This window comes from Aulonocara stuartgranti (genome assembly GCF_965226115.1).
Source record: "Aulonocara stuartgranti genome assembly, chromosome: 10".
Taxonomy (NCBI): Eukaryota; Metazoa; Chordata; class Actinopteri; order Cichliformes; family Cichlidae; genus Aulonocara; species Aulonocara stuartgranti.
Window position 1 is genome coordinate 25364030 of NC_138946.1, and position 138471 is coordinate 25502500.

Consider the following 138471-nt stretch of genomic DNA (forward strand, 5'->3'; position numbering starts at 1 on the left):
TTTGGAATAATACATGAAAAAACAAAACAACTCATATTATATGCAGTAGCTGCTGCTTTGATCTCCACCCCTTTAATCATTCCATGTCATGCTACCTAAGTATTTCACTTTTTATGTCTCTATAAATTGCCATGCGTTTCTGATTAAGATTTTGCAGTGAGTAAAATATGATATGAGCTTGTAAAACACTTAAGGTCTTTTAAGATAAAACAAGTGCTTTTCACCCTTTTAGTATCACTTAATTGGAGTCATTGATTTTAAATGTTTACAATTTTTTGAACTTCTATGGGGGCTCTACTCTTAGAATGGAAATCAGGGGATGCCCATAAGCATTCAGTAAAATTATCTCCTCATCAACTATTTCTGTGCTTATGTGCTTGTGCTGTCCTGCATTTATATTAACAACATATCTTGATTATAATGTTGTTTGCAGTTATTTTGGTAATAATCAGTCAGTACCCTTACAGAGATCTATTTTTTTTTCCTGTACTTGAAGAACAGAAAGCCATAATTCAATCCTACGTAAGATAAGATAAGAACATGTCACGTTTCTAATTTTAGCATTTAATTATCTCCTTGGCAAATCAGCAAATGTCCTTCTTCTTCCGCTGTGAATAAACACTTCTGTACTGACACTTCCAAGAAATGCTATCAGACACTTTTGATTTTTGAAATCTTCCCATTGTTTTAACACAACATTTAATATACACTGTTAAAATATTTCTTTTCACCATGCCAAATCCCCCACAGACTTTCTATGAGCATTTGTTTAGAGCTGATTGTGGGCAGTCGTGCTTAGCACACAAGCTCATGCCAGACAATTGTATGCAAGACAGCCGAAAGAGAAAGAACCCAGAGCATTAGAGAGCAGGGATATTTGAGCAAACCTAGAGTCTTGGTGCAGCTTATGGTGCTTGGAATGAGAACCCAGCACAGTGGTACTGTATTCTCTGTTAACTCAAGTGTGTACCAGAAAGGGAAAATGACATAAAAGGTGAACTGGTTAAGCTGTTCCCATCATTTCTAGTCATGTGTGTCTTCCTATCCCACTGAGTGCTGTTTTATTCCTCTCCAGACAACACTTTGCAAGTTTTCAACAAACTGATTTCAACACTTGTTCTGCCGTGAAAGAAATTCATGCTTTGTTGCCCCTCATTAAGGGTTATTCTTCTGTCTCTTGTCTGTATCAGAGTCAAACCAGCATCAGCATTTTAGTGCACATCAGTAAATTAGAAATGCCGAGGTACAGTCGCACAACAATAATAAAACCTGCTCATAGATACGTGTTTACTGGTTCGCGTATGTGGGATAAAATGCACGCTATTTCGAGGTTGTCTGCAACACATTTTATCAACACCTTTGTTGAACAAACTGTTTTTTGTTTGTTTTTCTGTATTTAATTTTTGGTAAACTGTATTTGGTTTATTTCATTTAAATATGTAGGTGTTATGAAAAAAAATGCTATTTTTACTTTTTTACATAAAAGCAAAACTGTTCACAAAATGGCCATCTAGTGGCTTTATACTACACGTACTGACCTTAAACTATGATTCAACATTAGGGTCTAGCTAAATATTGTGAAGTGGCTGATTATTTTTGTCTTGCATTGCTATATATTAGCACAGGATGTTTCAACTGAACTAAGATACTGATGTTAAAGGAGATATATATATATATATATATATATATATATATATATATATATATATATATATATATATATATATATATATATATTAGTCGTAAGTAAATAAATAAAATTGTTTCTGGAATGCAAAGAAGCAGCAGTTTTAAGATCATTCCAAACATGTGGCTTGGCTCATTATGGGACATGTTGTATCCCAAGAGCCGAAATGTAGTTTTTGTACTGGCCAGGAAGAGGTAGCATTGCTAGTAATCACATACCCCCCCCCCCAAAAAAAAATAAATAAATTCTGACTTTCTCCATTGTCCATACATCAATTGATCAGAGGGCAGATTTCATAAATCCTTGAATAAGGCCAAATTGAACAGTACTGTGCTTCAGGCTCCTCTATATGTATGCAAGATTAATGGCATTATATCAGACACATTTATGCATTGTGTTTCAGAAATATCTACTAAAGCCAGCATGCTAACCAGCATGTCCTACCCTTGCTCCTCACAACTCACACTTATACTACTCATGTCAGTTTAATTTCCAAGGTAAGAAGAATTCTAGAATCTGTGTTTGTGATTCTTTTCAATCATGTTGAAAGAATTCTGAGAAAAAAAAACAGTAGACAGTGGTTGAATACCTTGGCAAGTAAACATTAAGGAGTAGGATTAACAGGAGAACTGAGATCTGCACTCCCACTGAAATCAGCTGAAAATGGTGATGCAGTCTACATCATGGACATGGACATTTATTGGGTCATTCCTACTATTCGGTGCCATTTCAGTGTGATCACTCTTCATCAAAAAATACAAAATTTTGAATTATTTTAACATTTCATCTAAAAGAGGGATTTTCAACCTATAAGAAAAATGTATTGGTCCAGCTAAGGATATTATATTATAATATTTTTTAAAATCAAAGTCTTTACCATGACGTGCCAAATGTCCACCCTGTTACAGGACATTCAATTTTCTATTAATAACTGTTTTGAATGCACAGTTATAGTAATATTTACATTTTCTAAAAGCTACAATGTCCCTTTTTAAAATCTGCAAGGAAATTTCAAGGAAGTATTTTAAACAAGCATTATATTGAAAGAAGACAGGTTCAGTTTTAAGACACAGTGTAATTTCAAAAGATTGTTTTTAGATTCAAAGGGAATATTAAAAAAAATTGGCTCCATTTTTAAGTAACTTAATTTTGCTGATTCATTCCCTCCCAATAACCAAAGAGACATGCATTATGTTTGTTGATTTGATTTAATTAACAAAAGAAACACACAGGTAACAGGGTGGACAGAGGAGAAACAGGGTGGACAGGAGGTAACAGGGTGGACATAACATCAGTGACAAAAAATACCACCTTAAAGAAACTTCAAAAATCTACATGTAGCAGACATTCATCGTTTCTCAGATTTTCTCTCAGTTGTCTGTAGGCCCTATACTGCCATCGGATATTAAAGACGTGCCGCCTAAATCTGAGTAGTCCGTCATGAAATTCCCCTGCAAGTGCATCCTCTGTTGTCATGACAGTTGTCTTCACTGTAATTGTTGACTTTTTACCAGATACCTCTCCATCATTTAATTTTTCATTCTCTTCTAGAGACCACTTGGTAAAGGCTATCTCTGTGTTGTTAGGAGGTCTCAAGAGTGTGTGTGTTGTACTGAAACAGTCTTTGCACTCACCGTATGCACAGACTTTGGATTTAGCATCACACATTGTTGCATCTACCATCTCTTCAATGTGTTTTGTTGCTGACAGACCTTGGACATACAGGGCATTGGCCATGAACTGTAAGTTCTCATGTGTCCTGCACTGACAGGTTTCACGATCAGCTTCTGTGGGCACCACAACCCAAAATGGTCTTAAGGTGCAGAAACAAGAATATGAGACCTGATGCTCAGTTTCTGAAAGAAACTTATGGTGCAGATTCTTCAGTGAATCAGTTAGCAAACGTTTCTGTTTTTTTATTTTCTTTTGAGTTACAGTTTGCTTTCGTCCTGTTGTCATCCGACTGACGTCATCTCTTAAGAAGAAGGCCTTTATTTTCTGCTTGCAATCAACTGGTAATCTATTGCTTTCCTTTCTTTCAAAGGTTATGAGCCCTCCATCTTGTCTTTGACCACGCTTTTTTGAAAAGCCTAGAGCTGTCTGTGCAGCCCTCTGTAGCCTGTATTTCTTTATAATTTTTCCTATTGTCGTTTTTGCAATAATTTGCCTCTCTCGTTCCTTTTTGGTGTTTTTGTATTTATTCCTGATTTCCTCAATGATTGATTCCTGCAGTAATAGTCTTTTCCTAATTGTGTTGCAAACTGTTTCATGACGCAGCAGTGCATCCACTTTAGAACGTGGGGATTTTTTTTCCCCACCCAAACGCTGGCACCTCTTCTTGTATTTTTCTTTTTTTCTCTTTTCCTTTTCCAACAAGGCCTTTAGCTCTTTAATTTCATTCTTGAGTCTCCTTCTTCCCTGTCTAATATTCCTTCGTCCAACAATGTATTGCCTACAACACAGGAAATATTGTCACAATTATTATATATATATGTTTAGATAAATGTTTAGATACAGTATAAGATAGATGTTGGATATTATATGTTTATAATGTATTAGGCAGGTAGACTCACACACACACACACACACACACACTCACTCTCTCTCTCTCTCTCTCTCTCTTTTTAGGGCAAAATCACGTTTTATCATTCAAATACAAAATCTACCTAATCAGCAAAGCATTGAACTGTCAACTCTTCTTCTAACCTTGAGGGTCCTGGTTGCGGGGCATTTTCTGGCTCTAGGGAATATTCTGGACTTAGGGGAGGAGTATTCATAGCCTCAAATTCTGTCCTGCCTTTGGCACTAGCCCTCTGCTTTCTTTTCCTTTCTCGCCACTGCTTTCTCTGTGCTCTCTTCTGTCGTTCACTGAGATCTGCCACTTTCTTTTTTTCCCCCTTCCTCTCTGTCCTTTCTCCACTTCTCTTTCTCTTTATTGAGATATATCTGTCTTCTCTCAGGGTCAGCATCACGACGTGCTCGGTAGCGCCGCTGCTTCTCCGCAGCAGACATTGGTGCCATTCCCTGAAAAATGTATACTATTCAAAATCTTCTAAAAGTATATATATACAGGTTAATAATAATTACCAATACACACTTGTATAAATAACCCTAAACACTAAACTTCTATCATCTTACGTCCCCCCTGTTACCATGTGTCCCCCTGTTACAGTGCATAGCAATAACAGGGGTGACGGTATCAGGGGGGAGATTTTATGCTAAACTTAGCCATTACTACTAGTATGATGAACAACAAGCTAGTACATGGTGACCACTAAGAACCATTTTTAACATGTTTATTAGCCATATTATAAAAATTACAAAAAAAAAATTGTTTCCACTATTAATAAGCGTAACAGGTTGGACGTGTTATGCTTTGCCACATTACAAAATCTTGCTAAAACATTGAAAAAAGGGTTGATTAAAGAGTGGTACTTACTCGTCTTCTTCTTGAAAGTTTTCCCTCCAAAATATGTTACATCCGGGAGTGTCATGTGACTAAAAGAATAATCAGGTGATGTGTTCTATGGAATTCTTATCAGAGTAACAGGGGTGACAGTTGATTCAGGGACACAACATTTTTTAAAGATTTTAAGTATTAAACATGCATTAATAATAAAAAAGAACATTTGATGAGGAACATTAGAAATAAGCCAATCCAGAAATGATGAAAAATCTAGATTTCTTTTTTTTTTTTAAGTTATATTTGTACCTGAAGTCGAGCAAGCATGACTGGGGACATAGTACTTTAGTGACTTGTGCTAAAATAAAAGTAATTTACTTTTAATGTATTTATCCTGTGTATATATCAATGTGTTCTATGGTAGAGGGGGGTTAAACATACAAGAAAATGGTTTAGAAATAAGCATTAGACAAGTTTTACACTAAATATACCATATTATGTCATTAGGACTCAAATGGCACCGAATAGTAAGAATGCCTCTATTACAAAAAAGGATAAGGGCACAATGGTAAAGGGGAGAACTGCATCCAGGAAAGAAACAGCTCGATTAACTGTTGCTAACACAACTTTGGTTCTTTGCAAACATCGGCACACACCACTATGCTAATGCTAAGCTAGCCAAGAACCCAGACTGAAAGCTGAACAAATGTCAACCCCAGCAGCCAGACATTTTCTAAAGCAGAATCACTTTTTGTGCTGGTTTTCATCTTTGCTTTGTGGTCAGCTTTGTATTCTACTAAGAGAAACATCTTAGTGTGTCCTCATTATGGATTTATGGTGGTGTGGGGGGTTGCAGCCTCAGGTTTATATTGTTAAATGGTGATTATGAGGCAGTTTATTTCAGCTATTTTACAGAATAACATGAAAATAATGTAACTAGTATTATAACAAATTACGTTTTCCTGGGAGTCTGCCAATGATTGCAACAAGGAGGAGAAATATTTCAAGACACATGAAAAAAAAATTTCACCTGCAGCATGCACTTAATTTGCTTAAATCTAATTTCTTTATTGCTGCTTAGCAATGAAGGTTATTATCAAAATAGAGCCAATGAGAACCAATTGAGAATTGATTAGTGGTATCAGAAATGGAATCGGAATAGCTAAATTTTTATCAATTCCCATCCCTAGTCCCTACATTGCCACAGCCAGTACATAAGAATGCTTAATAAGTAGCAGAGCTTTGCCTACTGTTGTAACAGTGGTCTAAGGAGCTTGGAAAGAAAAGGTCTGGACTTCTTTAAGTTGCTTGAAGACGTTTCACCTCTTATCCGAGAAGCTTCTTCAGTTCTAGGGTCATATGGTGGAGAGTCCCAGATTTAAGCTCTGTGGGAGTAACCCACCGAGAGGGACAATGGACCCCCTAATGATCTTGTACTCCTCTTTCAAACCATCTGTCCTCTCTGTCCAAAATGTGAACATTGGCATCCTTGAAAGAGTGACCTTTGTCCTTTAGATGCAGATGGACCACCGAGTCTTGTCCCGCAGAGGTGGCTCTTCTATGTTGTGCCATAAATTTGTGAAGTGGCTGTTTGGTCTCTCCAATGTAGAGGTCTGGGCATTCCTCGCTGTACTGTACAGCATACATCACAATGGTGTATGCTGTTGTCGTCATCTGTTGCTGATCTACAAGAGCATCATGCTGAAAATGATAAATAAACCCTCAATGGTGTCTCTAAATATTTGACATTTTTCTTATTTCAAACCTAACAAAAGAGCAAACTTGTATCTAATTTATATGTGGTAAGTTCTGGCAAATCCTAGAAGCTACTAAGAAGTTGCTAAGGAAACATCCGAATTTTCCGCATTATTCTATCTGCCTCTTAAGTCTGACATCATTAGCTGTTTCCGGGTCCAAACTTCTCTTCACTTCCCAAAGTCAAACAAACACTATGGCATCTCTGAAAGTTTAATACTGTCTAAATTATTACAATTTTAATATAATGATCAGTGTGGCAGCTCTGCCAGGTGTAACAATAAAGTTTAGCTTTCAGGCATCTATGAAAAACTGGATATAACAAGTTTAATAGAGTTAGAAGTTAGCAGGGAGTTAGCTCGCTTAAGATGATCTACCATGTTCCGACTGAGGGATTTCTAAAAAATTAATTACTTTTCTTTTTTTTCTTTTTTTTTTTTTTTTTTGCTGCCTGTCCCGTTTGGCTCTTTTGCCATCAGAATTGTTGTCTAAAGGCAAAGAAAGATGCCCAACGGATTTACTTTACCAAATTGACCATCCCAGCCTTGCCGTAATGGTCCATTTGATTCACCTTTTATTGTTCATTTTATTTTCACTTACTGAATACGGGACAGACTTGACTGGGGGAAAGAAGGGGAGAAAGAAAGAGGGAAAGAGAAACAGCTGAGAAGAGGGACGGGGGAGAAGGGCAAAAAACAAAAACCAACAGAATGAGCAGAAAAAAAAAGAAGAAAAAAAATGCATATATCAATCACCTGGATCACCTGCTGAGAAAGAAAAAAGAAAACAAGCAGAAGAGAACAAGAGTAATAGAATAAACAACATCACAATGATATATGGGAATATGACAGTAAATACTAAATGTTAAACATTATTGTGCAGCACATAAGATCAACAGAACACAGTGTGCTTTGAGGTAGGAGCCAAAAAGGGTGTAGTTTGTGGGTGTGATCACCCGTGTGTACACCTGTGAGCATGGACGTGCTTGTTTTGTTTTTTTTTAAAGGTTCCTTCATGTAATGATCTGCTAGAGGGTGTGGGGGGGCCACAGCCCCGTCCTCCAGGGCATGAAGCAGGTATGGAGGAGATCAAAACTCCAGACATCCAGAGGCCCCCAGAACACAAGAGACCAAGGAAGACCAACAGAGGGGCAGCCGCACCACTGTCCCAGAAAGAGCTGAGGAGAGTCCCAGATGAGGGCTCACTCAGCAGCCGCGGAGCAGAAGCCAGGGGGAGTTGCAGTGACGCGCCCGTGAGCTCCGCCGGCAGCCAGCCGCGCCTAAATGCCGAGCCCCAGGCCGAGAGGCCGGGGGCACCCCACCTCCGAAGTGGCCCGAGCGAGCCCCAGGCTCCAGGCCCCGATAAGCGGCCGCCAAGGAGTGAGCCGGTGTGTACCTGGACGCCCATCCCCGGACACAAAGAACCACCAACGCACCGATGTCTGAGGGAGTCTGCCACTGGTAGGGGAAGTGGTGGTGGGGGGAGATAGGCCTCCAAACCTTGGAGGGCCTGAGATGTCCCCAGAGAGGTGGCGCCTGACACCCAACCTGACATATAGACACAGAAATACAGGCACACACATATACAAACATCCATTCCCACCCTCATGCTCTCATATGCACTTACTCCACACTCAACCAACGTGGAGACAAACATAAAGAGACGCTGTACACACGATCACACTCCCCAAGCGTACTCTACGAACCGGGTCTAGGTACCCTTGCCCCTGGAGGGGGGAACTGCACCCAGACCCAGGTGGTGTTACCCTTTTCCCTGCGGTGGGGGGAGGCAGACCGCCCCGACTCCGCAGCAGCAGGGAGGCCCCACACTCCAGACCGCAGTCGGACGGCCAACTCCTCCTAGCCCCCCCGCTCCAGCAGGCCGCAGAGAATGGGGGTGAGAGAAGACTCCAAACCTCCCTCCACCCGCTCATTGTAGTGTTGATGCATGTGTGTTCTAAGGTGCATTTAAAACCCAGGAGGGCATGGAGCTACCTGCCATATATATTACATTAAAATATATAGCTCTGCTATCACTTCAGACATACACAAAGACAGAAAACTAAAGAGCAGTGACTGTTTGTAGGGTTACTGAAGTTGGACTAGCTGGCATATAATTGTGGCTACGTGGTGACTAGCTACAGAGCTATGGTTAGGATAATATAAACACATAAGCACAGTGAAGCTAAAGGACAAACTGTAACCTTTTTTTTCCCTTCAATAAAAGTTAACGTGAGAGTCCTGGATGAGCAGAGACAAATGCAATCATAGGGCAGGAAAAATATGCTGAAAACCAACCTTCAGTCAAAGGAACGTGTGAGCTGATTTATCCTCAGCACTAGGTTAGTCATTAATGCATGGTTTGGATTACTCACTATGAAAACTGTCCGATCCTCATCTTGATGTACCCATTAAAGTCTTCCTTAGCCCCAAAGTGATTCTTTTCTAATCGTTAAAATATGTGGTGTCTGGCAAACCATGAGCCAGTGGGCTGTAGTTACATCATAAGGTTTAAAAAACTAAAACGTACTGCAGATGAATAGTGATATTAAAAACCCAGACAGGCTGATAGTGACCACTGACTATTTTTAGGGCCTTGTTCAGATTAAATAGAACAAGATACAAAGCATTAGAACACATTATAAGGACGATAGCCTTAATGAGCACAGTAAAACTTGGACTTGGAGTTTATATATCATCACTTAACAACCAGATTAGGCTTGTGCCCTCTTACTTCTCAAAATAAATAAACATGTGTAAGTAATTATAGCACAAAAAATATTAACAGATTTATAAAATTAATTATGTAAGGTATGATTTATTTTTTTGTATCAGTTTAAATGTACCATCTGCTAACATAATACCTACAGCATTTTTCTGAAAAATATGACATTACAAGACGTTATTTGTTCTTGATTTTATTTTCAGACTTCAGAACCACAAGTGTTTTACACATTGCACCTTTAAAACATAAGACATTGTGTTTTTTACAGACATACCTTCGCACTAAACAGGCTAAACTGGAAATTACCTTCTAAAGAAATCCTGTCCTCCTGTCTTCTTGACCCTTTTCCTCACCCACGCTGTGTAGCTGTCTCCAAAATGTTGCAGTCTGATATTTATAACCCTTAAAAGCCATTTGACAGTTCACCATAAATTAATAAGACATATTTATCAGCAGTACCAGGCCACTCATGGCATATTAAGTAAATAATCCTAGAAAGATGGAGCCATATTTGTTCTATGTATGTGACTGAGCTTTGATGATAATAATTCCGAAAATAGTGTACCATTCATTTAAACTTATGGGGGGGGGGGGGGGGTAATCATTCCCATTTGAATTATGACACTGATGCAAATATCACAATAAAATAAACCTAACCTTCACAATATGAAAGCTACTGTTTGTCATAGATACACACTCCATATTTGTTTTTAGTCTTAAGACTCTAAATTACAGTATGACATTAAAGTACAAGTACCTGAGGGTAGCACTGTCCTTTGGTAAATGCTGAGGAAGCACAATAGCATCTCTTTCCCTCCGATTCTGGTTGTTTACAGTGGGCTCAGTAACAGAGTTTGGGATTTATAGGCAGTTGTGATATGGACCAGCACAAAGACATGAAAATGTCACAGTTTGTCAAATGGCTTGCGACCTGGAAAAAGGAGCACTGTTTATAAAACAGAATAAACCAATACAATGTACAATACAGCATGCATAACAGTGTCTAATTTTCAAATAATCTTCTGTAATATCCTAACATACATTATAACAAATGTTCATAAATGCAAACTTCAGTTAGTGGACCTTTTGGGTATTGTTTAAACGTGTTATAGTTTGCAATGTGCAACAAGATAAAAGAATCATCAACCATCTGCACAGGACCTTTGTTTTCAAAGCCTTTTATCCTAATAACAAATAAATATTACTTTAACTTCTACCATCAAAGTTTCTTTGATGGTAGATGTAAATGTAACAGGGTGAGAGGCCATTTTTTTAACTGGTCAGGAGAAAAGCAGAGGAAGTAAAGTCTGCATAGATACAGTATATCAACAAAGATGTGGCATAAATTGTTACATGAAAATCAGTGCTGAAAATTAAAGTAAAGTAAAGATTATATAATCTAACTACTGTTATTCAGCTGAAGAACACATTCGATAACACTAATACTGCCTATTGCTGTGGACATTAAAAGTGTTTAGAGCATAAGATGACACACCAGCTTTTTGTAGTAAACACTTGAGGCCAAGATGCCACAGCCAAATGTTATATTGTCATGGTTATGTTAAGTTTGTGATCTTAAAAAGAAAAAAAAAATCAACTACATGCGGTAATCATGTGTTCAGCAGCTCACTGTAAGTCAATAACTTGATGCATGTCACCTTGATCGGGTTTGTGTTGACAGTCTGATTATGCACAGGAGATTAAAAGTACCCTGTCAGGTTAATTTCCAGCTCCATATTTTATTTCTGGGGCTATGTGCAGCCCTTCAGCTCATGCACTGTCTGCAAAAAGATGTTATAGTTCCAGTTCCCATTCCTTTCAGCCAACTTTTTTTTTTCTGATTTGCTGCTTCCCATAAAAAGATGTTTTGAACTGGGTAGTTGTAGATCTGGTATGTTCAGATCTACAGTGCCTGAGGTGACCAGATCAAACATGTGACCTAAATTCTCTCACAAACACACACACACACACACACACACACACACACACACACACACACACACACACACACACACACACACACTGTGACAACGTGACAATGCATACATCTGTTGATATTTTCCCGGATAGTACAAGTACTCGTTATGGAAGATGCTTTGGTAATTTGTTACATAAATTGAGTGTATTTTCTATACTGCAACTTGTGTATAAATACATATATATATAATTAATATATCATGACTGCTATCTTAATATGAACACATAGTGCTTTAAGAACCTATTACCAAGAAAACTTTCATTTAACTGATACTCTCACACTGGTGTCATAAATGCTCTGGCACATTTCTTAATTTCCTTGTGGTGATCCAATATGGTTAATGAATCTTGCTGAGTGGATTGTAGAACTTAATGGGAGCTAGCTGTGCAAATCTTCAGTTTTAATAGCTGATTGTTCAGATGGTTGTTTGCCTACTTTAAAATAAACCATAATCATTTTTATCATTATTATTCTGTGATGTAAATATTCACTTAAGCCATTTCCTAAATTAGATTTAATTGAATAACAAAAAACGAACTTGGAATAAGGAATCACATCATGTTAAACTCTGGATGAACTATAACGGTGGCACGCCGCGCTAACACCTCAAGGACGAGGAATTTCACTGAAAAGAAACTATTGCACTGGAGCAGAGGTGGACCTTATTAAGTTGGATGCCAATTACCAAGATTTGTCAACAATACAGAGGCACTGCCAGATAGCACTTCAATATACGTTTTCAAAGCTAGACGAGCCAGTGGCTAAAGAAGCAAAGAGGCTAAATCATCTGTGGTCAGCCTGAAGGCAAGCTGGTCCACCTGTACGGCTTTCATGAAATATTTATGTTATTTACCTCTGTATATTACTGGTCTAACATATTTAATAGGGTAGTATTTTCAGTTGTCAGTTCCAATTGCTTTCTCCCCCTATACCCTCGTCCTTACATCTAAACCAAATACCTTCTGCGTCCCACTTGAGTTAAAAGGCAATTAAACGTCAAAACAACAATCAACCTCCTAGTTATGAACGCTGCCCTCAAGGGAACCCCCTCCTGTATGTTTGGCTGGATTTGTGCATGGTTGTCAACAGCCCTTACCAAACTTGTCTGCTGCAGTGATGCAGCATGAAAAGATCTGAGGTAAAAGGTCAAGGCTATATAACTGAGTCTAATAAAATATATTGAAGTACTGCACGCAGCCTGTAGGAACGGGCTTGTTTTGCACCAATGAAATAATAAAGTTTTTGATCATTTATTAGCTATTTCTGTTCTATGTACATGTGTGAATATGCGTATATGATTGAAACGGAGTAATATGGTGTAATAAAATGAAATTATTTACCTGAACTATGTATCATACTTGCACCAAACACAGTCTTAATCCTTTTTCACATGTCATTCTTGGTCAACTGCAGCACAGTCCCACAGCATGTGTTTTGCGAGGTCAAACCAAAGGAATCCAAAATGGAAGTTCCAAATTTCAGATATGCGGGCAGCAGAAGTACAAAATCCAACTTGTATGTCGAATCTCACTGCTTCAAGGTTTGGCACAACTCTCTCTTTAAACAATGGCTCAAGCCCAGCATGTAAACACTGAAACTGTTATACGCTGCCTTCGAGCCTTATCGTTAATAGGACTTGGAATTGAGTTTTAAGTTGTGGTGTGGCGAGGGGCTTACTCTTAATTCGGATGTTCAAACACTAAACAAATCAAGTCCGTCACTGCTGCAACTACTGTTTGTCTGGTAACTAGTTTCAGCCTTTTGCACATTGTATCATTCCAGTGAATTGAGACCAATAGCAAAGTGCACCATTTTTCAAAAGTAGAGCAAATAAGTATGGATTTGGCTGCTCAATGTTGCTTAACAGAGCACATTTATGAAAGCAAAGTCAATATTGTATTAAGTGGGGCATATGTGTTATATTACCTGCAATAAGGTGATGTTACCAGGAGATGGCAGCAAAACTCATTCATGCACCAGATCAAAAATAATTTCCTATTGCTTGTTTTGACTGGTGTGTGATGAGAGAGGCGGCTCTCCATGTGTTGTTAATTTGTTGTTTTTATTGTTTTATCACAACCTAGTGTTTCATAGTTGAACACACTGCACAGTAGCGACAGTGTAAGGCTCAAATGCATGCCAAACTCTATATCTGAACATTTTCTTTCATCTGCCATATTCCAATTTAGTTCATTCCTATTCAAATACACCTCAGTAGTATGTTTTTCCTCCTTTCCTCTGCCTTCAGTGCAAGAATAATGATTTAGTCACGTGGAATGACTCCCAAAAAAATAAAAAAAAATGTTGCTTTTCACCACTTGATGGCAGTGTAACTGTGGACATTTGATTTTCTTCATTTGATTAAAACAATATATTAGATCAGATAAGGGGGAAATATGCACCCTGTTTAATTCACAGTTTAATTAAAAGACAAAACCAAAAAAAAAAACCCAAAACATCGACACATGGAATAGGAATGCTGTGTCCTAGAGATGTGAAAGAGTACCTCAAGAGATCTGGATCTACTGCCTATTGGTCAATAGGCAGTAGATCCAGATCTCAAAACAGAAGAAGAACTTTTGATTTTTGAGGAGATCTCTATTTGCCTGTACTTTGCCACTTAATCTGTGTGCCACAAACATTTTAAAAGCTGCATATATACTGATATACTCTTTGTTCTTTAGTGGAATCTGTCTTGTTTAGTTGAGCAGGAAAAAGTCTGAAATGGTTAACAGCCTGTTGTGAAGCAGTCTCTGTCAGTGTTAGGAGAACTAGAGGCAGCCTGCTGGCAAAGTTTTAATGCTTTAAACAAACCACTGTGTATTGTGCTAAGATGAATATTTCATTATGAATGTCACAGCATGTAATGATGTGACCCCAGCTTTGTATATAACCATCACCATTCTGCTGCTATCCGTGCAGTGCTTCGGCAGAGATAATTAGATGGTTCTATGCCCTGAAGTTGTTGGGCTGTTCTGGGGGCAAAGTGGAGTCCACTCCACTCCCAGATGAATGTAAAGTAATTACCTTGTATGCAACCTAGCAAATGTTTTTGGCTCTTAATGCTCTTATGTAGACAACCCGTGGGCATTTTAAGGTCACCGACTTTTCATCTGTGTACTTTAGACTAAACCAGCATTTTTGGTTCTTGTCAACAATAAGTAGACTGCCTGCATCAAACAAATACAAAATTGTTTTTTTCTTGCACCTTGATGCATTGAGACCCCATATTCTGTTTTGTCAAAATTGTCAACCAATGAACTTTTCTTAAACTCCCCACGTCACCTCAAGTTAGGCGCTGTGGCTGTCATTCAGCCAGGAACACGGGGACGTTATACAAGGTGTGTCAGGGAGATACAGCACAGATTCAAAAGCCCGGGGCACAATGTGTATTAAGGTTAATTTGAACTGATTAGATTAAGAAGAGAGGGGGGGATGTTGCTGTTGGGAACAAATGCATTGTGGTGTGTCCTGCTGTGGAAGCTGCACAGAGTGCTTTTTCCTTTGCTTCGTAGTGAGTGACACTTAATGCTGAGGGAGAGCATCAGCACAAAGTTCAGCTCTTAAAATACCCAGCACCTGGTCATGCTTGAAGAGAGAGTCAAATTGGCAGCATCTGCAACAAGGAAGGCACTCTGAATGAGGCGGGTTTTTAATAGTATAGCTCTCCTCACTACTTTCCTATTATTGTCGTCCTTGATGTCCATTAAATTGAGTTGTGTTTACTTTTCTCTGTATAGTGTCTTCATATTATGTGGTCTGCCCCAGGAGAGTTCAACTGATTTCCCCTGTTTTCTTCCATTTCTTATTTGTTGGTCCCTGTCCTGCCACCTGAGACCGAGACTGAAGTTACCACTTTTTTATCTACGTGTATGTTACATCCACCATCTGTTTGTCTTTTCCTCTCTGTTATTGCTCCTCATTGTAAGCCTCAAAATATATATATATTTTTCCCAGTCCTTGCTGTGTTGTTGTGATGGGTTCTTTGGAAGCCTAATTTACTCACTGTATATAGCTTTTGCACTTTTAAAACACTTTGCATGATGAGCACTATAAACCCGAAACACACCACAAAAACTGGTCATTTGGGCTTAACAGCTTGCAAAAACTGATAATTAAGTGTCCAGAGCAATGCTAGGAACTCTATGAAGCTGTATTTGTCCATAACATTGCTTAAAATTCACAATACGACAGTAGTGACACACTTGCTTAGCAGCTAAAGTCATTACTAATTCATCTTGTAGGTAACTCAAGATTAAAAGGACTAATCATGAAACTGGGAAAGGAATGAATATTTTTGTTTGTTTGATTTGGTTTTTTTAAGTTAAAATTGCAAAAAAAAAAAAAAAAACAATTCAGAAAATAAAATTTGCAGGAAATTAAGGAGAGTATTGTGTGAGCATAAAGAAAATTATATGTGATTTTTACTAAGATATGCTAAGAGAAAAATGGTGAGTGAGTCAGTTAAATGTTCCGAACCTGCATGTATTTTGGGGCTTAGGCATGCAGAGTTATTGCTTAGTAGGATATGAGAATGTGACTTTGTCCATTTTAGTGGGTTCATTTGATTAAAAGATGCCCTATATTGTTACATTTCCTATATAACCACTATGCAGAAATATAACACCCCAATGACTCATTAACCACAGAGCTTGCAAATGAAGGCAACGTCACTGAAATATTCATGCCCTCTGCAAGCCAAACTTTACCACTTGAAAAAAAATAAAACTATGTAAGAACTGCGTCTATCACATAACTTCATATCCTCCTTTAAGCCTTGCATTTCTGCTGGTAGATCGCTCATCATAATGCATACGAAAAATGCACATTGCTCTGTGCCAACTTCTGTCAAATATATATCACTTGAGGAAAATTAAATCACAAGGAGACACGGCTGGATATGGATGGTTCACTTGCATCAGTGTTAATATTGTGTAAAATTACATCAGCCAGGAATGAAAGTGTCTGCATCTCCTTTCCAATTAAGCTCCCTTTACGACATATTAAGAGCTCAACTTAAGCTGTGGGCAGCAGAGGATGCATTTCAGCAGATCTGGATTTCCCTTCATTCCGTCTGGCATAGTGTATATGTGAAGAAATTACTAAGCCCCACAAGATTTTAGTTTTTGGAATAGAAAAAATACTGCAGCCAATTTGAGACTCTTCATCTGTAAGCTGTTTTAAGCCTCACTAAGAGCTTAGCTTTTCCTTATTAGTGCTTGCTGCTATATTCAACAGATATTCCTTTTACCTCTCTTTGCCACCCATCTATTTACCTCAGATGCAGTATTATGTGCTGATGACTTGAAGCAGACACCTTAAGCTCACTCCTGTCACAGAGCTGCATGTTAAATTCAGGGCATAGTGGTGATAACACTACAGGAGGTAGATCTTACTGACTGTTGGTTCAGCATGCAATGTACTGTATGTTCTTCAGCTACAGCTTTCAGTCTCAGAGTTTGCCTGAGAGTCCAATGAAGGAGAATGTGCTTTATTTTAAGGAGTCCGTTCAAGGATGGATATTTTTTGTTTTGTTTTGTTTTGTTTTTAACATTTAAGGTGACATTACTCCACATGAATATTACTTGCTCCTGAAGACAGCACCATATTTTATGTATATGAAAGGAACTTTTTTTCCCTCCCTCTAAGAATCTAAGAATAGGCTGATTTTCAAACTAGATGTGCAGTGCGCAGCACCTCTCCAGGGAATGAATGCAAATCTGTTGGATATATTCCTTTGTAACTCTGCTGTCTTGAGAGTGCCATCTATAGTATATTATGTATACGCTTTTCTTCCATTTATTCTGTCTGTTTGACACTCAAAACAATAGCACTGAATAACAAGTGTCTAGAGGCTGCTAGAGACACTGACGGTCTCTCTCATTTTTACTTTTGTACATTTTTTAGAATAGAATAGACTTCTTTTTTCTGAACATGGGAAGTTATTTGAATATTTTAAAAAAGTGCAAACAAAAATGCATAAACATTTTTTCAACTTAGTGAGCAGTGGGTGTTGGAGTGGCAGCAAATGTGCAGTTTTGTAGAAACAGATGTCTTTGCAACATAGTGTATTAAAAAAAGAGCGCATTGAATACCTCCTAGAAGGTTTATTTACCACAGCCCATAAGTAGGGGGCAGTAGTGCAATACAAACAATTGGTAATTGCAGCAAAGGCAATAATCAAAACAACTGCAGAGGCAGACAAAGCTGTGGTAGAGGTTGGATAAACATAGTGTGTGCTTCTGTGCAGCTCAAAATTGTAAATACCTGTAAATACCTCTTAAATGTGCAGGCAAACAAGACTGACTGTGATAGTGTGATATTCAGAGCTGGCCTATGGAGGAAATGTTGTGCTTTGATGATAAATATACACCGGCAGCAAAGCAGGAAATATGATTTGTCTGAAGGAAAAGGAAAAAAGAACACTAAGCTGACGGTTGCCACAAATATTTCAATATTTTTTAGTACTTCAACAGCTGCTTAGCACTCTCCCACAATCTCTTTGATTGCTTCCACTGTACTCAGTGTGTTACATAAACATACTAAAAATAAAAAATTTAAAAACATAAGATGTTAAAAAATTCTTTCCAGACATAAGTCTAAGCAACTCGGTAGGCTCAGTTCAGGATCCCGTCCAGCTCACTGGGTGGTTTTGTGAGATGGTTTATTATAAAGGGATTACAACATACAGGTATATATTAATTGTTCATTGTTGTTCCACATTATGTGGCATTTCTGATCTAGTGGTCTTCATCCATCCATTCATCCAACTTCAGACTTCCAAGGACAGTTCCACAGTTTCATGATGTCCCGGATCTTCCAGTGCAGAAGCAAAATTAAGGAGAACGCTAACAAGAGCGTGTTAAATAGTCACAAACAGCAAAGTTATGCAGTAAAATAGCTATAAAATAGAATTAAACTTGTCACAACAATTAATACCTTTAACATACAGTGTCACTCCCTCTTTGTTCACGTCTGCATAGCCTTGGGCGGTTCAAAATCATCTTAATCCACGCTGTCAGCTCTCCACTGACACCAAGGGAAACTTTCCCCCATTATTCAAGCTGACATGACTGATATCTTTGCAAACTTTTGGATCTCCACTTGAATTTAAAATAAAGTTGCATGGGTTTTAGAAACAGAACACACTGTGTTTGTGGCAGAGGTCTTGTCTAACATAAAGAGAAAGCCACTATATTTTCTTATGTCATTCAAACATATGGAACTGAACAAAGTCTCAGACCAGCTTTTAGGATGAAAAACTGTTTGGAACAAAAGAAGCTACAGAAGCTCGTCTACTCAACCTGCTACAAAGTCATCAAAAAGGCTCCTTATGCTCAGCAGCAGAGAATGGCCTCTTACTCTGACTGCCATGGTGACTGCAGCAAGTCACAATACTGGTGTCAGAGAGAGTGGTTTTAAATTTCTTGTCTTGCTTTTTGAAAAACATAAATTACAACTCGATCATTTGGGGGAAAATGTGAGGCAATCTCCAGTGACAGATATATGACACACAAGCAACAGAGGTCACAAAACAATTTTCACAACAGTTCAAGAGCGATCTCTACAGTTGGTTATGTTTTTTCTAGACCTAAAAAAATGGCACATAGATCTGTGTGTGTAGCTTTTAGGTCTTAAGAGTACCAGCTGTCACCATAAATCTGCATAAGGCCTATTTCCAATGCATGCAAATGTTCTTCAAAACACTGGAATTTAGCCCAGAATCCCAGCACCTGGAAAGTGGTATGATTGCAGCTGGGATGCATACTTTCTTCCCTTCTATTCACACTGTTGATATGAGTATTCAGTGCAGGGTTACAGTGACCAAAGGGTATTTAGGGCCACAGGAATGAACATTCTTGGGTACAATTTTGGTATGAGCTGTCTTTACACTAAAACATGTCATTATGCCATATTCTTATTATTAATTGGTTCCTTTGTAGACATGAATATCAGAGAAATATCATAATCCATACCATCTATATGAATAAAATGAGTTTGTAGTATTTAGATATAAACCATAATGTATTGTAAACTGCCTAAAGATTTAAATCAGAAGTGTAGAATAAAAAGCTATGCAGTCCTATCTGTCTTTCAGTAATGGAGATATTGCTACTCGCTATTTCCCAACATTGTTTCTTGCTAAAACAATATTGAAAAATACAATTTTCCAACATAAATGTCCAATTTCATTTCATTTTTTCAAATATTTACACAAAGTAAACTAATTTCTCTCAAGCCTTTAGGTCATTGCTTTGTTTTCAGGTTGCTGTGGATTACCAGAATTTAACACAGCAATAGCGCATTAGGCCTTATTACAGCTACAGAAATAATCCACCTGCCTGCTCATATTAGCGTCATCTCTCACAGGAATATTCGAACAAAAATATCTCTCGTCCGACAAATCAGCAAAGTTGTATTACAAGAAATGCACAGAAGCGCATACTTATTACAAGAATTCACCCAGCCAGTATGAAGATTTGTGTACAGTGTTAGAGACTGCAGCATGTAATATTAACAATACTTGACAGTGATCTCTATACACGTAGCCAACAGTTACCGCCGCCGTTCACTGTAGGAATATCACTATAGCTAGGTCTTCAGGTAGAGTTGACAAATGAAGCTATAACAAGTTCAAGAGCAACGACTACTTTGGCAAATTAAAATTCCTTTACCAGCATCTCCTCATCAAATGTCTCACTTCTGTTTTCAGGCAGACAGCTTCTCAAGCCTGTGTTCTTCTATACCTAATCACTCTCCATTCAATCTGAGTGTATTACCTGATTTAGCCACAAATAATGAGCTTCTCCTTGGACATTGATCCATTTAATGAAGATCTACCAAGACCAGTCTAATCCCTGCTGGCTGTTCACAATCCGCAGTCTGTACTACTTTAGCGATCAGACTTGTCTATATCCCCCTAACCAAAAAAGGGGGACATGATTGAAAGACATAGCCCAATTTGATGCCTTTGTTTCTCCAATAAAAACCCAACTATTTTACAAAATATGCCCTATATGCAGTGTACAGTGGCACTGCTGTAGAAGCTACATATCTGAGAATTCCTCTTCCTGATTTCCAAGAAATCAAAGGCCATTCTCTAACATATACTGAAATTTAAAAAAAGAGAAATATATATAACACAGAAAGGTAATTCTAAGTAGCTTGCTTGGCCAATCATTACCAGCTTCATATTACTGAGAAGCTAATACACAGTATAGCTGTTTTCATTTGAGTATAAATCTGATATTTCTCTCACATACAACAGCCTTGACCCTCTCAGCTGTGTATTGCATATTTCTTAAGGATTAGAAGTATTTTAATACTATGTGAGTAATATAAGACTATAATATGTATGCAGCAAAATTCGAGCAAGCTGCTGTATCCCATTTCCTTCAAGGTTCAATGTGGTGTGTGTTCAGAAAAACTGCATACCTTGATTGTAACGAGTGGTTATTTGAGTTACCGTTGCTTTCATATCAGCTTCAAGCACTCTGACCATTCTCCTCTGGCCTCTAGAATCAACAAGGCATTTTCACCCAAAGATCTGTCACTCGCACAATATTTTCTTTTCTTTTTCGGACCATTCTCGGTAAACCCCAGACGTGATCGTGCTGGAAAATCCTTGTAGATCTGCAGTTTCTAAAATACTCAGACCAGCTTATCCGGCAGCATTAAACACATTTAAACCACCTTTCTTCCCCATTCTGATGCTCAGTTTAAAATTCAGCAGTTTGTCTTGACCATGTCCACATTCCTAAATGCAATTTAGGGATGTAGACATGAGTCAATATTTCATCCAATTTATATTCATATAACACTATAACAATTTCTTATAGAATTCTTCTTATTGGACCTGTTGAATGACTTGCAGTACCATCACAGCTAAAATGTAAAAACAGCAGTTTTTGTCTCGTTTATGTTATTTTAAAGTTGTTATTTTAAAAGCTGTATTTTTTAAATTATTTATTAGTGGGTGGGGGGCAAGGACCATATAACATGGCAGTTTTAAGGTTATGGTTTCCTATTTTTTTCAAAGGCATAAGAGTGGCATCAATTTTGTCAGCTAATGCTTTGTAAGAAGGCATAAAATATTTCATAAGATTTTGAACCTTTTCTGTAACAAAATAGGTTTCATAATAACAAACTTCACGAAGAGGTTTTTTTTTTTTACATTCATGAATAAATGCTTTTAGTACATTTTCTATTAAACTTGGCAAAGGCTCCAGAGAGAAGCCTGAACAACCTCCTGCCAATGTGAGGGAGCAACAACAATATCAAAGTCTTTTTGGATCACTAAATCCCTTACCCAGTCACGCAAAGTCAAGCCTTAAACCCTCAGTCACTTATATCCACTGGCTCATTCTTTCGGTCACTGCCCAGAAGCCTTATGACCACAGGTCAGTGGCAAAGAGAAGACTGATCAGAAAACAGAGTTTCATTTGATGCACAAAACCAGCAAACTCACTGTTCCTCTTACTCCTGCTTCCTGACAAACCCGCACTGCTGTGCATGGATCATATCACCCCATTAATCGAGCGGCCCGCCATTTATCTAGGAGAGAACTTTCCCCTCAGAAGTAGAGGAGCTGTGTAAACTCGATAGAGTAAAATGAATGCATTTTTTTACTCAAAGAAATGCAAATTTATGCAGGAAAGTCATCCAAAATCTAATAAGATCATCTAGTATGGAGGAGTGCATGACAGATTTCAAGAGGAGACCTGTGGCGTAAGTACAATTTAGGTATTAGCTTTCTGGCATGCATTATTCTTGGGTTATTATGTTTCTCAAGACTGTGCCTACACACAAGCATGTCACAATGATGCATAATGTCCCACACCTATTGCACTGTAACAAGACACAGTACGCAGCAGTCCTCACATTATTAATACACATCTATCATCTGTACTTCTTATGAATTGGAATCCTTGGGCTACATTTGTTAATAAAACTTTGCGCTGTTAGGATCTCAGTGCAAACACAAACTTTAAATGGTTTAATGTACTAATAACAATTTACAAACTGTCATCACTCACTTCAGTTAATATCACATAAACTTTTCCACATGTGAAAATATATAACCATGAATTGTTTAAAAAAAACTGCTATGTTCACAACATAATTGTTCATAAACAATAATGATGGGAATGATATGAATCCAGTCACAGGAAGAGATGGTGCAGATTCATTTTGTCATTGGAAGCATGTGTAAACCTAACATGAAATTTCTTGTTTAATCTCCTATATTAAATTGGTTTCATACAGGAAGTTACAAGAAACAACAGAAAACATGTTTGGGAGGTGGGGGGAGTATTTCAGCTGTGACATTTGGCCAATAACCTGTCACGTCCATCAGCAAAACATATATTAAAAGAAATCATATCTTTGTCATTAACAGAAACATAATTTTTAAATCAGATTTCAAATTACAAATACTGACACAAGCTTTCTGTCTCTCAATGTTTAAAAAACAAACAAAACAAAAAAAACACAGAACCAGTGCTATTTTTAAAAACATCTAACAAGATTAAGAGGTGAGTGCCACATAACTCTCTCACCCATGACTAGCCGTTTGAAACACAGAAAGAGGCCATTTCTATGGAAATCCAATGTTTACACGCATGGGAGAAGTCTATTATCTGCCATTTTGAAAATGTGCACAGTGCTTCCTGGGGTTTCTACCTCATATTGCTCTCAGCATTTTCTTCCTTGTTTTCTTCTTTCTCCCCTGTGCTCATCCAGAGGAAAAACAAATGGTTTAAATGTCCTTTTGCCTGATTAAGCAAAAACCCTTTCTGCTTCTTCTACATCTATATATATTGCCAGAGAAGTTTCCCACTAGTGTCCCCAAAGTACCTCTTTCAGAAGCTGAATGGGGTCTTTTTCACCTTGAAAGCATTTAAATGGAGTTGCTAGGATTGGACTCTTCTCTCCCCACTCTTGCAAGGTATGTCAGGAGTTCAATGGTGCTTTGTGAAGCGTGAAGTTATACAGGGGAAGCAATGTGACTACGGCAAGAGAATAAAGTGACAGTAATGCATTGACAACACCACTCATCTCCCAGAAAGTAAAATACATCTCTTGAAAAGAGACATCTTGCGATGTCTAGCTTTGATTTTTTAAGAGTCCTACAAAAGTATCCCAAGAGGTATGGTACACTTTGAAATTTAAAGAACAGGTTTGATCCAGAAAAGCACAGCAACACGGGAACTCAAAGGAACCTCAGTGGAGACAGTTATTCCCATGGTTTTTGATTTGCATTGCATACTTACTTTATTCACAGCCTGCTGGGTCTGGAGGATAAAATCTGCCTTCTCAAACTCAAGGAGACAAAGGGCAACGTTTCAGAGTGAGGAGCCAATACTCTTTGCCCTTAAACAGGTGGGATGGCATACAGTGATGTCCCTGCGCATGTGTTAGATGACGGCCTTTTCTAAGCAGCATCTACTCTACTTTATGTACTGTAGTTGTTCTACAGCCTAATTCGGTGTAATTATCCCCACTTTGTTGTGTAAACTCAAATTTACAACTGGTAAATTCAGTAATCATGATGCCAATGCCAATCGTGTTGCCCTAGCCTTAAAGAATCCAGGTCAGAAAGGAACACAGAGGTTTCCCCCAGCAGAACCTCATTCTTTTTCCTGTGAAGCTGTTTTTCTCAGACTTCAGACTCTTACTGTAATAGACCCAAGTACAGTAGTCCACCAGTTAACAGACATTCCTTGTGACTGTGCCTGCTGTGTTGTTGTGTTGTTACAAAAGAGATCCCAAAGAGTGATTTGATCCCTCATAAGTCAGTCAGACCTTCACAATTTTAGATTTCCATTCTAGTTTTTTTTATAAGCTTCCAACTACATCGTGTTGTATTTGGAAGGAAGGTCAGACCATTTTTCTATGACATGTATAAAAAAAACCACACCCACACATGATCCTTATAATTCATGATGTTCAACCACATTTGAAAATAGGGGGAGGAGATGAAGGGAGAAACTTACTACCACAACAAAATACTTTTTTCATTGCAACTGAAGCATTGCACTGTTTTGGAATACATTGATCCTTGAGATAGCAATGCAATGGACTTGGAACCTGTCCAGGGTATATTCTGCCTTTTGACCACCCCCCCCCCCCCTCTGGGATATGCTACGGCACTATCCCAGAGGGTGCCCACTACCACCCTGTATCCTAGCTGAATGAGCAGTTAACAGAATGGAAGGATGGATGAATCAATACAGCTTCATGTATCTTGTGGAATAAACAAAGAAACAAAATGATTCAGTGATCTCCATTAACTAGTCTGGTTTGTTAACCTAGTATTATCAGTCCTAGAACTAATTGCTTTTAATGTTTAAGTGATCTGTATTACTTAATTAAGTAAGACCATGTGGATATTATTCTATTGACTTGTAATTGACATTTTTGTTTGTTTGTTATCTGGAAAGTATTTGGCTTTTATATTGTAGAAAAAAACAGTAAGTATAATATAATACTTACTTTTAATAGTATAAAAGCAAGAAAAGTTAAAAAAATGCTCTTTAGAAATTGAAAATGGAAAATACACACACACACACACACACACACACACACACACACACACACACACACACATATATATATATACATATATATATACATATATATATATATATATATATATATATATATAACACCCAGCACGCCCCTGCGGGCGGTTTATCCTTCAAGCTCCGGTCCTCTACCAGAGGCCTGGGAGCTTGAGGGTCCTGCGCAGTATCTTAACTGTTCCCAGGACTGCGCTCTTCTGGACCGAGATCTCCGATGTTATTCCCGGGATCTGCTGGAGCCACTCGCCTAGCTTGGGAGTCACCGCACTTAGTGCTCCGATACTATATATATATATATATATATATATATATATATATATATATATATATATATATATATATATATATATATATATTATTAAGGTGCTGAGTGCAGTGGCAATGCCTTGAAAATCCAAAAAAGTCACTGATCTGAGCAATTTTTATAATAGTTTTATTATGTCAATTACTCGGATCACTAGTTTGATTTTCAAGGCATTGCCACTGCACTCAGCACCCTGAGCGGTTAGACAGAGGTCTGACACTTGTATGCAGGTTTGGACTTTGTGGTCAGGACACATGTCTACTCTGTCTACTCTCAGTAAGGCTGAGCGTGAGCGTGTTGAACACACTGTCACACACACCATCTGTTACCTCCAACACTTCTGGCTTGGACAAACACAGCTATGAGCAGGTAATGGTGCAGACAAAACTTCTGACCTTGACACTGTCTCCTATGTGTGATCAGCGCGGGGAGAGAGGTAGATTGATGAGAGTCTTTTTGATTTTGGTTTGTGTGAGAAAGGCAGCAGAATCCCACGTTGCCTGGAAACCTGTCTATCTTGTAGTGTGTGATGAAAGATGGGGTCTTTCTCTGCCTCCCTTATCTTATTCAACTTCAAGATAAACATCAAATCACCACACTCAATAAATGTATTTCTTTTTTTTTAACCTTATGCAAGATCTCACATGCCAGTACCCAAATACTTATGCAACATAACCTTTTTCAGGTGCATTCATTAATCTATTTTAATTGAGGGATACTTAAAAATACTTTTACTTAATAAGTAACTTAATAAGTAACTTAATTAATAACATTTGGGATTTTAAAATAAAGCACAGAAAAAGCACCATGTTAGCATGTGCTATTCATCAGTGTTAATGATGAATAGCAGCATTATGTATCAAGTTATTTGCCACAATTACACTCACCGTGTTCTTGAAGATTCCTCTACTTGTCATTAAAGTTCACCTTGATGGATTTTGTGAGGTTTTTAATTTCTTGAAAAGCCTATTTATTATCTCCTCTTTGTACTTCCGAGAGGCAGGGCTCGCTGTGGGCTAAGGTCACTTTGAACATCAAATTTTGAAAAACTGTCATTTGGTGTCAGGTCACTTAAAGCGACCATTCCTTTGTGGTTTGGCAGGAATGGTAATGCAGTACTTTATTCCTCCCAGATGACACTTAATGACAGTAATCTAGTTTTGGTAAAGGCTTGCCCTTTTAAGGCAAAGAGTTATAGACATAAAAGATGTCTCCACAACACCAAGAACAAGGCTGCTGCCATAGGAAAAAAAATATTTTGAAAACACAATTGTGTGATAAATGAGATCTATCCAGTGTAAATAATTCTGTTCACTTTACACCCCTTTCATACAGACTAATTTTAGTCATTGTCCACAATTATTATTCGATCTACTGCTGTGAACACAGCACTAAAAAAATGCTTTAATTTCACTCGCCAGATCAATAGCACCTGATACAGCCTCATCTCATTCTCATCTAACAGTGAGGCACTGCGTTTATAATGCTATTGACAATATTGAGCAGTATTGACGAAAAAACTGGATAAGAGCCTCAGGCAGCGGGCAGGAATGAAGTGCCATTTCTTCACAGCTGTACACCTTTGTAATAGCTCTCTCAACCATGAACATGAATATAAAATGCCAGCTACTAAAAATCAGACAGCTTTGTTTCAATCGTTTTACTCAACCGTTCGTGTCTTTTGGCGGGGTGACGCTGGGTCGAGTTCAGGAGGAGACAAATGATAACAGAAATGATGCATCAGCTCTGCGAGAGCACATCTGCAAGATAAAGGAGGAATGTTTGTGTGCTGGATAAACAAAATGGCTCTAGTATATCTAGTTGCAGGTGCAATGTTGGGAATGGGAATAATGTGTTGGGGGATCTAACACCGAGTCTCTAAAAGTATAAACCGAGCAAGTGTATGTTACGCATTCTGATGTTTTAATTCATTCAAACGGAGATGAACTAGCTAAATATATATTTATACATGTATAATAACATTTTGAAATAACAGTTAGGTATAATAAGGCGTGCTTTAAGATCTTATCAGTCCAAGTACATACAAATTGAATGAAAGGAAATAAAATCTAATAGAAGCCAGCCAAAACAGCGCGCTTTCATTTACGCGACACTCATCATGTTGCTGACTATGCCTATGAGTATATCAGCTGTCTGTGATCTCCTTGAAAAACAGAAAGAAAGAAAACGACTCCTGACCATAGCTGTACCAGTTCAGATCTAAACTGCTGCTGAGTTTTAATGCTCAGATTTATTGTGCTTGTTACATTCGCGCGGCTTTTTCTCCCAGGGCAAGAGAGAGGAGAGGAGGGGCTGAGCTGTGCTGTGCTGCACCGTTCAGCTGCTCACCTCTCACTGAATCCCGTCTCCACCTTTCATCCCTCAACTTGTCCCACGTAGGGATGGATGAGTTCCACCGCCGTCGGACCTTGTAAAGTATCAGACCAATGCGTCTGAACTGGGGGACCGACAGTCACTGGAGGGTCTTTGGGCGTCGGTGATGTTTGCAATTGGTGACTGCAGAAACTGCCAACGTGTCGGCGAGTCGACAGACCACAGCTTACTTGTGCGCTCTTGGAGTGGGAGAATGGACATGTGAATGAGAACGATTTCCCTCGGCGGCTACAATAACTGTTTTGGTTCTTTTAGTTCACAAATCGTCACAAAGTCTCACAAGTGAAAACAGGATTGATGAGATTCTTTTTCTTTTTTTCTTTTTTTGTTTCTGCTTGAGGAGGAATTCATGCGCCGATAGCTCACGAGGCCAATATGCCAGAATGGGTCCTCTACAGTATTTATTTCTCTGTGGACTTCTGCACACCCAGACCTATGGTAAGTTCATACAGTGCATGCATCTCTTACTTAGCGTCGTGGTTAAAAGGATGTCTCGTCCCACGTCATGCTATAGAAAGAATAGTCAACTGTGACCCGATGCGTATTCGACCACAGTGATTCCAGCTTAAGTCCACCAAGAAGATACTGAGTATGGTACGCGATTAACAGCTGGCACCCTTCAATTCTTGGTCATCATATTATATACTTTCTTCTCTTTCTTTTTAGTTTAGCCCCTGTATAAGATTTTGTTCCAGACCAACTATTTAATGGTTAGGTAGACAAAGTGATTATTTATTTATACGGGGTACCCTTAGCTGAATAGATTTCTTACTTGAATTAAATGGTTGACAGCTTATCAATATTGAGTAATCTGACAAAAAAAAAAAAGAAAAAGTCCAGGCAGCCAAACTTTTCCCCCCTATATTATCTGAAAAAATAATATTTTCTGCTCCTTCAGTGTCATGTTCTACTCATGTCGAAACCTATAATGGCTCCTGCTGGACCCACATATTGCTTTAATTCTCTTTATCTTGCGTCAGATACGTGGCCTCACGTTCAGGTTGATCAGTTAACTTAATGGACCTTCTGCTGTCTCAAATTTGAAATGTCTAGTCTGACGTGGAGGCAGTGTACCTTCACATAGTCTTAAAATCTGTCCCAAGCTGTGCATGTGTTCAGTACAATGGACCTTTTAACATAAACACTGTATGCACAAAAATTCATTTGCACCTTTACATTTCAAGAATCTTGCGTTGTTCAATCTCCTGAAGTGTTTTGTGCTACTTTGTCCCATATAGCACAAATCTGTGTCAGTAGAGTAAATGTGTGCAGGTGTAAGCACTACACAGCACATAAAGTGGCTTTTGAAACGGGTGTTTCCTGTACACTGGAAATGCTGAGTTTATATGGTACAGTGTGTCAATGCAGCACACAAGAGCAGCAATCATCTCATCTTTATGAAACCTGTAGTCGGGGGGCGGGTGTTGATTGAACGCTGAGGTCATCATAGGAGTTGAAGTTTGTATTGGACTCCTGCTGACAGGTGTTTCCTGTGATTGGCACACCACATTTTTCTATACATTTACTGGGTTGAATCAGCACATTCTGACAGTTACATCATAAGCCATTGTTAATGCATGGCTGTTGCATTGGTTTTAATGGGTTTCTGTGGATATATATGTATTAATATGGAGATATATGTTAATACACATCCAGCATACCCATTCTTATGTTTTCAGTTAAAGGAATCTTCCAAGTTATAAGCTGAAGCTTGTACTGGTAAAACACTGTCAGCGTAACCTGGTTTTTATCAAAGTGTCCACTGCATGTAAGCTCCCAAATAACTACTTATTTTCTGCAAGGCTTTGAGTGTGGGCTTCAGCACCATGGATAGTTCTCACTAAATGGACATATTTGGGAAGAAAAATGAGCCTCAAAGGCTGGACCTGGACAAAATATTTTAAAAATATTTTAACTGTTCTAAATGTATCTAAATATAACTCTTTACTTTCAGACTCCATTAAAATTATATCTGCCTTTTTAACCCCCATTTTAAGGAGTTACATTTAAAAAAAAAAAATCCAAATCTTTCCCTTCTTTTTTCACTCATTTACATTCAGGGTCATAGTGTCCATGGAGCCTGCCCCGAGTAAGAAATAGACAACCCCCTCCTGATGAGATGCCAGTCTATCACAGGGCCAACAGACTGACAGGACCCCACAGGACCTTCTTGCTGTTAGATGACAGTACCAACCACTGAGCCAATGTGCCACCCACAACTTAAATCATCTAATTTAAATTCTGTTGTCTGACAGAACAAGCCTCAAACTCTGCATTAGCTACTGTGGAGACCGGGTAATGGGAAGACCAATTAAACAAAGCCAGTATTTCACAAAATATGTGTTTGTGTGACTTTGCAGAGCCACACAAATGTTATAAATTATAGAGTTTTTAAAAGCATTTTTAATACGCAGTGTATCTCCCTGCTTTGGCATGCTGGTGCCAGCTAATGGAACGCTTTTTGTCAACAAACCTCTTAACATTATAGACCATCACATCAATTTTTATTCACTTTTATGACTTTATTTCAGTTGCTGTAGAGCAGTCAATGATCACGGCTGCCTCTGCAGTTAAAAAGACAAGAGAAGCCAAACATCACTTTCATTTATTTATTATATATCTTATTTATTTTCTCCGTAAGACAGTCGAAAACGTAAGTTCTAGCGACTTAAACACTACACACTTGACTTGTTTGTATGCACACGACAGAGAAGACCTTTTAACTCAGATATTTTAATGTGCTCATACACCATGGAACAGATGAAAGTTGTGAGATTGTCATGTCGGTAAACAAACACAGTGCCACTACATTCAGGTCATTACTCTGTGACATTTAGAGGTGGAATATATGAAACACCACTGAATTGGTCAATAAATGGAAAAAAAAAAAAAATCAGGCATTCCCGTGACATTTGATGGAGATCAGCTATCAAATACTGGGGGTTAAAACGTAAATATTATTTATGGCGAAATATAGCTGTTGATTTGAAAAGCACATAGTGAACTTTGCACATCCTTAGTGTTAAAGTACAAATCAAAAAATCCATTGTAGCAGCTGCTGTTATACACCCACTGTGACAACATGTTTGATGATGTCAGTGTTTGATGGAACGTGTTAATGAAAAAGTTAATGAGATGTAATGACTCCTCAGCTCCTGTCTGCGAAAGTAAATATGGAAGCTTCAGTTTAGAAACACAGTATATTGTAGAGCAAATAAAAACCTGACACTAATCAGCTTTCTTTTTTTTTCCAGGTACTGTAATCACATTATATTTTGTGTGTTCCCCCAATCATATTTACAAATTGATGCAGAGGCATAATTTACAGTTTAAATTGCAGTGGAAATTATTATTTTAGTGACAGACGAAAACCATTACTTATTTTCCAACATAATTCCCCAAGATTTCTCTCTGTCATCAGCTGTCATTATTTTAATCAAAAGAAGTATGATAATCAACAATTCCCTGTTTTTCTCTCTTTTTTTATTTTAGAGAAACTGTGATAAGCCAGTATTGCTTTACTGCTGTTGTATGACACAGTGCCTATTAACTTTTAAAGGTTGCTCATTTGTAGTTGATATTGCTGTTTTTGGTAACTCAGGGGTTACCAACCTTTATCCCAAACATACTGTTGGTTAAAAAAGAAATATATGTGTATATGAAATAAACATTATCATCATTCCTTTCCTTTAGGGTCTCGTCTTCGCCAGGAAGACTTCCCTCCCCGCATTGTGGAACACCCTTCTGACCTCATTGTGTCCAAGGGGGAGCCAGCCACTCTCAACTGTAAGGCAGAGGGTCGTCCACCGCCTACGGTGGAATGGTACAAAGACGGGGAGCGTGTTGAGACAAACAGGGAAAATCCCCGTTCCCACCGTATGCTGCTTCCCAGTGGGTCCCTCTTCTTCCTGCGCATCGTTCATGGACGACGGAGCAAGCCAGACGATGGCATCTATGTTTGCGTGGCCCGAAACTATCTGGGGGAGGCCAAAAGCCGGAACGCGTCTCTAGAAGTAGCACGTAAGTTTGACTTTTCATTGTGCCCCTCTAGGCACAAAGGTAATAATATGGTCAAAGAAATCTCAATGTCGCATGAAAAAAAAAGGGAAATAAATGAATATGGAGCATGGGTGAGGGTGGTAACCTTTTGTGGGGTATATGAAAATATGAAAATGTGCTAATATTGCATAAAAAAGTAGAGGTTAAATTAAGCAAACAATGTGGAGCTGTTGTGCTACCGTATATGTCATCTGATGTCATCTGTCACGGTGCACGCAAGATCACATAACCTTTCCGCTGAACCTACAAGTGTGTGTTAATTTACCCAGCCGTGTGCATAACGTGTGTGCGCATATGTGTGTGAATATGTTTCCTGACTGCTAGTGAGACCTGTTTGGATGACCTGTTTGAGTAATGTATGGGCAAAGCTGTGAATCGCTCCAGGGAGGGAGAGCAAAAGGAGGCAGGATTTTAACCCAGCGAACTCCCTTTCAGTGTTTGGATTTGGAAAGACGCAGCCAGCTCCCAGCCAGTTCTCTCCCTGTGTGGGAGAAAGGCGCTCTGGGCTATTCACATTTCCATTATGTGCTAAACTGAGCTGATTTCTTGCCATGAACAAGATGCACACACGCTCGGACGCACATGCATGCACATAAAAACACCCACACCGTCTCCCCTGCTCTGTGTTTATCATTAGCACAGATGGGGAATTCCATGCAAACAATATATTGCAATTTGGTTTTAAAATAATAATTAAAAAAAATATTCACCCACCCATGGCATTCTGTTATATTTGCTTTTTAATTCCAAAATAGGTGAATATAAGACATGGACCTAATGACTTGACTATGATGTACTACAATTACATTACTACAGTTAAAACAAGAACATGTCAGAGTCAGAATTATGGCACTGTTGTGGCTTCAGCTGATTTGTCACCCTTGGCTTTATGGGCAAGTCACAGAAAAGGAAGGGAAAAAAACTGAGATAAGAACCATGAAGCTAATTGTAGCTCAAGACATTATCTGAAATCTCTGTGCCTTTCTTTTGTGCACCACATGATCTCTTTGCCTTATTGCTGTATTCAGTCCCTGTTGTCTTGTGTTTCTGTTGTCTTCTTTTACTGATGATACCTCGTCTTTGTTTCAAGGCAGTGAACTGTCCTGGAAGTGCTGAGGCTTACGCAGATGCTGGCAATGTAATAGGACATACAAATCGAGCCATAAGAACGAGTGTGTGTCTGTGTGTCTGTGTGTATGTGTGCGTCAGAGGATACAACATTGGCTTCCCCATACAAAACGAGACATTGTGGTGTCGGGTATTATAGCTGGTATTATCTAGCATCCCTGTCTCACTGTAATCGGAATTTACACTGCACTTCTTGAGCTGTACAGTTGTCTTTGAAGATAGTGAATAATTCTTTCTCATAAAGAAACCAGAGACCCAAAACTGTCGTTATAATGTCAAGAGACACATCTTCTGGCGGCTTCACTGATTCCCTTGACTGAATAGATGCCTACTTTATGAGCACAGTGACTGTGTCAGAGTGATTTTGTGGGGATTTTCTGGTTCTCCCTAAACACAATAAAGCTCATTTGTATGCTGTAGCTCAAACCGGCATTCTGAATTCATTTTCTGAGTTAATTCTCACATTCTTTGTCACTGTTAAAGCTGCAGCTACTTATAAATTGTTTCTTGGTTTTTTTTTTTCGTGAGAAACCTATGTTATGTGTAGCAACCATACATATGTTGTAAATGTGACTTACCCAAAATAGAGTAGCAACACCTAAATATTAGAAAATATAGAAATGTCTTCCTCAGCATGGCTCAGCAAAGCTTTAATATTCTTTGAAAGGCATGTTTTGTTGCACATCATAGGATACATTCTTGAATCCACACCAATTGGTTTATATTTTTTGTATTCAAAGCACCATCGTAATCATTTTGAGGACATTTTGAAGGATCAGTGTTGGCTCTGAGGAGTACACCTCATGAGTACACTTCGTATTTCTAGATAGAGCCATACATATTTGGAGAATGACACTTTTTTGTGTGTATTTTTCTTTCTACACCACCTTAGTTCATTTAAATCACACAAGCGAGATGTGATTTGAGTATAAACTTATGGCAGTAATTCAATGGATTTACCAAAAGTAAATGAAATGACTGCCTGAATTCTACAACCCATGGACATCACGAAATGTTGTTTCTGCTCTCTAAGTCCTTTACTGCCACCACCTTTAGTTCCTGTTTTTTGTGGGCCTTTCTGCCTTCAATTTATTTTTCTTTAATAAAAGAAAAGTAACAAGGCCATTGAAGAGTTTCCCATTCCGTTGCCTTGAGAAACTCTTAGGTTGCTTTTGCTGCGCTCTGATTAATTATATATTTGCACTGTGAAGTCCTGTCTGATCAGTTTTGCAGCATTTGGCTGAGTCTGAGCAGAGAAGTAGCACTAGCATAGCCTGCTAGTGCTGCTTCTTTAAGCAGTCACATCATCAATAACCACTCGGTTCCACAGGCAGCCATACATGCCATAACATTACTTCAACCATGTTTGACAGATGATGTGGTATGCTTTGGATCACAAACTGTTTCTCTCCTTCGCCATACTTTTCACTCCTCATAATTGTCGAACAAGTCAAGCTTGGTTTCATATGTCCAAAGATTTTTTCTTTTTTTTTTTTCAAAATGTTCCACATTTTTTCTGGCAACGTCAATTGACCAATATTTACATTTATGTAGACGACTTTGACAGTGATGCACCTACCCCCACAAGATGACTTGACTTGGTTAGATGCTACTTTTTGGTGTTGCTGTTCTTGTCAGTGCATTTGTTCTTTTTTAGCAGTGTATCAGATGTTCAATTTCCCAATTCTAACTTTATTATTTTGATTTCCACCCTAATAATTGCCTTCACATGAATCAATCTTCATTGATGTCCACTGCAGTGGTGTACAGAAGCAAAACTAAAAACAAAAAATAAATGGTCCAAATACTCATTAATCTATTTGTACAGCTCAGTATATCTTGTCTATTATAAGGAAGCCCAGGATAGGATCCACATATTTTCAGTATGTATTATATTTATAGTAACTGCCTTGTGTACATAGTGTTAAGGGATCATTTTTGTTTTCCACAGCCTTTCTTACATAAAGGACAGTACATGCCGGGCAGATTTTAGTCTTCTCTGTGTAATTCAGAATATCATGGTTACAGGGATGCATAATCACATGACTCCTCCAGGGACTGCAGGTTCCTGCCAGTATTGCTGCAGCCAAAGTTGTCATGCAATGCTCCGGGTGGGAGCAAACGGGTATACGAAAGTGCTGTGGGGATGATCTGACAGTGAGTCTAGCTCTAGAATGGTCTTTAGGAGTCCACACACATCCTCAGATTTTCTAATGGGCTGTAGCATTGTATCTTAACCAGTGGCTCAGAAAATGTAGCTAACTAGAGGGGTGCTGCTCCCTTGGGTACATTTGTGCTATACAAGCTCAATTTTGGTGGTTCGTCATGCATTTTGTGAGCTTGAGTCTGAGTGAAATTTGAAGAGACATTATTCATTCCGTGTGATGCAAAACACTTCAGCTGTTTAAGATGGCAGCAAAGCTTAAAATATGTAAATTATGCAGATATGCCAGACAAACCTACAGCTGACAGCCTGGCATCAACAAATGATGTACCTCACAACATTTGTTTGTCATATAAATTAGCCAGTCCATACTAAAACATCTATTTGCACACATATTTTCTTTCTCCCCTTATGCCTTAACAGGGCTCATGTTAAAGAATTAATAGTAACAGTGCAAATTTAAACCACAGGTTTTTTTTGTTGTTGTTGAGAATCATCTAAAAGGACAGACAAAATGTTAGTTTTTCTTGAAATCTGAAGAAATTATTGTGCATAACTCACCATTTCTTTATTTCCTCCATTATTTGATTTGTTATTCACTTAACACATTGGCATATTTTAAAGTCTTTGCCTTTAACTTGCTTCTTGTGCCTAATCATCTAGCTTCAGGCTGACTTCAATACAACTGTGATGTCTAGAGGGACAGTATTAACATATTTTCATACCATCTGCATGGTTATTCCTTCCTTGTTAAATCTTTTAGCGCACTGTGGATATTTTCCAGCACCGTGGTTTTTCAGAGGAAATGTTTTACATTTACATTGACTCTTAGCTGAGCGAGACTGAACTAACCCTGAATAAGTAGAAGTGGAAAAAAATGAAGGCTAGAAAGCATAAATTTTATCCTGTGGACAATGGGAGCATATTTATTTTCTAAGCTGATGGACTATAGCAAGGCACGAAACAGAAGAATTTTCAGCCTTCTCGAGATTCTATTTCCTGACCGTCTTATTTGGTGTATATATGACACAAATGATAACATCAGCTATTTCAAAGGGAAAAAAATACCTGTTTATTATTAGAATGTCATGTATTTTTTTCTTGATAAACAAGGCCCATTGTGTTTTTGCTACTGTTGCAACATGTCACCTGGATCTCACATCCAAGTATGTAATTTTAATAATCGACAGGCACCTGCTGTCAGTGTGTACAATCACACTTGGCCAACCACTGAGGCAGCTTTTTTACATATTCACTCTGTTAAGTCAGACATTACAGCTGAGCGCTACTTCTGAGCAACGTGAACAAACAACTGTGCAACCTCCAGGCCACCAGTGGACTGGCACTAATCATCCCGAGTGAGTGGCTGTTGATGGAATTAGAACAGCTTCCTCAAACTATTAAGAGAAGGGACAGAAAGACATGAACGGTGATGTTTTGAAGGGAGTTGTGGGCGGAGAGGCGGCAGATGCGAGGGTATTCATTAGCACCAAACTCAAGAACAAGACGAGTCCCCTTCTGTTCAACTGTGCTAGGAGAATTAGATGTATAGTCACTCAGCCAGACAATCATCAATTAAATCCTCACAGTCCCAGACAACTAGTGAACTAAGCAGAAACAATGCTAGATAAATCTAGTGCTAGATTTTTATTTTTTATTTTTTTTACCATAGATCCCTATGGTAATCGTTTTTGCTGAAATATTGAACACAAAATTTTGGAATTTTCGTATAATAGAAGAGTAAATTCATTTACTGACAGTTTGATTTCAGACTGAAATCTGCGAGGTGGGACATGTGAAAAAGTCTTGAGCTGCCCATAACGTCTTTAAATTTTGCCTGGAAAATGGGAAAATAGGTGCAGTGATTCATTGAAACATGTTCAAACATAAATGGAAATAAAGTATATAAGTTAAAAGTTAAAAGTTTGTACAATTCTTGAAAGTCAGTATTTGGTAAGACTTTCTTTGTTCTTTAGCACTATCTGAATTCTTTTTGATTGTTGGATTTCTTGCAATTTCTTCAAGTAGTTTTCAGGAATCGTTCATCAGGCATCTTTTATCTAAAGCTTTTTTTTTGTTTGCTTTTGTTCTGTTCTCCACCATAGAACCAAGTTCGCCAGAGCTTCTCTTTACATGTTGTACTGCCATTTTTGGGAGCATTACAAGTTGCTGTATGTCAATACAACCGTTCTATCCCAAATGTAATAATATGTATGCATTAAGTCCATAGTAAGTACATAAATTGCAAAAAAGGGCAATAAACTACAAAAAAAGGAAATAGTTTTTGCTTTTTAAACATATTTCTAGTTAGAGAAATTTCAGAGGTATATACTTAAAAACTGTAAATACAAAAAAAGTTGCAGAAAATAGTTTCCAACCACAGGAAAATAATTTTGAATGTCTTCATAGTTTTATTTTTTAGATACACCAATTTTTGTATACTGCAGGAAAAACGGAAATAAATATTATATTGCAAATTTGCAAAAAAACAAAAAAACAGCATGTGCATCAAAATAAACTATTTCCAACAGTGCAATTTGAGTTCTAAGTGTCCCAGAAACTATACAGAAAAGCATAAACTCAAACATGACAGACATGGCAGACATGTTTGTTCATGCTGAAGTCTATGCCAACGTACGAAGTGCTATGAACAGCTGATCGGATCGGCAAAAGCATGTTTCTGGAATATTTTTGTTGCTGCAAGTGCTCTTTGTGCAATTTTTGCAAAACCATATGTGGAAGGAAACCGAGGACAAGCTGAATGCATAAGATGTAAGTACAACTCCTCCGGTTTCCTATGCAAAATACATTTTTGCGGTAACTTATATGGTTGCAATTCTACTGGGATTTAAAAAATAGTTCAGCAAAGCGGGGAGTTCTGCTCCAATAGGCCTTAAAGGGTTGAGATGGTCCCACTCTGCTTCAATATTGTTGACATTTGGCCAATGGGGAGGCCAAGCTATGACTGATAATGTTCCACTGTGTGATTTTCTTTCTAGGTGTGCTTTTTGGAAGTGTGTTTGGAATCATTGCCAAGCTGAAAAATAAAGCAGTTGACAATCGATTTACAGGTGATATACATGCAGCCCCAAATCATGACAGAGCCTCCTCCGGGTTTAACGGGTTTCCTGACCTTCTCTGCACATTTGGATGAGGCTTTGGACCAGAATTTGATTCCTTCAGTCTCCTTCTTGTTTATTTGGCATACCATAGACTTTTCTCAGTGAACAGTAGATAGATCAGAATAAATATCAGATCCATCTCGTGGGTCCTATGTCAGGTCTTTGATGGAGTTATTCAATTCATTAAAAAAAAAATGAATAAATACTGCGCACCATGCCAAGACAGGCCAAGTTTTCAAATAATAGCTCTTTAGGAATCATCCTGTTGGTGCAAAAATATTATTTTCTACCTATTCTCTAAAATTATTGCACACCACATGTTAAGTGGTCTTTTATGTGTTGACAGAACATTCCTCTGAATATGGTCTAGTACAAGAACTGTATAAAAAAATGTCCAAAAGAAGCCCAGAAAATATTACCTATTGCTTTAGTCCAATTTAAATAATTAAATAAATAAAATAAATAAAAAATGTGTTGCTCCTTGGAAACCATATATAAAGAAGAGCACTAAAAAAAAGTTCAGCAACCAATTATGTTCAACATGTACAGTATGGGCAATATATTCAGTTTGCAGCCATATAGCTGTGCTGTGATCTATATCATCACTCACTGCTTTCTTGTCATTGTCTTCTCCTCAGTGATGCGCATTACCCTGAGCAACATGGGCTACTGGTTGGTATAATGTACTGTGAGAGTCAAAGCAATGCTTTCTCCAGGCATGAAAATATCTTCTTTCACAAAGTTCATCTCATAGAAGGCATAATTTATCTACATCACCATATTTATGCTTTACATTTGGTATATATCATATGGGGAGGTTTTCTTCAGAAAGCTGTTTGGGTTTAGAGTTTTGCTGTGAACAGTCATTACTATTTTAAGGTACTTACCTGTAGTTAGGACTGATGGTGTGAGTCTGAAAACGTAGTAAATCACTCAAGGTTTAGTAGCCGTTCTATTAGGAGACATTTTGTGGTGCTTCAAAAAGTGGCAACTTGCCATTAATCATGCATTTCACTGTTTTGAAAACACCCAGGGTTAGTGTCTGCCTGCCAGCCCTGTGTGTTTCTAGGCAGACTGTCAATGTTTTGTATGAGTAGATAGGTTGGCCACATTGTACAATCTGTTTCCAGTTCACCAGCCCTTGTGTATCTTTCCTCTGTTTACCCTGCTTTTGTTAAGCCAGTATAGGGTTTTGAACCCAGCTGATAAGAAGTGAGCTTTCTCAGGTTTTCACCAAATTGAATCATTAGCATTATTAATACATGCCGTCATACTTTAGCAGGTTACATTTGTCGTGCACATTTGGGCCAAATCGATGCAGCATTGCAGTATTATGTGTGGTTATTCAACATTTTTTTCACAATTAAGTTGGTTGTATCTAATGCGAGCAGATGTAAAAAAAATAATTCAAAACTGTGCAAGCGTATATTTCTTTAATACCTCTTAGAGGTGATTGCACAAAAAAAGGGATGCTTCTCCACGTGCATTTATGATCCCAATCACACTGATTCTTTTTTTTCTCTCCATAGGGCCATTTTGGTGTTGCTAAGCAGCCTGTAATCAGCCATCAGTTTCTTGTATGTCAGTGAGCTACATACAGTATAATTTACAGTAGCTATATTAGTATTAGTAGTATAGCATCAAAAACAGAAACCTTGAAGTGAAAGAGAGAAACAAGCCCCCAAATAGCCCTAAATGAAATCATATAATTTCCAAATGAAAAACGAACAAAGACCATGGTGCATTGTTAACACAGCTGAATCACAGCTGGTATATTCTGATTTTCCACCTGTTAGGTAGTTAGGCTTTTTTCTAAAATAATGAGATTATAGTTATTCACATTACAAACTGTTCCAAACATGTACTCACTTTAGACAATAAGCTACAGAGGGAGCCTACCATGTCGTCTGTTGGTGTTTAACTATCCAGTCTTTTCCACAGCACTTAAAATGTGGCTTACATTTGTAGATCATTGTGAAGCTCAGACAGGGAAAATGGTATCAAGACTCCACATGCAAATATAACCTGATCACACTCATGTGGGCATTAGTATGCATGGGAAGCTTTTTGAATGTGATAATTATCAAATCCTTGAAGATGATGTGAATAATATGTATTCGAGTAGCTTTCAGGTTATGGTACGTGGATTCGTAAGGTGGCTTTATTTCTATTCAAGTTGTTTAGTATGTGTGTGGAGATCTTTTTTTTTTTTTTTTTTTTGCTGTTGTTTTTAATCATGTAAAATGATGCCATCATTTTATGACAAATGTTCCTCTAGGCATGGTGCATGCTCTTATATTTGATTTTTTTCTGTTCATCAAAAATGGATACTACACATGTCTATAAGTTTTCAGTAATCTTAGTTATTTTTTCTTCATTTCTGCTGTTGAACTTGCATTTGGAAAGGTCAAGCTCTTGGATTGTCAAAGTATAGAAAAGCTGAAAGGCTCAGCATTGAACTTTTTCCTATCGGAGGTCACTTATTGAAAACATATCATATATACACAAAAATAGCTAAATAACTTTTTTAAAAATTATTAAAGAAATTCATTCTATCCAGTGCTTCAAAACTATATTTACTTCTGAATGAGAGTCTAGTCACATTTTATAGAATAGGTGTTGAATTCAAAGAAGACTGAATTAATCTGTACTGTATATATAGTCATATCTCCTATGACTGTAGAATCCCAAATGAACGTGTTAGAATCTGTTGGATATGTTTCTCGATTTGTTTTGGGGTCTTAATAGTAGTGTAGGAGAATACTTTTGTTTCTTCCAGGTAATAAAAATACAAACCACATATTTATTTTCCTGTCTTTTCAGGCAGTTTTATGTTAAAAGTATTTATAAACTGCAGATATAGAGGTGGCCAGGGCAAGGAAGTAGAACTAATTTATGGATTTTTTTTTTATTATTTTTTTTTGGCTGAAGACAGTGAGTGAAGGGGCTAGCATCTGGTGCTAACTGGACCATGTTCACTCCTTGGAGGTCTGTGCATTATGAGGTTCGGTAAGTTAGCTAAGGGCTAGCATCTGGTGTTAATTGGACCATGCAAACACCTTTAAGAGCTCTGGTGCACTTTCTTACAGTTGGTTGGAAGAAACATATGCCTGGCGTGAAGAAGCACACTAGCTTGATTTGCTGTGTTCAAGCTTGTTTCAACTTTCTAATTTATGATGAGAATCATTTGTATGTAAGTGGAAATTCAAGATATAACATCTTACATTCCCCTCTCCATGTCTCTGTCTTAATTATACATCAAAATTTGTTTCCCCATATACATCCTGTCTTTTTACCTTATTTTATATATTTTACCCGAGTGTCATATTTAAAATGCTTGTAAGTGGTTATGTTTTTCCTTTAATATAATGACAACATTTAATAAGAATGGAAATGTACTTAAATATCTCACTGAATTTCACTGAATAAATGTTTATTTAAATAAGCACTATTTTATTTTACTTACAATAACACACTAACTTGCTAATACAACTGTTCCCCCTTCACAAAGCACTTTTAATGTTATCCAGCAAAACGATGACTAAAGTTTGTTTGTTTGTTTTAGAAAGAATTCTGAGTTACATAAGTCAGTGATAAACAAGGTTGCTTGTCAAACAGATGCTAACTATTAAATTATGGAATCTGGTTACTTTTCATGGTCAGTTGATCTTTACCCTCTTGGGATTTTATCATCCTGCATTTACGGATGCGTCATCACGTTTGGGACTATTTTTCACATTCTTTCAGAAGGAAAACAACACTAACTCTGTCTGATAAAAACAAGCACTCTAAAAGACTTCAGGGAGTAGTGCTTGGCAAAGGCATTTAATATTCTAATAGTAGAAAATATCATCAATAGTTACAAGTCTGACAGATTATAAACAGACTTATTTTATTCACAAGTTGAAAGTGTCTGGATTTATAATGTCCCAGTAACTATAGAATTCATCCTAATGAAATCAGCAGTCAGTGTCATCCTTTCATTTAAGCGATTGTGTTTACTGAGTCAGTGGCTAGGTCATATTGGGTCAAGCTACTCACATGCACCTGTCACAACCTGTGACTGGGGATTGTTGTTATGAATAAACCAAATATTGCTATCTACCTGAGGAGTCCTGCACACATATTGAAAATCTTCTTTCAAAATTGTGTTGAGGGTTGCAGCTTCCAGCTACAGATTTCTCATCCAGCGAGGAAAGATATGTGTTTACTATCAAAGTAGCCTTCAACTTTAATGCCTAAGTTGAGGACTGTGTGGTAAGAATTATTATTTATTTATTTTTAGACCATTAAATAACATACATGTAACAGTATTTGTCAGAAGAATTCAGCCATGCATACATTTTATATTCAACACGTTTGTGTTGAGCTTGAAAAGACCAGCTACAAAATCCATTTTCAATATGACGGATCACAAAATGATTCATTACATACCACCGTCTACTTTTCAAGGTATTATATTGTGATGCCAAACACAGTACATTACTGGCTATAATTTAATGCAGTCGTGTTCCAACATTTGAATTTGAAATATGGCTATACATCTCCTTTTAGATGAGTTGGCGCTGGCTTGAGCTACTCCATTAGCAGACCTTGAATGGGGCCTTCACACTATTACAGATATAGCTGTAACTTATTGCCTCTGTCATCTGTAGAAGCTGCTGCTGGGTGTAGCCTTCTGTTTTCAGAAAGCGACATCCAGCCTTGTTTTATGACAAATATATAAAGCGGCATGACGCTATTAGGACGGGTAATGGATTATATTCAGAAATTAAATTAAGAATTTAATTTTCTTTTTAAAGTAAAAAGAAATCAGTAATTTAAAGTGACCCCTAGCATGATAATGTGTTCACACTGTATTTGTGTGTTTGCGTGTGGGATTGGGTGTCTTTACTCATGTGTGATTGTGTGTGCATCTGAGTGTGACAAAGCAAAGGCGTGTGTCTCTCAGCAAAATGATAATGCTTCATAATTGTTGCACTGCAGTTATTGATGTACAATATATGCATGTTCTCGATGTGGGTTAGAGGGCATATTTAGGCAGATTGCCCTAATGCAAAAAAGAAAAAAAATCCCCCGTGGACTATAGCACATGCAGTTTTATTAAAACGTATTATCATCATTCTTTTCGTGGTATATTAACCATCGCTGGAAGCCAGTGAATGTGTTGAAATATCTGCTGTTTCACTGTGTAATACTGCTAACTTAAGTGTGCCTATCCACTCCCTTCTTCAGTCTGGCTGGGGTGATGAGAGTGAGGAACATCACCAACCAGCCAGAGGGTCTCTGTAGTTGGTTTATTATTCATGTTGTCTACCCAACATTCTACCCAATCTAGGCCAAAGCGCTATTATAACTGCTAAGTGTCACATGCAAGACTTCCGTTTGCCCATTCATTCACTCCCATTGCATCAGTCTATGCTGAAGTCCATCCACCCAATACTCTGATTCACAAAATGTTGAGAGTGCTAGGACCAGAGCAGCAATAAAATGACATCAGGCTTTCACAGTACACACCTGAATGAGTAAAGAGGAATGGGAATATCCGGAAGCTTCATTAATTCATGAAACCTGCTGGATGTAGTATTTTTCTTTTATCTAACCCTGAAACTCACGAGCATCTGTCTGCTCGTGCTTTTACCTGGCTAAGGTGATTTCATAAATAAATGCTTTCTACAAGACAAAGTGGGCTGACAGAATGTTTCCTGTCACTACCTTTTATATCAGCAAATCCATAAAGTGCTGCACCCCTGTGTGTCTTAATTTATTCTCAACTGCTGTAAAGGGTGTAATTGCAACAAGGCACCAAATAACATTACATCCCATCTGACATGTGTCTGTTTGTGTAACGTAAGTGATACTTACACTTGGTGTGGTTAGATGGTAGACTCAGGACTAGTGTTTCAGGGGTCTAAGTAGGGATGGGTACCGGTGTCCGGTGCCATGATGGCACCGGTTCTGACATAAACGGTAGTAACCAGACCGAAAAGCAGCGCACATTTCGGTGCTTTATTTCGGTGCTTTTTTTTCCTGAGCTGTGAAACACTTTAGATTCTAGCCAATCATTTTACGTTTCCGAGGATAGTAGGCGGGGCCAGGTACGTACGTTCTTTTAGAGCAGAGCTACAGATTAAAAATGCCCAAGGCGAAGCGGTCAAAAGTCTGGCTGTACTTCACAGCAAAATATTGCAAACTCAGCAGCCTGCAACAAGTGCTTTAAGCTGATACTGTGATACTGTCAAAGGAGGTAACACCTCAAATCCGATGAAACACCTGGCGATGCATAGCGTTTTTTTTAAAAGCCCAGAAATGCGCCGTATTTGATATCTTGCTGCGAGACCTCACACCGAGCACATCTACTGCGGGTGGGTTGCCTGTTATGCAACATCCCCCAAAAACACGAAGAGGAGAGTCCTGGCCCCTAGCCCTGCCAGTGTAGCAGAAATGATGACGGATGATGGTGGCAGCAGCAGCCGTTCTTCTCTGCGTGAGTAGCTAATTTACGTTGAGTAGGCTAACCACGTTATTACATTAATGCATGTAAGGTGAACTAGCAAACACCATCATAGCTACATGCGGCTGTCTTCTTGTTTGATGGCAGATACTCCCTTCACCCTGGCTAAAAAGGCTAAAATGACCAAAGAAAAAGTGGAAAACAGTTAAACATGAGAGGTTTTTGGACAAAGTTTGTGTTTTTTTTCCATTGTTTAAGCACTGCTTCCAGCCAAGAGTGATACCATATATGCCCCATAGCTGCAGAAAAGGCTAACATTGTTATCTTTTTACAAAAAACAGCTGAACATGAGAGGTTTTTGGACCAATTTTGTGTTCTCCATTCTTTAAGCACCGGTTTGAGCACCGTTTGAGCACCGGCACCGTTTCAAAAGTACCGATTTGGCACCGGTATCGGATAAAACCTAAACGATACCCATCCCTAGGTCTAAGTGGGATTTCTGATAATCAAGACGGCTACTAACCGTCTCATACCGTGTTGTTGGTTTATACTTTACAGATTTTTATTTCCTTTAAACCAATTGCTCTATTTAGTTCTTCATTCAGTTACATAACCCTGCTTTTTCTGATTTCATATTCTCTTCAACCTTGAAAGCTCACTTATCATTCCACTCTCTTTTATTACTTTCTCCTCTCCAGCGCCCAACACACACGTTTCCTATGTTGTTCTTTATTTGTATATGCCAGAGACCAGGTATACTATGATCCTTCAGATTCTTGATTATTCTTTTTATGTTGCATGTACAAAACAGATTTTCTAGGTTGTTGGATGAGTCAGGTACCTTTTACTTCATGGATTTGTCAATGCAGCTACTATATCTAAGGACTTTTAAGCCCTCTACTGCAGCTGTAAAAATCCCTTATCAGAGTGAAAAGTGATGGGAAACATGTCGTGAGCTACAGAGTCTTAATTCCATACTTAAAGTAGTTCACAATGAGGGATGCCACGCCGTGAAATTTCATTTTTGTAGAAGCGAAAGATTTCATTACCAAAGAGTCCTCAGAAAAACATTGTTCTTCTTCACTGTTTTTCCTGTTTGTCTCCCTCGACACTGGCTTGGCAGAAAAAAAATGCTTATGTGTACAATAGTAGTATTTTCATGGAAAGCACAACAATTTATTTCTTCTTGCTACGTTATCCTTGTCGTAACCATTTTTACGCCTCAGATAACTAATGGGAAAGAGCAAAATGTCACATGATAAATCTTATATTTAGAACAAATTCAAATATGCAATATGAGGGAGCTACAATGAGAATCACGAGTCATTACAAAATTAACATTTTGGTTAAGAGACAATAGGACTGTAGCACTGCAGAAGGCTGTTTATAAAGTGTTCCTCTGTAAAGGATGTTGTTCCCATGGTTAGTTGGTTTGCTTGGTCTCTCATGCTCCAGTAGTTAATGTGTACTAGTCCATTGCTGCAGATGCTGTCCGCATGGGGACTGGAGCTGAGGAGTGACCAACAGAGCTCAACGTGGGGAGGGACGGACAGTGTGTTCCAGAACAGATGTTTCCAGCCTTTGTGCATTTGTCATTTCAGCTTTAATCTGGTCAGTGAAGGGCATAGATGCTGCATGGATGGGGACCCCAGCTGTCAGCACTCTTGAGAAGTCACCCACCCCTCCACCCCTCACCACAAATCCTAAATTCATTCGAACATTCAAGGTCCTCCTATTCAAATCCATACTCATGTACGCACGCAAAAGCAAACACCACACTTTGTAATTGGCTCAGAATTAGGGCACACGGACTATTGTTGAACCTGTGGAGATTATACATCATGCCTGAATCTGTGGAGATTATGCAGTGCTGGGATATTATGCCTCCATTTTCTCTGATTGCCTCTTTGTATTATTTCCCTTGGTTGTGCCGTAGTGAATCTTCTACTTATTTCATCCCTTTTTCTTCCCTAATATTGTACCACATTCTGTTTTTGGTTTTCACTCAGTTTTCCTCTGTTGTACACAGTCTATTCCCCTGCTTTCTACCATTCTCCTCTATTCACCCCCTACCCCTACACACACACACACACACACACACACACACACACACACACACACACACACACACACACACAACCACCACCATCAACCATCAACACCACCACTCTCCACCCCCTTGCCTTACCCTCCTCCTCCGTGCCTCTCCTCCTTAGGGCCTCTGGCTGTCTCCCCACAAGTGATGTTCTCCTGGCCAGATGATGCATGCATATCTCTTGTGTCTTCTTGATGCTAACTCACGTAGACATTTGCACGGCATTGTGGGATTCTGCTCTCGGTCATATTTCATGTAATGATGAAAATGATGATGGTGATGAGGAATCAGGGAGAGGCGGGGATGGGGTTGGAGAGGGGGTGTGCTTCTATTTTTTGCCCTTGTCTTTTCTTCAGTATCAATCAGTGCATTGAGATTAGACAGTAGATAAATGGTGGTCACACAGAGTGAAGCATGGGTAATAAGTTTTGGTTTGAGTTTGGACGAGTTCCTTTTCACTTTCCATGCAATCATGAACAGCACTCAGTATTATACACAAAAAAGTAGGCTTCATCGCTGCTTGTGTTTAGCATCAGTTTAGAATTATAAACTCCAACTTTCATGGTTGCTAATCTCTGGGTCAGTCACTCTTCTGTTTTTTTGTTTGTTTGTTTGTTTGTTTTGTTCACTTCAAGGGCACCCATGATTGCTTGAACAGTGTGTTCTGAGAAAGAGACAGGAAGTGAAAATTATCCCTAATAGAATAACATTTTCCTTGCAAGTGTGCTAACGAACGGAAATGTGTTCTGAGCAAAAACTGAGTAAGAGGGAAACAGGGAGGATAAACATATTCAGTGAAGAGAGAGGGGAGGGAGGTGTCATTATTGGATGAGTCTGGGCCATGGCAGACTTTTGGCCCTCCTACAGTGTCTCATCTATGTGTATGTGCAGCACATTTGTGTGTGTTATAGAGTTAAAAAGATATGCTGGTGCTTGTGTGCACATTTTAGGGACTTGCTGCTATGCAAAGCTTTGTCAGTGGATATAGCATCTATGGAAGAGAGATTTCTTCACAGTCTACGCTACACCCTAATTAATCTGCTTAAACCTGCTAGGCCTGTCTCCAGCACTCTTACACATCAGAAAAGCCAGCTCTGAATCCAACCAGGATTTTCTCCATGGATGCCAGTGGAAAATCATTCCAGCTTCACCGCTGACAGCTTTCTGTCAGAATGTGCAGAAATGCATATAGAGTGGAGACAAACATACACATCATCATTTCCTATCATGAATATTGAATAGGGAAGCAGTTATCAAGAGGGGTCATGAAGTCCCTTAAAAGGTCTAGTTGTTGGTTTATATTGCCTACCTACAGCCAGTGCCTTTCAGATGACAAGCACTTCCATATCCAACAGATAAACCATTGTAAGGTCAGTGCTGTTCTATTGGGTTTGCCATAGGGTATAGCTGTGATCTGGATATGACAAAAACACCAATGACCAAATGGTGACAGTCTTTTTTTATTTATTGCTGGAATAACTCCCCTGTAACATCTAATGAAATAAATTCAGATGGTACAGCCAAATGTTTTTTGGGTGTTTTTTTGCAAGCTGTTGTGACAAACTACTTCAATCCAACTTAGGTACCTAACTTCATTCATTTCTAATGAACAACACGCTTTTAAAGAGTGCCACACTGAATATTGAATTGAAGTTAGAGATAAAGTTTCAGGCTTTTGGTAGCACTTAAGCAGATTATAGTGTGATGACTGCAGAATGAAGAAATCATCACAGCAAGCAAAAATGAAATGTTCAATATTTTCTTGGCAGTACCAACAAAATATAGACTAATGCTGGAGCGCGTGTGAGCCACAATGTTCCAAAAAATAGTAATGTCAAAGTATCTTACTGTATATTTTACAGTTTTGTACTGTCTTTCTAGAATATCATGAAATTTACATAAGTAGACTGTGATTTTACATGTCAAAGGTAAAATAACATAACATCACTGTAAATATAGTAAAACACAATTTACTTGTTTTTTAAATATATATTTTTTTGTACATGTGCATATTTAGATTGTTAAAATACATTCACAAATGTATCATGATTTCACAAATATCTGTCCGTTATTTGAAAGATCGAACTGTTGAATTCAAATGTAATGCTATGGAAAAGTATATAACATGATTCCTATAAGCTTGTGTTACATCACATAAGTATTATTATCATTGCTATTTAGGGCGATTGTGGCTGAGGAGTTGGCAGTTCGCCTTGTGATCAGAAGGTTGCTGGTTCGAGCCTAAGCTCGGACACTCTCGGTATTGTGTCCGTGGTCAAGACTCTTCACCTACCACCTACTAGTGATGGCCAGAGGGGCCGATGGTGTGATATGGCAGCCTCGCCTCTGTCCCAGGGCATGCAATCCATTATTATTTAAACCAACTGTTAACTGTATATTTCTGTACATTTGCGTATTATGATTCATATTGCCACATTCATTGATCTTGTTTATAGCTAATTTCATTGTTTGATCACATTAAAATGTTCCTAATTTAATGTCTAAAAGTACTTGGAAAAGGCAGAATCCCATGTACTGAAAATGACTGTATTTTCATGAGAAAGTTATTTTCTGTTATTTTACGGTCGTATTTTGCGCCCCAGCTGCCGGAATATTACCGTTTTTTTTATTTGTTTTTTTCCCTATTTATATGTAATTTCATTGTTTAATCACATTAACATGTTCCTAATTTAATGTTTAAAATCACTTGAAAAGGCAAGATCCCATGTAAAATTAGCGCAACAAACTGTATTGTCATTATTGGAAATAATCGTATTTTTATGAGGGAGTTATTTTCTGTTATTTTACGGTAGTATTTTGGCACCCCAGCTGCCGGAATATTACCATTTTTTTAAGATGTTTTTTGTAACAGTGCAGAGCTTTAGCAGGCACAATATTTTGCTGAATATGTAACCTGGCTAGACAGATACTAGACCTAGCATGGTGCTGATATCATACTGAGTGTGTATATTTTCTTGTGGCTTGCCAGCTTATTATTTAGTTTGGGTGTCTAATGACTGGAAAGGCGTATGCATTGATGGTTTGGATCTTATTCCTTTGTATAGTGCCAAACACTACAGTATCCATGAGTGGTGCGTTGAGTCACAGGGATTCTTATTGTCAGCTCAGTTCTACCTTGTCTTAGAGTCCTGATGTGTTGCTCTGTCAACCAGGAGGTGATTTGGGGCCCAGTGGTGTTATTTCCAATTTTTTCGACTCATTTGCCTACTCATCCTGGGTGCTACCATGTCTGAGAGGAGCTTCCATGTTGTGGAGTGGAGGTAATTGGTAGTTTGAGACTATCATGCCCATTATATGATATATCATGATATATGTGGCAGTCTTTAAAAATTGCTCTGCCCTGTGTCAATCAGTCCTGGTGAATACCTGCTGTTAGCAGTCACTTTGCTGTGAGGTGATCATTGAGAGTTTAGCTGCTATTGAGAGATTACTCTGAATGGATCTTTGGAAAACTGATTCTACAGTCTAATTCTTCAGCCATGTAACCACAGCTGTGAGCCTTTAGTTGACAGTTTCTAGAACCTCAGTTATCTTGTTGTACCTCTTTTTCATCCAGAATGTGTCTCTTATGATTCCCTTCTGCAACTCAATCAATTAACATCCTCCAACTTTTTGGTTTCCCTGATTTTGTCTTTTCCTCTACCTGCATCTTGGATCTATATCTGTGATTTTAATTTATAAGTGATTTTAAGATTACTGTGGCAATGGTATGTATATATGACCTCAATGGTTTCAGTGATACTGGTAGTACAGATGATGCATTGACCAGTATTCATATTCACAGACATTTTCTTAAATGGGCAATCAGTGTGCCATATTTTTCTATGGTTGGCTACCTTGAGTTTTGCCACAATATTCATCTTCACCACAGTACTGTAGATGCAATTGTCATTGCAGGTAGCTGGGAACCATCAAGTTTAGTTACACTGCTCGTCTACTTTGTGTACACTGTTTTTTCCTAGCATGTTTGGCTTATTATTTCCACACTGCTGACTATTGTTCCTGTGGTGTTACACGGGGAAAAGAAGGTTGGAAATAGCTGCGGTGAAGATGTTTTTCAAGATGAGGGCAGACCATAGGGTGGCATATAAGAGTAGAGGAAGGTGCACACAGGTGGACTGTATCCTGTGTAGACAGTGCAATCTAAAAAAGATGCAAGGGAGTGTCAGGGGAGAATGTAGCTAGGTACCATCAGATGGTAGTCAGTAGGATGAATTTGGAAATCAAGAAGAGGAAGGGAGGGAAGGGAGAGTCAAGGGTTAACTAGTGGAAGCTGAAGAAGGAAGAATATTGCACAGACTTCAGGAAGGCATTGAGACAGGCTTTGGGTAGTGGGGCAGAGTAGAGCTCTGATTTGACGAGAGAAACTGGCAAGAAGGTATTTCCTGTGTCTTTTGAAGAAAGAAAAGAGGATGAGAGAACTTAGTAGTGGAATGAGGCAATATAAGAGGAAGAGGTTAATAAAAAAAAAAAGTACAATATGGGGAGGTGAGATACAGCAAAGAGAGAGGTGGCAAAGATGATAAAGATAGATTATAAAATGACTGGAAAGGGTGTGCAGCAGGTTAGCGTGATTAAGGATAGCAATAGAAATGTACCAAAAAGACAGTGCTGAGAGGGTGGAAGAAGAACTTTGAGAAAATGAATGAAGAAAATGAGAGTGAAAGGGTGATGGATGGATGAATGAATGGAGAAGTAAATCTAGAAGTGCAGTAAACTGGTAAGGAGGAAGTGAGGTCAGCTATGAAGAGGATGAAGAGTGGAAAGTTGATTATGACATACTTCTTGAGGTATGAAGATGCCAGTGAGACAGTGGACTTGGATTTTATCCAGACTGTTTAACACAGTCGTGGAGAGTGTTGATGGAGAAGTATAGCAATGGTCAGAAAAAGTTGCACTGTCTTTATGGATCTAGAGATAACCCATGGAAGGGTGGCAAGTGAGGAACTGTGGTATTGTATCATGGATTCAAGAGTGGCAGAGAAGTATGTGAAGGTGGTGCAGGACAAGTATGAGGACAACGAGACAGTGGTTACCTGTGCGGCACAAGTGATAGATGTGTTGAATCTGACGTGTAATTACTCCAAGGATCAGCTCTGAGCCCCTTCTTGTTTGCAATGGGATCATAGAGAAGATTAAGCAGGAGTTTCTGTGGACTACGATGTTCACAGACAATATTGTGATATGCAGTGAAAGTTGGGAATGAGTGGAAGAGTGCCTGGAGAGCTGGAGGTATGCTGTGGAGAGAAGAGGAATCAAATTCAGTCGAAGCAAGACAGAATATGTCATGAATGAGAGCGAGACAGGTGTAATGCTGGAGATGTATGGAGGAGAAGTGAAGACGGATGAGTTTAAATACCTTGAGTCAGTTGTTGAAAGGGGGTGCAGACATGGTGGACCAGATGGAGACAACTGTCAGGGGTGATTTATCAAAGAAGGATAGCAGTAAGAGTGAATGAGAAGGTGTACATGAAGGTAGTGGGACCTACTACCATGTACGGTTTTGAGACCATGGCACCAACAAAAAGACAGCAGGCTGAGGTGGAGGGGAGCAGAGCTGATGTTAAGACTTTCATAGACCGAAATGAGTACATCAGAGGGACAGCTCAAGTTTTTTAGAGTCAATGTTTAAGAGACAAGGTTGATTTTGTTTTGACATCCTCAAAGATTTATAGTGGGTTGTACGTTTATTCCACAGCTGCTCTAAATTACCAAAATCCTCTTTAATGGTTTTTGTAATAATTCATCCATTACTATGCCCAGATTGCATTCCTGAACAAAGAAAACCGTTTTTGTGGTTGGTGGTTCAGTGTTATGGTTGATTAATTTCTAGCTTCTCAGAAAAGTCCAGTATGCTGTTTTAAATTTGGCTACAAAAATGAAAACTAAATAATTTTCAGTTAATAAAAATAATGTTGTAGTTCTTAAGACATGGAGAGAGTAAGAGAGATAGGAATCGAAAGCAATCCTTGTATTCAAACCTAGGGTAGTTTGTCCAACTACTTTTGAGCCTCTGAAAATGGATGACTATGTGTAGTTTTCTTATGCATGGTTTTAGGAATGATGATGATAATTAAAAAGTTATGATATAAATAGTATGTTTACCTTCCATACAACAAAAAGTTGCAAGAGGAACAAACACTGCTTGTTTTGGTCTATATAGACACAAAAGCATTCATGAAATTAGGACTCTTTTTCACTTAAAAAAGGCACAAATGTTGGTAGGTGCAGTGGCAGATGCCTCATGACTATTGTTTTTAATAAGAGCCTGAAAAAAAGGATCCATGGGATTAAAATTGCTAATTTAAATTCCTTTGTCTGCTGGTTAATGCCGCTCACAGACAACTTGCCAGTTCCTCAGTTTGACTACTTCTGTCCAAACTGTAGATGATGCCAATGTAAGTCATGACACAAATTAGCAGAATTTATTTTCTTTTGAAGCAGAAAAAAATAGTCTACAGTTGAATTGACTGAAAAACAAAGCAAAAATCCTTTTAGTGGTGCAACCAAACACTGGTTTCACATTTGTGTCCACGTTTAAAGAGGCCATTCCTTTCCTCTGACAGCCTCAGTAAGTTTCAGATAACCTCAGATAACCAGCTTCTGTGCACAAGTTATTCCTTGAGCAGTCAAGCATAAGTATTTTTCAACATCAAATATGATTTTTCTTGTCTGTTTTGCATATTTCATTGAATTATTTTATATTGTATTAAGTATTTACAACATTAGATTTTTTTAGAAGACTGTTAATCACATTTTCCTTCCTTTCTTTCTTTTTAGTCACAGAACTACATAACTACAACTACTAGCTGACATTTTGGAATATTTGTGATCACTTTAGTTTTTTTCTCTTGAGCAAACATGACTCAGTGCAGTGAAAATCAAGAAAAGATAATCTTGTGAAAATGTCTTGACCTCGATAAACAACATTTGGCAAAATACTATCATCCACCTTTTAGTTTTCTGAAGATTTCTGTAGTATTGCACACATTGTAATAGTTATGATCTCAAGTTTGAATTTTATCACTTCTATGGAAGTGCAGATGTTCACACCAGGATCTTTATGCAGTGCAACTGCACACACAACACATTGTGAAGTTGTAGTGAGCAGTTAGGCAGTCATTTAAATGATTTTTTAATTGGACATAGGACAAATGCTGAAGTAGAACAATTCCAAAGCCACCCTTCTCCTTCTCCTTCTGTGTTAGCTCAATTAATCCCTGATTGGAGCTAATTACTTGTGTAACGTCTATTTGAAATAAGGCTGGATATAAAGTAGGCTGAAGACACTTGGCGATTTCTTCTTCACTCTTTAATGCAGTCTTCCTGCCAAACAAACCAAATATTTGATGACAGAGTGTCTAATTGCCTGCTTTCTATCTCACTCACTCTCTGCCTGTGATTAACAAGCATGGGCAGGTGTGTACTGTGCTGAAGTGTGCATGATTTAGATTTACATTCCCACACTATAGATTATACATTAACACTTTGATAGTCGTTCTCGATCACTAAATCATACTTGCTGTTTTCCAGCCATTAAAACGCTCTGGTCTGGCTTTACTTAGGCTATTAGAAGCTGTTAAGCGGGGTAAATAAACTGTGAGCTAATGACGAGAATGCATCTGCAACATCTGAACTCCACAGCACCACATTTAGCAGCACTTAATTAATCTTAATGGTTTCTGAAATAAGCCAGCCAAACAAATATCTTATCCATAAATTACTTTTCTCTGTGCCGTAACACATGTTACCACAAAGCACCCACTGGGGATGCTTATAAATTAATATATATGTGTGCAGTATATGTGCGCAGCCTGAAACCCTTACAGTGCAAACTGAGACACGTGTAGTCTTTCCTAGTAAAGAGTTGTTTACCACAATATTAGCTGCCTAAATCAACCTCGCTCCCATTTCCCCTTTCTCATCATTTTCATTCCCTTCTTAAATGTTTCTCTTCTCACACCATAATTCTCTGTCTGTCTTCTTACGAGGGACCAGAAAAGAGTTGGAGCCCGCACAAGTGCAGGCTCAGTTATTTGAAGGGATGCCATTTAAATTAGTGTTGAAGTTGAAGGAACAGTTTCAGTAAGTGGTGTTTGCAGGAGTATTTTTTATTTATTTATTTGTTTGCATGTTTGTGTGTGTGTGCCGGGGTGTTTGTGTGTAGTGCCTGTCACAATGTTCTTATCACCTCCTCACACACCTGCTTCCATCGAAGACTGAGCCTCCCCTCTTCTCAAGCCTTCTCATCAAAGCCAGATCCAACCACAGTTGTCGCTTCCCTTTCCCTGCACGTGTTCCCCTCCCCCGTCTAGCTGGTTTGGCTTGTGTTCAGCAGCAGCCACTCCCCTTGTATTACTGCGTTGTCTAGGCAGTCAGACCTTGCTGGTATCATGCAATCCCCAAGAGGAAAATTCATGTGGCTCGGCGGATGCACGTACAGGTGCTGTAACTCTTGGAACGGCTATTTGGGATTAGGGAGGATGATAAACTGCTAAAAGCACAAAGCCTCAAGTTGCTGGCATTGGGAGTAGAGAGAGGACATTTTTTTTTGCAAACTACAGGTGCAAATCAGATGCTTTAGCTAACAAAGTCACTGTCAATTTATGTGCAGTACCATCTATAAATAATCAAATTGATAGAAACTTGTGTGTAAATGAATGTAAGGCAAAGAATGATCCAAGTGCAATGCACATATGCAATTTATTTCCACAGACACAATAGAAACAGTCGCATGATTCAGTTCTGTCTAATTAAAAGCAGTGTGTGTAGGTGGCAAAAAAATCAATTTGGTTTCCATACAACCTTTGTTTGTTCACAGTTTTAAACAAAGCCCCTTGAAAACAGCAGCACACTTAAGAGGTGCTGCCTTGTTTAAATCGTTACACAAACATAGAGCTACAAAAAATAAAGCATATAAAACTGGAAATAGTCCAAATAGTGTATTTCCAAGGCTTTTGTAAGTAAATGTGTTTTTTTCAAATCACGTAGACTAATTCTGGATGTCAGTGTTATAGGAGCATGTGCTCTAGTGCAAAACCTTCAAGCAGAGATAGAATTTAAGGCTATTAATTCTCATAGTTTTCATAGAGGATGCTTTCACAAAATGCCCCCTGGATGCTATGCAGAGACAGAATTATCACTTCCGTAACACGGCAACATTTCTTTCTGATTCTCTATTGACACCTTACCTCTGTCTTTCACAGGACTGACAGCTAATCTCTACTTGCCTTCCCGTAAAGGCATTACAGTACATTGACGAGCACTTTTATCTATATTTTTTTGCTCTTCCCGTGCTCTTATGTTTATCTACTGTACCTTGCAATAGTTGTGCAAATTTTGCTCTTTCTTAATTAACTCTGCCAAAATAAAGACTGTCTTTTGGTTCCTAATTAAGAGATGCTGAGGTTGTAGTATATTGGAAATGTAAAATGAGAATCTCATTTTCTTTGACTTCCTTGAGGCTGGGATTTTAGGAGCAGTCCTTCCTATCACTAATCAAGCATTTGGTGTTTGGTGTGGTTATTGTATCCAGATACAACATTTTGATGATTAGTTTGATAATTGTGTGTGTGTGTATGTATGTGTGTGTGCGTGGGCTTCTCTATTTAATGAGAGATGGATATTTATCCAACTCCTACTTAATGGAAGTGCAAACCTTATCTATGTATACAATCTCAAGAACCCTACCTCCAGACAGAACTTTATAGTAACATCTGTATGTGCGGTGTGCATACACCCACCCCCCACCCCGTCCGTCGCTGTCTGCTTTGTCCTCCCTTGAGAGCCGCAGCATTAATAACTGTAAGTGGATAATGCCCTCGTTCGAATTCCGATCAAGGTTTAATAAGAGCATGATTCAGTCGGCTACTGGCAGCAGAAGGCACTTTGTGCGTGTGCGTGTGTGTATGTTCTTTAAGGTAAAGTAAAGTGCATTGCTGGGGTGCATTCAAAGGTTTTGGTGGTCAATTTCCGACCTTTCTCCTCACATTGACACAAATCAAAAGCCTAAAAGTGAGGTGCATGACTATATCACTGTCACACTGGTGGTATGAGTCCTTAATAATGTAATCAAAGTGGCAGTAACAGATTAATGCTTATGCACTTGTTCTCTGTCTGCTTGCAAACCAATGCAGGACCTCTCATATACATTCTGGACTTGTGTATGAGTAAATGTCTTTAGAACTAGTTGTCATAAACGGTTATTGCACTGGCCTACGCTTGCAGCTATAAGGGGAGAATCTCTTCAATATAGGTAAATATCATATAGTCCTAGATTCTTTACAGGCATCCTGTCAACAGCCAGTCGTGTAATACAAGCAGACTGGTAGGAACTGCAATGCTTAATAACGTAAAACATTACAGCAAGAAGGACAGGGAAGTAAAAATGTACTGCAGCGTCACATGGAAACACTTAAGAATTATTAATGTTTCTATGTATTATGTAATATTAAGTTCCTCATGGAAGCCATGGGACAATACAGAGGGAGCATTATTCATGTTGAGAAGACGTGTGTTATGCTGAGAGTCAGAGCCATTAAACAAGCTATCTGTTCATTGCCATTAGCTCCAAATGCTCCGAGAGAAAAACCCGACTTTGACATCTAATCCTCTTACTCGGAAGCGAACTAATGCACGCAGAGCATGTAGTACATCTCACAAACAGATCCATTTTTTTAATGCACATACCTCCGATGGCACAGTATCGATGAGAAGTCTGGTTTTTTTTTGTCTCCCCAAACGTCTTTAGACTTCCCCACTCTGGTCCTGTCTCCCCTCTCCCCTCCCTCTACCCAACCAGATGGCCTCCCTCTAACAGAGCATTGACACCAGATGTGCAGTTCCAGTGTCGACTCAGGGACCAGCTGGGTTGAGTGTGCCAGTGGTTCTGTTAATGAAAATGGCTATGCTGTGTGTGTGCGTGTGTGTTTGTATTTACTGTGGTTCAGTGGCATGTGACAGTTGGGGAACTCTCTGTGGGTGAGGGTTTTTTTAGAGTGAGCCACAGTGAGATGCAGTGCAGATCAACTCAGGCATGTAGTGCTCAACAGCTCACCCACCAAGGTTGGAACTATACAGCTACCCATCCAGAATTAACAAACTCTTCTCTTTTTTTCCTTTTTTTTTATATCTGTAGAACTGTCAGTCACAACCTCCATCTTCCCTCATACATAATTATATATTCTTTCCACTAACCTATTTAGCAGCAAGGGGATCACTGAGCTTATTACTAATTCATGCATACTCCTCAAACAAAGAAAAGTACACACGGTCTAAGGTAGAATTTGTTCAGCTAGAACTGCTTACAATGGAATGTCTTCTTTTTGTTAAATATTGCTCTAAGATGGATTGGTCATAGATAGGATCGTAAATGCAAGGTAACACTACGATGAGCATTTCATTTTGATAAAACCTCAAGCACCGGCTAATGAAGTTGTTACTACATGCTGCGCTCTGCCATTTATGAATTTGCTCAGAAACAATTCATTATTACAGATCGTTCCACTGATCAATTAAATGATAAGGAAACAAAGAAAACTGTTTGCTTCGCAATAATTCTGACTGCTTGCATAGGATGAAGACAAATCAGCTAATGGAAAATGCTATAGTGAAGAAAGCCTTCCTTAAAATTGAAAGATATTGAAGCCTACCCTTATGTGATAGCCTAGCTCATTATGCTTGGCCCCTATCTCCTTGCACCCAGAATATGAAGGGATAGTTTAATACCTACATCAAATGGCTGACAAGGTGGATAAGACTCCTCAAGGTCTTGCATGCGCCAAAGAAAGATTCTTGTGCTTACTGGATAAATCGTAGCCTTTTGAATTTCGTTTTCGAAGGGAATGTAGAGTCTACTCACCTTCATGCGGTAATATTTTTGGCTTTTGTTGAGCCAGAAGTGGTGTAGAGCAGTAACATAGGAGCGAAGGTTCCCATAGGATTCAGTCCATTAAGCCGATGGGGGCAGAGATGTGATTCCAGATATTGGAAACTCAACAGTAATCTATCTGACTGCACCTCACACATCCATGAATAGTTTTCAGCAGACTTTTACTGATGAAATTTGTCAATTTTCACAGGCCTTATCCTTTTCAAAAGGAGTGGCACTTATCACACTGACACACAATCAGTTAAAGCATGTGATATTAATGTGGCTGTCAAATCACCAGCCACAGCTGTGAAACAGGTCACATGAGTACAAATACACATTATGTGTATTTGCCACCTGATGTTCATTTTCCCATATATATTTAGACATTATAACTAAACATGCTGCTGCAGTCTATTTGTTAAATGATGGAAGACAGGCTTTGATAAACCTGGCATTTAATACAGTTCAAAACACTAACCCCAAATACCATAACAGTTTCCTTAGTATGCTCTCAAACTCTCTGTTACAAGTAAATAGAAACTTCACCTAGAGGCACATGAAGGGGAGTTGCATAAACATTTGACCTGCCCAAAGTTTGGTTCACCCTGAGTGGAGCATGGATATCTCAGAATTAAACCCCAACAAATCAAGCTTTTGAAATATTTGATTGGTGAACTTATAAACAGTTGTTAGTCCTTAGCTGTCACTGCTTGCATGATAAACCTAACAAAAAAGGGACTTTCAGCATTATGGTTTAATTTTTAAGATTATTCGCACCTTATTACCTGACTAGAGCACTTTGCTTTCAGGGTGGTGGCTTGTGGTTCTCAGGGTATTTCAAAAGCATAATAGGAGGCAGAGTCTTTTCAACTTTAAGGCCCCTCCTCAGTGGAACCTGTCTACTTTCAAGATTAGGCTTAAAACTTAAATTTTATTTTGATAAAGCTTATAATTAGGTCTTGATTAGGTGATCCTGAATCCGCCCTTAGTTACCCTGAAATAAGCCTAGGATGCTGGAGGCTTCATATGATACACTAAGCTCTTCACCTCTGTATATACACATTTAATCATTAGTTATTATTAAACTCTGGCTCTTTTCCACAGTGTGTCTTTTGTCCCATCTACCTCCCCTTACCCCCATCTGGTTGAAGGAGATGGCTCCCCTTTCTGAGCCTGATCCCTGCTGTTAAAAGGGAGTTTTTCCTTCCCATTGTCACATATGGACCACAAATACTTTCCCACCTACAAGCAATTCATAATTTTCAAGTCACCTAACGTGCACGTCATTGGAATGTAGAGGGAGGTATATAACCCAAAGGGAAAACATGCAAACTCACTTCAGGCCTGAGGCCTCCTTGCTGTTTGGTGACAGTGTTTACCACTTACTGCTTGCGCTTTTTAGCAAAGGACACTTTTTACACATTGCTCACCCTGTGGATTTCATTCAGAGATGCAGAAATAATTTATTTACACATAGCCTCTAATATAAAGAATTTAGGGGGGGGGAAGCTCATTATTAATGTGTGGATGTTCAAGGCTCATGGTGTCAGTCTGAAAGCCGATTCTCCTGCTGCTGTGTGGATTAGACTGTCTATTGAGCACACTTTGAATGCAGCTCTGTTTATGCACATCACTGCTTCCCGGAGATGTGTGATGCTAAAATGCACAAACATTAATCTTGACTCCAAATATGGCAATAATTACAATGAACATTAAGCGCAATTAAACATTTGTACACAAAAAGAAATTAAAAAAAGGTTTGATTTTATGGTAGCAGATGTTATATAGTCACAGTATTATATATGTTTGATATCTATGAGTCAAAGTATGTAATGATAAGGAGATATATAAGAAATGACAACTAGGTAGACGCCGCACATACTGTAAGCCAAGTAATAATTTGCTGAGGGACTGGATGCTCCAGTGGGTGTGTTGTTCCACAGCGTCTCATCAATTACATTCCCTGAGAGAAAACACCCGGCTGTTTTCTGTTTCTTCGGATGCTGGGTTTAATGGTGCTTTTCTCAAATGCCTTTGCCAGCCAGTAATTGGTGCAACTTAACGATAATAAGTGCAGTGTTTGTAGTGCAGGGAGCACAGGCTGAATACTACTTTATTAACTATAAAAAGCCAACTTACGTGTCATGATTGACAACTTTGTTTCTTCTCTTTTGACATCCACTGCCCTCATAGTTTTGCGCCGTAAATGAATGAAAAAACACCACAAATCATAACAGGGTGGCGTTGTTATGAAAAGATAATATTTGATCACTTTCTACTGTTTTTGAAAATTTCATTTCAAAGCATCTGAGCGCTTACCTAGAAGATTAGAAGATTTACTAATTGGCAGTTAAAGGAAACCTGTTCATTGGTTTTGGCATATAAAACCTGCAGTATCTTTTAATAGCCAATTACAGAGCTGATTTAAATCTTTGTTGTCATTTTCCTACCTGGGCTTTCTGACTAAGATTGTACAGGCTCACCAATGGGTTAATAAACCAGTTTCACAATTGCAGTTTACATCTGAAATACATTTGGTGTAATATCTGCCCAGTGATTTTAAAAAATAATTAGGATGCCATAATTTTAGTGAATTCTGTCTTTTAACGGTTTCTCTCTAGATTCCAGCTGTGCAATGAAGAAGCTGTACAGAACAGGGTACAGTTTGTTTGCATTGCCTGTGTGTATGCCGCAAGGGTGTTGGTTGTTTTTCCTAATCCAGAAGATTGAGACAGGATTGTCAGTTTCTTTACGCCGTGTACCTAGAGAATTTGAGTTGGCATCCATGTCTGTGCTTCCATCTGTCAGTCATTTATTGCATGTCTTACACTTATGACCTTTATTCTTACAGATACGTGGCACAGATGCTGCCGTGTCTCTTTCTCTCGCTTCTTCTCCTGACCACAGACAATCGGGTCTGGCACATGGCGTCGTATGCAGATCAGACTGTAAAGTCAGTGCAACTGGCTCCAGCATGTCAGCAACAGAGAAGTGCAGCACTTGCACAGTCAGCCTCTCAAAGCAGTCATTTTCACAGAGATTTAAAGGGTTATTATGATGCTTGAAGGAAAAGAACCATCCCTCTGTTGTGCACAGTATTTCATCAGAGGGAGCACTCACCAGTGAGTGATAGTGTGTCAGTTAGAAGCCGTGATTGACAGATTATGAAAGCATGAACAAATATGATTTGATAAAATCAGAGGAAACATTGGACTAGAAAATCAAATAGGTATTATCCTTCTTTATATGAAGAGCATCTGAGCTAACTGTACTGATGCACGTCATATGTAGCATGTGTTTACTTTTTCCCTTTACTGCCAGGCTTAAAAGGATTTACTTAGTATTCACACTATAATTAGAGGAAGAAAGAGTGGAAGGAAAGCAACTGATGAATCAACAATAGATGGTTCAGAGAGCAAGTGCGGCTCAGATTTGTTTGTCGCTTTATTCAGTCATAGTTAGAGACAGGTTTGCAGGACATTCAAAGAGAATTCCCTTTAGATGTTCCTGTTATAATACTACAAAAACATTACACTAATTTCAGAAGAAAGCTAAAGCTGAGCAGAGCATTAGCTGTCATTGTTTTTGTTATTAGCATAGTGGCACTCCATAGCTTACAGCATCTTTTTTTAAAAATTGGTATCACCTACATAGTTTTAATTCAACCCGACACATCAGTGCTGTTTACACTGAAATTATTTGTCTTTTAATAATTTAATATTAACAAATGAAAAAATAATAATACCAGGTAAATAAAAATTGTGCACCACTCCTGTCATGCACCCCTGTTTTTGTTCAGAAGTAGGATTTCTGTCAGCACAGATGTATGTAACAGGCATGATCAAAGGTAAGAAAAAAAAATACATTGCAGTGATCTGGTGTTAGATTGCAGCATGGCCAGTGATATTTAGTCAAAGGCTGTATGATGCACCACAAAGACTGCTTTTAGAGCCCCGCTCCAGGGCTCACGGATTCCCGGCTTATCATGTCGAAAAGTGAGCGTCAGGCCAGTCTGCTGCCTTTAGCCTACTTGGCAGCCTGGTGGCTGTTGCTCATCTGTCCCCAAGCCAGTGTGAGCACATCACCGATCTGGACCAGGATTAAAGGACCTAATACTAACAGCTGTGTTGAGATTAGCCGTGTCAGTATTTACAGTTATTTTGTCAAGCAGTGCACCACACGCTCTGCTCAAATAACGAACTGTGATTTTTGATTTTCCTGGTCTGTTTTGTTTTACATTTTTGCCGCTGGATTCATCGTGAAAAATGACATGTGCTTTTTTGTGTTTAGGGAGGGATATGCGGAGGGATTCAGGGAGCATGGTTTGATGGAGATAGACGGGTTAGATTGCTGTGAAACAGAATAATGCCTGGTTACGTGGATAAACAGAACTTTCTGAAGAGTTGAAAGACGCCAACTCCTTTGTTTTGTTTTGCAAAAATGTACCACAGATGGAGAATGTGAGGGGAAAAATAGAAGACAGAGGATGAAGAGAGACATGAAATTGAAATGTGGATGTCAGCAGCAAGAATGTGTTGATGAACGGAGCAGATTTGTCTTATGTGTGTGTGAGAGAAAGATAGAGGAGTTAGGTGTGATTGTGTTTGCACATGTACCTCCCTGTGTGTGGATGAATATGCTTGTGTGTGTTCATGCAGGAAAGGACGCCCTCGCTCAGCTGAGACCGATCACCCCATGATGGGCTATCACTGGAAGATTGGTCTGATTCTCCATACCTATCTCTCTATGGAAATGTCATATATGAAAAATTGATGCCATTTTCTGAAGTGGCACCAAAGTCTTTTGTCTCATAGATAGTGCTTTTTAATCTGCTTTATGTGATGGAGGACATACAGAGGGATCATAGGAAGGTACTGCAGGTAGCAGGTATGGATCAGCCACCAACACTTGCTCCCTTCCAGTTGCTGTGTACATACAGAGTATGTAACTGGTGACCTGGGGCTTACCAGAAGGTGTACATAGATGTGATTAACTGCAGTTTGTGGTGAATAATCTCCTAAACTGCTCAAGGGAGTATTTGTATCGAGGCTAGTTGGCTGTGGGAGAAGCTTAAGAATTACTAGGAGATATAACTGGACTTTTATCCTTCCTTGTGCATTTGGGATTTTCACTTTGAAATGCTAAATGAGGTTTTGACTAATACATCAACATTGTGGGCAGCCAGTTTTAGCTCATCAGCTCTATTAAATCAGTGTAAATGTTAGATGTTACACAGCAAAATCTCCAGTGTTAAATTAACACCAGAGAGTGTCTATATGTGTCCACTCCTTTGAGTGTTAAATATAACACTGTTGAGTGTTAAATGAACACTTTTGACAGTGTTGTATTTTTAAAAGTAACCTAGTCAGTTTTCAAGATTTACAATGACTAACACTAAGCAGTGCTGATTTTCTAACACTGGAATATTTCTAACATTTTGAGTTATTTTCCAGTGTTAGAAAATCAGTTAACACTGGAGATTTTGCTGTGTAGGTGTGATTGTGTTTGTACCAAGGAATGAAAAATAAGTTGAATTTTGTCCTGTTCAGTTGATTTTTTTAAATTGATGATTTGTTAAATAGCTTATCTATATTCTAGTCAAAACTCTTAGCTGCGAAGAAATAAGTTTAGGCTTGCTGATGGTGATCTATTTTTATGAGAAATTATTTTTCAATTATTATTTTTTACTTTGATTTTTATTATTATTATAATTTTTAATGAGGGCACAGAATCGATAATACGGTCCTGTGCCTTGTTGAAAACTTGAAGCCCGTAGAAGAGGGTCTATATAGCATTGATAACTCACCTATTGCAAGTTAAAGAGCTTAGCTGCTAGCTTTCTGCTAAGTTTCCCTTGGCTAATTTGAGACACAGAATTCATCTTCTGCCCCATGTTTGTGGTGTTTTGGGAGAATCTCTAATATAGAAGTGTAGTGCACATTTTTGGTTCTAACTAGCAGATATCTGTGTCCGTATATTGCATCCATTCAGTCTGTGGTTACAGTTTGCTAACCAAGCTAAGTCACGTTAGCTTATAACTTGGCATTTTACTCTCTCGTCCAAATCTGACTCCAAAATTTCAAAATGGCCATAGCCAAAACATTAAAATTTACGTATTCAGATTCAGAGATGAGACCTGAATGAGAAATGGTACATATTTTACAGGCTATCAGTTTATATTCTGATAGACTGTTATATATCCAGCCTTCATATATATTTGATTAATTCAGTTAATTTTCTCATTTAGAGATCAAAGGTCAAATCCGTGCAATCAAAGTAACAAAACCTCCCATATATCATCAGTTAATGTGTTTGACTGAGATTATCATATTAATTAGTTTTCTTTTTTGTGTTGAATGACAGCTGTAGTTGAGGAGCTGTGCCCTACATAGTTGTTCCAATAATTTATTCAAATTCAATCATATAGTTCTATATATAGGCTACTACTACTATCTCTGGTGGACATCATTGTGCAGGTGCTTAGATCATGGCATCTCAGTTGGATTTTTCTGTTTCTGATATTCTCTGACTTTTTTTTTTTAGTTCAGTTTTTCCCACATAACTCAAGACAGCTTGGAAATTGCATATATTCTACTGGTATAAACAGAAGACAGTGATCATTCCCAAAGCTGGGACAAGGTTGTAGTGAACAGAAAAGTGAAGAGAAAAAAGTGGTTGCTAGAAAAGATCAAGCCATTTTAACTTTTAAAAGTCTGCAATAGCTTTTCTTTTTACCCTGTGCAGTACTGTGATGATAATAACAATGATGAATATAAAACACAGCAGGGTGCATAAATTCAGTTAGATATAACTAGTGTCTGCAAGTAAGGTTTCTTCCCCTTGGTGACCACTGCTTTAGTGAAACAAGGCGAATCAAATGTGAGATTCTGATCCCTGACTCATTTTTCCGCTCATGTTGTACTTCTTCAAAATATTGCTCATGGTTTTTGAGAAAAAAATATTGTGATTGACCTTTTATATATCTTGCTTTCTTCCATTTTTTTCTCTCCTTTTCTTCTTTCTCCAATAACTAACAGTGAAGTATCAAGGCAGGTTTCTTTATCTTTAGATACCAACTAGAAAGATAGAACACTGGGAAGAGTGGGTAGGAATTAAGTCTCGATAAATGCAAATTCACAAACTAAGTCCACACAAAAATATTTGAACACTGCTGTACAAACAACAGTGCATCTGGATTTAGCGGTTTATATAGATGAGATTGAAACTGTGACTCTGGAGAGAAGGGAGAAGCAGATTTACATAGGTTACTCTTAGAGATAAAGGAATGTGTTCTTGCGAAGAAATTCATGCAGACAGGAGTAATTAATTATAGATGTGGAAATGTGGTCCGAGGGAATGCTGTTACAGTAACTAGAGGCAAAGCAAGTGAGAGATGAGGGAGTGGGTAATGGGAGGAGGGGTGATTCCTCCTATACCATCCACAACTTCAATTTACTTTACACGACAAGAGAACGGAGGTTAATTAAACATGACAATGGTATCGGGCATTTATTCTTAACCCTTCACGGTGGCTGACTGGTTCCTAACTCAAAGGCCAAAGATTTCATAATGACTGTTTTTATAGCGTGAGGTGTAAACTCTCACTCAAACGTTCCATGGAAAGAAAGGTTACGAGTAAAGATATGGGTAAAATGTGCCCTGTGTTAGTGTGTGTCACATATCTGGTTGAAAAGAGGGGAAAAGTAAAATGTCCTTTTATGGTTAATAATGAAGCTAAGGAGGAGCGTTTAAACAAACAGCAATTCAAAATAGCATTCACTAAATTCTGCCTGTGCTAGCTAAAGTCAAAGTAAAAACTAAATTGCATCTAAAACTCTGCTAAATTTTTGTGTTGCCACAGGCGTACACAGATTTCACCGTTCATCTATTTTCAGCTCTCGTATTGACACTAATTGGTGTTGACACTAATGATGCCAAAAAAGCAAAGCAAAGCGGTGCTAGGGCTGTCTGAACATACTTTTGAAGGCTGCTGACCTCAGTTACTATGTACCTCCTGGTCTTCCCCCTCTATATTTCATGTTGCAAGAATGGAAATAAAATTGGGTCATAATTGGACTTAATAGTAATGTGCACTAATAAGTATAGCTGAATTAAATAAAGATTTTCACATATATATATTTAAGGAGCTGTCAGGAATACAAATTATACTTGGAAAGTGTGTAGAGACACCAATAAGGCTTCAAGCCAATGCAGTCTATTGTTTTCTGCTACATTTGATGTCATCGATACTCTTATACCTTGCAATTATGGCAGAAATTCAAGTGTATATAGTTCTATATTCAGGCTACCGTGTTGTTTATATAAAGAAGGGGGGCTTAATTTACTCATATTGTGTCTTCCTGTTGGGAAGCCAGAACTATAATAGGTAATGCACGTTTGTACTGGGCTGTTAGCCTCAGGGGACATTGTGTAAATGTTCCTCATCTCCCTGCTGATCTTAGTCCTGACTGATTACTGATGACTTTTTTAGGGCACAGACATGCTAAGTTGTTTATTTATTCAAAAAAAAAATGCCCAATGCGAATAGCCTTCTTGACTCCATGTTCCCTGTCCCTGTTCCATGAGTGCGTGTCGGCATAACTGTCTTGGTTTCTGTTTCTATCTCTTGAACAGTGATGATGTGTTATGGTCATCAGCACAGTTTGTGATATAGGAACAGGCCAGCTGTTTTTCTGTTTGTTTATGTGTATATGTGCGTGTATGTCAGTGTAGATATTATGCATGTGACAGATATGGGACATCCTTGACTGCTGCTGAGAACATGACATGTCCCTACAGGCTATCTTGTTCAAAAAAAAAAACAACCTCAAGCAAACTTGAAAAAGAAAACAAAAATGTAGTAGACCTCTGTCACAAGAAATGGCACGACTGTAGTTTGTTCGTGGACACTGGATCATTGACTGCAAAAGGCTGTACAATAGCAGGATTTTCCTTATGCTCAAATACAATGTAATCACAGAAATAGAGCTGCTATAACAATTTCTATAAATAAAGGCTGATATGCTGTTTAAACCTGAATGTATAATATGTTGACTGTATGTGTCAAGCTTTGTCTACATGAAGCACCTCATTTCTTCACCGCATCTGTGAGTCCCAAATGGAAATCCAGCCATCTGTTACACACAACAACTCAGATGTTACTATCTTCATCTTTCCTCACTAGTCATATACTTTGTGCACATATTTCTTTTCATTTTGGCTCCTGAGGTATAGCGCTGCTATACCTCAAGCAGTTTATATAACATTGACTCATAAAGGCACTCTAAACACTATATGTTAGGAAATGAGACACAGAATTCTTCCTGTGTTAATTTGCTTGTAATTTAAATATACACAGTCACCATCTGTCACTGTGTATATTGTACAAATGCCTTTTATGATTAATTACTGCTCTGAAATGACTCGACTAGCAGGTCCACAATGATTTTTAAAAAATGTAATCTGCATTTTCTTACATTGACCTGAAAGATTTTTCTCCGATATTTTAAATACGCAGAATAAACCTCCCAATTTACATATCTACATCATTACCTCACCTATCTAGCTATCTAATTGAGCTGCTCTGGGCTAACTTTTTCTAAATCAATTTTTATTCGTTATGGATTCATGACTATGACTTTTTTTCAGAAGCGATGCATTATGACTAATATTAAGCTGATGTGCATTGTTGGAGATAGACTCTGCAGTAAATGTATGCATGCCTAATGGGTACATGAGACAGCAGTTATACCAGATAATACAGCGTCTAATAAATGCCCTGTCTGTATAGAGCAAGGCATGTTTTGAAACATCACCTGCTGTAAGTTAATAAATACTGCTTTAAATCCATGTACTTGTGACAAAATGGAGATGATTTTCTATTTCTGAGTCATCTGGGCAGCTTGCAAACTGAGCAACATGCATCCAGTACTCAAGTGGGATCTTCACAGATTTGATGTGCTGGTGAAATGCTGTAATGAAAATCAGTTGTAGAGTGAGCCTGTAGAGAGTCTCAAGAAATCAAAACAGTGAGATGGAATATCTCAGGCCCTCCAAGGTTTGGAGGCCTATCTCCACCCACCACCACTTCCCCTGCCGGTGGCGGACTCCCTCAGGTGTCGGTGTGTTGGTGGTTCTTTGTGTCTGGGGGTGGGCGTCCAGGTACACACCGGCTCACTCCTTGGCGGCCGCTTGTCGGGGCCTGGGGCCTGGGGCTCGCTCGGGCCCCTTTGGAGGTGGGGTGCCCCCGGCCTCTCGGCCTAGGGCTCGGTCACTCAGGCGCAGCTGGGGGCCGGCGGAGCTCACGGGCGCGTCACTGCAACTCCCCCTGGCTTCTGCTCCGCGGCTGCTGAGTGAGCCCTCATCTGGGACTCTCCTCAGCTCTTACTGGAACAGTGGCGCGGCTGCCCCTCTGTTGGTCTTCCATGGTCTCTTGTGTTCTGGGGGCCTCTGGATGTCTGGAGTTTTGATCTCCTCCATACCCGCTTCACACCCTGGAGGATGGGGCTGTGGCCCCCCCACACTCCCTAGCAGATCATTACATGGAGAAACCTTTGGAATGCAAGCATGCTGATCCACACAGGTATGCACACATGGGTATTCACAGACGCGGACTAAAGCTTTCTTGGCTGCTGCCTCAAAGCACACTGTGCGCTGTCTATCTTGCGTGCTGCACAATATCGTTTATTACTTAGTAAATACTGATATCTATGACTAGCTAGTTTATTGTGATGGTGCTTTGTTTTCTCTATTATTATGTTGCTCTTTGTTGTTTGCTGTCTCCTCTGTTTGTTTGTTTGTTTGTTTGTTTGTTTTTTCTCCATACAGGTGACCCAGGAGTTTTTTTTTTTTTTTGTCTCTCTTCCCCCCCCTTCTCACCGTCTCTTCTCCCCTTGGGTTTTCTTTCTTTCTCTCCCCCTCTCTCTCTCATTCATTCCCCCTGTCCTATTTATTAAAAAAAAAAAAAAAAAAAAAAAAAATGACAAAGGATGAACTGAAGCTCTGCCATCACGTAATGTCGCATACTGCTGTTTCTGATGTCATTTAAAAAAAAAAAAAAAAAAAAAAAAAAAAAGGAATATCTCAGAATTTACAACTGCCACATTACCACCCTTTTTCTATTAATCATAGAATGAGCCTCTGTATAGTTATTTGTATTCAGACACTTCTACCTTGTCACATATTTTTACCACCCATTGTGCCACGAAATGAAGCCCATTTACAAGTCACTCTCCTTCTGATTTGATAAATGTAACTGGCAAATGAGTGAGTCCTCTGAATGCCTTGTTTGAATAATTGAGCAGTACTCAATCAGACAACATTAGGCAGTGGTGGCAGACCACCATCTCAAAATAATTACCATCTGACAACAGCTTACGCATGGATGCTGCCTCCACAGGGGTTCCACATTTAAGATCAACAGATTAACATCACCTTAACCTTATTCCTCGCATAAGTTTGAGTTTAGCACTCACAGAAACCTGCCTAGACCTCTCAGTGGGTGTCACTAATATCTGTGTAGAAATGTTCTTTCCTTGCACAGAGAATAAGTGAGCATGGAAAATTCAGGAAACATACAGAAAGAACAATTTTCTTCTTTCTGCCTCGTGTAAGTTAGTGAATCAAAATAATTTGAAATAGACAGGACGAGTCTGTGTACTGTGACAATCTTATCTCTCCTGTATAAGAAAACAGATTTACTTCAGTGTATCAGAGAGAAAGCAGCAGTCAGACTGCTGGGCTTTATTATTTTTGCTTTATGTATAGTCTGATAATGTTCACAGAATGCCATTTACATAGCACTTCTCTGGTTTTACTCATACACTTTAAGTATCTCACGTCACAAAGTTTAGTATCAACAATTAACCTAACTTAGATATCTTTGGACTGTGTGAAGGAGCCAGAGTAACTGGACACCGACAGGTGATTGAACCAAGAACTTGCTTTACAATGCAGCAGCAGTGCAAACCCCTGCACTACTACGCTGCGCCTTAAAGTGTATAATTTGTAACTGTGCAGCCTTTGTTAATGAGACCAAATTTCAAGTTTGCAGTAGCCCATCATCAAGAAATTGTAAGTTACTCTCTTCCAAAACTATTTAGATAAAACCGATTGTGTGCACCATTCATGGCAAACCAAAGTAAATCAAGAGATAAATTGTTATTTTAAATCATGTGTGGCATCACAAGTAAAAATAGCCCAGAGACAATAGGTACAGTGTATCAGAATGTAACTGCTAGTTATATTCAGTTACCACAGAACATTGCTATTAATAATGGGAGTAATTGATACACAGATATTTGCTGCCCAGCTACTAGCACACAAGCACTACAATGTAATCCATCCATTATACAAATTTACCTCTGCCTCTTCCACAGTCTCGATATGTTCAAGCAGAAGCCTAGGCCCAGTAGAGTCTTTTATTATTTCCTGGAGAGTATTATCAAGTGTGTATTAGTTAGAAGGGTGTTTAGTGTTACTGTTTAGATGTATTAATATATTTATTTGAATGATATTTACTTGCATTTGGGGAATTGTCAATATAGATAGACGTTGTAAATTGCTTTGGAAGTGCTTTTTATGTGGCTATTGAGCATTTTTGTGTGTGTGCAAGAAACTCTTTCTTTATCTGGTATGCACCAGATAGGATTAAAGTAGAGTAGAGATTATGTTAGTTGCATTTTGAATTGGTGTCTGGCTAGAGGGTTTGGCTAGAAATATGTTTTCTTGTGTTTTTTGGAAGAAGAAATAAATGTGCTTCATATTTCAAAACTCCTCTTGGACTTGTGACCTCCACATTTCGGCTCTTGGCTGCTCGACCAAGCTCACACTGAGACAGGGAGAATTTGGTACTTTAGATTTAGATACTGTATAGCTGCAAGTGGCTGATAATGGATTAGTATCTGACACCAGACATCATGCCTAGAATATGTTTCTTTTTTATGGTATTGCCAGCATAGTGTGACAGTTATAAACTCCACCATTACATTAAACCAGCAACCTTTGTTTAAGACAGACTGCCTTTTCCCCTGACTTACTTCTTGTAATTGGGTTTTCACTTCATCTTCAACTAACTGGTTTTCCAGTTATTCCTGTGTGTTTCACGGTCTCTTGGGACAAGCTGTTAGAGAAGCATCTCTGATGTGACAACACAAAAACAGGAAAGCAGTTGTGTGACTGGATGAGTGCAGTGTTGCCTTCATGGAATGGGTCAGTAAGCGTATAGTACAACGTGACAGCCAGCTAGGCATATGTCTGTGCCAAAGTAGTGTCTGCGACTGAGGCTCGTTTACTCTAGCTACTGGATGTGATTGACAGTTAGGCCAAAGGGCTGTTGGCTCCTTCCTGATTTGCTTTTTCACTAGAGGTGTCCTCTGGGACTTGGAATTCATGTTACAGTATATCAGCAGAATAGCTTATGGCAGTAATGTGGATGAAAAGCAAACACAGGCTATCATCTAGTGTGGGATATGATAAAGTGCTCTAGTTTTTCATTAATTCATCTCACTGAAAATTAGAAACAGCAGAATTTTATTAAACAACAGACAGTTATTTAATTTGAAAACTTCCCTTTATTCATTTATTTATTTTTAATTTTGTAAATCATCATTGTTGCCATACAGCACACTTTGTAATTTAAAACAGGCCTAGAGCAAGACTTGTTAAAAAAATAAATAAATAAAAGACGTCAAAAGCTGTTAATGTAAAGAGGCAACAGCTCATTGCATGAACCAGATCATGATATCTATTTTTAACTGTTATTTCAGTGATGGCTTACAGTACAGTCAATCCTGTGGTTAGTTAAAAAAAACAACTAGTTTTAAAAATGATATGTGGAAAACAACTGTGACAGAAGTGGGGAGTTTTTGAAGCATTAACCTTTAACTTAGCAGCGGCTATCACATACATCTGTTCAAAATGCATGGTTTTTACAGGGACTGCTTGACAATCCTTGATGTTTCGGATCCTTTGAACACACAAAATCAAGAGCAGATATCCCTGCCGTGGGTAAATTAAAATGTTGACAAGAAAGGAAGAAAGGAGAATGTGCTCATGAATGGCATTCTAATGAACTACAGCTCCCTAGACAGAAAATTAGAATAAACAAGGCATATTTTTTTAACCACCATACTTCATCCAGGTGTCATAGCATATCATGTCAGTGTATAACTTCAGGTATAACGTGAGCATCTCTGTTAAAGATGTTGTTTTGAAACAAATTTTTATCCTTAGTTCTAAATCTGGCCTTGTTCCTGCTCCTGTGTTTTTTCATAGACATCCACCAACAGAGTCTGATCTAATTGGTATCCCCACTCACTATTTGCACTACCTCTCCTAACTCCTATATGCAGTGTTTCAACTTCTTTTTAATAAACCAAAGTTTGACCCTGTGTCTGCTGAAAAATTCAGGCCCATTACCAACCGTTGTTGTCATCCAAGGTCTCAGAAAGAGAAAAAATAAATAAATATTTTATGTCAAGAAATATTACAGGAAATGAATGTATGAATGTAATGAATTTCATAAAACATTGAAAATCATCGATTTTGTATAAGAAAATGTTCAATAACTGTTTGAATTATTTAAGAGTCCGCTGTGCAGCCTTTGATGCAGCTCGGTAGTGTTTTAAAGTAAACACAATAATGAATTGGAGAGTGACTATTTTCAATCATCTCAAGGTGCCTGATTTCACCATAGCCATAACACACCAACGCCTAATATCATTTTGAACCATAGTATCCATTTTCATGAACTTTCATTAGCAAGTGAGTAAATAGTAAGTTCTGGCTATTAAACTTATGAAGAGAGTTATTCATGTTTTTACTGGGCTGCTTTTGGAGTATTCAAAATTCACAGAATATGAATTTTAATGAATTAGGGACCCAGTGAATTTCAGGCCAGTGTGTACTTTACTATCAAAGTTTTCTAGAAAAATTAGTAGTTTTAAAGTGCCGGGATAATTCATGGTACCCTGAGATTGAACCTGCTGAGTGTGTTTAGTTCGAGGAGGATACTGTGGTGTCCAGCACTAGCCCATTAGCTGTGGAGCCTTGCATCCCGTAGGCTGTAGGTGACCTCATGGAATCAGGGTTGTTTTGTGTAGATTCTACTCAAAGGATAACATTGCATTGTAGCAAGATGATCAAAGTTTTTCACCTCACCCAATCAGGTATTTCAATGTTGACCTGATCATTGCTAGTATAGAGTCACATAGGCTGATGTCTATGTCCGTATGCCAATGTCTTTTGTGCACTTACCAGAGTGTAGCTCACTTGCTTTTATCAGGTACTTTTACACTGAGTGATTCAGCCTCAAGTAGTCAGACTTATTACAGTTTAAATTTTTAATGCATGATCATTTACTTTACTTCTTATCTAGACTTGCCTGTTTGTGTGTCTTTAATAGTTGTGCTTTGCTTTCATGTCTCTTTCTGTGTTTTGGTGTGTCTTTCCTTTGCACATTGTACCGCTAACCCCACCTAGATATATACATGGTGTTGCATTTATCTGCAGAGCCCATACATTCAGTATGCCCTCAGAGTGATGACTGTATTATCGGAGACAGATGGGCGATTGTCTCCTGCGACAGTCTACTTGACAGAATTATCTTTGAACTCTTAAATTACAAAAAAAAAGTCATAGAGTTCTGTTAGCCTGTGGCAGCTCAATCTTAAAGGTAATTTTTGGTTCACATAATGGAACAGCTGAACTTGAATGAAAATTTAAACTAGTGACCTGAAGTAGATTTTCTTAAAGAAATGGTAACGACCCTTGCTCTCTTTTTTTATATTTCTAAGTGTTGCGTGATGACTTCAGACAGAATCCACAGGACGTGGTTGTGGCAGTTGGAGAGACTGCGAGTTTTGAGTGTCAGCCGCCACGTGGGCATCCGGAACCAACCACCTTCTGGAGGAAAGATAAAACTCGTCTTGACCTCAAGGACGACAGGATCACAGTAGGTTAATTCCCTTAGGGAGGGGACTCCTTTGCTGCTTCAGGACCTATACACTAAATCACATACTCAGCTACTCACATTAACCCGGAACTGTCACGGGGGTAAAGGACTTTGTATTGAACCCGGTTCATTCTAGTTACAGGTGCCTTTTCTTCCTCAGGTCCGTGGAGGAAAGCTGACCATCTCAAATACCAAGAAGAGTGATTCAGGGATTTATGTCTGCGCGGCAGCCAACATGGTTGGGGAGAGAGATAGTGAAAAAGCTCAGCTCTCAGTTTTTGGTAAGAAGTCTGACATGCACATATGCTCGGTTCAGAAAATAATAGATCATAGCTTTTTTTTTTTTTTTTTTTTGCCACCTACATCATTTAACCAGTATATCAAAAGTAAATTTCGCCTCTGTATTATCTTTCCTGCCGACATCCAGAAAGACCAGTGTTTGTGCAACGGCCAGTGAACCAGGTGGTCTTAGTTGACGAGAGCGTAGAGTTCAGGTGTCAAGTCCATGGTGACCCGCCGCCTGTGCTGCGATGGAAAAAAGAGGATGTGGATATTACTCGTGGCAGGTGAGGACTGTGACTGAATGTGTTTAGTGCACGTCTGTGTGCCATGTGCGCGTTCGTGTTTGTGTGAATGTGTACCGATGCTAAAACGATAATAGATAAATGTTTGAGGAGAGCTAATGAGTCCCATCAGGAAAAGAAGTTTTAACATACTGTATTACTCATGGGAGACTTTAATTAGTCTGTCAAAAAATTATTTATTAGCTGCAGAGAATCTCATTTTTTTGCTGTTTGAACTCCTCGGCCAAAAAGCACATGAATGTCTGTCCTTTTGTTCTTTTTACTAATGCCAGCTTTGTACAATTCAATTGTGGCACAAAAGGCACTAAAAGAGATGGAAACACAATAGGATCCTATATACTGTCTATAGTATAAAGGAAAAAAACTACAATAGCCTAGTAACTGGATATTCAGCTGTAATGGTGTTTATTTAATCATGTCATGTTTTAATCCAGTTTATGGTAATTTTGCAATGGATTGCATTATAATATGTAGTGTTCCTGCGATTTGTTCCACACATTTAGATCACATCATATGCATATGCGTGTATCACATAGGAGTATTCATTTAAAAAAGTTATTATTAGCCTATCATTGTTTGTCTTGTGCTTTATATGCTTTAAATATATGATCTCTGTATAGAAACAGTGTGATTCAGTCACTACATTTCTCTAACTGAAGTTTGAAGTCTGAAGACTGATAAATTGTCATTGTCTGAAGTATGTAACTTACATCAGCTCGTCATTTCAGGCATTTTTCAAGGACTTTACAAGATGTGATATGAATCAGATTTTTATCACAAACTGTAACAGACAATTACATTTAATTAAATTAAAAAAAAAAAACAACCATGGCAAGCATTCTGTCTAAACTATTTCATTATAAATATTATCAGCCTATCAGCGAGTACAGCTCTAGGTACACTGCAATTATGCTAATTGCAACAGCAGTCTATAGTTATGACTGTTTAACTAGTTTATTTGTTTCTCTGAACTGCTTCTGAGATTCAATTTTGCAGCTGTAATGCAAAAATAATTATAGTTTTTGTTCTTGGAGATGTTTTCAATTACTTTTGGAGCTGCTTCAAAATTAATCAGCTATATTAATTAATTAAAGCATTGAAGGGTATGTTTTCCTTAGCTGAAACATAGTAGTTCATCTTTTTTATACAAAAATGTGATTATTCATGTCGAAATGAATGCTGTTTAATGGCTTTATTTTTAAAAAGAAATAAACATGGTGTAAGCCATTAACACGCTATAAAGTGCCTCTGTGTTAGATTATATTTTGAGTTAGACTATAACAACTGATTGCCGCCCTATGTCTGGCAGTCTGTCTGCTTACCTATGTTATGCCCTGTACCTCAGTACCCCCTGAATCCAGAAACATGTCCTACTTTCAGGCCTACCTCGCCTCACTTCCCTCCTTCAACTTCTTTCATTCTTTTCCGAAACCCACCAGCCTCTTGGGAAGTCTGTATCTGGGTCAGGGATGTGCTGTGAATGGAGTCCTCACCAGACTCTGGACAGACCCCACAACTCCCATCGATATTCTGCCCACACCCTTTGGAAGAGCTATTTCTGATGTGACTTTTTCTCACCCCTTGTGCCATTTCTCTGCTCGACTTGTCTCCCATCTTTGAATCAGTATGGCTGGCTAGACAATTTCACAGGATCGCTCACGCCAAAAGGGACCCGAGAGAGGGAGAGCCCGACTCCTTGCTCCTTTACTCATTCTGTCTGTAGCCCCTATGAGGCACTTATCTAAACTCTGGTAGCTTAGATGTTTCTCTCACTCTAACTTCAGTGATGCTGACTTACAGTATGCTGCACTGGTGGATACACACTGATGCATGGAACATCTCTATGAATTAGTCATTTCTTACTGCTCAGCTCATTCATCATACTCTGTTTGTCAGACTATGCCACTCCCTTATTCTCAGACTGTTTGTCTATCTCTTCCTCTCTCTCTCTCTCTCTCCCTCTGCCTTTCTGTCTTTTTTCATTGCTCTCTTCCACACTCATACACTTAGACACACACACACGTAAGTATACTGCACAGCCCACACCACAGTGGGTGGTTCGTCATTATAAATATTGAAAAAGTGGAACAGTCAGGGTTCCAGCTGAAAGCACCTTTCATTTTGCCATGCATTCATCGCAATATAATTACTTCCCTTTTTCTAGCACTGTAGAAATTGCCTTAGAAAGTCTGCCTGTAATGTATCAAAAAAAAGGACACAACCCTTTTAAAGCTTCCATCTAAAACATCACACGGTAGTTTATACAACAGCAATTTGATATCATTGTTTGTTTGTTGTTTTTACACTACACTTTAAACGTGAGATTTTTAATTTGCATATAACCGTTATCATGCTTCCAGCTTTATTAAATCAGCTGGGAATGTTACTTGACTTGCTGTCACTGTTCCTCTCTGTCACCAGGTATGACATTAGATATGAAAAAGACGACTTCCTTTTGAGGATAAAGAAAGCATCAGTGATTGATCAGGGAACCTTCACGTGCCTCGCAGAGAACCGTGTGGGTAAAGCGGAGGCCTCCGCCTATCTGACTATCAGAGGTGGGTAACTGGTTGTGGACTCACACTTGGCAAAGCTCATAACCCATCCCTAATATTTTTTTTTTTTGTATCTCCCAAAGCAGGCCACAGGACAATCAGTCCTTTATTGCCCACTTTATGAGCATTATTGCCCCCCTGCTGAAAGGCTAGGCCTGGCCTCAGCTTTTCTTTCATACAGTGGGCTGATGTAGTTGATTGCTCTAGATCTCCAGCTAGGCGCCAGATATGAACAATCTTACCAGCTTTAAGTGAACTTTTATGACCTCTCCTGGGGGGCTAATTCTCCATCCAGCCACTCACTCCATATTTACACCTTATCAGTGGGAAGAAGCTGTTTCATCTTTGAAAAGCTCAAGCAAAAATTAAGCCAAATTCAGACCAATAACATTATCTCCGTTTTTCGTTTTTCTCTTTCCTTCTTTTTTTATGCATGAAAAAACATTGTTGACAGAGCTAAAAGGGGATACTCATTTGCATACACTCCACATATTTGTTCCTGGACTCTACTGATGTAGCTTCACGTGACTCAAACATCAAAATAATCCTTATTTTTCTTGTACTTGTCCTTGGTGTATTTTCTCCGCTGCCTAAAATGAGTTGGTTTAGCTCTCCTTCCTTCACTTTAAGCCAACTTTCTTTTTTTTTTTGTGTGTCCCGTTTGGATCTTTAGCCATCAGAATTGTTGTCTTAAGGCCAAGAAAGATGCCAAGCGGATTTATTTTACCAAGTGGATCATCATGGCCTTGCCATATTGGTCCATTTGATTGACCTTTATTATAATTATGAATTTATTTTATTTTCAGTTGCTACAAACGGGACAGACATGACTGGGGGATAGGACAGGGAGAAAGAATGAAAGAAAGAGAGGGAGAGAAAGAAAACCAAAGGGGAGAAGAGACGGTGAGAAGGGGGGGAAGAAAGAAAGAAAAAAAAAAACAAAAAAAACAAAAACACCTGGGTCACCTGTATGGAGAAAAAAAACAGAAGAGAAAGCAAACAACAAAGAGCAACATAATAAAAAAAACGGCACCATCACAATAAACTAGCTAGCAGTAGATAACAGTAGATACTAAATAATAAACGATATTGTGCAGCACGCAAGATAGACAGCGCACAATGTGCTTTGAGGCAGCAGCCAAGAAAGCTGTAGTCCGCGTCTGTGAATACCTGTGTGTACACCTGTGTGCATACCTGTGTGGATCAGTATGCTTGCTTTCCAAAGGTTTCTCCATGTAACGATCTGCTAGGGAGTGTGGGGAGCCACAGCCCCTTCCTCCAGGGTATGAAGCAGGTATGGAGGAGATCAAAACTCCAGACATTCAGAGGCCCCCAGAACACAAGAGACCAAGGAAGACCAACAGAGGGGCAGCCGCGCCACTGTCCCAGTAAGAGCTGAGGAGAGTCCCAGATGAGGGCTCACTCAGCAGCCGCGGAGCAGAAGCCAGGGGAGTTGCAGTGACGCGCCCGTAAGCTCCGCCGGCAGCCAGCTGTGCCTGAGTGACCGAGCCCCAGGCCGAGAGGCCGGGGCACCCCACCTCCGAAGTGGCCCGAGCGAGCCCCAGGCTCCAGGCCCCGATAAGCGGCCGCCAAGGAGTGAGCCGGTGTGTACCCGGACGCCCACCCCCAGACACAAAGAACCACCAACGCACCGACACCTGAGGGAGTCCGCCACTGGCAGGGGAAGTGGTGGTGGGTGGAGATAGGCCTCCAAACCTTGGAGGGCCTGAGATGTCCCCAGAGAGGTGGCGTCTGATACCCAACCTGACACAGACATACAGGCACACACAGATACAAACGTCCATTCCCACCCTCATGCTCTCATATGCACTTACTCCACACTCAACCAACGTGGAGACAGACATAAAGAGACGCTGTACACACAATCACACTCCCCAAGCGTACTCTACGAACCGGGTCTAGGTACCCTTGCCCCTGGAGGGGAGAACTGCACCCAGACCCAGGTGGTGTTACCCTTTTCCCTGCGGTGGGGAGAGGCAGACCGCCCCGACTCCGCAGCAGCAGGAAGGCTCCACACTCCGGACCGCAGTCGGACGGCCAACTCCTCCTCCTAGCCCCCCCGCTCCAGCAGGCCGCAGAGAACGGGGGTGAGAGAAGACTCCAAACCTCCCTCCACCCGCTCATTGTAGTGTTGATGCATGTGTGTTCTAAGGTGCATTTAAAACCCAGGAGGGCATGGAGCTACCTGCCAGAGAGCAGCAGGTAAGCGCATAGTCCCTCCTGCTAGCCCTCAATGTCTACGTGTATTCAAAATTGAGAGGTGGGCAACGACGCCAGGGGTGAGGTGTACACCCTGATGGTAATTTGGACTCCGTGTATCGTGCCCACCCCCAAGATCCTATATGTATGTGTAATGAGAGTGTGAGTAATGTGAAGGTCTAAGTTGTGGGATAAAATTGAGGCAGAGGCAGCCAGAAGGGGACAGAGGGGGGGGTAGCCTCCTCTGCACCCCTACTCCAAGGCCCTGCATGTGTGGGTGGTTGTGGTGGAGCGGGAAAAGGGAGGCAGCTGGAGATGGGGAGGGAAGGAAGGGAGGGGCAGGTGACCCCTCCCTGGGGCCAGCTCCCCCGCTGACCCCAGTAGGCACTCCCATACTCCGCAACCCGTCAGGGAAAGGGGGCCCAGGCCCATCCAGATCGGGGCCCAGCGCAGCAGCGCCCCCCGGCCCCACAGCCAACTTTCTTAACGAAACATAACCAAAAAGGTTTGAACGGAAGGCGGATGCTGTGTCCACAACCAGACCTGTGTGTCTGAATTAACCATATTAAGATTATCTGCGCTAAATGACATCACACAAAAAAAGCCTAAAAACAAACAGTTATGGAGGTCTAAAGTCTGAATTATGGATTCAAAAGGATTACATTACCTCAGCACATATTCTGACCTTCTTATTTTAAACTTTGGACATGTTAAATGTCAGCTGACACTTTGATGATAGAACAGACTGTATGTATGACAGAAGAAAGGAAACCAAGTGCAGCTTATTTTGAATCACCTAAAATTATCTTCTTAATTATCTTAACTTCTTAACAACAAATGCATAGAAAACACAGCATAATGTACACAACATATCTCATCTTTAATCAGCCCGCTCTCATCAATGATCCATTTCATTTACATGACTTTTAATCTACCAACAGATCTATTAAGTTTGCAAGTCTGTTAGTCTTAAAGCTGATAAATCATTAGCGATATAACTGTTCAGCAGTTTTTTGCCATCAGTTTCTTATCTCACAAACACCAACAAGGTACTATTTCCTTAAGGTCCACGTCATCACCTGCTTTGGTGACTGATTTTTACCCTCCCTGTCCCTGAGTTTCATGGATGGAAACCCAACTCCATCTCATTCATCTCTGATTTTCATTAATTTCTTTTTTTTTTCTGTCCCTCTGTTCTACTCCTCTGCTTTCCTTCTCTCTGTGTTGTGTGTAAATCTCACTCACACCATTGTTGTGTCATCAGCTCGCCCCGTTGGTAAGTAAGAGCTGATCCCATTGTGCATGCGCTGCTCTTTGTTTTTAATCACACACCTGTTCAGTATGCATGTACCGTTGTGGCATTCCACAAACGCAACCATCAAACTAATTTTAGACATGCATATATAGGTTGTTTTAGTCAACCACTGATTTATTCCCGCAGTCCTTAAATTTACCACGTCACTTTAAAAAGAAATAAAAGGAGTTACAGATATGTGAGATGTGCCTTATTTAGAAAAAAATGAAGATATATGGGCACTCTAATGAGTTATTATTAAATATTCTGATACTTTGGCAGCTGGATTTAGCTCATTTTAGCTGTATAGCTTTTCAGTGAGTAAAACCCAGTGCATGAATCCCTTCAATTAGCAGCTGGACATTCAGTTTATGGATTTTACTTTGAAAGTTTAACTGGAGTCCTGTTAAAAACACAATCAGAATTCTGTAAAATTGCTTTGCAGTTGTTTTATGTTTTCTTTTGCCTTTAAACTCAGAGGCACCTCAGTTTGTGGTGCGTCCCCGTGACCAAATAGTCGCTCAAGGACGAACAGCAACCTTTCCCTGTGAGACCAGAGGAAAACCTCAACCCACTGTCTTCTGGCAAAGAGAAGGGAGCCAGGTAAGGATAAAGACTGTGATTTGAACGATATGTACTTATTTTAATTTTTTAGTAGGGTGGTGTGCGTGTCTCTTTTAGGCTTGCATTCCTATACAGGCATCGATTCCACAGCTATCATAATAATTTTTCAAAAAATGGTCAAAATCTGACTACATGGAACAAGCCAATGGAAAGCAGTGCGGTTCTGTTCCACACGCATATAATGAAGTGGTCATTTATCATCAATCTACACTGGTCTGACTAGCCAATTCACTTAGCAAGAGACAATGTCATGTACTGCATTAGAGTCATTAGACATAATGAAAGCAGGCTAATGTCCTTTCCTGCCCATCAGCTTGTCTGCCTAGGGTGCAGAAATGGACAACGCTGATGCCTCAGTTTTATGACCATGACTTCAGGTTATCACAGTAGAATTAGCACTCTTGTGGTAAACAGCTATTCAGACCTTGTAGGAAAGAGACATTGACCCACTTTTCTAACCGAATTGTACACAGGGGAGTGAATATTCAAGTATATTGAAAGCATGTGTTGATGTTGTTTTGGTCTGAAGAATCATTTTGAAATAATTAATAATAACTATAACTATCAGGAATAGTGCGTATCATCATATTCGACCACTGGGGAGCTAAACACATGACCCGAGCATTGTCAGAACACTCACTCAGTCCACTTAATTACATGAACATGATTAGCTGCTCTTTAACACAGATATCTAATCTAATCATGTCAACAACTCAATGCATTTAGCCTTGTAGACATGGTCAAGATGACCTGCTGAAGTTCAAGCCAGGCTTAAGAATGGGGAAAAAATTAGATTTAAGTGGCTTTGGCATGGTTCTTGGTGCCAGACAGGCTGGAATAGCAACAACACCCTGATCTATTGGGATTTTCTTACACAACTGTCTCTAGGATTTACAGAGAATGATCCAAAAATATCCAAAGAGTGGCAGTTCTTTGAGAAAAAAATGCCTTGTTGATGTTAGAGGTCAGAGTAGAATAGCCAGACCTCTCCCAGCTGACAAGGAAGGCAACAGTTAGTCAGATAAGGTTGTTTTGTTACAATTGTTGCAATTATACAGAAGAGCATCACTGAATGCACAACATTTTGAATCTTGAAGCAGGGTATAGCAGCAGAAGACCACATCAGAGAAATGCAAAACTGAGGCTACAATTTTCACGGGCTCAACATAGTACAATTTTGGATAACACTGGAATTCCATTGTCTGGTCTAATGAGTGTGAATTTCTGCCTGGACAGCTAGCTTGTATGGTCAGAATTTGGCATAAAAAACATAAAAGCAGGATCCATCCTGCCTTGGCTAAGTAACTCAGGCTGCAGGTGTAATGGTGTGTGAGGTATGCTCTTGACAAACACCGGGGCACTAAGTACCAATTGAACATTGTTTAAATGTCACAGCCTACCTGAGTCTGCTCGCTGACCATGTCGACCCTTTATGACCACAGTATACCCATCTTCTGATAGCTGCCTCCAGCAGGATGCTGGAACATTAAACATAGTTCACTGTACTCAAATGGCATCCACAGTAACAAGATCTCAATCCAACAGAGCTCTTTTGCAGTGTGGTTTAACAGGAGATTTGTGTCATGGATGTGGAGCTGACAAATCTACATCAACTGTGTGATGCTATCGTGTTAATATGAACCAAACCTTTGTGCTACTAAACAAGTACATCATCTAGTGTATTTACATTTCTCCCCACTGTCCCTCCCAATAGGATCTTCTTTTCCCCAGTCAGCAAGCACAAGGAGACAGCCGAGTGTCTGTGTCTGTGAATGGAGAGTTGACCATCTCTCCTGTACAGCGCTCAGATGCGGGGTACTACATCTGCCAAGCCCTCACTGTGGCCGGAAGCATCATGGCCAAGGCCCAGCTTGAAGTAGCAGACGGTAAGACGAGAGTAGATATAGCAGACACCATCCTCACAGAGAGAGAAAATGTTTACCTATGAAGGAAAATACCACTTATCGAGTTATCCAATTTATATATACACAGTTCAGCTGGATTAAAGAGCAAATAGGATAAAAGAAAGATGAGAGATGTTAAAGAAAACTTTGCTTCCTGAAGTTACAGTGATTTTGCAATGTTGTGCAAAGTATATCAGCATAATAACATTGTGCATAACTTAAGAGTCTCATCAATGTTTATTATTTTGATGGGGCACATATAGCTTATAACATTACTCAAACACTGAACACCACTGTATCAAAGATAATTTATCTGCCCACATTTACTGGCAAAGATACATCTGTATCTTCTAAAAGCCAGCCACTGATAATGAACCTTTCCATTTGCACCTTACTTTTTTAAAGACTGAAAACATGTAAAATAAAACGATCTACTTCATGGAGAGATGCAATGCTTCTTTTTCTTTTGACAAAGCTTTAATGTCAGCATTAAGTGCTGAGCTGCTGCCAGCTGGGAGCTGTTTATGCCCTTCTCCCCATTTGTTTCTTGGCTTTTTCTCCCACACATTATTAAATTAGCATCTGTTGAAGTGTTTTTTTGGAGAGCAAATGACTTCTGTTCTGTCACTCAGAGGAGATGGATAAATATCAAAATGTAAGGTGTAGAGCGCAAGGGATAGGATAAATTCCTTTGACTTATGGCTGAAAACAAAGATGGATAGAGTTGGCGTGACGCCTGGGATGTTTGGAAGCTTGAATTGTATCGTTTTGTAGCATGCACTAAGCTTGTAAGATCAGCTGCCATACTGTATGTGTCCACTAGATTAGGATTTTCTGAAGTGCTGGTTTCTCTAATATGCCATAAATGTGTGAGTGTAAAAGTACTTTATAACTATGTAAGTATAGCTATAACTTTAGCTATTTTTTTAGCTGTGATGTTTGATTGAAGAGTACCAACCTGGACCAGCAGTGTAGAAATTGATATTCTTATGCATAATCAGTAATTAGTGTTTTGATACAGTTCAATAAGTAGCAGCAGGGACTAATACTGGAGAGTGTTCTCTTGCATCCCTGTAACAACCTTGGAAAGCAGTATTGTAATTTTTACTTTTGTCACCAAGGTTTGTGAGTATGATTGCATTTTTCACAGAGCAGACTAAATCAGGAACAGCAATATCATATTTTTGTTTATACCGTAATCACTTGGGATAATGAGAGCGTGCTCTACAGCAAATGTAATATTAGAAAAAGTTTGCTAGAGCATCTTTTGTTAGATAATACATAAACTAATTTTGTGTTGAACTAGAAAAAGTAATAATGGCATCTTCCCATTTATTTAATGTTCACATTTACATCTAAGTTAAACCTTAATATATACTTTCCAACAACACAACGTGATAATATTGCCATATATGTGCAAACAATTTAGCTCTCTGAAAATCACATGCGGTTCTGCTTACTGTACACTATGCTGCGCCTAGTTGTACCTGATTTTTCTGTTATTCTGCTTGAGTTGCTGTATTGCTCATTGTCCTGAAGGAGGTGTGATGAAAGATAAGGCAGGGAGAGCCTGCTGTAAACACTTGTGTGAATGGAGACAGCCCTGATAACAGTGGAGAGCAGCAGTGAGGAAATTGGAAGCGAGGGATAGTTACAAGGCCTAGAGAGATTCAACACTACCGAAATTACTGTTTGAGAGTGCAGAGGCTGTTTTCTGGATGATATAACATGCTCTAAAAAGCTTTAAAATAGTTGTATTGTTGTTCTGCTTGGCATGCTAATTCTGAGTTTGGTTCATGTGTGTTTGTGGGGGACTTGCCAAAAGGGTGGAGATAGAACCATGAGTCAAAGTGGAAAGAGAGAGGACAGGCATGAATGTGCTGAAAGGTGTTATAAAGAAGGTATGGTAATTAGCACCACGGGTGAAGCATCGTTAATCCTCACCTAGTAATTAAAACTCAAAGGTGTGATGCAGTGCCATGAACACTCCGCCCTACTGTGGAAAAGCCTCACAAAACAGTCAGTTCCTCTCACAACAAATCCACCAGATTGAACCCTAACATCTCGGGCATGCAACCACAAATATAATTATTGCAATCACAAATTAACACCTTGTGATAAGGTCATGTATTTTTTCCCACAAATCTGATAACTCCAAGAAAACAGTTGCATGTTTCTTGCCAAGACTATGACATTCAAATTACAACGTTAGGAAAGCATTCAAATAATAACACCGGATTCTTGATTGTTATACTCAGCCCTGAAGGACCGCCCACCACCGATCATCCGGCAGGGCCCATCCAACCAAACTCAGGCTTTGGGAGGCATGTCCCTACTCAGGTGTCAGGCGTCTGGGGACCCAGAGCCTACAATCACTTGGCGGAAGAATGGAGCCAACCTGCTTGGAAAGGACACAAGGTTTTCCCTTCTGGAACATGGCAGCCTTCAGATCCAGAGTACCAGGGTGGGTTATGTTGAAGTAGCGAGCGATACCTTGTATCTGTAATATGTACTGTAGTTTCTTCTGGGGACAGTGGCCTACTAACCACCAAAGAATAGCTCTAATTGCTAATTTAATTGTTTTCCCCATAACTTTGCTTTAAAAAATGATTGAAGTCCAGTTGGAAGAAGTTGATGGGTTAACCATAGATCACTGGTTTCTGGACTCTTATTTTAAAGGCATTTTCTCTTATATTACTGGAAAGAGTAGCAACTGATCTGCCACAAAATAGTGGTGAATCATGCTCAACTTAAGTGTTCGTTGAACTCTAAATGAAATTTGTGATTCAGAAGTAAGACATACTTGCTGAGTGAAAAGTTGTATTTTTTCTTTTTCTAGACTTCTAGATAATTAATCTTGTTTCTAACAAATTACGTTTCTCCATGCCTGTCATTAGAAAGAATTGAGTTTTAGGAGACTCTTCACTGACATCACTTTCCAGTTACATCTAACTTTTCTGCTCAGTCTGTAGATGTTTAAAGCATATAGAGTAGTGTTTCTTTTTTCTTTTTTGTTTTTTAAGTGCTGGCTGGGCTCCTGGCATTCAATCCATCTTTGTTGCCAGTCAGCTGTTTTCCTAGGTTTTAGTTGTTCACTTGGTTTAGTCTAATTAATTTTTTTAAAAGAGATAAACAAATTACCAAATATATGAAATGATAAACCACAATTGCAGCAAACATTCTGCCAGTTAGCATTACGTACGACCTTTATATTTCCTCATGCCAGATGTGGCAGACGGAATTGAAGTGTCCTTTGCAATAGTTCAATCAGGTCCTCAGGACTAATTAATCAAAATAAAGGACAGTTAATTAATCTTGGAGACAGTGTTTTACCACCAAAATTAAAATGCCCTTGTTATCTTCTCAGCAGGATATCAGTTGAATCTCCTGTTGATTATTGTGCCTTCAATTAATCCCACTGCACATATTTCACATTCCTCTGACCTGTAAATTATTCGTATATTTTGCAGTGAAATCTTTCTCTTTTGGTGAGAAGGACATTGAAGTGAATGTGAATGCAGTTCATAAACACATCAAAGGAAAACAACATATTTAGTCTATGGGGCTTTTGTTTGTTTTTGCATGTGTAGCTTTCACACCCTGCATTGCGTGTGAAAGAATAAAGAGGAATCTACGTACCTGATAAATGATGTCAGCTTTAATGCATTACAGATGAACAGGTACAGTCAGGTTGCTGTTAAATGATGAATAGTGAGTATAGATTTTTGTTAGTTTTTGAAGTCTTTTATATAGTCTGAATTCAGAAGTGTGAAGGGGGTAATAAAATGGAGAATCTCCAATATACGCTGTACTGTCACAATGTCAAAGTGCTCCTCACTCGTGTACTTTCTCTCGAGAGATAACATAGTTGTCAGTCTCTCCTAAAGCATTGCCAATATGAAATTGGTTGTCATATCTACTATTTCCTGTGTCAGCACTAGTGATGATAATGTCGATGGCTTTTGGAATGGCGGGTGACCATTACTGGAGCAAATCAATTAAGAAAATTAATGTAAGCTTTCACTGGGATCTCTCTTTTTTTTTTTTTTTTCATTGGCCAGCATTAAAGTTCCCTCTCATCCACTCTCCGGCTTTTCTCGAGCCAAATGCAGGCCAGTGGAGGTTAATGCATTTTTACTGTACTAGTAGGTGCAAAGCCCAGAGTGACGTAAGAGCTTCTGGAAACCATCTGGGATCAGAGTTGGATTCAGCTGTACAAAGCAACAGAGTACACTCGAAAAGCTGTATTATGATGCAGATGAGCAGAAAATGTTTGTTAGTTTAATAGACACAGTGTCTGCAATCATTATTATTATTTTTTATCATTAGTTACTGTTTTTTAGTGAAAAAAACCCAAAAGAATTTGGTTTCTGTTGCAGTTTTGAAATCTGCCCAGTTCTTGTAGAGTTCAGATGAAATGGGAGCTTGAATTAACTTGAAATTTAAATTGTGTTTTTCTTAGCTGTCTGACTCAGGGCTGTATACCTGCGTTGCTACCAGCTCCAGTGGAGAAACATCGTGGAGTGCCTACTTGGATGTCAGAGGTCTGCTTCAGTAGAAATGATTCACATGTTTTATGCATATCACTTATAACATGGCTTGCATTTGTTTTGTTTTTGTGTGGGTTTTTTGCTTTAATTGTGTCTGTCTTGTTTCCTTAGACGCTACTGACCTCGTTGACTTCATATCTCACAATTCAACCGCCCTCCCAGGGCCTCCCTCCAAACCCGAGGTTACTAATGTTACCAAGAGCAGTATCTCGTTGTCATGGAAACCGGGACCAGAGGGGGGCTCCCCAGTGTCCTCCTATGTCATTGAGGCTTTTGGGTATGTCTGCGACCTATGGCCTCGAGCAACATTTAGTGACCCCGAACTTTCATGGCAGTAACAGATGTGGGTGTTTCTGTGGGCAGTCAAGCAAGCCTGGGCAGTTTGAAGGAGAACATTCATGAGTAGCTCTTTATATATATATATATCTATATATATATATATATATATATATATATATATATATATATATATATATATATATATATATATATATATATATATATATATATATATATATATATATATATATATATATATATATATATAGTTAATTTCCAAGGAGTACAAAGTAGCTTGTATTTAAATGTAAATAATAACTTTATTGGTTGTTTTTAAGCAGAATATGATTAGCACACTTTTTGTGTGTATGTGTGTGTGTCTTGTGTTTGTTGGACTGACTATTCTTTCACCAAACAAAATGTTTTTCAAAGCCTTTCAATAGTTATTCTGGCGTTTCATTACTATGTGGCACTTCATTTGAGCTCCCACTCTCAGCAGTACATCTAGTTATCTCAAATGAATTGTCTGGATTTCTTACATTTGAAGTTGTTCACTGCTTATTTAATTTATTCTTTTTACAGTCAGTCAGTGAGTAACAGCTGGCAGACCGTGGCAGATCATGTGAAAACCACAGAGTTCACAGTCAAAGATCTACGACCCAATACCGTCTACTTGTTCATCATCAGGGCAGTCAATGCTCAAGGGCTCGGGGATCCGAGCCCAATGTCTGAGCCCGTTCGCACTCAAGGTACAGAAATGAGAATGGATTCTAATAAATTTTTAGCGATAAGAATTCCTGTTCCCACTTACATTGCTTGTGTTTTGGTTTTTTTCTCTGTCACAGACATTAGTCCTACAGCACAGGGAGTGGACCACCGTCGTGTGCAGAAAGAGTTGGGGGATGTTGTAGTCAACATGCACAATCCTGTTGTCCTCAGCTCCACTTCAGTGCAGGTCACCTGGACTGTGAGTACCCACAACCCTTAAAAGATTTGTAAAAGTATAGCCGAAGTACCGACTGTTACCTTTGGAGCAATATAAGAAAAACAAATCTGGTCTAAGCTTGTTTGAGAACTTTATACCTGGCACGTCACTTTGTTTTGGATTAGCTGGCACACACACAGAATAAATATGAGGGGATGGATACACATTTGTAGAATGAACAGCTGCTGCTGCATCAATTTTGATTGGTGTGAAGCGATGCAGGAATCAAGACTAATGTTTCTATTCAGGACAAATACATCACCATTAGGCACTACATGTGTCACTTCTGGAAGCAGTTTGCAGTGCTTTATCTGGGAAATGTTATTTCTGTCTGTTGGCAAGGTGTCCCAGTGCCTGCTGCTGTAGGTTAATAACACACCTTGGATACATTTACTGCAGTCTGCTATTTCATGCTTGTCAGCATGACAACCGTGTACTGTCACACAGCTTTTAGACTGAGACAACTGTGTTTGTGGTGGATCTGAATAGGTTCACAGGCGTTATTTGACCTGGCTCCATTTAACAGAAGTTTTTTCAGTACCCAAACTTTATGTATTAAACAGTTGCAGCAGAATCTTTCTTAATTGTTGTATTTTGCATGTTATTTGGGAAAAACAGCATTTCCCATTTTGTTTTTTGGATTTTACTCAACTTTAATTTCAGTACTTTGTTGCTCAGAACATAAAGTTGTCAGTCACCTTTGTCTGTGTGGTAGATGAGAACTTCATTGCATACTTCTTGTTAAACTTGGATCTCCACATTTCTGGCCTATATGCACAGCTTGTGCAGGATTACATCAGACATTACATTTACTAGAAACAGTTCCACTAAGACATCAAAAATCACAAAGCAAATTTTTCCTGCCTTATGAAAAATCACATTTCTGTAAAGATAAGGGTTTGGTAGTAATGAGATTTGAGAACGTAAGAACCGGCGTGCACAAACTTCCACAAATTTGGATCAATTGTATTACTTTTTTCTATCTTTTGAAGAAAATAGGAATTTGTGTTTATTTTTTATTCACACTCCCAATAACAGTAATTCCTTTTTTAAACATAGGCAAAAAAGGAAAAAGAGATGGCTTATGGGACATTTAGATGCACAAATCATTTTGTTAAGAACATACAAGCTGAGACAACAGAGAGACAGCGAAAGAAAAGAAATAAGCCAGAAAAGAGCCACTCTTGCACTGTTTTGGTGATAATCCAGTGTGTTATTTTCCTTGTAAAAGCTTTTTCTTGCTTCTCCCCCTGTCAAGAAGTACCTGTCCTGAAAAGAACCTGGGAAAATTAAAAAAAAAACAAGAGGAAAAACATATTCTGTGCAGATATGGCAAATGCACTACTACTGTCTTTGTACGGTTTCTTGCTTCTCTTCTGCTAATTGAACTGTGTGATTAAATAAGCGGATGTTGAGTCATAGCAGTTTTTATGACACCTTCCGCACAATTACAATGCAGCGTGTCTCTCTCTTTCTCCTTCTCCTCTCTTTTCAGGTGGAGAATCCATCCAAGTTTATCCAAGGCTACCGTGTTTTGTACCGGCAAACTTCAGGGCTGCCCTCCCCAGGGCCGTGGCAGATACAGGACTTGAAGGTTGCCTCAGAGAGGGACATAACTCTCTCTGGTCTGAAGAAAGGCATTGTATATGAGATTAAAGTGCGGCCGTATTTCAATGAATTTCAGGGCGCCGACAGTGAATCCATGACAGCACGCACCATGGAAGAAGGTGAGCCACAAATTAATTCGCATTTCTGATAAAAATTTATTTCTCTGCTGACTTAATGTTCGAAAGAAGTAAGATATAGTTACTAATGCATGAGCAGGAGCTCTTGTGTAAATGTTTCTACCTACTTTCATATTTAGTTGCTCCTACTAATGGCTTCTTGGCTAGATAGGAATGGATAATGGCATTTCAAGTACACCCTCCCACATACGCACACTGCTGCAGTGCTATGTCCCCTGTGTGTGAAAGCAGGTCTCCCAGACAGCGCAGTAGGGCTCTATGACAACCCCGAGCCTCTGTGGGTTGGTGGGCAAAGAGGGCGAGCAGTAAAGCTCAACTCTCTCTCACCTCGTCTGTGCCTGCTGCCATGTCTCTGTCTAAATGTACATGATATGACCTCCCACCTCACTTACACTCACACACCAATGAGCTCTTTGTGTAATTACACTTCCTGATTTCGTCTTTCTCCTCGTGTTATTCATCGGCTATTTGAAATGTTATTAATATCAGACTTCTCTATTCATTCTCAATTCTTTGCAAACAGGAAATGATAAGAATTATCTTTGCATGCTAATGCTATAATAGAAATTATTTAATGCTGCCAATGCAAACATCACAAGAGATGAACCCCAACTTTTATGTTGGGTTTTCTGTGATCGGAGATGAAAAAGCAGATTGAAGTGAAAGAGACCACAGTGCACAAAGCCCAAAGGTAGAGAATCAGGTCATGGCTGCGACTTCATTTGCTGCATCACTCTCGTTGTGTTTTCTCATTGAATGGGCTCTTCACCCCTGGACTCAACCTGTCAGTACAGAGCTTAACTATAAAAATTCTAAGGAGCATTTGAACATTTGGTGGAAACTATCTCAGCTGTGGTGTCAAAAACACTGGCTTTAAGATGCACCAACTCAGCTGTGGAGTGAAAGATCTTAGGCAGGTGGAGTGCTGACTAAGGAGACAACTTTGAAAGAACTACAAAATTTCAATTATGCATATGAATCTTACAGGTGGAGTCACTGAATCAGTGCTACTCATTCAGGTTAAAGGATTCATGCTCTCATTGATTCTCATTAACTTTCTCTATACCTTCCAGTCAAATCACCCAATATTTATTATTTAAAGCCCCTGATGTGAAAATCCACTTTAACCTTGAATATGGTTGTGTGACAATCCCAACTAAACATCCACTCACTAGCTTTTCTTTTCACCGAAATTGCAAGCCGTTACCGGCTCATCTGAAAATGTGCTAAAAGCAATGAGAGTTACTGTCCTTTCTTTGCAAAAGATCTCCATAACAACTGAGCAAACATGATCGGGTGATACAGGCTATGGCATTAAGGTTAACACTGTTTTCAAATTTAATCAATTCCCCTGAAGGTGAGACTGCATTTTGGACTTCAAGAGTAAAAAAAAGTGAATGCACTGTATCATCATTCATTTACAGCGGCTACATATGTTGCCTGTGGGTGAACAAGACAATATCTTCACTTACTTCATTGCATCATTCAGGTGTTGCATCATTTGAATGGTGTGGAACTTGGCTTGCGCTGAAAAACAAGTCATGACAAGGCCATTAATGTCAGAGAAAATATTAGCCCAAAGCATCTGTGTTTGATGATGAGTGGATCACAGGGCTGCATCTTCCCCCCAGTAGGAGAACAGGGCTAGCTTAGTCTAGGGGATAAAGCTGGTGGAAAAAAGAGAGACTCACCTCACTGGAGCCCAATTAAAACGGCCACACAGGATCACAGAGGTCTTTGCAGATGGGGGCATATGGTCTGCTCAGGGATACCTAGAAACAAGGCATTGTGGTAGAGGGGGAAAAAATTGCCTTGCTCAACCTATTCTCTACTGCACAGAAATGCAATTCTTGCAAAAATTGCAAGAAAATCACTTGTTATCCATCAAAGGTAGATTGGAAATGAAGTTCCCTACTGCACAAGGGAGAATTTGTATACTAATGCACCTCACAACCTTTCAGTGAGTTTAAAGAGGAGTGTAGGCTTTCAGCCAGTATTCACAGCAAGTCAAATGAACCCATGAGTCAAGGTTCTATGCTTGTATAGTTGTTAAAATGAGAACCTCTGATCTGACCTGGTCTCATATGGACATTAGTGAGGCTAAAAGCTGAAATTCTCATATGAAACAGAGCTCCCTTCTCTTGCTAGATAGAGTTTATTACTGTTTTTTTGTTTTTGTTTTTGTTTTTTGGGGGCGGGGGCAGATGTGTTGTAGAGTAATGTTCACCAGTTCATGAATTAATTAGCTTAAATTATGCATCCATTTGCATAACAGGTTATGTTTACTACTTCATATCCTGCATAGCAGAACATTAAGCAGCTTTAGTAGCTTTTGTTTAATTGCACAGCTGTGGGTAAAAAAACCCCCTGAAATGTTTACTTAGACATTGGAAGCATTAATTGCTTGAAATTACTCTCTAGCTACAGTTCACATCAGTCCTAATATAAGTATTAGTCACATTAGTAAGAACATAATCTTTGACCTTTTCTTGGTTTTGCAGCCATTTATAGTAATATTATCCTGAGTCATTACTGGTATTCTAGCTATTATTCATCCAAGGGGATTGTTGTGGTACATATGGAAATTGTAGAACTACACTTAATGGTTCCTGTCTTCTCCTAATGCAGACCTTTGACTGACTGGAAAGGCACTGTTTGCTAAAAGAGCACCTCTGAAATGACATCTGGAAAGCTGAAAGTTACTTGGATAATTGTGACCTGATATTACCCTACTTGGAGCACTGAAGGCATTTAGTGGTCACTGCCCTCCTGCAGTTTTTTTTTATTGGTCACTCTACTACTGCTCTAAGCTTGCTCTAAGCTTACTAGGTGCCTTGTGGAAAGTGCATTATTATAAAATATACAGACAGTGGTAGTATTTCCAGAATAACGTGCAATGACAAAAGGAATGAATACTTTTGAAATAAAATGTTAAACGTGGTATAATCAGAAATTATGATCATTTCATTTATTTAAAAAAATGTGGAACCGTATACATGCCCATTATTCTGTGTACTTTCTGACATATAGCATACCTTCTGATTTTATCTGTATATGTGTATTTTCCTTTTTTCAGAAAATCAAAACTGAAAAGATAAACAAACAAAACTGACAAATAAACTGTTCCTGGCTGAGGTTTTGAAAGCCCCCCAAAAATCCTCAAACAGTTGTAGAGCTCTGTGTTTTATGGAATGCTTTGTTTGTTTGTTTTTTGCTCCATCAGATTAGTTATTATGATTCGATTTTTGTCTTCGGAGACAAAAGGATTGCCTCAAATATTATGAGCCCGAAGATGAATATTAGGAGCCTTCTTTGTTCAGACTGTTGATGATTTAGAAAGTTGAATTCCTTCACCTGTAATCAAATTGGAATTACTTGTAAATGTTTACTTGAATGAAAGGAGTAAAGATTTGTGGCAGGATGATATGGTATAATATAATATCCTGTATTTTATATTTGACTCTTCCTTCATTGCGTGTGTATTTTTTCCTTCCTTCTGAACAATAGTCATCTCAATACTGGGACAGTAATTTGTGTGAGTCTGTTTAACGGTAATTGCTTTGGAAAGTCAATACTGCCTAAATGTCTGAATATAGATATCCTCAAACTGAGCTCAGTTAACTTGTTAAATGTAATAAAAATAAACCGCATCTCCTATGGCTGATTTAATTCCTTTGTCCTGCCAGCCTGTCAAGTACTTTGCAGACACAGCCATATCTGTTCATAGCCGCTCTTTTAAGCACAAGCTACATTATACAGGGAGATTTGTTTCATCTGGCAACAAAAGAAATCTATTGTTTTGTCATCTTTTTGCTATGTAAATTACCTGAGGCTGATGTTGAGCTTTGCAGATGTCAAATAACTGGCAGAGGTCAGGATCAAATCTTGCACAAATGCTCTGTCATACACTTCTAATATGCTGTTGTGTCATTAGTTCATATGCGCTAATACATGGCTTGGTGCTTTTGACTTTGAGAGTACAGACACCATGTCCATTTTGAGAATTTGACTCACAACGCCCATTTCCACAATGGCCCACCTGCCTTTACTTCTCAGTACAGTAAGACAGTGCCTTCCATATATTGAAACACTGTGATTAGTATTGTTATTTTAAGCCTCCTTAATCGGGCTCAAACTAGCTGTTTCATCCATTCAGTCAGAACGTAATGATGATTTTATTAGGAATCGAGAGAGACTGTGCCCAGGGATTGCCTGATTTGCACAGTTCCATAGATATGATCTTTTTGCCTCCTGCTGCCTATAGTTTCTTTAAATTTTACATCTATCTATGGAGGGTGCCACAATCTCTAATTTTAAAAAAGAACTATTAAAGTTTGTTTTTTATGCCCTTAGTCTCCACATACACACCAAGAAATCACCTCAAACTTATTATCAGACATGGGTACTGACCAATTTTATTCAAACAGACATGCTAAATTGAGTGCATCTACACTGGAAGCATTTGCATGTGGCCAATATGGTGTAGTGCGCGTAGGACATGATGAAAGTGATTTACTTACTGGGTTCAGCAACACAATAAGAATCTCACTATTAAGATAAGAAACTGAGATGAAGTACTCCCAGCAGCCATCTGCCAGGCTGGCTTAGGAAATAGAAAAACCCATGTTGTTTGGCTTGCTGAATTAATATGAATTGAGGTAGCGAGTGAGACAAATCCCTCTTTGACATATGAAAAAAGAAATAAATAAAACAAGACACACTCGTTTTTCAGAATAAACTATGTGTAGTGATTTCATTCTTTCTTTCTTTTTTACCTTTTCTTTCTTTGATCTTTTTACCCCCCCCCCCCCCCCCCTCCCGGTGTGACCCATCAGCACCAAGTGCGCCTCCACAGCAAGTGACAGTGCTGACAGTGGGAAACCACAACAGCACATCCATCAGTGTATCCTGGGACCCTCCTCCTTCTGACCAACAGAATGGCATCATACAAGAGTACAAGGTGAGCCCAGGCTTCTCCAGACTGAATAGTTTAGTGATTTAGTGATGTACAACCACACAATGAAATCTGTCTGGTGTGTCTGTCTTTGTCAGATCTGGTGTTTGGCCAACGAAACTCGCTTTCATGTCAATAAGTCTGTGGACGCGACCATCCGTTCAGTGGTAGTTGGGGGTCTGCAGACTGGAGTGCAGTACCGTGTAGAGGTGGCTGCAGGCACCAGCGCAGGGGTGGGGGTCAAGAGCATACCCCAGCTCATCACTTTGGGTAATCCACTCTCTCTCTCTCACAAACACACACACACACGCCAAACCTCGAGTCAAATAAAATGACCCCAAGATAGGAGACCTAGGTCTCTATCACAGATTGGGGGTCTGGGAAAATGATTTATCAATTTATCGCACTTGAAGAAAGAAAATTGCGCTTTACAACGCCAGATGTCTATAGAGAAATCAATAGCAGTTCATTAAGTGTAGTGCCTGGTAACACTGTGCCAAGTACTGTTAGCCATATCAATAATCCTCTCCAATATGTGTGCAGCTGGCGCTAACAAAGTAGACAGTGTTTTTGTAGGAGCTTATCAGCCTATCACATCTTATGAAATCACTAAAGGATGCCCAGCGTATATAAGCCCAGAATCAATATGGGAGCTCAGGCCAGATGCTCTTCATCTGTGACTTTTGACTGATATATAATAACACCCCTAACGCCCAGAGAAAGGGAAACAGGCCTGTGGAATGAAGCTTAATGATGGGGGGGTGGTTCCTGCTGGAGACTGTGAATCTAATTTCACAGCACAGTAGCCGCAACAGAAAATCAAACTCTGTCAGAGCTGCTCTGTCAATCTTGTGTCTTGCAGCTCAAGTTGATAAGTGCACTGCTGAATTGATTAACGCTATATTGGATGCACTGATGCTGGTTTTTTTTTTATCTCTTTGTGTTTGTATTTTTTCACGGGCTCATCTTTCGGTGGTCTCTGTAGTCCATGTGTCCTGGTTTGATACATAGTGTGTTCCACACTTCTTTGATTTGCTTAAACTTGTACATTTTCACCATATTTATTTATCTCTATGTCAAACATTGTGATGATATTGAATAAAATTTTGTTGCAATTTAATTTCTCTGAACTGCATTTTTTCCTGCTCAATATTTTTTTTTAATCCCATTCAGTCACTCATACTGAAATTAAAATTCTAAATTCTTTCCCTTTTCTCCCTGTGTGGGTGTGTGGTGCCTCCAGGTGCAGAACTGAGGGACGTAATGACAGGATCGGACAACAACAACAGCATCTCAGATGTGGTGAAGCAGCCGGCCTTCATCGCTGCTTTGGGAGGGGCTTGCTGGATTGTCCTCATGGGCTTCAGTGCCTGGTTGTACTGGAGGAGAAAAAAGAGGAAAGGACTTAGCAACTATGCAGGTAAAAAAAAAAAAATCAATTTACATGGTTCTGCATCAAAACTGGCTCACAAAGCAAAGTAGGTCTCTCTCCAGCGGAAGCTGATGCCATCACAGATGTGACTCCATTTGAGCTGGCTGAAACGCAGAACAAAGAAAATGTATTCAGCGCGGATGGAAATAGGCCCTATTTACTTTAATTCACTGTGCACTGATGTGCATCGACTGTGCTGCGTTCCATCAGCAGCACACCTCAACACTCTAATACATTCATGCGAGATAAGTAATTTAACATCCCCTTCCATTATCAGACCATGCCTGGTGTTGTTTGCACATTAACATGAGGTACATCTAGGTTTATGTATGGAATATTCTTTTATTCCACTGCGAGTCGAGCATGAAGCTGTGTGCAAATTTCATAATGCGTATTGCAGCTTTTATTTAGTGACTTGGGGAGAGAGCAGTGCGATTTCCTAATTCAGCAGGGATTTATGTGATTGAGGGCTGGTTTTCTGATCCCTTTATTCAAAAACTGCAGGAGTTTAAGTCCAAAATTTCATATTTCCATTTGGAAAACAATGGATTCTTTTTTTTTTTTTTTCTATAAGAGCCATTGACTTAAAAAATTCATTGATTTCTTCATTTTTAAATAATTTATAGCAGTAGTTTAAAAATGCTATTGCATCAGTAATTGTCTTTCTTGTTGCACACGTACTGTTTCAAGATGTATTTTGGAAGGATTTCATAAAAAAATAGAATTATGATGAGAGTGCAGATCACCTGAGGCGAGCAAAAATAAAAAATAAAAGGTTAAAAATGTCACCTTCATTTAAACTTCTCCCTCAGGGCAGTCAGTGTAAATCAGAAAATGCTGGAATGTTAGCTGCGTTATTGCCCAAGCTTCATCAAAATATGATCGCAGTGCTGACATATCAGTGATGGATGAACAAACAAAGCAAAAATGAAAGCACACAATCCATATCTTTTGAACACGAGAGCATTTTGAATCATTTTAATATTTCTAAGCACTCTTTATGCCACTTGATATGCCCTCTGATACGCACACTCTTTATGTCTCTTTAAATTGCAGTTCAGTCCTTCACCTTCACTCGAGCAGGTATGTCTTTACATTGTGCCATTGTATATACAATATCCCGGCAATTTAGGTGCCTTCATTCTTGACAGCAGTAATGTATCAGCCATTCAAATCTACAGTCATGCTGTTGATTACTTGACAGTTTAATTGTTTCTCTCTCCTCCCTCTTTTCCCTCCAAGTGACATTCCAAAGAGACAGAGGCCTGATTCGCAATGGAAGGTGAGAATTTCTCCACTAAAAACCTTCAGAAACCCTACTGCTAAAGCTTCCAAGCGGACATTTCGGTGTCACATGGTGAACTTTTTAATGACACCATGCTATCGTAAAACTTAATATGAAGAGTTCTCTCCTGATGAATGGAATTTGCATTTATGCCCCCCCTTCACCCACCCCCGCCTATTCATATTGTATCAGTGCACGATTTCCACTGTTGTTCACTGTGATGAAATCATTAATCACTCCTTTGAACTAAGAGCTACCAATTAATGCAGGTGTTTTAGTCACCGGCGCGCTTCTCAGTTCATCTGAGTGAGCCAGAGGTCAATAAAGGAGGGGAGAGGTGATGAATGTGCTGTTTAAAAAGCTTGGCCTAGAGTAAGTAGAGTCATGGGTTTTATGTGGAGACAGAAGAACAATGCGTCGGACCTTGAGACTCCTCTCAGTGGCCGATAGAATTTCCAGACTGCTCAAAATGCCCAAAGCAAAGACAGCGTGTCCACAGAATATCAAAGTATTCCTGAAAACAACAGGGGGAAAGAGGTGAATTTGCTCTGTGGACAGTGGTTTGCTCTACATATTTGTTACACCTAAGCAAGCAGATAAGCCCAAAGCCAGAACAAATGTTGCAAGTAATAGACTAAAAATAAACGCTTTCTTGTAAAACCCTTTTGCATGAGTGCCTTTCTCCACACTGAAGGTGCACAGACTGCTTGCGCTACTGTGCATAGCTTTGCCCTGTTCTTCCAAGGAAATATATGTATTATGCTTGTGTAGTTTAAAATGGAAATTATTGACGTAATTGTTTGAACACCTTTGAGCCATCACCAAGTCAGCTGTGAACAACTCCCCTGGCACTTGGTAAATCAGGCTCAGTGGAAAACTCACTGTAAAGCTGCACATTAAGTAAACATATGCAGACACACGGTATGTTTACTTAATGTGCAGGCATGTGAATGTTTTGCCATTTTTACAGCAGCTGATATAGAGGGGGTGTAAATTGTCTTTTTCTATTTTTTGTTCCTCCCTGAATTGCTGCCCACAACTTTCCTACCTTGAAGCGAACGCCTTTATTCGTGGACGTTGTACTTCACAAAGACAAAATGACATGGTAGCGTTCCTAAACCACCTAATGGGCTTTTGCTGTCTCTGTTGCTATGGAGACTGAGCAGCAGTGTAGCTGATCTGCCAGAGGCTGTCCATGATTCTCAATTTAAAATGTAAATTTCTGTTGTGCTAAGGCTCTAAAGTGGATTTAGTGTGTATTTAGGCCTGCCTTGCTTCTCCAGGGAGAGTTAGGGGTGGTAGAGTCGAGGGGAGGCAGAAGTCTGATTTATAGACTTGCCATTTTATGTCTCTCTGTTGTTTATTGTTGCCTGCGTGCTCGGCTGCTCCACGGGCGAGAATATGCTGAATGAGTTTTCGCATCAATTTGTTGTTGATGCAGCAGGAAGAAAATAAGCAGGGCAGGCTGAATATTTAACAATGTCACTGGTTCTCTGGTGTCCTTTCCACCTCTCATCCACCTTTGTCTGACTTTAAACATTCTCTCACAGCCGTCCAGGGTTGTTAAAAGCAGGTGATCCAGGCCTCCCCTGGTTAGCTGACTCCTGGCCTTCCACAAGTCTCCCAGCTAACGGGGGCTTAGGGAGTCCAAAAGGCGGCAGCAACTTTGGCCGAGGAGGTAAGAAACATAAACAAGCCGGAGCGATGAAGAATACGGTTTAGCGATGCCTAGTTGGACAGTTTTGATGTTGATCCCTTGGGAAGCATGCTGACAGGATGTCACACTTAAGCACATATACACAAATAGGTTAACACACACACACAAATTAAAACAGCCTTCAAGGGCTCTGTTTTACTAATTTGATGTGACAAGCCTGATATCTGGCTTAAATTTGCACTGTTTAGATATTGTTTTCCCCATCATTCTTTGTCATGCTCTGCCATTGTCCGTTTTTCGAGGTTGCGCACAGTGGTTGAAGTATATTGGTTTCCATTATGTGTTTGTATGCCTACATGTTCTCAAAGTTCAATGGAACCCTGGTGAGCTTCAGGCTTTATTCGTGCAAGACTGTTGAGCTGAAGGTTAGCACTGTTTGAGCATCCCTCTTGTGAGCACTCCACCCGGCTCCCACAGAGCATTGCATGCTAATTATGGTTGTTGATAATCACTTTCATTTATATCAAGTCCATTTGAGAAATGTATTTAACTAATACAGAGTGCTGGAGCAGCAGGGAGTGTTAATGACCTTAAAGATCGTTAACTTCATGTCAACTTATCTCTCCATGATGCCTTTTCCATTTCCCTCCCCTCTCTGTGTTCATCCTCTTTTTTGCCTCAGATGTTTTACCGTCTGCAGCGGTGGAGAAAACTGGTACCATGCTGTCTGATGGTGCCATCTACAGCAGTATCGACTTCATGGGGAAGGCAGGCTACAGCAGCCCAGCACGAGGCACTCAGCCCACCCCCTATGCCACCACTCAAATACTTCAGTCCAATAGTTTCCACGAGCTGGCGGTGGATAGGCCAGATCCCCGCTGGAAGGCTTCTCTTCAAGCCCAGCAGGAAATAGCAAACCTGGGCTACTCGCTAACTGACAGACGCCCTGGCAGTGGTATGAGCCACGATGAAATGATCAAGATCTTTGTTTATTTGATTGTTTTTGGTTTTGTTTTTGGTTTTTTTCATTTTATGATAAACTCCTTGGGTCTCTGTGAACTAAGTGTAGCATCTTTGCAGCAAAATCACAAGCACTTTTTTCCCTATCATTTAAATTACTGGGAGCTAAACCAAGGAAAGACCAAACTAGGAAGGAGAGAATTTGTTTACATATTCACTAAAAATAAACCCTTAGGATAATGTCCTTAATTACTCTTCTGTCTTCATCACAATTCTACCCTGGGAGCTTATCTTGCCTAGAAATGTCACGCAATCATGACACATTTCTTTTGGGTTAATTTGATTAGATGGAAGAAGAAAACCCCTCAGTGTTTGGAGCTATTTATGTAGCTTATATACATTTAGTAAAGTCGTGGAGGCTTTTCTGTGTTTTCTTTTTTTTTTTTTTTTTTTTTTTGCACTATAGGCCGTGTGCTCAGTTAAATGTCAAGCTAACCACAGATAAAGAGAACAAGTGGAGAAGCAACTTAAAGTGGTTTGCCGCAGGTTTTGATGCCTATTTAAGAAATGTCAACATTTAGAAAATGTTGTAATGTGCTGTCAGCACACAGGAGAGACGAATAATGAAAACTGGGTAGAAGACAGGTTGGGTAAAAGTTCACAGAGAGAAGCAGCAGAGAAAAATAGAAGGTACCTTTTTCCAAGCAAAACCGAATGTGTGTGGACTGAGAGTAGAATAATACTCTTGCGTATTTTGTATAGAGGAAGCTAAACCTCTCTTTGCCTACCCCCAGGTGCAAAGGCTGGGAAGAAAAAGAAGCTAAAAAGTGGAACAAAAACCTCTAAATCAAATGGGACATGTTGGGCTAACATGCCTCTGCCACCACCACCCATGAACCCCCTGCCTGGGACTGAGGTTGACCTTGACTGTTACCCCCAGGAAAATCATGGAGGAGGGTAATGTACATTCATATGTCATCAGTCTCTGTACTAAAATACATAAAAACAGAAAAGAAACACATGCAAACACAGAGCCTGCACTTGGGGCCCAAGCAGAGTGTATGCATGGGTGGCTTTGTGTTATTATCAGAATTTGGATATAAGCTGCCTGTTTAATTTACCTTGTGAAAGAAAAAAGAATTAGCTGTATTAGCCTGTTAAACGCTAGTACCCTAGTTAGCTGAGTGACTGCTGGCCTACATTTAGCCCTTTTGGCTAAGACTAAGCTAAAGTCTTTGTTATGAAAAATGGATGTGGTCGCCATGCTGCCCCACACTAATTTCTGAACTCTGCAATGTGAAGCCTTTTTGTTTGTTTTTTGTCTATGCCATGTTTTTTCGAGTTAGAAGTGACTATATTTAAACCACATGATGAAGCGCTAACAGTGTGAGCTTAGTTAGCAAGCTATATCCTTAACATAGCTGCTAATAAGTGCTAATTAACATATAAACAAAACATTATAATTTAACTCAACAAAATTAAAAAGTTCTTGGAGTGAATTCCTTTTTTTTGTTATTTATCTAGCACCATTTCTACAGTTGTGAAACCACTGGGTGTGTTTGAACCCAACCACTAGCTGGGGATCTTTCTGTGCCTATGTGGGTTCACACCAAAGATATCCATATTAGGTGCTTGTCTTTGGATTATGATAAATCCAAACAGGGAGCTGGTTTAACGGGGGCGGAGCCTCACAGCTGAAGGCTCTGTCTCCCCCACTGTATTGTTGGAAGCTCTAGGAACCACAAGTAAGCCTGCACTTAGAGAGCAAAGTGCTCTTTTGGGATAATATGATATGATGATGAGATATGACAGATTCTGATTTTTCTGAATGGTGGCTAAAGTGCTACTCTCTGTGTGGTAAATCTTCTAGAGCAGATGTCTTCAGGACCACATTTTGCCATCCTGAATTGCACAGTCACACTTGCATTGTAAAGCCTAAACATATTGTGGCTGCTATTTTCTGATCATTTAAAAGTGTTGAGAACACTTTTGTTAGTGGAATATTTACAGGTATTTTCTGTCTTTGGCATACATCTCTAATCAGTTATTTAGGAAAGTCAATGTGATTAACATGAAAACATTTTGTCCACATGCCAGATATGACAACGGAAGCTGGGCACCACCAATGTCTGTCCAGACCTACCGCCATCAGAATTTGGAAAATGAAGTAGAGGAAGAGAGAGGTCCCACTCCTCCCCTGAGAGGAAGGTCCTCCTCCCCAGCAGCAGCTACTTTTAGTCAGCCTTCATCGTCCTCTCTCAGTTCTGCCCACCATGAAGAAATGCAGTCCATCTTGCAGGCTCACTTGGATGAGCTGACTAGAGCCTACCAGTATGAAGTGGCCAAACAGGCATGGTAAGATTCCCTTGTAAAGCTAGGTTTTATAAAAATTTATTTATATAGCACTTTTCAATATACAGTAAGCATCACAAAATGCTTCACAACCAAAATGCTAGAACACCAAACAAGGAAAAGCAAAGATGGCTTTTTAAGACCACCTTTCATATTCTTGTTTTTGGTAATAATGTGAAAGTGTGAAAGCTTTGCATGGTAACGCAGATCCATTCAACTATGTTTGCTTTGCTCTGTTAGAGAGATGCATGTAATTTTATTCATTTTATTCTGGTGAAAGTTTGGATTTTGCATATCAATGGAAAATGTCTGAGTGCCTTTCAATGCTGGTATTTACATGTGTCAGCTCAGACCTGCGGCCCGTGTGTCTTGCAAGCGATAAAAACATCTCTCCATTGATTACACCTTTGATGGAGCATTGGAAAACTTGACAAGTCAGTGGCGACATGGAGGGTAATGACTGGGTTTAGTCTTACATGCTGTTCTGACATCAGTAAATAGAGTTAGTAATTATGCATGCATCTCCTCTATGGTGGGATGCGAGCCATCATGGAGGACAGCTGTGCGGGAGATAACAGGCATGTTGGTGACAGCCCTGCCCATCCAGATATCCTTAATCCAGTCCAATTACAACTCCATTGTGTTAGCACAACACACACCAGCACTGAGAAAGTAATCAGTAAAATCACTGCAGGCATTCATAGTGTATGCACATTGCATCTCCACCCTCCTGAATATCTACTGATTCTGAATTTGTAATGCTTGTTTTGCAGCATTTTTCACGCCCATTATCTGTCTTCTGTTGCTTTAAAAACATTTTATTAATACACACTGTTTCCCCACATTTAAATAGGCATATGAAAACCAGTCCAAACGTGTCCAACTCCCCAATCGACTTCATGTCTAGTACACTGGGTTCTGATTTGGGAACCACTCTCCTTTCTGAAGACGAGGAGGAAGAGGAGGAGGAGGATGAAAGATATGCTGTGGTGTCAAAGAATTTGTGTGGCTTTGAATACACTCCTGGTCACAGCATGGATAACCTTGAGGGCTCAGGTAAAAATGTTTTAAAAATTAATTGCTGTCTTCATTTTTAAGTGAATAGACCACTGAGTCATTGACACTATGAGGTCATGCTCACATGGAAATATGGGTAAATAATAATGCATAGGTGCTGAAAATATGACAGATATTAACATGCATGCTCTAATTATATTTTTATATGCCTACACCAAGTTCACCGATAGCACTTTCATTAGGAATATGGATGATTTGTGAAACCGAGGTATGATTATTACTTATTTATGGAGCCCATTTTTAATTCATAGCTTTCACTTGATGTGTTCTCACTGAAGGCATGCCACTTTTAAGAATAATATCATTCCCATGTGAGAATGTAGCTAGTAGAAGTTTTTCATCTTCAGTGTAGTCGATGAAAAGCATAATGATAAAAAGAAAGAAAGTACAACCTCTCTCAATTTCCAAATTTTACATTGGAGGACATAACTAAAAAAACATTTTTTTAAAAATACAACCTGAGATGAACAACAATGCATTGCATATTACACCATGTAGCAAAAAATAAGCCAAAATGCTGAAGCAGTGTGTGAAAAACTAAGCCATGATTCAGTAGCTTATACAATTACCTTTAGCACCAAGTTTTAGCTGTTGGACAAATGGCCTCACATTTGACTCTAGAATACTTTGGAACACAGATGAGTCCATATTCGACTCAGTGATTGCAAGGTTCCTGGTTCCCATGGCAAACTACAAGCCCAAACTATCCCCCTTCCATTACTGTGCTTGACAACTGGTATGATGTGTTGGTGGTAATATACTGTCTTGGGCTTTTGTCAGATGTGGTGCTGGGCTGTATGGCCAAACATCTCCACTCGGAAGTCTTCAGATTATCCAGATTATCCAACTTTACAAACCTAAACCTTGCTGCCGTGTTCTTTTCGTGAGACGAGACTTTCTCCTGGCAACCTGTTTCCAAACAAACCATACATATTCAGTCTTTTTCTAATTAAACTGTCACAAACTTTAACTTTTCACATACTGACTGAGGCCTGTAGCATCTGAGATGTAGATTTTTTTCTTTTCTTTTTTTCAGTTTCTTTGAGGTGAGTTTACTGCAGAGTCCACTCCTGGGAAAATTAGCAACTGTCTTGAATGTTTTTCACTAATGAATAATTTTCTCACAGTGGAATGATGAACTTCAGATTGTTTGGAAATGGCCTCATAATGCTTTCCAGATTGATTGGCAGCAGTAACTGCTTCTCTAGGATCACTGTGGATGGTTTTCCTCCTTGGTATCATGTTAGCACACACCTGAATTTTCCAGACTAAAACTGCTAAAAGTAGTTGCTGTTAATGCATTTGATTAGTAACCTAGTTGAGGCTATAAGTGAGGCTGTATTTAGACTTTCACACATCATTTCAACATTTTTCCTTAATTTTTGTCAAATAAATAATGGCACTATCTAATATCCCATGCATTGTTGTTCATATGAGGTTGTATTTAAATAATTTTAAGACATGCTAAGGAACAGATGATTATTTGTTATGTCCTGATACGGAAAAAGTTAGAATTGAAAGAGGGTGTGCTTTCTTTTCACCATGACTGCATATGAATGGGAGACATGTGGATATAGTTATGATTCACTGAAAGGAAACATGTGTTTTGCTGTCATCACTACTGAAAAACCACAAAAGTGTAGATTTAAAACATATAACAATACAGATGTCAAAATGCAACAAAAGGAAATCTGTCTCTTATCAGAGATTTTGAATGGGGTACTTAAGAAAAGGACGATATCAAAGAGGAGACAATTCTGCTTTTCTTGTTCATACATTCAGCCAATCTGAGAAACTGCATTCATGTCAGATAGTTTCTGAAATACATTCTTTAACTCGCAACAAGAAGAAGTGCCTTTTATGGTGGGTGACAACCAATATTGTCTTTTTAACAATATCCACTATCCAATTATCACACGTAAATAATGTAAAAACAGCAGTGAATAATCAAGAAAATCAGCTTTCTAACTATGTCGAATTTCCCAGAGGAACCCACCCGAGGGATTAATAAAGTTCTATCTTATCTTATCTCTTATCTTATCCAAGGCATTGCAGATTTCTTCAATATCAACACTCTATCTGCCAATGTGGTTGGGCCACTGAAGCTTGAAGTGAAAATGTTTTGCAGTGTGTAGCCTTGCTAATCAATTATGGGTCGGCAACACAAACACAAAAGCATAAAATGGATCATTTAATCACATGCATGCAAGCCCCCCGTACACTGTTCTGGTCTTTTAGGACATTGATTGGTCGTTTGGACCGCGATTTGCGCGCAATGTGATGCAGACAATACATTTGGGCAAATGTAAAACAGTTTCATCATCTCAAGGATATTCAGATAGTTTAGGGTTAACCATTAATACCTCTTTATTCTTTTTCAAAGAAATATTAAGACAGTCTGTTAAAAGCTGCTTGAAGTCCTCCGTGGATAGATGTCAAAGCAATAATATATGATATTTCAACATCTTTAGTAGGGCTCTACTGAAAAGAAACACATCTTGCATTTAAGATTTGATGCATTTATAAATAGGTTTACTGTGTGAAAATGTTTCTTTAAAGAGAAACTTGATGGCTTCTCCCACAGGGACAGGATTGTACCATTTTTAGACTCCATTGTTTGAAAGGTTAAAATTGAAATGTGAATTGAGAATATGTGTTTTTTAAGCCCTTTTATTAACCCATTGCAGGGCAAAATGCAGATCAGTGTGACTAAAAATATTTACCAACATTAGCAATGCAAACATTTTATGAACTCATATTTAGCTGTCAAGAGTTCTTCCTATTTTAGAAGTGCATTCAGTCACAGCGAGGGAATTATTTCAGTCCAGTGAATCAAAACATGAATAAGGTTTTTTTGTGGTGGCAGTATTTCCACAGCGGCTGCCATATTGCATTTGTGGAGTACTTCTTTAAATAGTTTATTTATTTATTTTCAAATGCTTGTCTGGTTTTAGAGCTTGATTTTATTGTCACTCAAACAAAGAAAAACAGTTCTGTACTCTGATTCTGGCATTCAGTAGCAATATGCTCTCATACCTTCTGTTTCGACATCACATATAGGCTAGGATGTAGAACAGACAGTTTTTGAAATTTCTAGTATTTGTTGATTTCAATCGCAGCTTTGAGTTCCGCTATCGTTCCAACTGACACGTTTGGCTTGTTAATAGATCTGCTGATCCTCTATGGGTTTTCCAAATACTTGGTTTTGAATTCATACCCAAACCTTAATATTCAATAACTGTCTCATTTCGGTCCATTATAGGTAAGGCCTCTGAGCAGTGTCTCTCAGACAGCTTTGGCACAGCAGACCATGGTACACAAGGCTCGCATAGCCTTGGACACAAGAGGGCGCCACTCACTGCTAACAAGCCTCAGACAGACAAGGTTGGAACTCTTCCCAGACGAAGAGACACTAACACAGACGGTGAGTCTGGACTTTAATACCCCCAGCTATTACTTTTTATTTATTTTAAGTCTTTTTAGTACATTTAATGAGAATGCCCATATCGTGACGTCTGATTCGTATCCTTTGCCAAACACCCTGATCTACCATCCACTCAATAGCCCACACACCAGCCATGAAGTCCCTGCACGGCATGGGTTCCCACATGCACAGTTCGTGGGCAGCTGCTCCCTCAGACCCCTCTGAGGAGTGCATGGTGAGTGTGTCCACGCTGGAGCGGCAGCATATGGCATCCTGGAGTGGCACGACATCATCCAGCAGGGCCACCCTGAGTAGGGGTTCAAACAAGAGAGCTGGCATAGAACCCTCCCACAACGGGCATCCTTCCACAAACGGCACAGAGAAAAGGGAACACTGTGAGTGTTCATCCTCAAAAGGATCTACTGTATTTGTGTGTGTGTGTGTGTGTGTGTGTGTGTGTGTGTGTGTGTGTGTGTGTGTGTGCACACATGTGTGCACATTACAAATATTGGATATCTCTTGTAAAGCAAACACAAGCAAGAAAGTAATAACATGCAAGTTTTCATGAATTCTGATGCATTTAATAATTTTCACTCTGCAAAGATTAACATTAGACAGGTTCAGTTATATACTATATATATACTACATACACTGATCAGACACAACATTAAAACCACTTCCGTAATACCGTTTAACCTCTAAATATGACTAGTAGCATGTAAAGGTAAGGCTCCCATAGATTGGACTTTTTCCAGGACATCCTTCAGATGCTCAGTTGAGTTGAGATCTGGAAAATTTGGAGGACAGTTAGAAAACTTTAACCCTAGTCTTGAATGAAATTTACGGTATGAAGGAATCATCAATCAAATTAAAGGGGACATGAAGGGGTGTAGATAGTCTGTAAGAATGTTTAGGCAGTTGATAAATGTTAAAGGATCAACTACATGAGTGCATTGGCCAGAGCATCACTCTTCCAATGTATAATAGCTTCCTGTTATGCACCAGTGTCTTTCCTGCATAACAGGGAAACACACCTCACTGAAAATGTGATGTATAAGATCAGGCCACCAAGCATATAGATCCATTGTGTTTTCACCTTTCTCTCATAAGCAGCCTTAAGGCTTTCAGCAGTGGATGCTACAGGTTAGAATTCACTCTTCATGCAACCAGTTCAAACTTATCTTTTGTTGTATTTTTTGTATGTAATGTTCAAAACGTAGCATCTCAGTCATGTGGGATCAACTGACAGGACTGAGATGCTCTGACCAGTAGTGTAGCCATACCATTTTGGCTATTGGCAATGTTCCTGACACTCTTATGCTTGCCAGTTTTTCCTAAATCTAACAAACACTAAGTGTTCTCTGGAACAGTATACCACATTCAAGGGTTTGCAATATTAGCAGTGATGTTATATTCTACTAACAGTGAACCCCAAAGTTAAAAAGGCTGTTCCTATGAATGGTAAAATTCGGTTAAAAGAAATCTGGTAGAATCTGGTGGAAGGGGAATAATAAAATAAAGTCAGATCACCTGGGATTTTTTTTATTATTAAATTCTATACATAACCTGGAAAAAACAAAAACAAATACAGTTTTGGTATAGATTGAACAAAATCTTTTGTCTTGTCACCTCAGACACATCCTGAGAGTGGCAGCTGAACATCCAGATTGTGAGAGTAAAGTTTTTTATATCATCCAGACTTTACATTGTTTCCTTTGTGTCTGTCTGTCTTTCTTTCAGAGTTTATGTGAAGCATCATTCCCCGCAGTTGCTGCCTGTCCCAGGACACCTTGTTTATAAGTGCTATGAGATTTTTCTCTGCGAGTGACACTGTATGATGTTTGGAAAATGGAGACAGAATAAAGACAAAGAAGCAAAATTGTGCAGGATAAAATGCAGAGCTGTAAATGTCATGTACAGACACAGACACCACTCTCACAGTGTTATTTTCATCCCCCTCTTCAAAAGAGTAAACAGTGCGTTATATGTCCTCTTCTATTTTCTGTCACATGGTGTACAACAATTCACACAGTGGAGATGAGGAAGAAAACACACAACTAACAAAATGACTAATGATTCAAATGAAAACGGACTTGCATAATTTGTAAATAGATTTTTTAATGTTTTTCTCTTTCTTTTGCTTTGCTATGCAAGCCAAACCCAATGTTGTCTTTTTTTGTGATTTATTACCATGAGTCCTTTTTTTCATTAATGCTCAAACTGTTAGCTTGTTTTGATGAAGCTACTGTATCATTGTATTTTTGCACAGAGCATTTTGGTGAAAATAAGCACAAACCCATTGTCAGCTAAGCTGAGGAGGAGAATCATAATGGCAAAGAGGGGAATCGAGAACATAAACAAAAAGACATGTATACTTGGCTGTGCTGTATTTTTTGTTTTTTTGAGAAATGTTCATCTATTGAGAATTATGAGGCAAAAAACACAGGCGAAAACTAATATGCCAAAATAACTGTGTTTCATACTTCTTTTGCTGGGAAACCTATTATGCATTATACTAAAAATGTTTCTCAACAAATGGTTAATAGAAGATTTTGTATGGTAACCAAGTAACACATCAGCTGTGATATCCAAAGCAAACACAAATGGAAATATACTTCTCTGCCATTCCCAGCATTAATCTCTTAATACATATTTATATATATATCTGTTCCTTTTACAGTTACATCCAGTGACATGATGATAGTGCAATATTTAAAAATACAATATGACAGTTTGTGAAATGAGAAGATGACAGGAATTTGGAGCAGGTCACCTATAATGCATTGGATAGATTAATTAAAAATGTCCAATGTCACTTGTAGAGAAATAGGATGTTTTAATGACATGTGTTTATGATGTTAAACATCAAAGAAATGATACTGTTCAAATTTGTTGTTATGAACGACAGAGCAGAATGGTTATGGATTTCCACTATCATCAACATGTATAGACTTGAATGACTGCCAAATTGAAAGATGTTTTGTAAAGTTTTAAAAAAATACAGCCAATTATCATTTTCTGCCAGTGAGATTGGGAATGTGATGTCTTTACATTTGTTTGGATGGTTATGTTCTGACCGTTGTTCTGGTAATGGCTCTCCCTATGAAGAATCTTTATGCCAGATTGGTTTGCCCTCAGGAATACACAGCCACATACAGTAGGGCCATTTTTTTTTTCCAATCCTATGATGCAAAATAAAATGTGTATGTGAAAATTAACAAATTCTCTTCTCACAATTGCCTGAGTTTGAAATATGATTTGTTTTTAACAAGAAATGCCCATTTTGGATTTTTCTGAAACAATTAACCTATTTTTACATTACAAATGGTTTTAAAATATACTCCACAGTTACAGTTTAAACTAAAGAAATGTCATTCTTTCTCTCTCTCTCTCTCTCTCTCTCTCTATATATATATATGTATATATATGTATATATATATATATATATATATGTATATATATATATATATATATATGTATATGTATATATATATGTATATGTATATATATATATATATGTATATATATATATATATATATATATGTATATATATATATATATATATATGTATATATATATATATATATATATATGTATATATATATATATATATATATATATATTTATTTATTTATTAGGGGTGCAACGATACACAAAATTCACGGTTCGGTTCGGTTCGATACTTTGGTGTCACGGTTCGATATTTTTTCGATACAAAAAAATGTTCATGCCTTTTTAATTTGTCATTTATTAAAAATATAAATATATATTTTAACTCAAAAGTACAGTTTTTAAATTTAACCCTAACCCTTGTGCGCGTTTTTTATTTTGACAGCGAATGCGCACCTGCGGACCACTTATGTGCACCCCTGGTTATCTCTGGTTAGCTCGTCATATTGCAGCCACAGAAATTCTTTTGTCCATGAAACCATAAAGCTGCACTTTCTTTTTGCCTTATAGTCTCATTTGTCATAACTTCTCCGTTTTGTGGTAAGCTTTTCTTTGGCTGTCACTTCTTCACCCCGACCTGTCTTATTTGGCTCAGCAGAACTAAAATATATATACTGCTACTTTTACACACGGACTCACATAAGCTGAGCGATTCTCTGCGCGATCAACCTCTCACATGTTTAAGCTGCGGGAGATTTCACTTGTCATGTTTGCATAGTAAGCTAACGATTAATAAGACGATGTCAGAGGAATTGGTGCACAAATTATCATCACTCACAGATCAGTGCTGTCGCTCTCTATACACAGTTCGCATGATTGCAAAGTGAAAGCAAAAGAACAAGCGCAAATTCAAACGCGACTTCAATATGTCACATATTGACAGTGGCTCACCGATGCCAATGACATAATTACCCAGCTACATTTCTGAAAGAATGCAAAAGCATTGACATATATTTTTCCTACAATAGCCCGACGGGCAGGGCAGAGAGATTTTTGTAGCCCGACTGGAAAGATCGCTAGCTCCGGGACGTCGGGCTAGCGATTTTGCAAGCCCTGTATCTGATTGAGGAATCACTCATCTTTGGAAAAGAGAGTTTATTACAGAGAAATGTCTCTTTCCAAAATAAAAGCTATACTATCCGCTTCTTCTGGGCTATATTCTCAGCAGCATAAGGAGAATCACATGCTAACAGCTGTCTAAATGACTCGGCTAAAGTTAGTAGCATGCTTGTTGTTTTTGTCTTTGCACTAGGATGATGTCGGCGTAAATGTGCAGTCATATTCGTTGTGTTCCCACTAGTGCTTTCAGGTTAATCTCGTTGAAATGACCTTAACGCCACAACACGGCAAATCTCCGTTAACGAGCTACCGCCGATCGCCCTGTGCATGGGGCTAGACGGCCAACACGTTAACGAGCTAACTGCGCTAACACACTAGTTCACACCAATGTAATTAAGCATTGCATGGCACATCCAACATACTGTTTTACTTTAGTCCATGACTCGCTTACCTTCAGGGTCATACGTCACATGAAAACCAAAATAATTCCAAACACCAGATCTGAATGAGGGTGGGGGAGGTCCATCTTGCAAGGAGAGCTTAACTTCTGTCTCGCTAGCTTGCCCTGCGCTCTTCCTCCTGACTATGCTGTCTGTGTTGAGCGCTCAGTGGATCTGCGCTCGACAGTGCAGCCTAGGCGTAGGAGTCGAACGCAGATTCACTGAGCGCTCAACACAGACAGCATCGTCAGAAGGAAAGTTGATAAAAGAAATTACAAATGTTGTATTGTTCGATACATATGCCTACCGAACCGAAAGCACTGTATCGAACGGTTCAATATCGATACGAATATCGTTGCACCCCTAATATATATATATATATATAGTATAGTATTGTTAGTATTACCGACACTAACAAGCTGATCTACAATACGGCAACAGTGATCAGTGAGATGCTTGGCTACAAGTTGAACAGCGACAAGGGGCAGTACCCTCCATGGAGAAGGAGGCTAGAGGGCAAGATCAAAGTAGCACGGAGGGAGGTTAGCCAACTAACGGAGTTGCAGAAAGGTGCGACAAATAAGGTGCCTAAGAAATACAGCAAGCTGTCCATACCTGAGGCCTTGGAAACTGCCAAGCAAAGACTCACAGCCTTGGCCAGCCGCTTGAGGAGGTACACCAGAGAGATAGAAGGCAGGAGAATAAACCAGCTGTTCTCCACAGAACCAGCAAAGGTGTACTCTCAGTGGCAAGGGAACAATAAGAGAACAGCACCACCAAGGCTGGAGACGGAGCAATACTGGAAGAGCATATGGGAGAAGGATGCAACCCATAACGGCAATGCTCAGTGGCTAGAGGATCTGAGGGCTGACCACAGCGACCTCCCTGAACAGGGTCCAGTAACCATCACAGTGGCAGATATCCAAGAAAGGGTCTCCAGTATGAAGAGTTGGACAGCACCAGGGCCCGACATGGTTCACGCCTACTGGCTGAAGAAGCTGACTGCACTCCACGAGCGTCTGGCAGCACAAATGAACCAGCTGCTAGTTAACGAGAGACACCCGGAATGGCTAACTGAAGGCCGGACGGTCCTGATCCCCAAGGACCCCAAGAAGGGACCGGTCCCCTCCAACTACCGACCAATAACCTGCCTCAGTACTACATGGAAGCTCCTGTCAGGCATCATATCGGCTAAGATGAACAGGCACATGGGTCAATACATGAGCGGGACACAGAAAGGAATTGGCAAGAATACCAGAGGCGCAAAACACCAGCTACTGGTAGACAGAACAATCAGCCGAGACTGCAAGACCAGACTGACCAACCTGTGCACTGCCTGGATTGATTACAAGAAGGCCTATGACTCAATGCCCCACAGCTGGATACTGGAATGCCTAGAATTGTACAAGATCAATGGGACCCTAAGAGCCTTCATCAGGAACTCAATGGGGATGTGGCGTACAACACTAGAGGCCAACTCCAAGCCCATAGCACAAGTCACCATCAAGTGCGGGATCTACCAAGGAGATGCTCTGTCCCCACTGCTGTTCTGCATAGGCCTGAACCCCCTCAGTGAGATCATTAACAAGACTGGCTACGGATACCGACTACAGAACGGAGCAGTTGTCAGCCACCTCCTGTACATGGATGACATCAAGCTGTATGCCAAGAGTGAACGAGACATCGATTCACTGATCCACACTACCAGGCTATACAGCAATGACATTGGAATGTCGTTCGGACTGGAGAAGTGTAGTCGGATGGTAACAAAGAGAGGGAAGGTAGTCAGAACTGAGGGGATTGAACTAACAGAAGGCAACATTGCAGACATAGAGGACAGTTACAAGTACTTGGGGATCCCACAGGCGAATGGGAACCATGAAGAGGCCGCTAGAAAAGCTGCAACCACCAAGTACCTGCAGAGGGTCAGGCAAGTCCTGAGGAGTCAGCTGAATGGTAAGAACAAGATCCGGGCCATCAACACGTACGCCCTGCCCGTGATCAGGTACCCTGCTGGGGTAATAGGCTGGCCAAAGGAGGAGATAGAAGCCACTGACATAAAGACAAGAAAGCTCCTTACCATGCATGGAGGGTTTCACCCCAAATCCAGCACCCTGAGGCTGTACGCTAAGCGGAAGGAAGGGGGCCGGGGACTGGTGAGTGTCAGCACCACAGTCCAGGATGAGACAACGAACATCCAAGAATACATTAGGAAGATGGCCCCAACTGACCGAGTGCTCAGTGAATACCTCAGGCAGCAGAAACCCAAGAAAGAGGAGGGAGACGAGGAACCATCATGGAAGGACAGGCCCCTGCACGGTATGTACCACCGGCAGATAGAGGAGGTGGCTGATATCCAGAAATCCTACCAGTGGCTGGACAAAGCTGGACTGAAAGACAGCACAGAGGCACTAATCATGGCAGCACAAGAACAAGCTCTGAGCACAAGATCCATAGAGGCTGGGGTCTATCACACCAGGCAAGACCCCAGGTGCAGGCTGTGTAAAGATGCCCCAGAGACAATCCAGCACATAACAGCAGGGTGCAAGATGCTAGCAGGCAAGGCATACATGGAACGCCATAACCAAGTGGCCGGCATAGTGTACAGGAACATCTGTGCCGAGTATAACCTGGAAGTCCCGAGGTCAAAATGGGAGATGCCCCCAAGGGTGGTGGAGAATGACCGAGCTAAGATCCTGTGGGACTTCCAGATACAGACGGACAAAATGGTGGTGGCTAACCAACCGGACATAGTGGTGGTAGACAAACAGAAGAAGATGGCCGTAGTGATCGATGTAGCGGTTCCGAATGACAGCAATATCAGGAAGAAGGAACACGAGAAGCTGGAGAAATACCAAGGGCTCAGAGAAGAGCTCGAGAGGATGTGGAGGGTGAAGGTAACGGTGGTCCCCGTGGTAATCGGAGCACTAGGTGCGGTGACTCCCAAGCTAGGCGAGTGGCTCCAGCAGATCCCAGGAACAACATCGGAGATCTCTGTCCAGAAGAGCGCAGTCCTGGGAACAGCTAAGATACTGCGCAGGACCCTCAAGCTCCCAGGCCTCTGGTAGAGGACCGGAGCTTGAAGGATAAACCGCCCGCAGGGGCGTGCTGGGTGTTTTATATATATATATATATATATATATATATATATATATATAAGCTATGGTAAATTGTTTAAATTATCCAGGGAATCTTAGAACAAACTTTAGAAACCACGCCAATTGTTCTTCAGCAATAATTCAAAAATAAGCTGCACACCAGTGCATAAATGTAAAAAAAAAAGATGTATTATAAACAGTGTAACATCAATGTATCTACTTTTATAGGCATACCTGTATATGTAAAAATAGTGTACCCACAAACACTGGCTTGTCTGGCGTATCTTAAAAAAACAACAAAAAAATACCTCTTTGCCTTCTTGTCAACTTTATCTGACGCTGGGTTTTTTTTTCAGAGTTTCAGGCTCAACTTCCATCATCATTATCTCGGGACCCCATGACAGCTCCATGTTACATAGAGATAGCTTCTTTTGTTGTTGCTGGAGTCGATCAGCATTGTGGAGAGTTGCTTCAGGCAATGGTGCAATAGGTGCTATGCACAGGGTGGGCTAACCTGTCAGCATTAGTAACTTGGAAATGGATGGACAGGCTGCAGATACTGTGCAGACAAGGAGTACAATGTTCAATTGACCATTTAAACGCTATATCCAACTGCTTAGGTTTCCAGAAGCGCCACAAGGACAGATAAATTAGCATCATGTTGACAATTTTGTCACACTTTCACTCAATTTAGCTACCTATCATCCCATCACAAGGACAACCCAGCACACAGACACAATCCCATCACCAAATGTGACTCCTCCTAATTTACCCAATTTGTACTACATGTGACTTTAATACAGGAGCAGACTCACAACCTAGCCCACAGAGCCCAATTACAAGGTCCCTGCATTTCAATACCTACACCTCAGTCTGATAAAAGCTATACATTAATATATCGGTCTAGCGGTGATGTTGCTGACTTTGTGGGTCATTATGGCTTTTGGTTCAATAAAAATTCAGTTTACTGTAACAAATTTATTGCTGAGATACATTCTCAGCCCTCAGGGGACCGATTTGGCCTGAAACTGCTGCACTTCTTCAGATATTGCTGCGAACAAATGAAAACTACTCATAATGAAGTCCCTGTTTTACTGTGGTACAAGTAGTAATAATGACAACAAAACAGCTAAAACAATTTGATTACAAAAAATGAAATAATCCACTCTGCATATTATTTGAACTCTAGTGTAGTAATAACACTATTATGAGAAAACAACACTGAACTGATTATAGAAGCTATATTTCATTTCTTAATGGAAAATCCATTTGGAAGTAATCTACTGGGTAAAAAGTTAAGTGTTCAGAGGAATCGTTGGTGGTTTGCAGGCTTGGCCACACTGTTGAATAAGTTTTATCTTTTAAGGATGTGTAGAGTATATGTTTTATAACGTTTTGTATTTATAATAAATCGTAGGGCTTGAGAGGTTATAGCTCTTCCAGCTTTTGGAGGGGATCTGTGCTACCACAAACTATGAAGCGCCTTGAGGCGACTTTTGTTGTGATTTGGCGCTATACAAATAAAATTGAATTGAATTGAACTAGCCAGGTTGTAGGTTGTTAGTAATTTCAGCTTGGTTTGTCACTTTAAACAGCAAAAGAGAAATATTAACAGTCTGCTATTTACACTGACAAAGTCAGCCTCACACAGTTCCTGTTAGTAGACATTTTTATTTAAGATAATGTAAACATGTAAAGCGATATTAACACATGTCAGTACAGGATATTCATATCTGTGGCGCTTTCACCCCAGAGCAGAGACAATTTTAGACACATGAAATGTCAGAAAAATCCATTTTCAGAGGAAATGTGGATAGAGTAATTAAAGAGCTTGTAAAGAGCCACTGTATAAATTGAAATGCAAAGAACATTATAAAGTCCAATATAAGCTGGTATCAGAGTGAGCTGCATTCATTATAATGCATTTTTGGTTTAGAAATAGTGTACATGACAGCTCAACCTTACACTAATTACACAGTAGCTGTTCAGATAGCACATGAACAGCTGTGCAATTTTTGTTTATTTTCACTTTCAAAGGAGAAAAAACAGAACTATTCGCTCACTTTTTTTTTTAGATCGCAGTTCACCATGAGCAGTGTCATTTCATGAAATTTTCCCAACGTGGTGGACAACCTTTTCAGTCTGAGTATGTGTAACCTTGCCTCGAAAGGCTGAATTGTGACTCATGACATTTGGCTAATTGCAACATTCAAACAGTGTGGTGGTTTACATGCACCCCACCTGAGACCCCAAGTCCTGCTCTGTGGCTCCGCTACCCTGAGGGTAAGCTAAAGGCCAATGGCCTTCAGCTCCCTCAGTGGCCAATTTATTTTCATCTTGTTCACCCTAATGGTTCATCCTTCATGTTACCACTTCACATTGTGCCACCGACATGAAGCAGTGAAGCCTCTCCTGGCAGTCTGTGATACAAGGTATCTAAGTAAATCCAAATGGATGCCAATATTGATATGTATCTTTGTCCATGCCTACTTGATCTGACTCGCAGTGTACAAGTGGCAGCCAAGATAAGTTCTGCTGTTTATTCTTGGCAACAAAATCCATCTCTAGTTACTGGAGGACCCCAAGAGAGTAAAATCTGTATTTTAGCTTCTCTTGTTAGCTTGTCTCTGTACTATTGCCAAAATAGCTTTTTTAAGAGCCTTGGCTTTATTGTGTTCTGCCATTCTCATGGGAGTTCCTTTGAGCCAGGGCAAGCCTGACATAAGAAGGCTGTTTTACTTTCACATGTATGTGCTAAAGGGTGTTTAGCTATGTTCACCTTGAAGTTTAAGATATGCATACACTGGCGATTTACAACCTGGAAGGCAAACATGATGATAAAGAGCATACATAAATGTAATGGAAAGTATGTACTCATATGGTGCATGTAGATTTTTTTTCCCCATATTAATGTATTTTGGGTTAGTGCAATTAAACTTTTTTAGAACAAAATAGAAACAGATTATCATACAGATGTTTTTTTTTTCAAACAACATCATGTACCAATCATTACCATGAATTAAGACCCCCCCTCAAAAAGATTAATGGCTAATAATGATGTCGGTTGAAATTATTTGTTTGTATCAAACTGATAAATTGCCACTATATTATCCATTTGCTCTTAAAATATAAATGTTAGCAAATGACTTTCTACAAACTCTGCAAGAAACTTTCACTTTGTCAGAAAATATCACTTTATAATCTTCTTAACTAATTGCCAGTTTTAAAAATTTTGCCCTGATGCTAACTGTGATGTCACAATGAAGCTCTGGTATCACCGTGTTTGCTTAGAGTGCAGCTTTTCGACATCTTACCCCTGGCTTCTCATCTGCCACAGTAAGTTATGTCTTGGCACGGAGCGACGCGTCTTCCCCTTGCGCACAGTGAAATTTTATAGTGACAGACAGTGATATAGCTCCATAAACAAATCTGAATTATCCACTGCTGCAGTGAGCTCCGCCTCACCAGCAGATTCATTATCTCTGTCGCCTCCTAATTCCTTACCAACTGCCTGCTTTAAGAGAAAGTAATCTTCCTCAAACACAACTGTAATAAATTTAAAATCATAAATTTGCAGTCTGTTACTTGCCCCTCTCCCCACTCATAACTTCTCATTTAACACCTGTGTTCTACAGCCCTTAGTCCTCAACCTTGGCACCCTCCTTGTCACCAAGAATGTCAGCGGCAATGGAAAACACTGCTTCTCAGAGCTGAGAAAAGCTGCCTATCTCTGACACCACCTGTTTATTTCACCGCCGCGAAGCTAATCGATGTATTCATCACCTCAGGGCTTCTTTCCCACAACAGTGTTTTCTGCACATCCTCAATAAACTCCATTATACTGAAAATCCTGTTGCCTGAATGACCGCACGTACGTGTTTGAGAGGCCAACCACCAATGACAACACAACAAATTAAAATTCAACCTTTGAAGTTGATAAGAGGAGAAAACTGATCATCTAACTGAGATACAGTTGCGGTTCAACTGTTAGTTCAGAAGCGACATTTTTATTTGCAGCACAGCACTCAGCCATACTGCCTCTATAGATCTGTCCTCTTATAAAGAGTTGTTCAGAGTTGACAGCCATCAGTTTCATTTTTTTTCTGTCAGCCTCTGTGCAATTTTGCCACATTTGCCCTAGCTGTCATGGCTGCCTCTTTGTCAACAGATTGCAGAGAATCTGCTGGATAAACAGAGCAAAATTGAAAATGAAACTTGGCAGCTCACACACATACATGCACAGGCACACACGCATGCACATCCAGTATCTTAGAAACCAAGGCAAACACTTGAATAACCCACTGTAGACAGTTGTCCTTGGGGGGAAAAAATGAAAGCAGTCATTCATGGTGCTAAGAAATAATTTTTAGAGAAGGAAGCAGAATTACTCGGAGAACTTAATCTTGTCCTGAATTCAATGTAGTTACAATCAAAGTACTGAAATTATTAATGGAAAGGTTCTTTATTGCATGAATGACTTGATAAAATTATGTAAGTGTGTTCATTTAAATAGGGCCTGCTTGTTTAGAAATGGTTACATAATCATCACCTTAGAGGTGAAGCTGTGCTTTCTCATAAATATATTACTAACACAGACAGTTTAAAAAGTGGATGTAACTGCAGTGATGTCACCCATTTGTTTCTGAAGCCTCTAGATGAGCAAAACCACGCTGGTTGTAAAACCAAACATGTGATAAGGAAGGGCTAATGATTTGTGACCGACAACCAATTAGCCAATAAGAGGGCTGTTTCATACCAAAGATAATCACTTACAAAACAGATAAAACAATTGAGTGGTACCATAAATTCACCAGGAAAGTGTTTACAAAGATAATGTATGAAATACATTTTCCCATAAACCTGTCTTTTTGCAACTACACACAATTGCTATCAGGTGTCTTTTGGATAGAATGCAGGTTAAGGTACTCCACTGGCTTTTTTGACTGTGTTTAATACTATCTATGACTAAGTTTAGTTCATATTTTTTTTAAACGCTATTGGAGAATTGGGATGGACATTACCTTCTGACTAGTTTTACCTGTCATATCGCTCAAGCTTTTCAAGAAATCCAACTGTAAATGAAGCCAACCTTTATGTACATATTGGACACATAATATCATCTCATGGTTTTATTGAAGGAAGGTTTTATTTACACATGAAGTAGTTCATTAAACCTTGAAAAGTAAAAGCACAATATTTGGACTGTTTTCAAACATGTTTTTCTCTTCTCAGAAAACGGAATATGTTCTGTTATTCTTCCATGCATTTAGTTGCCCGCTTCTTATCGTGTCCTGTGCAAAATGAATGTCTATAACTTTGTTTATGGCATATTGCAATGCATAAAGGTTTACCAGAATGCTACTCAGCTGAATGGCTATTTGTGCCACTTAACTAAAAGAAGTCTAATGGGGTCAGTAGAGTTCAGCTTGTATTAAGGAGCAGATGGTAATGCAAACTGAGGTACATTTTGTAGAGGCACATTTTGAGCTAATATGTATTACTAACTCCACAATGTGTCAGTATGGATTTCTTGCAAATTTTGAGTCTTTTTCTTTTGTAATGTAGCAAATGAATGTGTAGAGTGCTGTAAATTGTAGCCACACGTAAATGGTTCATGTTATCATGACAGAGATTATGTAATTTGAGTCAAGGGTGTTGTCCAACAAGTCCTCTAACTGAATGATAGATAACTTTTCAGGGCACTTGTAAAATAAAACTTGGATGATGGTGACTGTAGATTGAAACCCACCAAGGTCTTTACATTGCGTTTTTTGCACAAAATGTTTCAGCTGTGTTGTGTTAAAGCAAGAGCAGGATGAAGCAGGGACTTCAGTGCAATGTGCAGCCCTATTTACAAGGTCAAGAGAACATCCATTCATCCCCCTACCCTTGGCATTCTGTGTACATTCTGAACACCAAATTGCAAGAGTTGGTAAACAGCCAAACAGAGAGATTAATTGTTTCTAGGTTGAGTGGAGCAATGGACTGCAAGAGATGAAGGTTTAATTAATGAAAAAGGCTTTAATTATTAAGATTATGTTGGCTCCTAGTCTCCTCTTGGCAATCGGTTGACCGTGTGTCAAAAATCAAGAAATTAATGAACTTCGAATATATTGAATGAAAATCCGAATATATTAAATGGAAGTCAATATATAAGGAATGAAAACTGACGTTAGAGAAGCTCTGGCACCATCTTGTGTTTTAGATGTTAGATAAATATTTTATCATCTGATGTCGCTACAAGAAGTAGCACTATGAATAAGTCAGCATAGATTCAGCATTCCTAAGTAATGAAGACATAATTCTATGGAAAATGTCTATACTACTAGTATACAGATCATGTAATTTAGGTACTGCTTCATCATACAAGACTGAATGTACTGAACCTTTGTCTGACTTTTAGCAGATAGATAGATAGATAGATAGATAGATAGATAGATAGATAGATAGTCCAATTTCCTTCTATATATTTGAAGACCTGAAATCCCTCTAAAACATTTGTTAAACAGTTGACTAATGTTCGATTTTCAATGTAGGATGAGAAAAATGATCATTCTTAGCTTGCAAGTTCTGGTGAAGTGAGTGGTGTTGAAGACGCTTGCACAATTTTTGGTACTTACATGGATAATCAAACTCTAAGGTGAGGTGTCATATTGAAATATCTGGGCAGAAGTTCAATAGCTTAGTCTAAAACAAAATGACATAAATAAATTTCTTACACAGTTTAAAGGTTGCTTTGAGTATTGCTGTGGCTCAGTCATGAAACTCCTGAATGTCATTTCAGCAAAGCAAAAGGGCAGCTACAGAATCTCAGGTGATCATTGCAAAGGGCTTAAAGCAGTATGTACTCTGGAGGATAATCATGTGCTTGTCCAGCACACATGAAAAGGTCATTATTCTGCTATGTTTATAAATTTCTCATCATCACCAGTGTTGGGAAGGTTACTTTTCAAATGTATTCCTCTACAGATTACAGAATACATGCCCCAAAATGTATTTTGTAACGTAGCCGTTATGTTACTCAATGAGAGTGACGTATTCTGAATACTTTGGATTACTTAATATATTATCATGCCGTTTACAACTACATGAATGTACTATTGCTGTGTGATTTATTACTTTTACTGAAGGTTATTTGCCATACCAATACCAACTAGATTTGAAATCTTAATATAAAATGAGTAACAGTAGGTTGACATTAGGTAAGGCTGCACTTTTTGCAGCGATCTTGTATAGAAAACTATTCCGTACCTGTAAAACAGGTTCGGGGCTCCGAACCGTAAAAGCGTAAAGGGACCTCTGGCTAATACGTTGGGTTCCATGTTGGGCTCGTAGCTGAAAACTAGCTTTACTTTGTTGTCTGGGTCAACTTTGCGAGAGACAGAGAGAGGTGTTGAAAGGCTGCTCCAACGGAACTTATTGCTCCGGAGGAAAACACGAACACAGTGTACAGTCGAGTCTTAATAGCTTACTTACAACTGGGCTCGTCAGTCACTCTTTTTGGCTGCAGTGGTTATTATTATATTTACATGCTTCCATTTCCCGTTTCTGGTTGGTGCCAACTTGTACTTTTCTACTCTTTTTCTCCCTCCCTGGCTCACAGACACATAACGGGTATGGCAGGCCATTCTCCCTGCAGCACAGACTACACTGCCCATGAGGCCACATTCTTTAGGGCTATGCCTGTAACACTCTGCCTATTGCCTTCATATGAAATAATTTTTGTGAATAATTTTTAAAAATATTTCTTCACGTCATTCTGCAGGCCGCAAGTAGAGGTGACATGGGCCGCGAAATTGAGACACAGACATCAGAGCCTCTTAATGCGTGTTTTGTTTGGGTTTCCACCGGCGTGGAAACTAAAAATAGAGAGGGCATAGCCTAGCATTTGAAACAGGGAAATACAGCCCTGTAATCCGTTCATTTCATCAAAGTAACTGTATTCTAAATACCACCTTTTAAAACGGTAACAGAATACAGTTACTCATATTTTGTAACGGCGGTACATGTATTCCGTTACTCCCAAACACTGATCATCACTATAGTGGAATTAATCACAGTAATTATTTGTGGGTGACATACCACTTACTGTGTCAGTCCAGGGAGAGTTGACATATGAAATAGCAATTTTTTAAAATTATTTCACATGGTTTTACTCCTCTGTTGCTTAAGGTTTATATGATGTTAATTAAAATGCATATCCCATCACACAATCTCATTTTCTCTTCTTGTGTTTCCTAATCTACCTCACCTTACAATCACAAACCAGGATGGTGCGCAACATAAACTGAATAAACTGAGTAATATCTGTAAATCAAAAACCAAAAAACGAATTAACAACCTACCTACCAAATACAAAAATATGACCTAAAGTACATTTGACGACATGTTCATAATAGCTAATGTCGCAGATATCATGAACTAATTGTGATTAGGCATTTTCTTTAGAAAGTGGAGTTTCTTTTCAGTTTCTTTAGCTGTGTCTGACAAAGTGAAGCAGGCTAATAGGTTTCAAAAAGTAGCACATCATGCCACAATCTAAAGGAACTCAACAAACAGGTAAGGAACAATGCTTTTTATATCTATCAGCTTAGAAAGAGTTAAAAAAATTTATTTCTAAGGCTTTGGAAGAAAATCACAGTGATGGCAAAAACATGGAACTTTTCAGGAATGACTAGATTACCAAAATGACTTCAAGAGGCCATCACCTACTCATCCAGGAGGCCAGAAAGAACCCACAACAACTTCTAAAGAACCCCAGGTCTCACTTGCTTCAGTTAAGGTAAGAATTTTTGACTCCACAATAAAAAAGAGACTGGAAAAATGCACCCATAGGAAGAGAGTTCCAGATATCAATGCTGACCAAAAAGAAACAAAGTCCCGTGATCCCAAAGACTTTTGCGCAAACATCTGTGGACTGATGAGACAGAGGTTGAACTTTTTGGAAGATCTCTCTTCCAGTAAACTTTTTTTTAAACTAACACAGCATTTCATAAAAGGAACAGTCACACATGCTGCTGGTGGTGTGATGGCCCATGGCTGCTTTGCTGCTTCAGGGCCTGGACAACTTGCCATAATTGATTGAACCATGAATTTTGCTGTCTACCAGAAAATCCTGAAGAAGAATGTCCAACAATCAGTTTTGTGCTCTGAAACTCTATTTGGGTTTTAGAGCAGGAGAATGACTCAAAACACATCAACAAGTCCACTTCTGAACGGTTAAAAACATGAACAAAATGACCAAACAAAGTTGGTTGGACTCATATGTAATTGCGATCCTTCGTGAGCATAATTACATGAGCATAAAATGAGCATAAACTTTCATACTTGAAAAACCTCCAATGTGGCTGACTTCCCTTTCTTCAAATTTTGCAAAGCAGAGTGGACTAAAGTTCCTCCCCTGCAATGTGACTTTCAGTTAGTAGGTTTAAGCAACTACTTTTTCTCTCATGGCCAGGTAAGTTTGGATACCTTCTTTTTTTTTCATTAAGAAATTAAGTCATTTTAAAAACTGCATTTTTTATTTACTTGTGTTATCTCTGTCTAATTTTAACATTTGTTTGATGATCTGAAATGTATAAGTGTGAAATATATGCAAAAAACTAAATAGGAATTCGGGCAAATACTTTTTCAGAGGACTGTATGTCATATAACTTGAACTTCTTGAGCACTGGGGAAACATTCAGGATTTTGTGTTTTCTGTATTTTCAGACAAAAGCTGAAAAAAGGACAAGTTCACATCATTGTTTTATTTCCATCCTCTCCTCTTGTCTTCTCTTGTATTTTTGTTTGTTCTACATGGTTTTTTTTTTCTAATTTCCCGTTTTATGTTGACATAGTATTCTGTTGTGTGTAGTTTGAGCTTTGCTTTGTTCATTTCCCTCCATTGTCCTTGCCTGTCATGAATTCTTTTTACCAACGGTCAGCTCATTCCGTTGTCTCAGTGTGTAATTAGCTCCCTCTCAGTGTCTGTATAGTCCTGTGTTTCCTTTTATAAGGTCCTGTTCCCTGGTTGTTTCCACTGGGTAATGTCATCATTCTTTTCCACCTTGTAGATTGTCTAATGGTTGGACTTTTGATTTCATTAATAAAGGCTACTGTCTGTATGCATGTTGCATCCTACCCTTGTCTTCAGCATTGGAGTTGTCATCTCACATTAAGAAACATACATTTCAAGGACAAAGTTTGTTAACTTTTGAAAAAAGATGCAAAAAATGTGGGTAAATGTCATGGTGTGTACAGTGGCCAGATTTAGCCATATATATTCTTCATGAGGTGATAACGATTGTCTCCTTAAAACTGGAAAGTGGAATAAATATTGTCAGTATTGTGTTAGTAAATGAACTACTACCTTATTTCTTGTCGCTTAATGAACAGCAATATTTATTTGAAGAGAGTAGTTAAAGTGACATATTTGTTCCATATTTAACTTACAGAATAGAGCTGGACAATATGACTAAACTCTAGAACATATAAACAGTAAAATGATTGTTTTTGTTTTTTTTAAATATGTTTTTTTTTTTATATAAATGTTATTTTTTTACTTGACCTTACTTAAATGGACTTTCAACATTTGTTTGGCTACATATGACCGGTTTAACATTTTAGGTAACTGGCTGCCTAGTTCCCAAAAAGTTCAGCTCTGTTCATCTGGACAAAACTTTTTTCAGTGGGAGAAATGTTTTGTCACTCATTCAAGCGACTTCTTCAGTCTAGTTCTGGACTGATAACAGTTTGGTTGGCTTGTAGTTGGATATCACTGACTGTTGTAGTCACTGTGGTTTCAAGCAGCCCAGGTATTTCAAATTACAATATATGAATTAACATCAGTAAGCGAGTCACATATTGTATTTTGGCAGACTGGCATGTTGTCCAGCTCTACACCATAAGTTGGCCAGGGTCAGGGGAACAGAGGAGTAGATAGAATTAATTCAGTGAAGAGAAACAATAAATGAAACCAGTCCGTGAACAAACTTTCATCATCCCAGTGGGAGGACAAAGCAGTCATGGTGTTAAGTAAAACCTCCTACAGGTGAATCTGCATGCAATTCTCTCAGTACACACAACAGATAGTTCAGATCTGAATGAAAACAGCTGAAATGTACGCAACTGAATGCACAATCACAATCAACAATCAGCATGATGAAATGATCAGCAAGACTCAAAAAACGTGTTTTCTGTAGGACTGAAAATTCATATAGCAATGACTTAGAATAAAATTATGTGATTGTGCTTTTTTAACCAAAGTAGGACAAATAATACAAAGACAACATATACATCACTTAGAAAACATTAACACTGTTATATAAAATTTGAATTTGAAGCACTTCTGTGGCAGTAAACAATTTACAAGATGGCAGGTAATGACTGTATATCAATTATAGCAAAGTAACAAGACAACTGACAAACAAAGATCATACTGGACCGCATCAAGCAGTCATTGTGGACAATACTTTTGTAGACACTCACAACCGCCATCAAATGTGCATTTATATTACTAGAGCCAGCCTCCAACAGGTCAGTGTCCTGGAGTCTGGTCAGCAAAAGAAAGCAAACAATAAACAGTGCATCAAATAAAAGTCTAGTTACTTAAAGATGAGAGCACTTTTTTCCTTTTTTTCCAACACTTAATGAGAAATCTGACTTTTAAAAAAACTTATATTGTGCAGTATTTTTGGAGTCTTTTCCACTTTTTTAAAGGTTGTAGTCCTTTCTCTGAAGCAACAATAGGATATTCCTGTTGAGCTCACATTGCTTCTTAGCTTTTCAGGAACTGTGGAAACAAAACAGCATTAGTCTCATTCCTCTTTTTGTTTTTCCTACACACACATACACATGAATATATATATATATATATATATATATATATATATATATATATATATATATATATATATATACACACACACACACACACACACACACACACACACGCAAAGTGTTAGCTACACATTTTCATGTACCTCTTCCACCTGTCCCAAAGGTGCCACCTGTCCACCCTGTTTAGTCCTTGAGTCTCCAGATGATGCAAATTTGGATGAATTAGACTCATTTGGCACTGTCTGAGTTTGTCCTGATGGGAAAGAGGGACGACTGTACAGAAGAATGTCCCCAAATTCTTGAAAAAGAGAAAATCAATCAATTAAAGAGTCAGTCAATTAATTAATTAATCACACATCCAATGGCCTAAAATGATAAGAGACAAAAAAGATCACATAAAATAATAAAATGCAAAAAATCTCCATTATAATTTGGGTGTAAATTTAAGTTTCAAAATGAGCAACATTATCCATATAGTACCAGAGTGCTGTCGGTTTTTGCTGCTCCCTTTTCCTGCTAATGGAATCTTGTGATTCTCCTGGCTCTCTCTTTCCTCAACTGTAGCCTCTTTGACCCTGTGAGTCCCAGTGCTGCCTCTTCTACCCCGGGCCTCCCCAGGGCCCATCCGAGGCAGCGTGGCCCCCCTCACTTTATAGTCACCATGGGACATCTGGCTGGTGAAATCCAGAGGCATACAAGTGTCTGTGGAAAGAGCAGTGCACAGAATTTTAAATATTGCAATCATTAAGAGACACAGTATGCAACAGCAAAACTTATCCGTGGGTCTTTCTTTACCATCACTGAAGACGTCTTTGGGTTGGTAACCCTGTGGAGCAGATTGGTTCTGTTTATGGCGCCTGGGCCTTTTATGTGTTATTGCAGGACTCATGTTGCTATCTGTGGACATGGGACTGCTGGGTCGCTGCTGTCGCCGCCCTAAATCATCCCATGGACATAGATAGCACAGATTAACATATAACATATGGTAAGCTTACAGTTATTATTGTAATTGTAAAAGCACTTTGAGGGCCCCGAAAAGCACTCTATAAATGCAATCCATTATTATTATAATTGGAAGAGAATTTGACTTTTGTTTTTGTCTCTATGATAATAATAATAATAGTTATGCCAAAACACCTCCACCAGCTTCTTTCTGTGAGTAATACAGCTCTACATTTTCTGCAAAAGTTGAACAGTTTGGCTATTTCAAATGTTCTTTAATGAGGTCTAAGGTTGTCAGTCATCCAGGTTAGGGTGGTGCTTGGATTTTTTTGGGACTTCTTTTTTGCTAGTGAAACCAAAAAGATCAAAATACTTAAAATAAACCCTTTCATATAGAATTATGTTAGTTTGTCTCATTTTGAGCCTTTAAAAATAATGGGCTACATATAAAAGTTAGTGAAATACTGCATGAATTGCACGTTGACACACACACACACACACACACACGTAAATACCAGATTATTTTTCATTTAAATAAGCCAGAGATTGCTGCCACTTCTCCTCAGCTTGAGCTTTGAGGATTTTGATAGTTAGTATGGCTAGTATGTGTGTCTTAATCTAAATATTTATGGACTGAACTGTATTAACTCCCCATATGCTTCCTCACCTGACTCCTCTGGGTATCTGCACATGCGCAGGCCAACAATATCCCGCGATGAGGCTACTGCCTGGTTGAAATCTCCATCTGTAAAGAAGGATCCTTCTGAAGTGCTGACCACACTGGACCTGCCTGATGAGATGTTGTCCTCAGATGCTGAGCCCCAGCTGTTAACCATAGACCCTGTGACTGATCTGTCCAGATCTCCAGTGCTGGAGGCCGGGGTCTGGTCCAGTCCATGCAGCAGCTGCTTGTGTGGGGACTGGTGGTGCAACTGGTGTTTGTGCTTCTCGTGGTTGTGGTCTTGGCTGTAATGACTTTCAGTGAGCTCTGTATCTGTTTCCTCCTCCAAATCTTCATCATTCTCTTCCTGTCCATCAGTACCCACGCAGAGCGGTATTGAGCTGTAGGTATGTGTTGGGGAAAGAGGGCGAGGGTTGCTTGTGACGTGTTGACTGTAAAACGAATTTAAAAATCTGTCAAATTCTGTCATGACAATAGTTTTATTTTAATAAATGTATGCACGTTGAATTCGGTCGTGGGTTACCTGAGATGTTCTGCTGGATTGTGTAGGCCATTAGTCAGGTCTCCCTGTGATGGTGTGATAGGTGGGTGATTATAAGATACTTCAGTAGAGGATGAGACTGGCCCTCTAACTGGTGGAGTTGGACAGCCTTCAGTTCTCTCTTCTGGATTAAAACTGATAAAAAAGAATAGCTGACATAATCAAATGGCTAAAGAAGTCCAACCATTTGCCAAAGTCCTGGCATATTAGTCACAATTCATTAGATATTAATGCAAAGCCCTCGGTGCATCATCAACACTTTCCATCAAAGAAAAATACAGAACATACAGAAGTGAACTAAAAGCACAATTTAATTGCCCAATTGTGACAGATTAAATTATCCACAACAGCAACTGGTGCCTTAAGGTCCTTGGGCAAACCAGTGGTTTGCAAAATCCATGGCAACTTTTTTTTCATTAAACATGTCATAATGTAATTCCAGTTATATAATCCTGCTCTAATAGTAAACTAACTGTCAGTCAATGCCATAAATGTGAATATTGTAATTGGTTTGGCTGTTATTAATGAGACCGTGTTTTGTCCTGCGCCAGGGGGTGGGGGGTCAGTGAAGAATAACTAAAAGTAATAATATTTTTGCACAACGAAGTGCATGTTTTCTAGCAGCTTGAAATGCACTACTTTATGTAAGGCTGTGCTCAGACGTTTATATCCACTCATCATAGCCATGAATGTCATGGTAATCTGGGGCTTTTTAATTATTTCTTTAAGGTGTTCTATGCCTATGTGTATAACATACATTTTTTTACAGTTTAAAAAAAAAAAGAAAGATTTTTTTGCACAAATTTTAATTTATTTTGGATTTTTTCTAATCTAATCCACACTGGGCCTTATCCACAAGGGACACAATTTTGAAATGTATACATTTACGCATTTATTAAACTGTGCTAAAGGTTTTAGAATGTCTTTTAACTAGCCCAGGCCTACTAACTTTTTGTTAGTGATCATGATTGCACTTCAACCCGTAGTTTCTCTTTGCCGTATTATAAACAATTTGTCTGACAGCACTCATTGGATTGACCAATATTCAGAACAATAGGAAAGTCAAAGGACCTTAGTGAAGATCTAAGAAGGAGAGAACTGTTGAGTTCAAGTTGGACAGGTACCTTGGAACCATTTCTAATAAACTGCAGATTTCCAGATTATCAGTTTAAACAATTCTATGTAAGTACAAGTTATTCAATGCGTCACCACTTTGCCAAGGGTCTGGAAGAAGGTTCAAACTGTCACACTTAGATGTGAGTAAATAAGTTAGGATGTTAAGAAGAATACAGGAACCACCAAGGCTCAAGCTTGCTATGAACAGAAAACTACTGCAACACCAGCATCACTGTCCACAACTTTTAGATGGTCTGAGAAAAAACCACCTACTCCAAAATCAGCACATTTAAGCTTGGCTGAACTTTATAGTTGTGCACTTGGAAAAGCCATATACCTTGTGGAGAAATATTTTATAGTCAGATGAGATATAGATTGAGTTAATTGGCCACAATGACAAGAGTTATGTTTGGAGAAATAAAGGTGAGGCTTTCAAACCTACGACCACTGTACTAACTGCACAGCATGGTGTTGGTGACGTCATGCTCAAGGGCTGTTTTGAATCCAGTGGTAGTGGTACATTGCACAAAGTGAATGGAATAGTGACGAAAGAGGACTACCTCTATATTTTTCAGCTTTACCTCAACTCAACAGATAGATGACTTGAACTTGGGCAAAGTTGGGTGTTCCAACACGACAATGATCCCAAATACACTTTAAAACTGGTTTTGGAGTGGATAAAGTAGGTTATAATTAAGCTTCTGGAATGGTTTTCCCAACGCCCCAACCTCGACTATGCTTAAAAGCTGGGCCTGATCAGGAAACCTATCAATTTAAATGAACTCTACCAATTCTTTGAAAGAGAATGGTCAAAATGAGTGGTCAAATATCCACCTAGAATGATGCAAAAAGCTTGTTGGTGGCTATCAAAAGCATCTGGCTGAGGGCAAATTGCTAAGGGACATTTAACCAAATATTAATTTGGATGTATGTATATACTGTATCTGACCCTGTAAATATACTATTATCCTTTTGTGGATTACAGAAAAACCCAAAATGAATTAAAATTTGTAAAGCTAATTCTTGTTTTCTTTAATCGTTAAAGATGTACGATGTACAACCTTTCCATCTTGGAAAAAGAACAGTTAAAAGAAAGATGTTGTTAGAATCCCAAAATTACCATCGCATCCATGCCCATGATGAGCCTATGTAAACTTCTAATTGCTTCCATATTGCTTTTGGCAACTGAAGGGGATATGCTAATCTGTCTATCAGCATGTGCTGTGTAGAAATACAAGTATCTTTTCCTCCTACCTTCTTTCCATGGGAAGGCTATATTCATCACAGTCCCAGGCATTAGCATGAGGAGGAGATAGGGCTTCTCCCCAGCTTACTGCATTATGTTTTGGGATCTTTGGGACCCGTATTCCCTTCTTTTGATTTTGACTCCCTGAGAAATGAAAAATAAACATCAAGATAAACAAAGTCCTGCGGTTTGCCTCATTAATATTAAACAGTACAGACTAGTTGTTGGCTTCACCTGAGGTGCTGTTGCTGCCTCTGTCTGAACTGTGGTGTGAGCCACCTGTGCTGTGATCTCGGGTCTGGTTGTAGGGGATAGCTTTAGGATGAATCATTCCTTCTCCTCCTTGCAAATGATCTGAAGACAAAGCAGCAGGAAAAATGTACCTGTATTTCTATTTTTTATATAAAAATAGTGTAAAACATATCAAGGTGGTCTTCCCTACCATTACTTTTTTGTTCAGTCAAGTTGTATTGCATCTGTGCTGCCATCTCCTTTGGTATTGGAGGCAAATTGGGGGGCTGTTTCCAGCAGGGTATATCCAGAGGCTCTGCTATTGAGCCGCCAGAGGCTGCCTTATTCTTAATGCTGGCCTGAATGAGCTGTGTGGTGGCATATGGAATAGGCTCATATGTGGCTGCTGAATCCCCTCCTGGACTTGCATAGCACAAGTTGGAGTTGTTGAATGTTTTAATCTCATTGAGTTTGTTGGAGAGATTCACATCAGTGTATATGGCTGTCTCAGACCCAAGCTGTCCCTCCTGTTTGTTTTCTGGGTGGTTTCCATAGTTGGCTATGCAGTCGGCTGAGTACGTGAAACAAAGCAGCACATGAGCATGCAAGAACACAAATTTTAGCACAGCTACAAGGTGTATGATTTTTATTACTTGAGCAATATGTATGTAAGCTTGTAACAGAGCTAAATTAAGTCTGAGTTTGTGAGACTGCACTCACCTGGTCGGCTGTATGTTGTCATGTTACTGTCACTAGTGCCATTGCCATTATTGCAGCAGTTGATGCTACAGTCCTTATGATTGGCACATGCATTTGGCCAACTGTCTGGCAGCCACAGCTGGTTTAGAGGTTCACCCATGCTGAGAAGGCCAGGTCTGCAACAAGGAGGATCACAGAGGTGTCAATCACAACCTGCCACCTTCATAAATGAGTAATGAGTGAGCATGGACTGGGTGCCTTACAGCACATTTAAAGCAAGAAGACACCTCCCCCTAGTGGTTCCACTGTGCAAGTGCATTTCTTTTATTATTTTTTATTCAACACAAAGGGACAAAAATACCTCACCTGCCAGCACTGCATACTGATTCTCCTCTTTGATATGCAACTGCAAAGAGAAAGAGGAAAACATTCAGCCTTGATGAGCTGTCAAAAAGATGAAGCGCTAAAGGCAGAAAAAAACATGAAAGAAGTCTAAGCAAAAAAAGAAAAAGAAAAATTAAAGCAAAAAGTCTACATGCTTCTATCCATGGGGTGTATAGTTTGTGTCTGGTTTCTGCGTCTGTTAAACTGTCTAGTTTAATTTGCATGAAGACACCACAAATAATTGTCTGTTCCTTTACACATCTCAGCACAACACAACTTCACAATGGATTTAGTAACACTTGTTCGCAGTTTCTCCAGTAGTAAAATGTCATATAAAAGATATTAATCTTGTTTGAGAGATTCCATATTTTAAAAATTATAAACAAATGAACTTAACCTAAGCCAATGCACTTGGTCCAATGGGACAAGTACATTGTTGCAATGTGTCCATACAACATATGTTTCTCTCCATTGTTCTATGAAACAAATGTTATATGAATAAACATATCCAATCATTTGCCACATAAAATCTAACATGTATTAGCAGCTAAAGCACATAGTACATACCTGTAGGTGTAAAGGTGAATGAGGGAACTGAAGGAACAAACGACAAGAGAAATCAGTTTTACTCTTTTGTAACTTAGTTACTTTAGTATCTAAATTGTTAGATACTACCATAGTACATTATAACATTGCAGACCTTTGTATGCAACCTCTGCTGTGTGATGGGCATCTCCTCATGTAAAAGTTTAAGGTGTACAAGTATTTTAATAACCACATGCCACCTGTGTTAGTGCTGCCTCTGACACAAGTGCCCAGAAGAAGGTTAATAAGGGTGACAGGCGACCCAGGAGACAGGGAAGAAATATCAGCAATATTGTAGCACACATGCTAATGGCAGTTTGACAGGCCAGTGGCTCCAAGAACTGTGCTATGTTGAGGAAATGGCACTCTACAAATAAGCAATTAAAGGTCAGCCTTTGAATGTCTGCAAATGCAAATTTGTTTCTGAAGTCTTTGTGTCTGACCGTTTGATGTGATCTGCTTATCAGCCACAGAAAATATTCCTTAATATCACTGAAAGGACAATTGATGATCAGTGTGGTGGTAACATGTCATGGCTTGATCCCTTCTACAGTCCTAAAAGTCTTCAAATGTAGGCACATTTGGCCCATATAGATGTGAAATTGATATTTACATCTACTACTGTACAGTAAGGACATAGGGAAAAGGCACACACCCTTGCGGATGCCAGTGTATGTGCTGCTGAGGCCGCTTCTTTTCTTGCGGTGACGGTACAGCCACACGCTGAAAATCATGAGAACCAACCAGCAGGTGGCGCCAATGCCAGCGATAAATGCGGGCTGCTTCACCACATCTGAGATCTGGGACAATGTGTCTCTTTCCTCGCTGATATCCATCATCTGGCCTGCAGAGTCTGAGCAGTAAAAACAAAAGGAGAAGGTTCAAACATATATTGCCACACATGCATATGTACAGAAAATGCAGAAAGTATAACTGGACCCTTTAGTATGTTAAAAAAAAAAAAGTTAAAGGGCCCAAAGAGAGAAAGGCATTGCTTAAACAAACATAAAAAAATGTGAATCTAACCATGAATAGATTAAGAACAGCATTATGCTCCATTCAGATTTTTCACTGAACACACAAAGGAGGCTCTGATCAACTGCATTTGGAGGTTTTCTCTAAAACATTCTGTTGCTGTGCTCAGACGTGTGGCTTTCTAATTTTAACACTGCATTTTGGCAGAACATTTACCTAACTGAAAGAAAGCAACGTCACTCTGTACTCCAGGTCCAGCACCATTGCTAGCTGCAACCACCACACTGTAGCGAATCCCCGGTGCCAGACTGGAAATGAGCACGGAGAAGGTGGAGCCATCCACTGACTGGTTTACATGGTAGCGACTCTCATTACCCAGGCACCAGATCTGTCGAGAAGAAGGTGAGATGAAGATGAGAGGGCAGTGATTGCCCGAGGGACACACTGAGCACCTTAAGTCTTACAGAGATACAATTTGCATTTTAGTTGCAATACAAGACGCAGAAGGACAAGTACAGGAGTGAGTGAGTGATAGCTGTCTTTTTTTTTTAATAACCTTGTATTCCTGAATGAGTCCAGCCTCTTCTGCATTTGGAGGAGGTTTCCAGGAAACGAGAATGGCAGTGCCATTGGCCTCAGTCTTTGTGACTGTCACTCCCTGGGGTGCTCTACTTGGGGCTAAGACAAAGAAGCACACAGTTAATAACGGAGACATTAACAGAGTCGCTGATATTGTATGATGATCATGTACAATGATATTTAAAATCACTATCTCTTTGGTATTTATAGATAGTCTAAGACAAAACTTCACCTTCTTCCAGTGTCCTGACCACCTTCACCTCACTGTCAGTTCCCTGGAACTCGTCAAAGAAGGGACGCACTTTGAACTCGTAGATGGATCCCTTCTTCAGCTGACTGATCACCACCCCGTCCTCAAGTGGGGCACGTAACTCCTGGACAATCCACTGCCCGTCTGGTTGGCCATGCTCAGCAGACGCCCTGTAGAGAACCTTGTAACCCTGGATGTACGGGGACTGCTGTTCGACCTAACAGAGATAAAAACACGTTAAGATATCAGACCACATGACAATGAGACTCTTTTTGAACACCGGAAACTAAACAAATTCAATTCAAAGGCTCACAATAATATTTGTATGTGAGTTAAACATCTAGTTTTAACAGATCTGTTAAAACTCAGTTAATTCAATGTTCCTTTAGGGTGATGCATTTTATCTTTTTATCATCTGTGGATTCTCACTGTAAATCTCAGCATGAAGTCATTTATGGTTTCCATTCAGTAAGGTTCTGGTTAAAATTAAGCCAGCATAGGACTCAGCACTTTCCATTTGAACCACAGTATTACAAAATGGGATACTTTTAAAGATTTTTGTGGAGGCATCCACACAGAAAAATGCATCAGACATTCTTATGTGCTTGGAACAAATTGGCAATGTAGCAGACCAATAAATTTGCATCTCCGTACTGTGCTTTATTCTCTGCTAATAAATGCTGGGAAACTGGGCAGTCTAGATTCTCAGTCAAGAATCCCTAAATTAAAAGGTTTGCCAGCATCAATAATCTTTATTTTAACATCCTGACCCCTTGGTTTTCATATCATTTGTTAAATCTGTCCACATGTTTAAAAAAAACAAACAAGGCAATTATTTTTTGCTGTAGTTACATTAACTTCAAGCCAGTCGCTTCGCTTACCGTCCACTGCACTCTGACAGCAGAAGACGAAAGGACAGTTGGCGTGCGCAGGTGGATAACAACATCTGCCAGTTCTCTCTGGATGTGACGATGATCCACTCCCTGCATAGTGGCAGTGCTGTCTGTGTGTACCAAAGGAAGGACAGAAGCATAAAATTTCAGTGTGTTTGTGGCTAAGCTGGCATTTAAAAGCTTAAAAACTAATGGAAAATCCAGACTGACCCTGTGTTCTGATGGAGTCAGAGATTGGACTGGGGTCACTCAGGCCATAGGAATTCACTGCTCTGACCATAAAGAGGTATACAGTTCCAGGCTTCAGGTTTCTCAGGACAAAGGTCTGCGCCTTCACATGCTCTGCCAGGGTCACCCATCTGCTGCCTAATGTGTAACTGCAGAGAGTGGCCAAAAATGACAGCACACAAACACAGGGAATATTTTGTCAAGCTTGATCCATGTTAAACAGAATGACTTCGTTAAAACACGTTTGACCCTGCAAGTCTCTAACCTGAATGCCTCAATCAGGTAAGAGGTGGGTGGTGCAGTGCCACTGGGGCCAGATTTCCATGATACAGTGACAGAGGTACGGCTGATGTCAGTCACCTCAGGTTTAGATGGAGCACTGGGAATCAGGCTAGGGTCTGAGGGATGACCAGACTGGACAACAACTCCAAACTCTGCCAGTGAGACAGCAACAAAATCATGCAAAAGTTAACCTAGCAGGACTTTCTGTATATCTGAATAGCCTACCTTCAACTTGCAAGTACGCTGTTCGGGAAGCCTCTCCATTGGAATTAGAAGCAACGCAGGTGTAGAAACCTGTATCTCCCAGCTAAGGATGGAAGATACAGAGGAGGCAGACATTGACAGGTGGCCTTGGCTCAGTGTGAGTTCTTAGTAAGTGCTGTATTACTATCTA

The 138471-nt window shown here is 39.2% G+C and overlaps 2 protein-coding genes and 1 long non-coding RNA gene across 7 annotated transcripts in view; 1 reads left to right on the forward strand and 2 right to left on the reverse strand.

Moving 5' to 3' along the window:
* The first annotated feature begins 28057 nt into the window (after positions 1-28057).
* Positions 28058-111868, forward strand: LOC309715122 (roundabout homolog 2-like). 3 transcript variants are annotated; one of them, XM_082547970.1, is made up of 28 exons: positions 28058-28266; positions 31522-31848; positions 74538-74695; positions 74856-74976; positions 75123-75261; positions 77701-77837; positions 81319-81330; positions 81827-81951; positions 83687-83858; positions 86135-86340; positions 88339-88420; positions 88538-88703; positions 89288-89454; positions 89551-89672; positions 91186-91417; positions 96271-96395; positions 96488-96659; positions 97633-97809; positions 98878-98904; positions 99064-99103; positions 100657-100784; positions 101446-101718; positions 102518-102680; positions 103821-104078; positions 104929-105131; positions 108415-108576; positions 108717-108971; positions 110317-111868. In XM_082547970.1, coding segments are annotated over exons 1-28 (4206 nt in total). In that variant the 5' UTR covers positions 28058-28211; the 3' UTR covers positions 110319-111868. The 3 variants fall into 3 exon arrangements, with proteins under 3 accessions (XP_082404096.1, XP_082404094.1, XP_082404095.1); XM_082547968.1 differs by lacking the exon at positions 81319-81330 and having other exon boundaries at positions 28140-28266; XM_082547969.1 differs by lacking the exons at positions 28058-28266; positions 31522-31848 and adding an exon at positions 44089-44788 and having other exon boundaries at positions 110317-111867.
* On the reverse strand, positions 97703-113831 carry LOC309715128. The gene is made up of 3 exons (XR_014279152.1): positions 113538-113831; positions 97860-97925; positions 97703-97768 (listed from the first exon to the last, which is right to left on the reverse strand). It is a non-coding gene; the product is annotated as an uncharacterized lncRNA (long non-coding RNA).
* An 11992-nt stretch (positions 113832-125823) lies between these two features.
* LOC309715120 (roundabout homolog 1-like) overlaps positions 125824-138471 on the reverse strand; it is an 83675-nt gene continuing 71027 nt past the window's right edge. For all 3 annotated transcript variants that reach the window (XM_082547966.1, XM_082547965.1, XM_082547967.1), the window contains 20 exons: positions 138303-138384; positions 138061-138229; positions 137778-137944; positions 137556-137677; positions 136657-136891; positions 136402-136523; positions 136062-136233; positions 135526-135723; positions 134853-134879; positions 134268-134307; positions 133923-134077; positions 133414-133773; positions 133206-133325; positions 132980-133115; positions 130592-130744; positions 130054-130499; positions 129240-129380; positions 128925-129146; positions 128588-128742; positions 125824-128397 (listed from right to left, as the gene is read on the reverse strand). In XM_082547966.1, the coding sequence (XP_082404092.1) occupies positions 128383-128397; positions 128588-128742; positions 128925-129146; positions 129240-129380; positions 130054-130499; positions 130592-130744; positions 132980-133115; positions 133206-133325; positions 133414-133773; positions 133923-134077; positions 134268-134307; positions 134853-134879; positions 135526-135723; positions 136062-136233; positions 136402-136523; positions 136657-136891; positions 137556-137677; positions 137778-137944; positions 138061-138229; positions 138303-138384 (3237 nt within the window). In that variant the 3' untranslated portion in view covers positions 125824-128382. The remainder of the gene's footprint in view (positions 128398-128587; positions 128743-128924; positions 129147-129239; positions 129381-130053; positions 130500-130591; positions 130745-132979; positions 133116-133205; positions 133326-133413; positions 133774-133922; positions 134078-134267; positions 134308-134852; positions 134880-135525; positions 135724-136061; positions 136234-136401; positions 136524-136656; positions 136892-137555; positions 137678-137777; positions 137945-138060; positions 138230-138302; positions 138385-138471) is intronic.

What these genes read in the sequence shown, in the direction of transcription:
- LOC309715122 (XM_082547970.1), top strand. Translation starts at nt 28,212, where the DNA reads ATGGGTCCTCTACAGTATTTATTTCTCTGTGGACTTCTGCACACCCAG. An exon ending in AGGACTTAGCAACTATGCAG is followed by an intron (nt 97,810 to 98,877) that starts GTAAAAAAAAAA and finishes TTTAAATTGCAG; the next exon opens with TTCAGTCCTTCACCTTCACT. An exon ending in GGATAACCTTGAGGGCTCAG is followed by an intron (nt 105,132 to 108,414) that starts GTAAAAATGTTT and finishes GGTCCATTATAG; the next exon opens with GTAAGGCCTCTGAGCAGTGT.